The sequence below is a fragment of the Megascapheus bottae genome, chromosome 13 (assembly GCF_031878675.1).
Source record: "Megascapheus bottae isolate mThoBot1 chromosome 13, mThoBot2.hap1, whole genome shotgun sequence".
NCBI classification, from domain to species: Eukaryota; Metazoa; Chordata; class Mammalia; order Rodentia; family Geomyidae; genus Megascapheus; species Megascapheus bottae.
In genome coordinates, this window is record NC_143521.1 from 34,192,384 (window position 1) to 34,335,980 (window position 143,597).

The window sequence follows — 143,597 nt, forward strand, 5'->3', positions numbered from 1 at the left end:
AGGTTGGAAAGGAATCATGCACCACTCAACTCGTATTCTGAAAATATAAACAAATTTTGTGTTGGAATGATAGCGATCCTATCCGAGACTGCCTCAGAAATGAAATAGGAAAATGCAATAGGGAAATGGAGTGTTCATGCCAGGTCTAAGATATTTAGATTCCCTGGTTGCAAAGTTTTAAGTGGCATGTTTTTATCTTCGGGAATTTCAATTAGACTGCAATGAGCAAGTCAGGGAAGGAATATTAACGATGGAAGAGAAAGCTGGGTGGTGTTCCCCTTTCCCCCAGAACCAGCTAAAGAAGAGAACAAACGTTTGTTTAGGCTCTAGCCTCTTATACACATTCAGAAAGAGGTGAATAATAGGCTTAAATGGACAGCTTGAAATGCTCACTCTGGAAAGGCTGTAGTTTCCTCTGCTAATCTTTAAAGCAAAGCTAACACTTACTGTAGATTATTAATGTCTGTTACCAAAAAAAGTACCCTGTAGGAAAATATTCTGATATTTTGTTGTGGTGGGTGTATAACTATTAAAATTGTAGTGTTTGACCCATATTAACTTTGGATGCAAAAGTGACAGCAAAATATCAGTATTCTGCATACTTACCTTTTATTTTTCTTGCTTTCTTTTTTGAAGCGTGGAACGTTCATAACAAGTGCTGGAAAACATAAACACCAGCTCTACTTTGCCTTAGCAGCTCGTGCACAACGTTCTGTCTTCTGTACAATACCCCCCAAACCCCAAAAGTTTCCTCTTGTGTTGCTCGTTTGGATATTTATCTCTTCAGATAAAATAAAAACCAGGCAGTACACAGTGCTGAAAGTGTAAGACTGGAATTACAAGTCTTTTGACTAAGGAGGGGGGGGGTGCCTAAAGCCAGAACAGCTCCAGCACTGCCCCCTCCACTCCCCACTCTGCGAATTGTATTGGCAGGTAGGTAATAGAAACAGCAGGGTCCCCCCCCCGTCCCGTCCCCCCCCCCATCCCTCACCTCCATTTATTTATTTATTTTTGCTGGGGTTAATGCGAACTTTTTAGAGCTGTTGATTGAGTCTGATCACCTGGTGGGGAGAAGCTTGGGAAAAGCGGTCTGGGAAAGAAAGGATTGCTGGCAGCAGGCAGGAGGTTTTCTCCAGGTGCGCCACCTGCGAATGGACTTCCCGGGGGCTCCACTGGCCAGCGCCCAGGGACGTCTCCAGACCTCCGACACGGACGGGAAATCGGTCCCCACGGCGGGCGGAAGCCGGGGATACGCGGTGAACCCAGGGGGGCTGAGGAAATCAAGGAAACTTCCAGCGGTCCTGCGTGAATGCGCTGATGCCTGCGTTCGGGCGTGATGAGTCCCTTCGCCCTCCATCGGGGGCCTGGCGCCTTCACCTCTCACACAGTCCCGGGGCACGAGCAGCAGGGCGCAGCCCGCTCCCAGTCACTCTGAACCCCCCCCCCCCACATCAGAAGCCCCTCTTCCCCTCCCACCACGAGGGGCCGGGACCGGGGTGGGGTGGGGAGGAGCTGCCCCCGGCGGGGCGTGGGCTGTCCCTCCTGCGCGGCGTGGGCGCGGGGAGCCGCGCTCTGGGCGCACGGGGGAGCTCCGACTGCAGGTGCCGGGGGAGACGGGGGAGGCGGGAGGTGGGGTAGTGTGGATTGGGGGTGCGGGTGGGGTCCCCGGCCTCCCAGGGAACCGCGTTCGCCCTCCTCCCCAGCCTGGCTCCTCCTTCTCCAGGCGCGGGGCTCGTGCCCGCCACCGCCTGCGCGCACCGCGCCTCCGCCCGCGCCCCCCGCCCCCCTCCAACCCCGGAGCTCCAGCCATCGCTCCCCCTCCTCCCCGTCCTCCTCCTCCTCCCCCTCCTCCCCCTTCCTCCTCCTCCGCCCATCACTGCCACTACGCTGCTTCTACTCCTACCACCAGCCCAGCGCTCTCAGCTGCTGCAGTCCTCTCTCTCTCTCTCTCTCTCTCTCTCTCTCTCTCTCTCTCTCTCTCTCTCTCTCTCTCTCTCTCTCTCTCTCTCTCTCTCTCTCTCTCTCTCTCTCTCTCTCTCTCTCCCCCCCCCCCCTCAAGTTTCCCATCTCATCATCAAGATTAAGGCAGAAGGAGGCGAGCAGAGCAGGAGGAACGCGTGGAGTGGGGCTGGCCGAGCAGGTAGGGCGGCACGCATCGGTTCCCCTCGCCTTCCCCGGCCGGCCGGCGTGCCTGCCTCCTCCCCCGGCCCCCGCCCCAGCGCGCGGACCCGGCCGGCTCGGGTCCCCGCTCCTCTCCAGCCTCTCCCCATCCCCGTCGTCTCCAGACTCACCACCAAGTCCCGCTCGTGCCCACGGCCGGCCGGGCGGCCGCGGGGTGGTGGCCGGGCTCTTGGAGAGTCCTCAACTTTGTGCCCGGCGTGGCCCTCGCCCGCCCGACCCTCGCCCGCCCGGGGTCCGCGAGCCTCTCGCTCCTCCTGCCATTCTGGTCCCCGGTTCCCCGGCGGCTGCCAGATGCCTGGCTTCGCAGCAGCTTGGTGTTCGGAGCTCCCCCTCCCACGGGGGCCAGGACCGGGTCCTGGGCGGTGGATGGATGGGCAAGGAAGGGAGCTGCTATTATTATTAATAATAATAATAATTATTATTATTATTATAATTATTTATTTTTGCGTTGCTTTGATTCCCCCCCCCCATTTCATTTCGTGTAAGCGCCAGGGAGGGCGTGAGGATCAGGGCGCGCGGTGACGCGAAGGAGAATCACCCGGAAAGTGGGCTGGTCACCCGTGGCTTTGCCTGTCTGTGGTTTTCCCCGGGTGGTCGTGGCGTGGAGTCTCCTTCTCGCCCCCCCCCCAGACCTATCCGAGTTTATGTCAGCTTTGAAGTCCCAGGCGTTGTGCCTTGCCTGGGTGCACGAGATAGTAATTTCGCTGGTGATGGGGTTTGGGGAGCGGGGGGAGGGGAGGGAGTTCCTTGGGAGAGTAGAGTCCGAATATGGTCATCCTGCTATTAAAAATAAAATAAAATAAAAGAGAAATGTTCCTCCTCAATCATCTCGCCCTCTACATACACTCCGTCCACTGGAGTCGTGTTTAAGAGCTTTCACTCCAATGCGCAAATGTCCTTGCAATTCTTTTGGGTTACTTGGTGGGGCTAAAGGCGATGTTAAGTGTTTGTTTATTTTCCCCCCTCCTCAATGGCTTTGCAAAGAGGGGTGATGGAGAGGAGAGGAAGCATCTACAATATGCAGTCTCTGCTTCTTGTTTTCTTGGTGTGGGACCCGGCCAGGTGAGACATTTCTTGTGTTTGACTTTTTTTATTTTTCTAAATCAGGGTAAAAGGGGTGTGCTTTGAATGCCAATCGGTGGCATAGGAAAATCAGGATGTTTTGAAAAATTATTTCTGTTCGACAAGATTGGAATAAGAGAGCAAACTATGAAGTGGCATTGATTGCAGAAGTTCAGTACTTCTTGTTTTTGAGCAATTAAATGCAAAAGTGAATAGAAAAAAATTCTATACAAGAAAAGTTAGTGAAGAAAAGGACGCTCATTTTCATGGTATATTCTGATAGGAACTAAAAGTGGTTAGGTATGTGCATTTATAATAATTTCAGAATTTATTTTCTTTTAAAGGCCAGGTTTCCTTCAAGCCAGACAAAACAACTAGCTAGGTGATTTGAACTGTAACTCCATTTTTTGTTAGGCTTCCTCTCTCTCTCTCTCTCTCTCTCTCTCTCTCTCTCTCTCTCTCTCTCTCTCTCTCTCTCTCTCTCTCTCTCTCTCTTTTATAAATGGTCTTGGTGATTTCAGTCAACATGGAAAATACAAATGACGTGTGAGTCTTAAACCTCTAGGTGGAGGTAGTATACAATCTCTCAATTCAAAACAATGCAACAAAAAGCTTGATCACTTACTCAAGTTTCCATATTATTTACTTAGAGGTCTTTCACTACTTAATTGACTACTGTTCAAAAGAGGTTGTATGTCAAATGTGTAATTTTCTTTTGCCTACCTTTTCCAAACATGAGCTTATTATTTTTGTTGTTTTCAAAAACTTCATCTTAGCTGTAATCTTTTCTGATTTCTTTAAAACAATTTTTTTTACCACCAGTGAACATCTCTAATTTCATAAGAATGAGAACTTTTACAAAACAACAGATTAAGCTTTGTAAGAAGGCTGTCATGACTTGCTTTAGAAAAAGAAGTTCTTTTTAATTATTGTATACCTGTATAAATAATGGTGAAAGTGTGAAGATATTTTCTGGAACAGAAAAGAAATCTACATATAAAGACACTATTTAATTGGAAAATGTCCAGCATCTGAATATTGACTTAGAAAGAAGATATAAAATGTGATTAAAGACTACTTTGAATGAAACTCTGTGCTTGGAATTTTGTGGCTATCTTAAGGAAGCTTAAGTAAGGAATATAGAAACTTTTGAGACTAATGGGTATTACTGATTTACTTATAAACAATGGAAATCTTTATCTTGTTATTAGCATTTTAATATTTATTCTGCTCTTAAAGCAGTACTCATTTGAATTTGGTTGCCAGTTTTTTGAGATACTGTATTTTTAGCCAGTTCATTTAAATGCAAATGGTTGGTGACAGTGGTGTATTACACAATATAACTTGATCAGAATGCAATTATACTGAAACTTTGGTTTAAAAAGACATGAATAATCTATGACACAGTAGTAATCATTGAACAATCCTTAGTGCTTTAAACCCTTCTACTAGTTTTCTGTTTTATATTTGACTAGTAATGCTCCTGCCAGTATTTTATTCTATTATATAAATGATTCTTTTTTAGGGCCAGTAATTTAAGACTCTGAATCATTCTGAGGGGGAAAGAAATGATGACAGTGAAAAGGGGCAGTCAGTCTTATACATTCAGTTGTTTCTGCACCTGATTTCTGTACTTCATAAAATCAGGTTTTTGGCTTTATGATGGAGAAATAATGGAGAAAAAAAATCATTACCTTTAACCAGATTTTCTGGTGAAATTTTAAGCCTATCTTTTCTATCACAAAAAAGAGAGAACTTTTAGTCTGGATGGGGCCTTCTCTCTTCTGAGAGCAAGCAGGAGGACCAGCCATCTACACCTCTGCAATCCTGTGCTGTTGCTCAATGCCCACCTCTGCCTCTTGGCTATAGTAGCCTGGCACTCAGCCAGTAGAGTTGTCCTGATGTCTATATTGCACTTGGCCATTGGGTGGAGGTATACCCAAAGTAAGATAATAATCCAGGCTTCTAAAAGCAAAAGATATAAAAGAAAAAGAAGCATATGTATGGGGAAGATAAATTTCATGCCTCCAAACAGGCAATTGATTTTCTAATTACTAGTCAAAAGACTGAAGACTTGTTTTAGGAATCCTTTTAATTACTGAACTTCTCTAACTGCAGAATAACTGTACTAATAATTTTGGCATGAAACGATAGATAATCATTTCTAATCTAAATCATGGATTTAGAGAAAAAGAAAAAAAACTGGTTTATATAGAATTAAATGTTAGAAACCTCCGTTTAGGCACAAAACTTCTGAAAGTCTACTTCTCAGTAGCCATTTTAAACAACGCATTTGTCTTCCTTTTAAACATACTGGTATTTAAAGAAATGGGGGAAAAGAGGAGAAAATGTAAAACATAAATTGCCTAGAGAGCAATTGGAAGAAGAGCATATCTCACTTGCAAAACATACATGTGCATATATATATATAAATATCAGCTTGTAAAATTATCTGTTTAGGTTGACGCTGGCTAACATCCAAGAAGATGAGGCTAAAAATAACATTACCATCTTTACAAGAATTCTAGACAGACTTCTGGATGGTTACGATAATCGGCTTAGACCAGGACTGGGAGGTAAAAATAGTTTTCCTTTTTTTTAAGCGTTCATAAAGTAATGCCTTTTAAAGTTAAAGGGTACTATGAATGCATTGTTATATATTCAAATCATAGATAAAAGATGTACAGAATAAACCTTATCTACTATTCCATTTCTCTGCATCTAATGCTTTTAACTTATCTTTTATAAAAGCCCAAAAGTCATAAAAAGCTCAGCCTTTTTGAATGCATAGTTTGTAGACTGATTTATTTCTACAAGGCTGTGCTATTCAAGTTTAGTGTTTATGAAAGTTTTCCAGTACTGAGTAGATATGTCTATGTCAAACATAATGTATATAAGGAAACAAAATATGTCAGGATTGCATTTCATCAAACAGAGTTTTAGGACTTTATAATGATATTTCTTTGCACACAGAAATGGTATTCCTAAATGGAGGTGCAGATTCACCTTCTTGGAACTTTCAAAGATATCATAGACACACATCAGCTGTAAGTCTAATTTTCTGGGGTGTGCCACTGTTTGATTCCAGACTTGAAACACTAACTTTCCAGTCAGAACAGGAAATATATTTTTCTCCATGAAGGCAAAGGAATTTGGTTTTGGCTAATATGTTAAGATTTCATTATCCTTCAGCCCTGTGAAGTGACACTACAGAGTTAGGTGCAAGTAGTGTAGGTGTGTAATTCCTAAAAGGAGGCTGAGTCAAAACATTGTTACTCATCAAGTATTGTTATCGCTCCGGCTCTCCTCCTCTGTGTGTGTCTTTCATTATAGGTATCCCTTTCTTCTTTCTCTGTCTTTGTTTCTTTCCCTATGTGTATATATATGTTCACAAAAAGAACGTCTTAGTTATGTATGCAGTAATGGTGCTTTGCACGTACAACTTAGATGTTTACTTTAACAATGCTTACAAATTAAAATAAATTACATGAACACTCAATTTATGGATTTATATGGTATCCTGGGTATTTCCAGGTTTGGAAAATTTACAGTGTTTCTTAAAATAGTTGTATATTCAATGCTTGATATTTATGTAAATAATGGCTTTCAGCAAAAATAGCTAGTTGTCAATTTTAAGTATATATTTGGAAAGTGCATCATTCAGATAGATTATCCAGGGGTTAGAAAGCTTCAGAGGAGACCCACTTCCAGTTAAATAATGTGCCACATAGGTATGAGTTTTGATTAGAATTTCTAAGTAGTACTTCGCTTTTTGAGAGAAGTCTCAGGAAAGAATAATATTCACAGACATAACACATCACATTAACTGGCTAATGAAAAAAGAAAAACAAAGGAAAAGAGTATATCCTTAGTAAAGTAATTAGTACATATAGCAAGAATAAATTCATGTTCACATTAGCAAATGTGAATGGGAGCTAATTTCTGAACAGAGTTTAAGATATATACCATACTAAAGTAGATCTTTTTACCCTTAATCCTCAGATTTCATTGTTTTTAAATAAATCATGTATTCCAAAGCACATTTTCAAATATTGAAGGTAGGCTGAAATTTTGCCTCTGCATTTTTAGGAAGAATATTTGCCCTTTGGTTTTAGGATTGTGTAGTAGGGCTTGTGTATTTCTGTTGACTTACTGATATTTCATTTATAGTATCTGTTATATTTAAACAGTCTTACTACTTTTATTATATTCATTAAATTCAAATGTTTTGTTTGTCATTTATCAACATGTATGCTAAAATATATGCCAGAAATTTCTTACAGTTCAGTCAATTATGGATTCTTGTTGCCTAGTTATTTGGCTAATAGCTCTTTTCTTACTTTTATCTTCCTCCTTCAGTCTTTTGATATCAAACATATGCTAATATCTCATGGCCTGATAAATTTTGGTCTTCACTGCTTTGGATACACCATTCTCTTCTCTTGGTGAAATACTTTTGGTGACCACAAATTACGGCAGAAGGCACCTAAGCCTTGAGGGAAACAGGTCTGGATTGTAGTTCTGCCTTTCAATCTCTTCCTTTGGTTGACAGTGGCCATAGAGTATCTCCATTTCTACCCCACAAACATGCTGTGAGGATTTCATAAACCACAGCTTGCAGGAAGCAGGGGCTGCATAGGGGGACCTCACCAAAAGTCAATTTCTTACCACCTCCTTTCTTAGTTTCCTAATTTAACAAGGTTTCCACAGTCTACTTTTTGTTTCCCACTTTATTCAGTTTTCTTCCACTTTGCACTTCAAACACATCTATTCATCTCCTGAGAACCAATCTCTACCTGCTCTTTTTTGCCTCTGTCCATAATATTCCCTCTGACTGCTGTGACTTTTCTTTCTGTGTTGAACAAATCATCTCAACACCAATCTTTAGAAAAGATATTTCCTGAGTGGAAGCACCTAGATTGTTTTCTTCTGCTGACTTTCTTCAGAAGTTGTTAGTTCTAGACTTCATTTGGGACTTAGTATGTATTTTCTGGTAATATGTATTATATCTCTATGTGTCCCGTCTTTCCTTAAAAAGGTGAGGTCACAGAAGCAAGATAATGTTTCATAAAGCATCTGTGATTTAAAGAATAAAGTATTGATTTAGATACTATTGTGACTATATAACAAATGATGATTGTTTGACTAACTTTTCTGTAAACCAGTTAATCATCTGAAGAATGGAACTAACTCATAGTTGGCTGGAGATTTAGTTAAGAATCTTGAGGTGATATCTTGAGGTGATACTCCATGAAAGAGTACTATGGTACAGTGAGATAACCTAGCTATATATTCCGAAGACAGGTTAGAATTTTAGTTATGGGCTGGATGCTGTGGCTCACATCTATAATTCCAGCTATTTAGGGCTGAGTTCAGGATTACAGTTTGAGGCCAGCCACAGAAGAAAAGCCTGTGAGACTCTTACATTCAATTAGTTAACAAAAACCCTGGAGTGGGACTGTGGCTCTTAGAGTAGTGGGTCTGCCTTCATCAAAAGTGTTAAGAGGCAGGCCTAGGCCCTCAGTTCAAGCTCAGAACTAGCACACACACACACACAGATGAAGTCCTTAGCAGTTATGTCAGTTATATAATACATTTAATACTTGTCTGAACGCAGTTATTTACAAAATAAGAATGATTTTAATTGTCGAGGTGATGTACAGAGGGGTTATAGGTACTTTCATCAGGTAGTGGGTACATTACTTCTTGAACATTTTTACCCTTTCCCATGTTTTTCTTCCACTTTTCTTCCTCTCCCTACCCTCTCACTCATCTTGTTTTTCCTGGTTGCTGTCCTTGGGCTTTCTCAAGGCTAGAGCTCTACCAGTTGAGTAACAGTACCACTTCTGGCTTTTTTTCTATGTAGTTGGTACCAAAGAATTAAACCTGGGTCTTTGTGCATGCTAGGCAAGCACTGTACCACTAAGCCAAACTCCTGGCCCCAGAAAAATCTATTCTTTTCACCTGACTCAACTTCTTACTCCTTACTATATCTTCCCTTATATAAGTTACGTCAGAAACTTTTGAGATTAATATTTTCTGTTATTCTAAGAGGAGGGTGGTATGTAAGGATTCAGACATATTATGATGATGATACAAGATATTGGTTATATAATTTTAAACTATTGTGATTAATTATAGATTCAATTTAAAATTTAAATCAGTTTGCATTGCTCACCTGCCTAAAATCCTGCCTTAGTGCCCAGTTTTTTACAAAGAGGATTTCTTGTGCTAGGCTCTATAATGTCTTCCTGCTTATTCTTTGACCTTACAGAACTTCCTGCTTCAGTCACCCTGGCTTCCTCTCTTTGGAAACTCTTAAGTTTTGTTTTCCTGACTGTTCTCTTCTGCTTTCTCCATGATGTCTACCCTGACTAACTTATTAAATACTACAAACCTGTCCACTGCCAGCCGTCACTCTTACCAAGCTCATTTTCTTCGTTTCATAAGCATTTATATTTCACTGGGATTATTTATTTACTGCTGTTGTGATGTTGCATACTTTTGTTGCTTAAAGCAGATGAAGGCTCTGTGAGTTCAGATTTCTTGCCTGTTTTCTTACTTGATTCAGTGACACATCAACTCATCTAGAACAGTGCTGGTATTTAGTAACTGCTCTTGTAAATTTTTGTTGTTGTTGTGGTTGTTATTATTGTGGTTGTTGTTGTTGGTGGTGATGGTGTGTATGTGTGCGTGTGTGTTTGCACATGCGTGCGCGTGTGTCCGCATATTCCAGTATTTGGTCTTGGGTTGCCTCCCTTAGCTTTTTTGCTCACAGCTAGCCATATGCCACTTGAGCTAGAGGTCTACTTCTGGCTTTGGGGTACTTAACTGTAGATAAGAGTCTCAGGAACTTTCTTTCCCAGACGGTCTTCAAATTGCAGTTCTCAGATCTCAGCCTCGTGAGTAGCTGGGGTTACTGGAATTATATGTGTGAGACAATGTTCTTGGCTTGCATGAAATTTAATTTCCATTAACTTAAGCTTTTGTATGGTAATGTGAAAAGAATCATAGGATTTTCTTTTGTCTTAAAATAAATGTAACAATTACCACACTGGCCTTTTTTTTTTTTTTACTATTAATACAGACATAATTTAGATTGACTCCTTGAGGAATCAAAGCAATTATTCCACAAATTAAAAACTTATGACTTGTATGGACTATGTGGTTTTGCCATAAGCTAACTGTATGCTTTGAGTGATTTATCTGGTCCACCTTTGACTTGATTTACTCATCTATGAAATGTGAGGATGGGTTCTAATTATCTTATATTTTGCCAGTATGTTACATATATCTCACCTAAATTAAAATTCTCAAACATTATGTTTGTTTCCGAAAACAGATGATATTGCATTATGAAAATTACCATTTCAATAGGTAGTATTGTTTGGAAACCCAGACAAAAAGCTATTGATACATTTATGCATTTGGTAGATATGTAGCAAGGTAGAAAACCATATTTGGAAATCAAGGATGTGCATTCAGATTAAGGGGGAGCCAATAAAAAATTTTCCTTTTATCTTCACTTAAGTCATTGGAAGATATCCATGGAATTGCATTTTCATGAGAGTTTTAAATTGTTAACGGAAGCAACTGAGCAATATTTGTTTGGGGACAAATTTTATAAGGCTACCAGTAAAATGAATGTGTAGACAGGCCTCATACATTGATGACAACTAACATCTACAGACTTCAACAGTGACAACTATTAGAAATGACAAGGCTTAGTATTTCAATTATAGATGCAGTCTAGAAAATCTAGATTGAGTACCATGGTTAACTACATTTCAAACAGCTACTTTGAGAAGCTTGCCTAGGAAGAACTTTTCTCTGCAATGTTGTTTTTTCAGTACTCTGAAACAGTGAAGAAACTTTTCGCCGACAGCTATGTAAAACATCAGGTTGTATCACCAACTTAGGGTCTAAGGGTCAGTTTTCAACTTCACAGTTGATATTTATCCTTGGGCTATGCAGAGATGTCTGATAACATGTTTCTGTGAATTTTATTACTCTCGAATCTATAAAAATAAAACTCAGGCTTTTCCATTGGCAAAAATTAATACAGAGAGATCAGATCTTTCTGAGAACTGAAGAGGGAGTTTTACCTTATAGGGGCATCGTATTAGTATATGAAGCAATGGATAAGATCAGTTCCTCTGCCAGATTTTGTATTCTGTTGCTGCTAGATTTCTGTTGCCTACATAACTTTTAGTATGGAACCCATATTCTCTTGGCTTTAGTTTCTTTATTTGTAGAACAGAGGTAAGAGTATGTGATATACTAGTTCACTGAAGGTATAATTTACATTGTAATGCTTTATACAGTGCTGGAAAGCAGTGTATGGACTCAATATTATGTGCATATTTTTTATAGTTATTAAAGATTCTACTGTTGCTTCTGCTATGAGTACAATACAGATGGTATCCAATATTTCATTTGATTTATGAAGATCTGTGATTTATAAAAGATGATAAAGCTGAGCCCCATAATAGAATTTTAAAGGAAATTGATGTTTCTGTTTCTTATCCATTCAGTGTCATGCCATGGACAGAATTTTGCATACATAAAGAATCTCTGGGGCTGGACGTTTGGCCTAGTATTAGAGTGCTTGCCTACTATGCATGAAAACTTGGGTTTGATTCCTTGGTACCACATATATAGAGAAAGCCAGAAATGGTGCTTTGGCTCAAGTGGTAGAGCTTTACCAAGGACAGTGCTCAGGCCCTGAGTTCAATCCCTGGGATTGGCAAAAAAAAAATCTGAAAAGAAAATCAATGACCAAAGGAAGATCCATCTTTATTTTTCTTCATAGTTATATTTCTGCCACATAGTCATTTGGAATCATGCATTTACAAAAATGTTTCTTTCTATAAAAAGAAGTTATATTCACACAACTAAAGTTCAGTTAAGTGATACTGGTGTGGCTTTAGGGATACCACATTGGAAGCATCCCCTCATTCTTAACCTGAGTTGTATCAGGTACATAAATAGTAAAACCTCTTTATTCTGTCATAATGGAAGGTAGCATTGGTGCTGAGAATGATCTGAGTTCTCAGGGTATGGAATTGAGGAGGTGGAGAAGGTAAAGATGGAATGTAAGATGAATGGAAAGAAAAAGACTGAGTAGACAAGTGTCAGATGGAAGCAGGTAAACTCCAGAGGCCAGCATCTTTGTGAAACTTGCCATTCTCTCCCTTATTCCTGCAGTTGAGGTTGCAGCTGGTACTCTTGCAAATGCACGAGCCTCCTTTGCTTTCTGACTCATACTCCTGGGCCCCTAAAGAGCACACAGTAGAATAACTTTCAAGATAAGCCCAAGGCATAAGAAGATTTCAGATACTGTTTGGTGCTTTCTGCCAGATGCATCCCCTTAAGTCTGCCTAAAAATCACAGGATACCCCATGCATGTGAGTCTCAGGAAATAGGGAAACAGTGTGGATATTTCACATAGGTGTTCCCATAGAAGATCATCAGTCATTTCTTATTTATTTAAAAGACATCTTTGTGACAGATTGAAGGAGTGACACCAAGATGTACTGCATTTATTACGTGACTGGTGGAAAGGTACTTCAGTGCTAGAATAGTGTTGTCTTTACCAACGGTTTTGAAAAGTTCTTTTGCCTCTTTTAAAGACCAGAATTTTATGCTTGACTTTCCCCCCTCTGGCACTCAGGCTCAGGTACAGTGAACACTTCTGTTTGTTTGTTTTTTTCCCTCCCGTATTATCTAGTGGGATAAGTGAACACAGGCATGACTAATCCATTGGTTTTAGTGTTGTTGTTTTGTTGATAACTATGGCCCTAGCATATTGTAGAAAACTATATTGGCAGTGAAGATGGCCAAATGAACAGCTTGGCCAGCAAACAATTCATTACTGTGTAGTGTGTTAACATGGAACAAAATTGAATGAAGCGACTCCCTCATTTTGTTCCTTGACATGCGTGCATTGAAAGCATGTGACTGACGTGCCAGATTTTCTGCAGAATTCAAAGATGTACAGGTGCAGAATTGTTCTTCTGAGCAGAGAGACCCTTTGATGGCAATTACAGACATTTTCAAACTAGTGTTCTCATAATCATTCAAAATATTATCACACATGCTTCCTGAAAACCATTTACAACTGAGATCCAGAGAAGTAAATCAGCTTTACTTGGAGCATTTATCTGGCACTGGCCATGTTCTATAGCATTCTACAGTTCTATGTTGTTTGGCCATTGAAGTGTTTCTTAGAAAGGGTTCAGGGTTTTCTGGTACCATTTTAAATACTGGAAATACTATGATGAATAAAGCCCACTAATTCATATGATACTGTGTTGACTGTCACTGCTTTTCATGTGTCCTAGGTATTGATTTCTTCTTATATTTCTTAATTAACACTGTTTGAAAAGAAATGTACTCACTACCTGACTTATGTAACCGTAACCCCTCTGTCTCTGTACATCATCACTTTTATAATACAGTTGAAAAATACCTATACACATTGTGTGATGAAGTACAAGTTTTATCTCTGAAGAATATTTTCTGATATATTGAAGGTCAGATTGGGACTAAATTGTCTTTGAAACAGTGTCACACAGGTTTCCTTTTTGCGCTAGCAAAGATGTTAAGGATGCCTAGGTTCAGAGCCACATTCCAAGAGCTGAAAACTCTTCAGTTCTTTTCCTTTTTCTTTTCTTGTAAATGTGAAACACAGAGGAGTTACACTTACTTAAGTAAGGAAATGAGTACAATTCTTTTGAACTTTGTTACCCCCTTACATTTTTATTCTACTGCTGAATTATACCTACTGTTCAATGCCCTTATGAACATTCTGTACGGCAGCAGCTTTTGAGAGAAATAAATGCAATGTTTTCAAGGATGATATATGATGACATTCTATAAATAAACATTTCTTTATGAGGGGACATATTTAGTTGGGGTAGTACTAAATTGATTTAAAACAAAACAGAAAGAAAGGTTGTTTTTCTTTTTTTACGAGCCACATATGCATATACTGTTCTTAAAAATATATGTCAAAAATAAGGTAATGCCATTTTCAGCTGTTTGTGAAGGTGGTTAGCAAGTCTAATAGCTTTTGTGGATATTTTCAGGAATATGTACAATTAATTTGATCTGGGATCAGAGGAATAGAGTTTCATCACAAGATCAGGGAGAACTGAAGAATGAGCAACCATTACACATGTTCCCTATTAACTTTCCCAAACTCAATATTTAGACTGCATTTTGTGGTGGTACTTAAGGTATTTCAGTAGGTTCCTGTTAAGAGGGTAATGGAGTTAGGTGCTTCTAAAATTATGGATATTAAATCTTTTTTTTTTGCCAGTCCTGGGCTTGAACTCAGGGCCTGAGCACTGTCCTTGGACTTTCTCAAGGCTAGAGCTCTACCACTTGAGCCCCAGCACCACTTCTGGCTTTTTTCTATGTATGTGGTACCGAGGAATCGAACCCGGGTCTTCATGCATGCTAGGCAAGCACTTTAACCACTAGGCCAAACTCCTAGCCCCAGGATGTTAAATCTTAAGGAAAAATACAAATTACAACTTCAAATTTGAACTGAGGAAGTGGTTTGGAAAAACAAGACATTTCACTGGAGACTTTTAGAAAGTGAGCAAAGGTTTCCGGTTTACTCTCTATTACTTATGAGAAGGCATTTTCTTTTGAAACAAAACATGCTGAGTTATTTCTCAAACCTGAGGTTGATGAGTCCAGACTGAAAAAAAATATTACTTGAGCTTTTCTTTTTTTAATTTTCTTTCTTTTATTTTTTTTAAAGAAGTTGTCACAAGAGAATTAATCAAGTCAACCATGGTCAGAATGGTAGTGAGTGGAACAAATTCATTATTGTTACCATGATTATATAAACTCTTCAAATTCTTAAGAAATAGAAAAGCACACTAAAATACCAGACAGGTTTACAAGAAAGATTATGAATTTGCATGCTGAGAAAGGAATTCTTAATTAAAAGGAAATGGAATTGCAAAGCTTGTGTTTAGGTCCAGTACAAGGAAATATGTGTGAATAGACTTAATTAGTTATCTAGGGCAGGCTAGGGTAATCATTGAAGCAAAGAATGTGACACTCATGATTATGTTTGCAGAAGAGTTGCCCATAGGTATTCTAGTAAGGGAAACTTTAGAATCATAAAAGACTACGTGGGGGGGAGGGGATTAATTGGAGACCACAATATGAAAGGAGGGGCATGATAAATAGTTACTCTCAAATATGTAGTCAAAAAGTATTGTTAAGAGAAACTTACAATAACTAAAATTAAAATACAGTATATATATATAATCAATTTAAGTGGTTGTTAATGCAATAAATTACAGAATTAGCTAAGCAACATTGATTCACATTTGTAATCCTAGCTACTCACAGAGCTGAGATTGGAGAATCAGATCCAAAGCCAAATCCAGCAGAAATGTTTAAAAGACTAGCAACGATTAACCAGCAAAATACTGGACTGGAAATATGGCTCACTTATAGCCATGAGTGTAAAAGCCAAGTGTGAACACAGGGCTTTGAGTTCAAGCCCCTGAAATAGGCCTACACACACACACACGCACACACAAACTCACTCACAGTTACAGATTTACAGAATCAGTGAAAACAAACAAGAAATTTGTATAATGGTAATAAAATATGTTACTATTTCAAAAAGTTTACATATCAAAAGTTGCCTTAACATTTATATATTAGAATGCTTGGAGCTGGGTGCCTACCAACTCTGGTTGGTCATCCTACCAGCTCTGGAGGTTGAGATCTGAGCACCAAGATTCAAAGTCCCTGATACTCTTTTTTTTTGACTCTTATCTCCAATTAACCATCAGAAAACTGGAAGTAGCACTATAGCTCAAGTGGTAGAGTGTTAGCCTTGAGCACAAAGAGGCTCATGGACAGTTCCCAGGCCATAAGTTCAAGTCCCTCAACCAACAATCAATCAATCAACCAGTCAACTTTGGAAAGGAGAAGACAAGAAAGATGTAGTAGTGAGGAGAATAGTGCTCTAAAAAAACGCTTTTAACTCTCAGTACTTCCAGTTGTCCAGATAATGTAAGAAATGCATGGAGGTAATTTGAGCTGCAACCGAACTTAGGAGACATACATTATTATCTGTAAAATATAGGTTTGATAGATTCATGTGGTATTCAGCCATTGACACGGATGTACACATTGACCTCAAAGGGGCTTAATTCATCTGCTGTTGCTCACTTTGACCAAAGTTCCCATACTCAGTGTCCTCTCACCATTCAGAGTGATGATGTATCACACAAGCATCATGTCCCCAAACTTCACACCAGTTTTACAAAGGCAGCTGCAGTGTCCATCTTTATGGCTACAGTCTGTAGAGCTATAATATTAAGCAAAATCTACTCACATATAAGGAACATGCCCAAGTGCAGATGCATATGTATGAGTGGCTAGGAAAGCTAGTGGGGCAGAGAGCAGGGTCTCTGTATGAAAACATTTCCTTTTAGGCCACTGTCTTGTGGTCTTCTTTTCTAACTTTTTCACTCTCTTAAAGAGAGTGGAGTGATGCATAACCTTTTTGAAACCATTAGGGAAAAAAAGGATACTCTTGAGTAACTTTTTTTTATGCTAAAAATTTAATGCTAATGTTAAACAAAGAAAAATTTCCTCCCTGGTACTGGAATAAAATAGTCAAGTATAGGTGACAAAAATATTCTTGTAGCCTTGAACAAATTTTGCCTAAAAATGGATCACAAAGGATGATTTTATCCTGAATACAGTATTATGGGAAATAGCATTTCAATAAACTTATAATCTTGAGTACAGAAAAACTATTTCTTCTTTTTTGTTTTTGCCAGTCCTGGGCTTGAGCTCAAGGCCTGAGCACTGTCCTTGGACTTTCTCAAGGCTAGAGCTCTATCACTTGAGCCTCAGCACCACTTCCGGCTTTTTTCTAGGTATGTGGTACCGAGGAATCGAACCCTGGTCTTCATGCATGCTAGGCAAGCACTTTAACCACTAGGCCAAACTCCGGCTCCAAACTATTTCTTCTTAATGCTGCTGCTGCTGCTGATGGTAATTTGCATCATTATTATTTGACACAGTCTTTAATTATATTGTCCTGGCTGGCCATGGACCGAAGCAGTACTTACTACCTCAGTTTCCCTAATAACTGAGCATACAGATATATGCCATTGTTATTCTCTTTAAATTTTGTGTATTTTTAAAGATGTTTTCAATATTTTTGGTGATGTTTTGAGAATATTTTATAGAGCATTTTAAATTACTAAGGAAGTGATGATACTTTTACATTAAAGACTTGTCTTTCATTTGATTAAAAGAGGCTGTGATGGAGAAGTGTGCACAGGTTTAAAATCTCACTACTTGGTTTGTACAAGGGGTAAAGCACTTTTAACTTAAAAGAAAATTAAAGCTGCTCTTGAAACCATTTCTATCTTAAATAAAATTGGAGTTTAATTGGAAGGATGGTTTGCTGATAATCAGTAGATTTTTGACAAGCTACAATTATTTTTTTTCTACTTGAAATTTTTTATTATAATGTAAAGAGGGGTTACAGTTAATTCACCAGATCATAGGTGCATTAATTCTCACACATTGATAACCCCTTCTCATGTTTTTGTTCCCATTTCCCTCCACCCACTCCCTCCCAATCATCTTGTTTTCCCCCTTCCCTTTCCTATTTCAAATAAACATACATACAATATGCCAGGTGACAAAGTCAGATACTGTAATAATATGGGATTAACCAAAGGGCAACAAAAGAGAAGAGAAATAACAGTACATTAAGAACAACAATCACACAAGATAAAGCTCTTGTTTCCATATCCTGGAGATCTTTTCATTTAGCCTCATCCTCTATTGTAATCCTCTGCTACAGTTATTTTTATGCCTCAGTTTCCAAAACACAGAGACTGTAGCCAAAGACTTAATGTGTTCCTTCTAACTAAAATTCTGTCCATTATTTGTGGCTTGTTTCAGGACCAAAAGAGTAGAAATCTAAAACCATTTTTTTCCCCTTATCGTTGAGCAGTGGAGAAACAGTATATGTGGCAGAATGCAAGCAAACAGAATAAAGCTTCTCAGCCAGTGTGTCCAGTCTGGGAACATAGAAAGACTAATTTGATTTGCTGACTCCTAGTGATTAGGAGTTTGGGCAAGACCAAATACATCTGTTACATAAAAATTCCAATTAAAAATTTCTCTGAAAATTGAGTAAGGTTTGATGAAGAAATGATAGTTGCAACTATGCTATTGATAAAAGCATCATCCTTTCTTTATTCCCTTCCCTTTCCTTCCTTTTCCCTTCCCTTCCCTTTCCTTCCCTTCCCTTCCCTTCCCTTCCTTTCTTCCTCCCTCCCACTCTCCCTTCTTTCCTTCTGTTTGTTTTTTTTTTCCCCTTTGGTTCTGGCCCTGAGGCTTAAACTCAGGGTCTGGTCACTGTCTCTGAGCTATTTTGCTCAAGGCTAGAACTCTACTACATGAGCCGTAGCTCCATTTCTAGAGTTTTTGGTACTTAATTGGAGGGAAGACTCTCAAGGACTTTACTGCCTGGTCTAGTTTTGAACCTCCATCCTTAGATGTCAGCCTCCTGAGATTATAGGCATGAGTGCCTGGATAATATAATCTAATTCTTAGTACTCCTATGTTTTAAAACCTTGTTCTCTTTAACTGTGATGTGAACAAGATACCATGCCTAACTTCTTTGACTTTTACTTCCAGATATATGAGTTTTAATGGTTAGTCTATTTCATGAAAAAATCATTTGAATAATTCACTTTTACTGTACAGGTATTCTTCTTTAAAATACTTTTGAACAATGTTTTATTTGCATGTATCAGTTGTAGAAGGCAGGGCTTTATTGTGACATGCCTATACAAGTGTACAATATATCTTGATTAAGCTTACCTCTATCTCTATTATTTTCTTTTTTGCCAGTCCCGGGCCTGAACTCAGGGCCTGGACATTGTCCTTGGGCTTTCTCAAGGCTAGAGCTCTACCAATTGAGCCACAGCACCATTTCTGGCTTTTTGCTATATATGTGCTATCAAGAAATTGAACCTGGGTCTTGGTGTATGCTAGGCAAGCACTCTACCACTAGGCTAAACACCCGACTCCTTTTCACTCCTTTTTTCTTTCTTCTTCTTTTTTTTTTTTTATCAGTCCTGGGCTTGAGCTCAGGGCCTGAGCACTGTCCTTGGACTTTCTCAAGGCTAGGGCTCTACCACTTGAGCCTCAGCACCATTTCCAGCTTTTTTCTATGTATGCGGTACCGAGGAATCAAACCAGGGTCTTCGTGCATGCTAGGCAAGCACGCTACCACTAGGCCAAACTCCCAGTCCTTTTCTTTCTTTCTTTCTTTCTTGTAATATATAGAGGAGTCACAGTTACATTTGCCAGATAGAGGGTACATCAATTCTCACACATTGACACCCCCTCTCATGTTTTTGTCCCCATTTCTCTCCCCCACCCCTCCCAATCATCTTGTTTTCCCCACTTCCCTTTCCTATTTCAAATAAACAAATAAAGGTATATACAATATACCAGGTAACAAAGTCAGATACCGTAACAATATGAGATTAATTAAAGGGCAACAAAGGAGAAGAAAAATAACATAGTACATTAAGAAAAACAATCGCATAATACAAAGCTCTTGTTTCCACATCCTGAAGATCCTTTCATTTAGCTTCATCCTACATGGACTCATATATCTAGGTTTTGAGCTATTGTAGTTCTCTGTTAGGAAAGTCCTAGATGTGTACTAATTATTACAAATGAGGGAAACCATTGAGCCTATGTTCCTTTGGGTCCTATGTGCCTCTCTCTGTCTCTCTCTCTCTCTCTCCCTCCCTCCCTCCCTTCCTCCCTCCCTCTCTCTGTCTCTCTCTCTCTCTTTCTCTCTTGCTACTCCTAGGCTTGAGCTCAGGGTCTGAGCACTGTCCTTGGACTTTCTCAAGGCTAGAGCTCTACCACTTGAGCCTCAACACCACTTCTAGCTTTTTTCTATGCATGTGGTACCAAGGAATTGAACCCAGGTCTTCATGCATGTTATGCAAGCACTCTACCACTAGGCCAAACTCCGGGCCCTCCTCTATCTCTTTTTTATGCTCTCTTCTCTCCTTCTAAATGAATCTACTTCCTCTGATAATGTAGTCTTTTTTCCCAGTTATCTCTCTCTGTCTTCTTTAATTTTCATTCTTTAGTTTTTCCTTCATTGCCTCTCTTCCAAAGTGTGATTATGCCTTGAGGTTCTGTACCTTTAATTTCCATTAAATTTTACTGGAATGGTTTCCCCAGAATATTCTTATTTAGTCTCATAACCTACATATGTAGCAATTCCAAAAATGTTGTCTTTAATCCTTATGCTGTTTTTGTTCTTGTTATTATTAAATTTTTGGTTCTGTTCTTTTGCCCAGGTCCTGAGGCTTAATCTCAGGGCCTAGGCTCTGTTCTTGAATTTTTTTTTTCCTGGTCCTGGGGCTTGGACTCTGGACCTGAACTCTTCAGCTCAAGGCTACTGCCCTACCCCTTGAGTCACAGCTCCACTTCAGGTTTTCTAGTGGTCAATTGGAGATAAGAGTCTCATGGTCTTCAGTGCCAGAGCTGGCTTTGAACCTCAATCCTCAGATCTCAGCCTACTGAGCAGCAAGTATTACAGGCATGAGCCACCGCTCCTGGCATGTTCTTGAACTTTTGCTCAAGATTGGTGCTGTACTATCTCTACTAGCCACAGCTGTACTTCCAGCTCTTTAGAGGCCAATTGTAGATAAGTGTATCATGGACTTCTCTGCCTGGCTGGCATGTAATTGCAACCCTCAGATCTTTGCTTCCTGAATAGCTTGGATTAGAGGCATGAACCTTTGGTACTTGGCTCCTGGTGCTGTTTTGAGGTGTGTATTTGCTCATTACTTCCCAGATGAACCCTTTTCTCTCACTTTCCAGTTCTTCCAGGATCATGTTCAAAACGTTTGCAGTAGTCCAGACAACTGCTGGCCTCTTTTCACTTTTGAGACCTCATCTCTCACTACTCATGATTATTTCATATGTAGTGGTTCAGATTCACTGGTCTCTTTTGGGTTTTTATTTTTCTAATGCATCTGGCTTCCCTAGCCTGTGGGCCTTTGTACAAGCTGTTGCTTTTGCTGGAAACACATTTTCCTTTCCTCAGCTTCTAGCTTAGATGTCACTACTTTCTAGAAGCTTTTCATGGCTACCGCCCCCTCACCCACACCCCTTTCTGTGGAACGACTCATCCATCACTATATTTGGTATGATGTTGATGTTCTATTTTGTGAGTCCATGTTCTCTAATGGCAGAAATTTCTGACTTCTTGTCTCTTGTTCTATCCCCAGAACTACCTATGTTTCTTGGACTCAGGAGTAATGTTAATATATGTTTATTAGATGAGTACACAAAACATGAATTATTTCATCTTTTTGATATATGAATTTCTCAAATAAAACTCCTGGATACCAAGCTCATGAATTTTAACATGTCAAATTGCTCTTAGTCTGTGATTCTCTTGCATGGTTAATAGTATCAACAGTTTTTAAGCTGTAAGAGCTAAAATAAATCAGAGAAGAATTTTTCAGATCCTCTTTACTTACTGTCCCATTTCCCAAAACGAATGCTCTTATCATTTAATCCACAGGTATATATCTGTTTTATTGGCTTGTTTTAGTTTTTTTAATGAAAACATTTAGAATTTAAGATATAAACAAGATTGCAGATTTCTGGTTTTATTTTTGAAATCAGTCATCTGGTGATTGTATATAAAAGTTTCTGTGGTAGAAATTCATTGAAACTGGTTCACAGCTTCTCCACAGCTTCTCCTATCATAGAAAGTTGAAGTTAAGCAGAAATATCATCCAGAAAGTTGGAATTAAGCAGAAATAGCATCCGCTTTTCCCAGTCAGCCTGACCAGTAGATGATATGCTGCTGAAAAGAAATATTTGGCAAGCAAAACTACCCCTTATCCTTCCTTCATACTGTCAAACTTCTAACTTTTTATTGGATTCATTGAAATTCTTTCTCTCTGCATATATTTTACCTGCTTCCATTTCCCCAAGTTTTATATTCAAATCTGCACTCTGTGCAACATAGCCACGAACAACCAGAAAAAGCGAGCCCAGATTTAACCGCTTCAAGACCAAACAAGAAATGGACTGAGCATCATAAGTCTTCTTTCCTTATATGAAAATTTTAGCTAATTGATTCTTGCCAAAATTTTCAGATCATCTGGTTATTTTCAAAAACTGTTGGCTTCCTGATTAATTTAGAAAGTTTCCAGGCCAATGAATTAAAAAATCAAATCAAAACAAAAATCTTATTTTCAAAGAAAACATATCTGAGCATTAGTTTGCTACTGGGTCACACAGTCTGGCATTTAAATCAAGATCTTTCATGAAGGAAATGAAGGAATCAATTAGAAAATATATTGAATATAAAATTGATTCCCTCAGATTTGAGTTGGTCTTAGGATCTACAGTTCATCAACTTTTTTGAATTCTGATGCATAGGGCTTATACACTGGATTTAATCATATGTCCTCAGGTTTCTGGTATAAAGTGAGGCTTCCTCTTGCATTTTCTCACAGTACTTTATTTGTATCACCTTAAGTTGAAAGTGATAAAGTTTTGACTAGTAACACAGATCCTTCACCAAATGAGGATGACTGCCATTTTTTCATTAACATCCAAAGGGAGCTTTGTTCTGAGCTGGCACTCAGTTTTATAAGGTCAAGCATCAACTTCTCTTCACTGAGTGAATTCATCAGCATGAATAAGCTAGAGTTGCAGTCCTAACTCCCCAGTATATTTTTTCTCTCCTGTCTCTTGCTCATGACACAGCATCATCAACTGAGGTTAAATGGATGCCTGGGGATGGACTTTTATGCCTGTCATCATCATTTAAGGTCTCAGGCAGATGGAGTCTTGCCATCTAAATAATTGCAGGGAGAGACATGTGGTTGGCTGTACACTTTCACTTATAGATTCTGTCAGATATGATGGAACCTTAAGCTTACTTTCCTTTACTGAAAGGAAGTCATAGGCCATGCTTTATTTCACTTGAAATAGAGGAGTGCAGACACACTTAGAAGAAGTAGAACTGGAACTATTTGGCAAGAAGCTGACTCACCATTCACCTGCAGCAAAGGCATATTCCTCAGGCATAATTCATCCTCAGTAGTGTACATTGCCTGGAGATGCAGTTTATATCTCCTTTTAGAATCTATAATGTCTAAACTATGTTCTCTGTATAATATATATATAGTTATACATAGTTTATTGTTATGTTATTTTGGTACATTGCTAAGACTCCAAAATCCTCTTTATCAATCCTTAGCAATCAAAACTTGGTTTCAATGGCAGGGATTAAAAAGGAGGGAGGGTGTTTGTACTATTAGCCTACAATCTTAAAAGCTCTGTGACAGTAATTGCTAGTGAGAGTGGAATGGAAATGGAGAGGAGCCCATAGCATAGTTTTCTGGTATCTCACCTTCTCTGTGTTTGGTGCACCATATCGAATTGACTATTTGGTTATTCATTGGAAGGCAGCACTAAGGTCTATACTGCGCTCATGAGCACATTTATACACTGGATAGCTATTGACTTTGATTCTCATATACATTTCTCATAGTTAATATTTTATTTCAAAATTTTAGTAGCTTAGGCTTCTTCAGAAAAATCATATTTCATCGATTGGTTTCATTGGTACACTTCATATTTAAAAACATATACAATTCAACTCATTAGAATGAGCTTGCCTATCAAACAGTGAAATGGGCTAATCCATTGTCCTTATGTTTGTGAATTTCAGAGTGCCTGAACAATGGCCATAAATAAAAGTTCTGTGCTGCCTCTGTTGCCTGTAGTGCATATGGCACGGTGGATCTAAAATCCACAGTGGTAGAGCCAGAAGAGACAGTTGCATGAGGTGGAAACATAAATAAAACTTCAAAACTGTATTTCAGAATTGTCATTAGCATAAGCCTGAAATCACTCTTCATTTTAATATTATACAAAACAATTATTAATTTCGTGTGGGCCTAAATCTCAGGCTTGGAGACTAGTATACAGAATAAATAGTACATTTCAAGCTGGGTGTGGTGGCTCATGCCTGTAATCCTAGCTACTCAGGAGGCTGAGATCTGAGGATCAAGGTTGAAAGCCAGCCCTAGCACAAAAGACCTCAGACTCTTATCTCCAAATAAGCTCTAGAAAATGGGAAGTGTGACTTGCCTCAAGGGTAGGGCAGTAGCCTTGATCTGAAGAGCTCAGGGACAGCGCCCAGGCTGAGTTCAAGCCCTATGACCCACAAAAAAATATAATAATAAATTGCAGAAAACCTCATAAAGCTCTGTGAATTAAAAGTAGGATTTTGATTATTACCTTGCTAATTCTGCTCAGTAGTGGACATTACCAAAGCTTTGGCTACCATTTTGTTCAAGAAAAGTTAGGAAAATGATAGGAGTCCATGCCATCTAGAAAGTTATTGCCATATTACTGGATCTATAATAAATGGATACTTAGTTTGCTAATGGAATTGATAGCTCAGTAATGCGATTTTATAAATTTTAACTGTAATATAATTATTGTACTTAACACTGAAAAATGGCATATGAAGTAAAGTTAAGTATATGTAAGTCAAAGAAATGAAGTCAAATTGAGTGCAAGTGTCCTTTCTTAAGTACATTTGCTTCAGATGGACACATTCCATTTACTCTTATTTTATCCTTGTTAATCTTATGAGGTAGCAAAGATTACAAGTCTAATAAGCCAAGGTTTAAATTCTGGGTCAAGCATGCCATTGCTATATAGATTGTATTCACATTGGTTTCGATAGAAAGTTGATGAAGAATAAGTGAAATATCCGTGTAATAATTTCAAAAACTTACCCAGCATGTGGGAAATATTCATTAGGGTCACTTATCATTTTCTGTCTAACTCTTGTTAATAGGTCATAATGTAATGGTTTGTTCATAACGAAATACAATGAACTAGAGAAAAGGGGTGTTTTAAAAATAGAATAGATGATAGGACTGTTTTACTAAGAAAATTAATGGAGTTGAGTGGTCTTTAAGTTCTTATCTGGGGATTACTTGTGATTCCAAGCATCCTTCATATGATCCTTTCTCAATGCGCGTCACAGAATCTGTGAATTGCATGCTCTTTTTTTTTTTAATAAAAAATTAGAACTAAAAGGAAGAGAATTTCTTAGTTTTGAGATTGTCTTTGTGTAAGTGTAAAATCAAATGGGATTAAGTCTTTCTGAGAAAAATCTGAGCAGGCAAGTAAATGATATTATAGATACTTCAGGTCTTTCTTTTGGAATTCAAACCTGCTATATCCTATCTTAAATATGACTAGCTGTTAAAGGTGTAACAGCTTGAAATTTTATTATTTGCTTAATTATAATCATGCATAAACTTCGGAAAAGATAATTCAAAAGTAATGAAGTGGGGCCGGGAGTTTGGCCTAGTGGTGGAGTGCTTGCCTAGCATGCACGAAGACCTGGGTTCCTTGGTATCACATACATAGAAAAAAAAAGCCAGAAATGATGCTGAGACTCAAGTGGTAGATCTCTAGCCTTGAGAAAGTCCAAGGACAGTGCTCAGGCCCTGAGCTCAAGCCCAGGACTGGCAAAAAAAAAAAAAAAAAAAAGGTAACCAGGCTCCTCAGACTTAGATCTGCGATTCTAACTACTTGAGAAGTTGAGACCAGGAGGATTATGATTCAAATTCAGCTTGAGCGTATTTGTGAGACGCCTTCTCAATATCATGATACAGAGGCTGGTGTCTGTTATCTTAGCTAAATGGTAGGCTAAGGTTGGGAAGATTGAAGTTCTAGGCCATCTCAGGTAGAAAAATCCTTGATACTGTTTAGCAACCAAAGAAGCAAATATTTGTCATGCTACCTTGACAGGAAGCCTGTGAAAAGTAGTATGCGTTGTTGGTATATTCCCAGATAAGAAGTATGACACTGTATAAACAAGTATGAGATAACAGTGAGTATGTGACTCAGCACTGGACTCCTTGCCTAGCGTTCTCATAGCCCTGAGGTCAGACTTATGTGACATGAAAAACAATGGTCAGCTATTATACCTGTTACTAAAACACTGTAGTAGATGGAATTTCCACTCAAAATTCCTGCCACATGCTTATGTCCTGGATCTCTTGACTGGGATTTCAATCCTAAACATATTTGACATATATCATAACTGTCATTATGGAAGGGGATCCAAGATGGCTGAATTTGATCATCCAAGCCATTATATCTGAATGTCGAGATAAGCAGAAACAAAACTTGGAGATATGTGGGAGATTATCCACTGCTGGATGGTTCCTTGGGACAAAGAATGAAGATAACCTATAGGAGCTGAACACAGTGGGCAGAAAGAGCCCAGAATCAGATTCTTCCCTGGAAGCTTCAGAAAGAACACAAACCAATCAATACCTTTGTCTGTGTCTTGTAAGCTCCTAAGCAGAGAATTTTGTCAAACCATAGTAAACATTAATACTAATAATAAAGAGACTTTTTTTTCAGTCTTGTGATGGAACCTAGACCCTCACACATGCTAGGCTGGAATTCTGCCATTTCATTATACTCAGAGCCCCGCAGTATTGCTTTATTCCATGAAAGTTGCAATTTGTTACAAAGCCTCACACGACAAAAGCAACTTCTATGAGGGATACAAAAATGTACCATTTTTTTAGTGTTCAACATATATGTCATATGTTACACACATCATCTCATGAACTAGAGATGTAATAAGTAAGCAACATGTTGATTCATAAATAAGTTAAGCAGTGTTTACAGAGTCAAAAAATATCAAAGTATAACTTGGAATTGAGTTTTACATTCAAAAATTGAAGTTTCTTATGCTCCATAATCATATAGGAGCAAATATTTTGTGGAATAAGAACATAACATCTATATATTAAGATAAGCCATAAATAAGGTCACTGTGACACATGATGTATAGTCTAATTCTGAACTCTCAAGAAGAGATAAACACATTCCATTTTAATTATTATGTAAAATCCTTGTTATAAGGTAGTATTAAGGTTTTAAGCTATTGTATGTTAATGTAGTTTCCCTTCAAAATACTTTGGAAAAAGAGAATTTTATGAATGAGGATTGTTTTTGTAAATTAAAGCTCAAAATTATTGTTAATCTGAATAAAATTATATAAATCCAACAAAACTAACATGTAAAATGTATGATTGATACTTTCATGTTTAATTTTATTTTTATTATTATTTCTTACATTGAATTATTCTCTTTTAAAGTGAATTTGAAGATGTTAATGTTCTTCTAGGTTTTTTTAAATATCTTATTTAACTTTTCTCTAAATATTAACAACTGAGCTAAATTATTACATATCTGAAATGCTATCTAGTTAAGTGAGTTTTTTTTTTCTTCAAGCATTTAACAAGTTATTTTTTAACTAGCTGTAAGTCAGGTCCTCTAAAAAATCATGTGTTATATTTTTAGGTTGTATTAGTTTATTTCTGCCTTTTTTTCCCTCTCTGATGATCTCCTCAGTTTGTTCTTCAATTGTATAGGTACCTCTTACTCTGCTTTTCTTTCTTGGTAGTCATTTCCCAGGATTTCCATTGCTTTCTTGGATTTCCAAAGCTCTCTTGTAATTTAGAGGTATATGTACATTGTAGTGTTTAATGTCTCTCAGCTCTATCATATAATGTGTAACATGCAGAGCTTTTAGATGCCTCTAACTGATTTATCATTTCCTCCCTGGCCTAAGGAATAGAAGTCATTTATTCCTTTCTTATCTTCATTATTCTTCACTTTCTCTCTCTCTCGTCTCTCTCCTTTCTCTCTCTCTCTCTCTCTTTGAGATTTTAAGCATCACACTCAGGGCCCCTTCTAACATTCCTGTTAGTCACTCATTAGCTGATCTATATCACTAACTCTGCTGCTCTTTTTAGGGCACATGATTTTTATGTGTGTATGGTAGGTAATAGAAATATTGCTTGCTAAATTGGCTGAGGTGGGAAAAGAAAAACCAAGTATAGCCTAAGTTATTTTTTGAAAATGGAAGAATTTTCTGAGATAAATTAACTGAAACAGGAGAAAGGTATACTGAGGGTTTGAGAGATATCACTGTATGGGTGTAGATTTGATCAATTTTGTTCTTATAGCTATGTAAGCCTTTATGGTACAGGCATGTGTCAGAGGAGGTAAAGAGATAAGAAAGCAAAAAGTGTGGATCCTATTGTCACTGCACAGATCTGTATAGACATCTTATAAGATCTTATTACTTGCTAAAAGTTCCTCTGCCTTGCAATAGCTCCAAACTGGGGAATACAGCTAAATGCCTTTGCAGTGCATTTTAGATCCAAACTGCAGCAGTTGCTAATTTGGTGAGGGAGTAGATACTTTTTATTTTTATTTTTATTTTTTGTCAGTCCTGGGCTTGAATTCAGGGCCTGAGCCCTGTGTCCTTAGACTTTTTCAAGGCTAGAGTTCTACCACTTGAGCCTTAGCACCACTTCCAGCTTTTTTCTATATATGTGGTACTGTGGAATCGAACCTGCATATTCCTGCATGCTAGGCAAACACTCTACCACTAGGCAAAACTCCCAGCCCAACTATTGATTTTTTATGAAAATAGAAATTTTCTGAATTATGACTACTGTTATTTATGCCTTAGGTTTTTCTGCAGATTTTGAAATCTTTGACTAGAAAAGCAAAGTCTTCTTGATCATTTCTTTTTCGTAGTATTTAGCACAGCATCTCACGGAAATATGTCACCTCCAAAAGTACTTAATAATTGATTAAGCCAGTTCAACTTTGTCATCTTTTACCCTTTTGCCAGGCATTGCTTATTGCCTCTAAGTCTGCTGAGACTTCTCTCTCTCTCTTAATAATGATCAGCAACCATATGGCAGCTGCTTACAGCTCGTCATGAAACCTTTAGAGACTTAATCTGAAATTTTTTACATACTAGCTTTCTTTGTGATTCTGCTATTATGATGTGACTAAATTTTTTTAAGCTAGTTCTGTATATTAATTGTGCTTTCATTACTGAATAGAATGCAAGTCAATCTTTGTGTGTGTGTGTGTGTGTGTGTGTGTGTGTGTGTGTGTGTGTGTGTGTGAGTGCACCATTCATGGGGTTTGAAATCATGGCTTGGGCTCTGTCCCTTAGATTTTGTGCTAAAGGGTAGTTCTACCACTTGAGCCACAGTTCTACTTCTGTCTTTTTAGTGGTAAGTTAGAGATAAGGGCTTCAGGATCTTTCCTGTCTAGTCTGGCTTTGAATGGCAATCACTAGATCTCAGACTCCTCAGTAGCTGGGATTATAGATGTGATCCATCAGTGCCCAGAAAATCTCTGGGTCTGTCATTTAACATTTTTCTTTGTGACTGTGTTATTATGATTTGATTGATTAGCTTTACCATATGCACTATATTTTAGAAATTATGTATTTCTTTATTTACTACCTTGATTGAAATGGCCATTGATATATTAAACAGGTCCATGTTTAATACATTTTGATGAATTTGGTCACACATATATATTTGACCTCATCATCATGAAACAATCAAGGTGGTAAATAGGCTTTAAGAAATGCTAGCTTTACCATATAATGAATGTCTGTTGTTCTTAATGTACTATGTTATCTCTCATCTCTTTTGCCATCCCTTGGTTACCTCATATTGCTACAATATTTCACCTTGTTATCTGATATATTTTATATGTGATTAATTTGTTATTTGAAATTGGATAGGAAGGGGGGAAATCAAGATAGGCGGGGAGAGGGTGGGAGGAAAATGGAGACCATGTCATGAGAAAGAGTATCAGTGCTTGTGAAGTTATGCACCTTTTATCTGGTGAATATAATGTAACCCTTCTATTAATCACAATAAAAAATCTTTAATAAAAAATCTTACAATTAGTTTTTTCTATAGGCAAAAATACTTTCAAATTTATTTTTGAAAGATAATTCAATAATTTTTAAATGATCAAATTATAAACATATAAAATATTTTCCTGTAATTAAGTATAAAATTTGGTGAGGTTGAAATGTGAAATAAAAAGAAATGCTAGCTTTAATCTTACTAGATTTTTTTCAACTAAATCATATTCAAGAACTCCAAGGCTAGCTTGTTTGGAATTCCTGGCCCTCTCTTTTCTGGGATGTTATGGAATTCTTAAAATCATGTTTTGATTTAGGTAACACTACAATATAACAATAGAAAGCATATATGAGATATCCTCTAAAATTATATAATTTGGGCCGGGAGTTTAGCCTAGTGGTAGAGTGCTTGCCTAGCATGCACAAAGACCTGGGTTTGATTCCTTGGTATCACATACATAGAAAAAATCTGCAAGTGGTGTTGTTGCTCAAGTGATAGAGCTCTAGCCTTGAGAAAAGTCCAAAGACAGTGCTTAGGCCCTGAATTCAAGCCCCACAACTGGCCAAAATAAATAAATAAATAAATAAAAGTATATAATTCAAGCAGGTTGACATGTTGAAATAAAACTCATTTGTACAACTAGTGAAGAATAATTAAAATAGACATAAAAATGGAGGACGTACTAGAGGCATTTCAAACATTACTTGGCTTATTATATTAAAAGTATGCAACTGTAGATAAATTGTATTTAGTTAGTAAGCAAAAATTTTTACGTGCCAATCATCTTGTATTTGACAATTTTATATGGGGTCGACACACATTTTTCTTGAGTCTTTTAGAATTATGTATAATGAATATGAGTACCCAGATTTGAAAGTGGACTTTAATATGCCAGATTAAGTTTTATAAGGATTAGTTTTATACTAAGGTGGAGCTCAGTGATAAAGTCCTTGCCTAAATAAAGCCCTATCAGCATGTGAATGCACATATGTACACACACACACACACACACACACACACACACACACTTAAGGATATTTTCTTATATTTGGCATGAGTAACTCATGGAGTTCTTCACCATAAATGACAGAAATGGGTTGGGGAATTTTAATCCCATAAGAATTAAATTTCAAAATATGTCCTTAACTCAGGAATATCATTTTTTATTACAGTTCATGACATGAATAGTTTTGGGAAAAATTCCACGGTCCAGAGTCTGTTGTTGCCCTTGTATCAAGGAGAAAGTACTTAGATTGATGCTTCTGCTACTTGGCACCTTTATGATCTTCTACACACTGTTGAATTTAAGATTCCTAAATTCTGATTTTCTGCTTCAGAAATGAAAATAAAATTGCAAATTACAAGGTTAGGTAAATGAGAGGCATGTATTTATTTGGTTGAATAAATAGATGAAGAAATAAGCTGAGTTTGATAGTTATTGGTTGCTTGTGAAACTAATTCATCATTCCTTTTATATATAGACTATTAAGGATGGTAAGGTGGTCACAGATGGTTGGTAAGGAATTCAAATGGGAAAATTATAGCAAATAACAAAGGTAATTTTTGCTATCTTTGTAACTAGTTTGACATACTGATGAAAGGGCTCTCTGACAGAAGGTTATTCAGAGAGGTTTAATATGAGAATAAACCTAGATTACTTGCACTGAGATAGTGGTTTTTTACAGGTCTACAGTCAAGGATACAGCCCTTTCTACATCAGAAATATGACAACTAGAAAATATGTGAACCTGGAATATGTAACAATATCCAATGTATGCAATTGTGGTAATGATTAGAATATTCTTAACCAGGTATCAGTTGTGTTTAGCAACATCTTCCAAAGCTGAAATTATTAATTCTTTTTTAGTCTCAAAGAGGATAAAATAAATGTTAACTGAAATGAGATACATTACTTTATTGAAGAGCAAATTAAGAGAAAAATAAAATACCTCTGCATTTACAGTTAGGAAATACTTGTTCCTGACATGCATGCAATGTCCCTAAACAGCTGAGTTTAGGAGGGTTTGTAAGTGAAGTATAGTAACAGAAGGTATAAATTATTATGACTATGAATCATCCATACATCATAGGATGTTCTGAAACCTAGACATAATTTCAGCAAAAGGGCTTTGGTAATAACAAGTGTTACACAAATAGAGTTGACATTGCATTCTTCAGCGAAATGATGATCATTTTCATCCTTATCATTGTCACCATCATTACCACTTACTGAATGATTACTATGTTCCACGCACAACCATATGTGATCACAACCCACGAGATCCTCAAATTGACCTGTGTCATGGGACTATGTTAATGGGATTGTATAAAAACTCTGTGGAGGCAGACATTTTCATGTGTCTGTTCACTGTGTTTTCCCAGACTCCAGAACAATCTGTGCCACACTGCATGTGCTCTTAAAATATTCTTTAATATCAATTACTCATGACTGACGAAGCTAAAAGAAAGGAAACTGCATGCTCAACACCTACAGAGGAAAAAGATAGAACTGAGATTCCGGATCAAGTCCTTTCACTGCATACAGTCCTAAGCCGGTGGAACAGGCTCAGTGAGGAGTACATGTAACTGTTCTCACACTGTTAAAAGATCTATGGCATCCATACTAAGATACCTTTATTCCTCCTCACAACTCCAATCAAAATAAAAACTATACATAGAAAAAAAGACATTAGGGACAGGGAGGTTGGCCTAGTAGAAGAGTGCTTGCCTCGCATGCACAAAGACCCAGGTTCCATTCTTCTGTACATAGATAAAAAGCTGGAAGTGGTGCTATGGCTCAAGTGGTAGAGCTCTAGCCTTGAGAAAGCCCAAGGACAGTGCTCAGGCCCTGAGTTCAAGGCCAAGGCCTGGCAAAAAAAGACATATGGATACCCGAAGTACAGCTTCTTTTTATTAATACATCTAAATTGGACAAGGTGGTTTATCTGTGTGGTCATAGTGTAGCTCTCATACCTTATTTCAAGAAAAATCAGCTCTTGAAGGGGACACTACTACTTCAAATCAATGTTTTATGTTTGCAGTTTAGTAAATGCAGTAAGAAAGGGATATATTCATAAGCTTGCTTCTAGAAGGCAGACTTGTCCTGACCATGTTTCCTTATCATAGAAAGGAAGGTGAGAGAAGACTAATTCCTTAGGCAGGTAGATCCTAAACATACCAGAAATGGCAGTTCCTTCTCCCAGTCTCATCTATCACAAAGTTTACTGCTTTCTCAGGAGAAGTAAGAGCCAATAGTGAAAGGAATAGAAGCATTATTTCATTAATATTCCCTGTAGGTAGTGAAGCATCCATGCAAACATGAGGCCTGGGGAATAAGTGCTTCTGGCACTAAGCCACATGTACAGACATAAAGCTTTTTTTTTTTGTCTGTCCTAGGCTTGAGTTCAGGGCCTAGCACTGTCCTTGGGCTTTCTCAAGGCTAAAGCTCTACTACTTGAGCCTCAGTTCCATTTTTGGCTTTTTTCTACATATGTGGTACCGAGAAATCAAACCCAGGTCTTCGTGCATGCTAGGTAAGCACTCTACCACTAGGCCAAACTCCTGGCCCCAGACCTATAGGTTTTTAGTTTGCCAATCTCAGAGAACAAAACATATGAACCCTAAAATCCTAGCTCCTTATTCTCCTGTTGACCTTTGTAGACCCAGGATTTATGTCAGTCTTCAAATTTATTTTCATATGTAGACTCCAAATTCTCTAATGCACAATTATTCTGATATGGCTCTTGTGTACCCCTTCAATAGATGAGAGAGAGAGAGAGAGAGAGAGAGAGAGAGAGAGAGAGAGAGAGAGAGAGAGAGAGAGAGAGAGAGGCAGGCAGGCAGAGGTAGAGGCATACACAGAGAAAGAAAGAGACAGAGAGAAGGAGGAGAGAGAAGAGCGAAGAGAGAGGAGAGAGGGGGGGGAGGGATTGTGACATGCTATGAAATGAGTGAGCTGAAGAGTACTAGTTGATGCTTTGTGCTCAGTGACTTTACTCTAAGCCCAGATAATTGCATAGCATCATGTCTATGGAGCCTCTACCAAACAGGCTCTTCAAGGAGACATGGAGTGAAAACCACAATCCTACCAAGTAGATTTGCTTTGCTACATCCATAGATCAGGAATGGATAGCAGGATACAATTTAAAGCCCTGGCAAAAGAGACTTTAAACAGAGTAGAAGAAAGCTGATTTTGATTTTTTTCATAGAACCTCAGAATTATAAAATCTTCTGAGCAGAGCAGTGGGGAATGAATTGATTTTAGGAATTTAAGAGCCAGGTGAAGGGAAGTGGCCCTCTTCCACAAGCATTAACGTGGGCGATGGCACTGGGTGGCAAGATCCAGCTAATGCTTAATGGGGTGTATTTATTGGCATCTAATATGAAGAATGACATTTCACTGACATTTCAGTGAAGATAATGATGAATTCACATGTCTCTTGGCCTGATACTAAATTGGTACTATATGAGAATAATGAATGAAAAAATGTTAATAAGACTAATCATTTTGTTGCAGGTGATCAATAATCTAATGGGAAATATATTTAGGAAAGTCTTCCAATTGAACTGCCATTTAAATTTATCTAATGATATTTGGAAGTAATTTTGGTAATCATGACATAGGAAATCAAAGTGGGAAACCTGCAGCAGATTAAACTGTGATATGTTTTTTTCAGAGTAACAGTAGTGGGTTGTTGTTTCTTGTTTTTGTTTTTGTGGTAGTGCTAAGTGTAGCATAGTGCATTTGAGGTATATCAAGAGGATCCTTAGTCAGAAAAAGAACTGAAATCTGCCCTGCAAATTAACTGAGTAAATTCACTTAGTAAATGATCTGTATAGAGCAGAAGTCTTCTCTTTTTTTCTTGAACTTAAGAATAACCTTGATTCTTTAAAAAAAAAATGAGGCCAATTTCTGGACCGTTACTTGCACAATTAAAGGGTGTTGTTGTCTCACGCCTAAGGAGTTATTATCTCTTCACGGAGCTTGCAAAGGAAAGGACAACCACTGTTTAAGACACCATTCAGACAAATCTCTTGGAGTATTTTTAAAAGCCTGATGATGCTTCATCCTAAAACCAAATATTGTTTTGTGCACTGAAATACTCGGATTCTGTTGATTGCTTATATGGAAGGATTATAATGTGGCTACTCTATACTTATTCTGCAGAACAATTGTAGCGACAAGAACTATTCAAGTTAAGAAAATATTGGCAAAAGAGGGAAGCAAAAATTTCAAATCAAAGCATTTAGTATAAATTGCCAGCATCTATATGACTCACCAGCCAAATCAGTGCTGAAGTGCTGTTGTGGGTGGAAAGTGCCTCAGTGGAGAGTACTGGGATATTTTTATCTGAATGCACATATTAAGAGTCTACTCAGTTCATAGCTGCCTGTGAGGTCTGTATAAAGTGAGTTTGCTTGTATAATTATATCGCTGCCTCTCTCCCATGAAAGCTTAGTATCTAAGACACACATGGAGCAGGCATGACACAGATAGGGACAAATTTCTATCACACAAGATGACAACCTTATACTTGAAATAAGGTAGTGAGCAAAAGAACGTTAAGGATATAGACTGGAACCATGGGCAGGGAAAGTGTTATTTCCTTGTTTTTGAGACCATCTCTGGACTCAAGTGGAACCAAAGAGAGTTACTGAGGATCAAGGAGAGTGGTTGGTTTAGATAATTCCAAACAAACAGCTTCACTTACTAAAAATGATTATCTCACTGGCTTTTCTCATGGTGATTTTCTCCATACCTGGAGAGCAAGAGCAGAGGTCAATTCTTAGAGATTCCTAGAAATAATCCTAAGGGGAAAAGTGAGAACCAGGATATTATAAAAGAAAAAAATAACAAATAAAAATTTTCTTCTGTTTTTTGTTTCACTTGCCTTTCCCTATGGAAATTATAAGCCCGTGTATTGTGGATTTTTTTTCCTAAATTAAGATTTCACTCTGCAATAGCGTAACTCTTGATGATTTACTTTTTGCTTCCCAGTCTAGAAAGTTTCTTATACATAACAGAGAGGTTTGATTATGCAGAACAAGTTGCTTCTGTTCACCTGTGGCAGCAGTTAATATCTAAGCTTTGCAAGTTGGATAGGAGTTTCAGTTCTGGCTCTGTCACTTAGTTGTTGTGTAACACTGGACAATTAATATCATTTTCTGAAATTTCCAAAATTGCATATATAGGAGGAGAAAAGAAATTATAGACAAAATACTTAGCAATATGTTGACATGTAATAATTGCTCAGTAAATGACAGTATTTGTTTTCATTCATTTCATTATTTAATAAGCATTTTTGAGGCCACATGGGACAATTGTTCTAAACCATTGTAATGCGTAAGGGAACAAAACAAGGTCATACCATTGTGAATTTTCACCTCAGCGAATGGAACAGAACAGTGAACAGAGTGATGAGGTAACACATAAAACAGCTGGATGGATGCTTTTAAAAAACACATATAAACACATGATACATAATTTTCGACAGCAGTGAAATGAATAGGGGCAAATTCTAAGCAAGATTCTTTTTTTCAGTTTATAAGGGATTCTCCTATTAGTCTCGTGCAGATATTAATAGACTGAAAAATTGAAGAAGTCACAATGAAATAGTTAGAAATTGTGCACAGGGAAATGTTGGACAGGGTAGTCACACTCAGGGTATGTTTGCTAAGGACATGCCTAGAGAAAGGAGGCCATCATGGTAGAAGGCAGGGATACAGAGAGATGAATTTGGGGTTGCAATGAAGGGGATGATTCCAGTCACTTTGGGGTATTTCTAGCCATGCCTAGAGGGTTGACTTTCAATTCTGAGCTGAGAAGTATGACATGAAGGCATGCATTGATTTGATTCTTTTACATTTTCTAAAGCCCACTCTAAATATGACAATGGGAGTAGACTGTTACATGGTAAAGGTGGAAGGTAATGGCCTGTAAAGGGGCTGGGCTGGTTCTGGAGAGGCAGAGAGTTCTTTATGCTTTTTGATAAAACAGCATTTCCTGGTGAATTGGAAGATGAAAGTAATATCTATAAATATATACTATATAACAGATATTGTACTATATAATATATAATATACACACATGCATACATTAAATACACACACATAGATACATATAAATATATACACCCATATATGTTTTGCCCGTTTTCTAGCCTGTGCATCTGGAATGATTTTAATTTGGTTACTTTTATTTGAAAACTGTATCTCCTTCTATTCTGTACACCAGTGAGCACCTGTGTACTTGTTCTATCTTCATAGGACATCTTGAAAACAATATTACGAAGTTGGTGCTAAGTAATAGTGGAGGCACAAAGGCTCGATGGGCACGGTTCTCATGGAAACCACTGACATATGGACAGATGATAAGGGAGGGAATGGTGGGGATGTGTTCCTTTTCTTTGCAGCTCCATCTAAGCTGGCTTATTCATCCTCCATTAAATTGCCTGGTTGAGGCACTTCGCTACACCACTCTCCAAAATCAATATGAATGCCGACAGCCTTCTTGATTGCAGAAAATGGCCTCATTGTTCTCTGGCCACATAGAGACACAGCCTGGATAGTCAATGGCAATGGACAAAGGCTGATTACCTGACTCAATAAATTCCCCAAAGCATATCTGAAATTTTTCTGCCGAGGGCAAAAATGGATCTCCATTGTTCTCTTTATGGGGTGATATAGCCTTAGAAACTCAGGAGAACTGCAGTGGTGTTTTTGGGAAATGATGCATTTCAGTTCTGAATTGGATTTATATTCTTGTGAACATTTACAGATGGGATACATAAAAATGTTCACACTGAGAGGAGCAGAAAACATTATTATTTCTGGGAGGACTAAAGGAAAAATAAATTATGTAGCTTACTTACTATATCTGTGTTTTTCCTTTCATGATCTGTGAGTCACAAATGTATGTAAAATGTTGAGGCTCAACATTTGCAAATAGAGTCCAGAGTCATACTTGTAAGCAGGAAAGCTGTGGATGAAGGGTGTCTGGGCATAAATGGAGCATGCTGATTTAGCTGTAACTGTCACAGAGTCTACTGCCTGCACAGAATGCATGCAAAGGTTTATTCATAGTGATATTCTAACTACACAGCAAAAATCTCACGGTTCCATATTGCAAGTTCAGTGAAGGCAGTCTGGGGTGAATACCTTTAATCTGTGAACTGCATTTGTCCCATACTTGTCTGATAACACTAGCTTAAAAGACAACCGCGGGAAGTGGCTAATACCTGAAATTTTAGCTATGCAGGAGTTTAAGCTATGGTTTGAAGCCACCTGGAGCTGGAGCAGCAAAGTCTGTGACACTGAATGTGGGCCTGTGTCTTCAGGGTAAACACACTATCCTTGAGGATGAAAGTTCAGGCTTGAATTAAGGCCCCGAGTTCATGGTAGAGTAGTGGCATCAAACACACACACACACACACACACACACACACACACACACATGCACACACAGACAGAGTCATACAGTATTACCAGTATGGTTGGAAAAAGAAAAATTAGGGGTGGGCAGGTGCAATAATTTTCTGACAGAATGTAGCCATATCAATTTATTAGTTTATATGGCAAATACTTCTGTAGCACACATAGCAGAAATTAAATTTTGCATTAAGAAAAAAAATCCCAACTCTTTATAACAGTGTATCAGAATTAAGAAGGAAAACAGATGTAGTTCAATGCAAATGAAACCTGAATGGCTACATTAAAATTTTATATGGATGATACTCCCCGAGAAAGTAAAGATATGGTTTAAATATAGTTTCAACTGTAATTATTCTAGACCACATGGTCTAGAATAATAATAAATGCAATATTTTATTTCAAAAATAGTCTGGGATGTTTTCCTTGAAAGATGAGCTTTTAATATATTAGTGTTAAATGACATAACCCATTTATACACATTGTAAAATATTCTGATACAAAATTTCGTTTGTATAACAGACATTTTAGTCTCTCTACATTCTTTTAGAAAAGACATTTAAAACTAAAATGTCTAATTTTTCTAAAGAACATATAGAAAAATTTGCACAGATGTAGAAGGGAAAATAGAGGGCAAGTTGCAAAGAATTATAAATTTGAGAATTTACCTTAAATCAAAATTACTATACGATAACCAAGTCTAGATGTAGCCTCCAAAAAAATTGAAAAGACCATTAACGAATTATATTAATTTCATTTCATCATTTTTTCATCCTCTCATTTCTTCCTTTTGTCCACTAAGACTACTTTAATAAATATCTCTTTTTTTTTTGCCAGTCCTGGGCTTGAGCTCAGGGCCTGAGCACTGTCCTTGGACTTTCTCAAGGCTAGAGCTCTACCACTTGAGCCTCAGCACCACTTCCGACTTTTTTCTATGTATGTGGTACCGAGGAATTGAACCCGGGTCTTCATGCATGCTAGGCAAGCACTTTAACCACTAGGCCAAACTCCCGGCCCTTTAATAAATATCTCTTATTGCTAATTTCCATACTTATTATTTGACTTAGACATCTATTTTGTCAACTTTTGTGCCAAAGTAAAACTTGAAATCCAATCGATTTCATCAAGAGAGCTGTTCTAAATATTAGTATTAACTGCAGTTAATTGTGTTATGCTTTTGAATTTTATTTAGTGGCTATCAAGATGCATCGTACACATAAACAGATGTGTTAAATAGAAGCTCTTGTACAATGATTCACAGGCAATAAGAAATTAAAAATCTTTATGAAGCAAAATGTTTTGTAAAGAACTAGATTTGAGAAGAAAAAAAAAGATGTCAGTGCAACTGTTTCTTATTAGCTTTTGAATTTAAATTAAGGAAAATAGAAATATGATAACAGCTCCTACAGGTGATGTAAAGATTAATTTGGATCAACTCTAAAATTTAACCTAATCTGTGAATATAGTAAATGCTTAGTGTATGGTAACTTTCGTTTATTATCTCCCATTGGGACTTCAGCAGATATGACAAAGCAGTAAGGGTTGCAACTCTTACATTTCTAAACGTTCCTAATTGTATGTTAGCAGTAGAGAATTCATAATATTTTCTAATATCATAGCTTCAGGAAATGAATCCTGTGAGATGTGATAAAGTTAATTACTTCACTAGTTTTCTCCTTTCCTTTATAACACTTTAAGCTAATTTTATTGTGAAGAAGTGATACTATCATCAGATTAGAATACCAATAAGCCCTGTGCTATAAGCAAAGAGTCTCTGAAGCTGATCCAGGAGATGCAGCGAAAAGATAGCAATAGCTTATAATATTGCCAACAAAGCTCTGAATGAAATCAAGTTTGTAATACTGTATATGAAAAATGTGTGACTGTTCAATGTAAAGATGAAACTAAGTTGAAACAAGTGATCAAAAACCTACTTTTTTCTTAGCATCTAAGTCTAGAATTCTGCTCTCAATTATTTTCTAAGGATGATGGATGTAATTCAGCTTGTTGACACCCTCATGATTTTTCTTTTTTTTCATATATTTATTATTGTAATTAATAGAAGGGTTACATGATATTTGCCAGATAGATGGTGCATTAATTCCCATACATTGATACCCTTTCACATGTCTTGGTCCCCATTTCCCTCCTCCCCACCCCTACTCCTTATCCTGTTTTCCCCCTTCCCTATCCAATTTCAAACAACCAAATACAAATATATCCGATATATCAGGTAACGAAGTGAGATACTGTAACAATATGAGATAACCAAGGGACAGCAAAAGAGATGAGAGATAACATAGTACCTTAAGAACAACAATCATTCATTATATGGCTATGTTTCTATATCTTAGAGATCCTTTCATTTAGCGTCCTACTATATGGCCTTTTGTATCAAGGTTTTGCTCTATTGCAAATCTCTGCTAGGAAAGCCCAAGGTTTCTACTGATTATGACAAATGAGGGAAACCATTGAGCCTAGGTTCCTTTATTTTTCTATCTGTTTGATGTCAGATTATTCATAGGTATAAAAGTAATGCTTTGATTTATGACATATTTAAGTTTAATATGAACTTATTCATGATTATTATTTGCTATCCAACAAGGACATCAAAACAATTTTTACATCTGAAATTCATGTGTCTAAGAAACATGTACAAATATAAAATATATAAAATATAAAATAGTGATTTTTCTTTGAAAGTTTTAAACTTTTTCTGTAACTTAGTGATAACTTATACTTTATTACTAATACAGAATGGAGTTCTCATAGCCTTTCATTAACATGATATCCCTTAAAAGTTGCCATGATGGGGTGGGGAGTTTGGCCTACTGGTAGAGTGCTTGCCCAGCATGCATGAAGACCCCGGTTCAATTTTTTGATATCACAGTCATAGAAAAAAAGCCGGAAGTGGTGCTGAGGCTCAAGTGGTAGAGCTTTATTAGCCCTGAGAAAGTGCAAGGACAGTGCTCAGGCCCTGACCTCAAGCCCAGGACTGGCAAAAAAAAAAAAAAAAAAACAGTTGCAATGATGGTTTCATTGCTTTATTTGAAGTAGTTTTGTTTGAAGTTGCTTTTATTGAAGTAGTTAAGAAAATGAAAACAAACATTTCTTGTACCTTACAGAAAGATTAAGTATATATCCCAGAAATTTCAAGAGTAGCTTCATAGGTGAAGTGTTATTTGGGCAGGAATTTTTGTAAATGAAGTTGAAGTATAGAGCAAATTGTGGAGAAGAAACAGAAGTAGGAAGACATAACTGGATGAAGTGGTCTTGTGAAGCATTTGGTAGGGTAAGGCACACGATACAGAATGCCTTTGGATCAGGCTTGAGCGAGGATAGACACATCAAGAAGGGTCTCATGCCAAGAACTCTAATAATTGTTTTGAACAAAAATAAGCTTTTGAGAAAGTTTTCTTTTTATTCAGGGGAGAAATTTCATAAGGTTTACACCAAGGATGGAACACCTTGATAGCACCTTAGAGGGTAAAGTAGGAGATGTTTAACAACAGAACAGGAAAACATTCAAGATGCCACTATATAGGCCATTTTGCCACTAAGGAAGAAGGATAAAGGAAAATTTGAGAAATATGTAAGAGCTGGGTGCCAGAGGCTCACACCTGTTATTCTAGCTACTCAGGAGGCTGAGATCTGAGGATCTCAGTTCAAAGTCAGCACAAAATCCACGAAACTTAACTCCAATTTACCAGCAGAAAACTAGAAATGGTGCCGTAGCTCCAGTGGTAGAGCTCTAGCCTTGAGCTGAAGAGCTCAGTGACAGCGCTCAGGCTGAGTTCAATTCCCATGACTTACAAAAAAAAGAAAAGAAATACACCTAAAATAACCTGATGGAAAACAAGTGAAAGAGATTCTGAGTCAGAATGCAAGGCTGTGGGGCTGGGGGTATAGCTCAGTATACATGCTTACCATACCTCAGTTCTTGCATTCACTTCTCAGAACCAACTAACAAACCAACCAAAGATTAAAATTCACATGATGACTTTCAACCCTGCTTTGATGAAAAAGTTTTTTAGCTACACTAGAAATATAGTAGGCAGACTTTTAAATGTGAAAAACCTTCCTGTATATATGCCTTTAAAACACTTTGATTTGTATTTTAAAGATTAATTGCATCTAAATGTTTCCTGTGTACCAAAGAATATAGTCAGGAATGTTATCTAGCATGATGAAGAGAAATATTACAATCAATAGCAGCATTTGGAGGATTTATGAAAATAAATTCTATATTTAAGCTTATATATCCTTCAATCCCTTGTGTTAGTAATTTTGTGTTTATCAGGGCATCTAAGAATCTGCAATATATGTTGTTTAGCAAACCATTTTATTATCAGAAAATGCATTTGATTTTTATATTGGCTACCAGAATTATTTCTTATTAATTTGAACCTCAGGACCAAGATATATATCTTTCTAGTCACAGTTTCCAGTTTTAAATCCTCAGTCCTCAGCCAATAAGCTGTTTTCTCTCAGCACCTGATGAGAGCAGCATGAGTGTTTAGGATTGGGACTATCAAACCACAAATTACCAAAAATCCAGTTGTGCTTGATGTATAGTAGTGGATCCTCTGGTGGAGCTTTGGACTCAATGTTCTAGCATACCCCAGGGACTTTGCATGCCATCCTGAAAATCTTGAGATAGGACACCATCCCTACTCTCCCTCCAGGAGACAAGCTGATTATCAATGTAGTACTTTGGCAAAGACCTTTAATTCTTTCCCTTTTCAGAGGCCTAGACTGAGACAGCAATTAGTTGTTTTTACCTTTAAGGTTGTAATTAGTGCGTAGTGTCACATACAGCTTCCCTTTGGAAACTCTCTCCCTCATGGCATGTCTCTGAGTTGTACTTAGTAAGCTCTGAATAGGCTTTTGTTAATTGAACTTAACTATTGATTAAACTCGATCAATGCAAACCAATGTGTCCCAGACTTCCTTGTCCTGTGAGATTTCAGTCCTGGAGGGCTGTAGGTGGGAACCATGTCTACAGCTCCCTCTTCAGATGAAACTGAATCATTGCATATTGGAGGACATTACAAATCAGACAAAGAATAGACAACTACTGATAGAGTATAAGAAGCAGAGCAAAAGCCTATAATCCTAGCTACTCAGGAGGCTAAGATCTGAGGATCATGGTTAAAAGCCAGCCTGGGCACCAATGTCCATGAGATTCTTATTTCCGATTAATCACTTGAAAACCACTGGTGGTGCTGTGGCTCAAGGAGTAGGGGTTGACCTTGAGCTGAAGAACTCAGGGACAGCACCCAGGCCCAGAGTTCAAGTCCCACAACTGACCAAAAAAACCCCAAAAAACAAAAAGATGAAGCAGAGCAAGTCTGCATACTTTCTTTTTTTTAAGATTTATTTGATTGTCAGGGTGATTTATAGAGGGCTTATAATTACCTTCCTAAGATAGTGAGTTCATTACTTCTTGAATATTGTATCCCTTCCTATGTTTTTCTCACACTTTCCCTCCTCCCACCGCCTCCCAAGTTGTAAAGTTCATTTCCAACATACTTTCTGCAATGGTTTTGAAGTCAGATTCATTTGTCCACTGCCATCAGAGACTGCCATGAAGAGATGCCTTCAGGTTTGTCTTTCAAGATTTTGTATATACAATATGGGGAAAAAAGTTTTCTTTTTCTATGTGTACATTTTTAAACATTTTATTCTGAACTGTAAGTAGTTGTACAAAGGAGTTGCTCTTCGACCAAGTATTGATATATAATGATCAGTGATGTTTTAAGGGCACATTGTGTATGTACATGTATACATTGAGGAATGATCAAAGAGGCAATTAGCGAATCAGAACCTAACACATCAGCAATTTCTATGTAGTGAGAACATTTAGAATACACTGAATAATTGTGAAGCATACTGTATTTGGAATATTGTCTGTCTGTAATTCTCTTTTCACTTTCTTCAGCAATTTACATACTACTTTTCCAAACCGCTGTATTGCTTTACATTCTATCCAATAATATGCAATGATTCTTGTTGCAGTTCTTGGTTTTACTTATTTTTCTGTCAAGTTCTTGGCAATAACCATTCTAACATGTTTGTGGGGATACCACGCTCTGCTTTTGCTTTGAATTTCCTTAATGATTTGTGATGTTGAATGTTCTTTCGTGAATCTGCTGACTAGTTGGCCATTTATATATATATTCCTCTGCCACCCCTCCTGCTCCTCCCTCTCCCTCCTCCCCTTATCCTCCTTGTCCTCCACTCCCTTCTCCCTCTTCCTCCTCCCCCACTAGGAACTTTACTGCCTGGACAAGTTTAGAACCATGATCCTCAGCTCTCAGCCTTTAGTATAGCCAGGATTACAGGAGTGACACTGGGGCCTCCCTTATATATTCTTTTGAAAAATATATTTTATGAACTTTACCATCTTTTAAAAACAATAAATAGCTACTTATTTTGTTTTTGAGTAGTTTGGGTTTTTTTTAATATATTTTGGGTAGAAATAGGAATTGTGCTGTGTATGATTTGTAAAACTCTTCTCTCATTCTGTGGCTGTCACTTTACTGTGAATTGTTCTCATCTGCTATGCAGAAACTGGCTGTGCCTGTAGGCTCCTACGTAGGCAATCATTTCCCATATCAGCACCATGTATTTTTCTTATGTTTTACTTAAGTCATTTTATACCATCAAATCTTACATATAAGGTTTTTCTGCATGAAGGCAGTTAGATTTCTCCTGAGTAATTATTGAAGATGCCATTCTCTCTTCATTGTGTGTTCTCGGAAGCCTTTTATGAAAGTCACTTGGCGGTCACTGAGAGGTATTACTTTATGCTACTGTAACATATATTTGTGTTGTCTATTTTTTCTATTTCTGTTTATTTTAAATTTTATTTATTTATGTATCTATTTATTTATTTGGTTGGCTGCCCTTCTCCACCTTGATCCATGCTCCCATCTCAGCTGATCTTTGAGCTGGTTTTATTTTCGAGATGGCGTCTCACAAATTTGACAGTCCAGGCAGCTGGCTTTGAAACATGATGCTCTGCATCTTGCCCTCTTGAGTAGCTAGGATTATGTGAGGAAGTTACCAGCACCCAGCTTTGCATTATGGTTTTAAAACTAGGACATATAACTTGGTGCTTATGATTTTATTCTTTTTGTCAAGATGAATTTATTTATTTAGACTTGTGTTAAAAGTATCATGGTCATTTTTATTTTTTCCCATGAAGAATGATTTTGGAAGTTTAGTGTGAATTGCAATGAACATATAGATCACTTTGGGTGGTATAAATATTTTTATGATATTAACACTTCCAATTCTTGAACAGAGTATTTTTCTACTTATTTTTTCTATCTTTATTCTTTTCCTCCATCTTTATCTCCTTGGTTACCATTAATGCTTTTTTATAAAAACAAGAATGCTTTATTTTTCTGGTAACTATTGTTGATGAGTAAAATACATTACTGATTTTTTTTTGCCAGTCCTGGGGCTTGAACTCAGGGTCTTGGCACATTCCTTGAGCTTTCTTAAGGCTAGAACTCTACCACTTGAGCTACATCACCATTTCAAGCTTTTTCTGTGTATGTAGTAACCAAGGAATTTGAACCCAGGGCTTCATGCATGGTAGGCAAGCACTTTTACCACTATGCCAAATTCCTGGCCACAATTTCACTGATTTTTCTGTGCTGATTTCTAACCTGCCACAAAACTTAATTTATCATTTTTTTGTTTGATGAATTTAAAAATGGTTTCTATATAGAAGATTGTGCTATCTATCACATGAAACAGGAAAAAAAAATCCCCTTTTTCCTATTTCAGTTCCCTTCATTGCCAATTTTTTTGTTTATTTGTTCATCCAGCACTCTTTTGAATAGAACTGTTGAAAGTAGATACACAGATCTTGTGCAGGATGACAAAATGTGCTATTTTTAATAAGTCAAGAGATTTTACTTAAAAAGACGTCAAAGTGAAAAAGATTCAAAACTGAAAGAGAAAACATGAAAATAAAAAATAATAAGAATCTTATGTAGAACTCATAAAATTCCACAGGTATGGATATTTTATTTTCTAAATCATCATTATATATCTAAACTTATGCCTTCAGAATATTATGACAAACAATGTTATTAAAACAAAATATCTGTTGCATTTTATTATATTTCCAAGTTCTTCTTGCTCTTTTGGGCACTTTATGAACCATTGAAATGAACACTGTATTGTTTGAATCATCCTTTCTATCAAGTATGTGTAATCCTTTTGTGGTTGAAAGATAGTTATATTATGAAAGTTAACAGTTGCAACATGTAGCAAGGAACATCAAGTACCAAAGTCGCAGAAGTTCTTTCTTCAATAAGTACTTGTCATTTTCATGAAAAAGAATAATAAAAATGGCACTTGTAGATGTAATAAGACTTACCATAAGAAGCAAAATGTCTTTGTTGCAGTTGTAGATTCATGCAACACACAATAATGTCTAACTTGTTGACATATATGCATGCTGCTCTAAATGAGGAAAAGAATTATTGGCACTGTCATCTGCTTGAAGGAGTGCCATCTGCAATTTGATTTAGCCTTTTTAGTATACACCCTTACCTTTATTGACATAACTGTTAAGATGTAAGTTACAGGACTGAAAAAGAATACAGCCTATTGCTTGGTTGGTTAACTCCAGGAGCTTTAAGTAGTTTCTTTTCTGTATCACTAAATATTGTTATTTTGATCAGAATATGTGAATGCATTTAGTTTTATTTTCCCCTATGCTGCAAAGTCAGAGATGAAGAGTAATGTGAGACGTTTACAATGGGTGAAGTGAACCCTGGAAGAGGAGATAACCAAGACACAGCAATGACCACGTCATTGCTGAAGACGTAGATTAGATCAAGAGTGTGCAGCATGCTTTCGCGTTGTCTCCACTTAGGAAAAGAGAAAGCTGAGTTAGCTTTCTTTTCTTTTTCTCCCATCAGTTCCTTCTTGATCATTGCTGCAAAGAATGTAAACTTTTTTTCCCCATTGTAGTCTGCGTTGTGTAGGCAGAGAAATCCCTCAGATAGGAAATAAACAAACACTTCTCCATGGAGAAGAATGTCTAGGAAATATGGACCTGGGACTGAAAGCTGAGTCAATAGATGTCTTCTAGCTACATATAATACTTAGAAATTTAGTTAATGTGAATTTTAAACTATTATGCTTTGACTTATTATGCTTTGGTCTTAGTAGATAAGCATTCTGACATTTAAGGCATATACCATATTCTGTGTTCATATTTGCAGCCCTGTGAAACTGTATCTCAGTGAGTATTTTGGTATTTACATTCCATGTGCTTAATAGTATGGAGGATTTTGTTGTTGTTGTTGTAGTAGTTGTTGTTGTTGTGTGTATGTGCATGTGTTTGTGTGTTGGCCATTTTTAGCTCTTCTTTGGAGAAATATATACCCAAGACCTTGGCTCAGTTTTACATAGAATTGTGTATTTTCCTGTTTTTTTTTTTATTCTTTTTTATTTGTTTCAGGCCCATGCATCAGTCTTGCTCGGCCCCACAGGCACCCACCTCTCTCAGTCTTGAGGGTTTTTTTTTGGTATTTTTACCATTATCTTTAAGTAATTTGCATAAAGAAGATGCCAGTTAACAAAGAAGTTGAAGAATACAATATGTCCTCATCAGTGTCAACTTTTTATTTTTTATTTTTTTTTTACCATTTTTCTCCATCCTTCCCAAAACACTTCCATCCCACTCAGTTTTCTTAATTTTGTAGGATATACATTAACTTTTGTGGCTACATTCTCCCCACTTCCTCTCTTCATTTGTTTAAATTTTTTCTTTACTCCCTCCCCACATCATTTCTGGTATCTCTAGTATTTATTTGCTTGGGTTGTGTGTTAACCCTTCTAAGGAATTATATCATTTGGGTTTTGATACCATCCCTTTACCTAATTAAAAATTCACAAATGTTTTATTTTCTCTTTTTTGGTGACTTATGTCTTTAATATAAGTTGTTTCATTTAATTGTTGCATTGAATCACTTTATTTCAATGCATTTTTATTTTTGCTTTTATTGTTTATACTTTTGAACTCATGTCTAAGAAATCCTTCCTTAGTGTAGTGCCCTTTGACTTTTACTTGTGCTCTTTTTTAAAATTATTTAACAGTTTCAGCATTGTATTTAAATCTTATACCTAGTTTGAGTCATTTGTTGTCAGAGATCAGTTTCATGCATCTACCTGTGAATTGCCAGTGTTTCATATTGTGCTTGTTTAAAGCAACTTCTTTCTCCATTGTGTACTCTTGGCACATTAGCTCAGCAAGTTAACTGCAGAAGTGTGGGTTTCTTTCTCCCTACTCCTTCTTATTTTAATCAGTGGTAGTTTCTTCTTCTTCTTCCTTCCCTCCAGATATCTATTACTAATCCTTTTAGTGGATATCCCAAGTGCTTACGCAGAAAGCAAGGTTTGTTATTGATACATTTTTTTTCTATTTCTGCATGTTCATCCCTTCTGGTTCTGCCTCAGCACTTCTTATCTGAATTGCCAGATACACAACTATCTTCTCCCTTACGTAAGAAAACCCAAGAGAATTCTCTCTCCCTTTTTTTCTTTTGTTGTTTTGCTGGACACTTCTTTCCTTTCAAAATCAATCTTCCCAAGTCTTCTTCAATCATTCTTGCATTTTCAGTTTTAGTCCCAGGTTAGCATCTGCACAGATTTTTTCCTGTGCCAGAGTATCCCACTTGATTTCAGATCTCTGCATCCAGAACATTTTCCAGATTGTGTTTCTTGATCCGAGTTTTGAACTGTACCACCTTCTTCATAGAAGCACGAATTGTCTTCATGACACATTTACTCAATCTTTTGGACACTGTATTCATTCTCTTTTACTTTCAGGTCCTCTACCTTAAAAAAAAATTATTGTCAGGTTGATATACGGAGGGATTACAGTTACACATAGAGAGTAGTGAGCACATTTCGTCTTAAACATTGTGACCCCCCTCCCACATTTTCCTCCCACTTTACCCTACCCACCCCATCTTGATCTGATTATTTACCATTATATCCATTATATATTTTCTTTAGGGCCTTAATTTTCATACAGATCCAGGGAGGTAGTTCCTGCTACTTTTGTTGTTTCAGAGAAGGGGAAACTTGGGTTTGTAGAAGTTATGCATTTTTTTCAGTTATTGTTTAATGGAACAGATTCATCCGTAGTATGCTTTTGCAGCTTAGAATTCTACAGTTGAAAATATGTTCAATAAAGTGCAAATACTTTTCTATTGCTTTCCATATGCTTGCTATAAGCAAGTTCATATTAATTAACTCATTTAATTTGCATAAGGGAAGTAAAATTATATTCCCATAACTAGTTGTCCAAGATTGCACAGCTATGAAAAATATATGGTCTCAAGGCAATCATTTTTCCAGATCTGCATTATACTAATAATCTCCTATTCCTCACTGTTTTCATGACTGGATTGTAGTTCACACTTTCATGGAATCCAATTATTTGAGATGTTGGCCGCACAGCTTCCTTTATTTGGGTGAAAACAAATATTATCTGTTGGCATATTGGTACATACCTGTTATCTTGGTATTTGGAAAATGGAGGCAGGAGGATAATGGTATCAGGTGAGCTCAAGCTAATTTAGCATGAGAATCTATCTGAAAAACAAAACTAGCAAAAGCAAAAGGACTGGAACATGGTTTCAGTGTTGAATTGTGTAACAAATGCAAGACCACGTTAAATCGTTTTGGTTTTGTTTTTTTTTTTTTTTTTTTTTTTTTTTTTGCCCATCCTGGGCACTATCCTTGGGCTTTCTCAAGGCTAGAGCTCTACCACTTGAGCCATAGCACCATTTCTGGCTTTTTGCTATGTATGTGGTACTGAGGAATCAAACCGGGGTCTTCGTGGATGCTAGGCAAGCACTCTACCACTAGGCTAAACTCCCAGCTGGACCACGTTAAATCTTTAGCACTATAAGAAGAAAAGAACCAAAAGCTTAATGTTTTCTAATGTGTTACTCTAACCTGGTAAAAACATATTAAGATCCCTGAGAACACATTCTAAATTCCCTATAAGACCTCATTTATATCTTATACATTGAATTTGTTAAAGTAAACCATTTCAAATTTTATATTCACTGCTCCAAAATAAATCAGAGTCAGTAGCTGGGTCCTCTAAAATGCTTATTCTTATCCTCCTATGGCTCTGGCTGGAATATACCAGTTCACCCCTCAAACCCCATAATTTCTAATTTCTTGAATTTTTGTCTTATATAATGTTCATGGAATATAAGAGATGTTAGAGGTTATGCTTCCAAAGTAAAATGGGCCCAGGGAAGAACAAGATAACCCAGAGCAAAAGTATGGAGATGGCGGGAAAATGTAGTTTGAATTACAGTGTTCAGTTATGGCTAATTATATTAGTAGAGATAGAGAATAAAGTACAAACAACCTGTGTAAATGAACATAGAATGAAAGGAGAGATGAGAGAAAGAGAGCCAGAGAGCCAGAGCCAGAGACACATAGTTGGAATAACAGTTAAAATTTCAAAAACCAATCCAGTGGGTAAACCTCCTATGGAGATTAATGATACAACAGTGAGAAACTCCTGCTTTATTAGATTATGTTGAAAACGCACACCCATGATGAATCATTAGAAGCAACAAGCCTGTTTAGCCATATGCATCTTTCATTTTATTTTAACTACTTAAGGTATATATTGTAACATATCTTTAAGTCAGAAGATGGATCCGGCCTAATGGCTTTTCAATAGATGTTCATTTGGACTCAGATTCTTAAAAAATTAGACCAAAAGATCAGCAGACTCCTGTGTGAGATGAGGAACAGAATACTACAGCTACAGAACACACTCTTAAGAAAATCCTATGGAGAGGTATTTAGAAGAGAAAATGATCAAATAAGACCTTTAGGCCTATGTGCACATATATGGAAAAATCAGCTCTCTTCCAATATATTGTGCTTAGTTCCCTTTGACACTGCTGTACTGAAGGTATTTCCATGTGCGCAAATGGTTAAAAAGTAGTGCAAAATGTAATTTATTTTTGATACTCATAACATTATTAAAAATTAGATAATGAAATAAAAAGATGTATCAGAAAATGTGCTTTTTTAGTTAAAGTAAACATATGCAGATAATTTTATTCTTAGAAACTTAGTTCAATTGTGGTTGCTTGGGGCAAAGGTACTCTCTCTGGATTAAACATCACAGAAGTGGGGAGGTGGGGTTTATCTAGGGAAGGTATTTTCCATTTCTAGACTAACATAGTGAGCAGATCAGTCAGTAAATGTTCACTACAAAGCTTTTTGATAATGCAAAAAATTCTGAAATATGTCTGTGCTTTTTTATTTTATCTCTTAAAATACTTTATATTTTCTAATCATGAATATCCTGTAATGGATATTTGGGAAAAGAAATTTAAAAGTGGATTGTGGCTATAGGGCTTGGCACATGAATATCTAATATCCATCCATCATTTATGGAAATAGACTGCCCTGGCAAAATATTAGAGATTTTTGTTTGGGAAATTTATTGCTACTGTATATCATTTACCTGGTGCTGGCCAACTATTTATGAGGTCATCAGAAATCTTGAAAAAGATTTATTATATCCAAAAGCTGCTTAGTTATTGGCAACTCCTTTGTACAACCACTTAAAGAAAACAAAAATAATTTACAATGTAATTTTTAAAAGTACATTGTCTACTTTCTCTCTTCATGTTTCCTCTATCCATTCACATACCAGCCTTCTTCCATTGGGCTTATGCCTAGAGAGGTCTACTGAAATTATTCATATAAGCCTCTAAAATCATCTAGTAATCACATGAATAGGCTCATTTCAGTAATATCAGCTTAAAAACAATCCAATCTGGTTTTTGTCTTCATTTGACCCTTACCTTTTCTTAATTTTTTCACTTATCTTCACCATTACATTATACATCTTCCATAGTGAACAAACTGTCACTAGTTTCATTTGAGTTTGTATATAAATTGTAACTTAACATTTGTATCCTAATTTTGGCCAGATATTTTTTCAACTTAGTGTCCTTCAGGGAATCTTCTGTTGCTTTGAATCTAGAGGTTATATTCTCATAATTATGGAATAGTAGTACTTTTTATATAACCTCTACCATTCTGTTCACTTGGAAAGTTTGCCCTTTTGTGTATCCCAACCATTAATCAAGTGTAACTCTTTGTGGGTCTTGATTTTGCACATAAAGACTTCATTGTCAAAAACATTCTCTTACACTTCATTAGGCTCTCACTTCTCAAAATCAGAAGAGAATAAAGGCTATCCAGTTCTCATTCTTCAAGTTGCTTCTCTTAGGTAGGTTATACTGTCTTCTCAGTAGTGTACCAAATTTTAAAAAGTATTTTTTTCTTTTCTATTTACAGAAATTTTGATGAACTTATGTTTTGGCATTTGAATTTTAAAAATTCATCTGAAAGACTTAAATAGTCTTAGCTATTTTGTTTGATCCTCTACAGATTTGCAAAATTTTCTGTAAAGACATTTTTTTTTTACCGGATTGATTCCCAGTCTTGGCTAGGATATCTTGGCATGGTATCTTTACTATGGCCTTTTTTGTGCTCTATTGGATAAATGCCAAGAACTGTGACTACTGAACCATAAGGAAGCTCAATGCTTAGTCTTTTGAGCAACCTTCATACTGCTTTAAATGGTTTAACAAGTTGGAATTCCATCTAACAGTGTCATAGTGTTCCCTTTTGAAAGCAGATCAGATGCCCCTCACTGGACAAATGGATCAAGAAAATGTGGTGTATACACATGATGATATTCTATACTTCCACCAGAAAGAATGATACTATATTATTCATAAGGAAATGGAAAAAAATATAGTGAAGTAAGCCAGACTGAAAGAAACATAGGTTCCATGGTTTCCCTCATTTATTGTAAATAAAATGTGCCTACAAGCCTATAAATAAACACATTGGATGGAACGGGACAAAAATACATTTGATCATGACAATTTATAAAGGACTCTAAACAATCACACAGTGAGGCCTAAAAGGATGTTTTTAGAAGGATCACAAAGACTTAGTAGTTCTCTGTATATGATCATATAATATGATGTTTATTGAAACAAATTCCAAGAAAGGGGAACAAGAGGGTTTTTTTTTTTATTTCGCTTCCATCCCCTCCTTTGTCACTGTTTTTTATTTCTGTAACTTTGTACTGTATGTAAGTTAATCTGTTTTGAAGAGAGTAAAGAGGATCAAACATCCTTATTTCTATTAGTGTATGTAGTATCAGCTCACGGTGTTTCGCCTACAGAGAAATCTGTAAGTAGGTCTTCTTTCACATATCACCCTGGTGGTATTTGTAGAGCCAAAAATAAAATATCCAGCAATCCTTTATCCTCAAGAAACCAGTGATGGCTGTTAGACCTAATATTTGCTTCCTCTTTGGAAGTTCTGGAGTGACCAGAATTACTGCTTTCTTCAGGTTCATTCCCTACCTGTGCTTGTCTTTGTTGAGTCACCGAGAAATTGAATATTCCTTAAAATTTCAACCTGATTCCCTGCCTTCATGGAGAACAGGTATCCCTTTCCTTTGAGCAGTGACAATGATGGATGGCCACCCCCAATGCTGATGAAATAAATAAGTGGGCAAAAGTTTGCTTCTAAGTAAGAACTGTGGTGGAAGAAAAATCGCTTATTCAGATATACAACACCGGGAACGTTACCTATCTCTGTCTGTCTGTCTGTCTGTCTGTCTGTCTGTCTGTCTGTCTGTCTACACACACACACACACACACACACACACACACACACACACACACACACACACATCCACACACAATAAGCATTCATTATACAGTAATGAACAGAAACAACACGGTATCGATTCTTTAAAGAGATTGAATCTGGTTGGGAAAACAAATTAAACACAAACCAAAAAGTAAGAAACATATTAAATCATGGAAATAAGAGCAAATTTTGACATATCCTGTAAGTGAAACAAATATTATAAAGATAAAATAACACTAAGCTCAAATAGAATGATAGACCTTTGATCTGTGTACTGTAACTATGATTTTGTCACTGAGTGTTCTGGTGAAAAGAAATATGTAGACTTTTAAATCTGCTGTATCAACTATACTCTTCAATGGACCTTGGAAAAATTCAATTCCATATCTGTCCATCTTTGAATATATGCATAGGGATCATAAAAAGGGATGAATGCAATAGATTTTTCATGTGGATTATATTTCACGTATGTTGAATAGTACCCGAAATATAACAACATTCAAAGACTTTTTTAGAATTAGTTTATCAAAGTTCATTTTATTTAAATTTTTGTCTTCATGCTTTCAAAATCCTAGACATTTTCACTTTCTTTGTGCCTGGAAATTATGTTCATCATACTAAAAAAATATTTCCTTATGTTATTTGTACAAAATTGGTCATTTTACAATAGATGAGACACTTAGCTCATGAAGAAAGACTAAATGCTGATTTTTTCCCTTTTCAATAAAGTTGAGAGGTTTATTGTTTTTAAATTTTTTCTTTGAGTTTTCTGCTTCCCATAACCAATTTACACTGTTTAAAATAAAAGTTTCACATAGTTTGGTTAATAAAGTAATTCAGTTAATTGTGTTATACTTAGTGAGTTATCAAACTTTAGAGTCTAATTTAATCTCTGCAATTCAAATATTCTTAAGTACATTTAAAGGCATTTATAGGTAAGTTAGTATAAATAATGAGATAAGCACACTTACTTCTGTATTGCTGAATAAGAATTTTATATTAATGTGAAATATAATTATGATTAACAATTTTTATGCATTATAGGTAAGACATATTGATTTATACATCTATATAAAATAATATGTTTTTACTGACATGTTTTGATCATTGTGGCCCAAGCCTGTAATTTTAATTCTTTGGGAGGTTCGATTGGAGAATTGTGAGTTTCAGGACAATCCATACAAGAAGTTTCCAGAGAACCCATCTCACTCAATGGCTGGGCAGAATGGTAGGCAGCTGTTATCCCAGCTGTGGTAGAATATACCTATAATCCCCAGGGACAAGGGAAGCAGGAATAGGTAGATAGGTGGATCATAGCTCAAGTTGGCCTGAGCATAAAGTGAGAGCCAACTTGGAAAATAAGCAATAAAAAGGGGGCTGGAGTCACGGGCAAGCATAAGACCCTGATCTACACCTTTATGGAAAGACAGAATAAAGTCCTTATTTTAAAGATCAAATTTAGAACCATAGTGTATAAGAACCATGTTTTCTTGCCACTATTGCTGATGAATCTGTTATAACTAGTTTACTTAAGATGGTTTCTTAAAAAAATGTTGTTCATACTTAACAAAGATACTGTTGATTACAAATCTGTTCTCTAAGTAAGTAAGGAGGTCAGAATATTTTTAGGTACAACTTTATGTTGGTTGTAAACATTGTAAAGAAAATTTAGAGCAGCCCTTGAATTTATCACCCAGTTTTCTAACAATTCCAGGTACTCAAATCTTTCTATTTCATATGGCTCCCACTCCATAACATCTATAGTCACTCTTTTGTTTTCCTTTCACTAGACAGTATTACTGAAGTTTTCACAAACATCTATGTGACCAGTTTTGGCCCAGTGTCTGACACTGATATGGTGAGTGTTCCCTATTTAATAGATTTTTTATTCATATACTGGAAAGTGGTGTGTTATTTAGAATAAATACTTTTTACTGTTGTCGAAGTATGTCTGTATCGTATGTCTATCCAGATACATAGAGAACATAGTATGTTAATCTGTTTATATGAAGGTACAGCACAGTAATAACTTTCTGTGGTTGGCCCTTTAAATCTTACATGTTTTACAGATCTTACCATTACATTGGTAAACAATTGAAATTGTCAGAGGATTCATGTACTACAATTCAAATAAAATAAAATAGTGATATTACTGATAGTAATTTTCTGGGACTTATGTAGCTTCTCTGACTTCTTAAGTTCTGTACAGTTTCCATAGTTGTGATGGTTATTTCTGTGGGTGAAAATTTTTTCATCATCCGTGAGCAAGGTAAGTCTCTGTCGTGCAATCTGTGCACACAGAAAGCATATATAAACCAGGTTTTGTAAAAATGAGGTGTGATAATTTTTGGGTTTTGTGGGACTGGTGTTCATTTATTTATTTATTTTTAGTTAGACAAAAGAAGAAAATTAGTCTGGTATGTTAGAAACCAATGGTCCGGAATCACCAAGATAATTCATTGACTATTCATGAAAACTTTAGAAATTAGTTGTCCATGTCTTCTCTGAACTATTCTGTAATTAAAATATTTCTTGAAGTAGTATTTTGTTCACTGAAGCTGAATGCTGGGGGCTCACATCTGTAATCCTTGCCACTGAGGAGCCTGAGGTCTAAGTATCATGGTTCTGTGCCAGCCCACATAGTAAAGTCCATGAGACTTTTTTCACTGATTAACTACCAGAAAACTGGAAGTGGCTCTGTGGCTCAAAGTAGTACAGCACTGGCCTTGAGCAAAAGATCTCAGAGGGAGCTCCCAGGCCATGAGTTCAAGCCACATGACAGACAAAAGTATATATATATATATATGCATACATATATACATATATTACAATATATTGCATATATTGTATATATACTATTCTGTATAATATTCTTCATGGATATTGTGTCACATACCTCCTCCACCTCATATCTGACTTTGTGTTTCTAAATGTACATGTCCTATACCACCTCCATCACCTCTGCAAGTGTGTGGCTCATAATCATATGCATGCCACAGACATTATGCACTCCAGAACCCAATATTCTAAAGATACATCTGCTTTATAGCCGAGGGAGTGAGAATTTGAGGAGTTTTTCCTTGTCTCTTTTGCTCAGTCATTCTCCCACCACGTCATCTCTCCCGTTTCTTCCCCCTCACTGATAACCCAAGGGGAAAGTTGACAGTTTGGAAATTTTCCACCTGGATAAACAAACAAAGCCAAAATAAACCCTTTTATTTCAGGAGCTCATAAACATTGTTAGTTAATTTATCAGGACATCCCTGCCTTCCCATTAGGGAGTAGAAGTGCCACTTTTATAATAAACAAAAATTTGCTATTCTTTCTGTCAGAAACACAATCTGAGTTGATCCTCATCTTCCTTCCTTCCTTCCTTCCTTCCTTCCTTCCTTCCTTCCTTCCTTCCTTCCTTCCTTCCTCTCTCCCTCAGTCTCTCTTCCTTCCTTCCTTCCTTTCTTTCTTTCTTTCTCTCTTTTTCGTTCCTTCCTTCCTCTTTTCCTTCCTTCCTTCCTTTTTTCCTTCCTTCCTTCCCTCCCTCCCTCCCTCTCTCCTTCCTTCCTTCCTAGCTTTCCTTCCTTCCTTCCTTCCTTCCTTCCTTCCTTCCTTCCTTCCTTCCTTCTCTCCCTCCCTCCCTCCCTCCCTCCCTCCCTCCCTCCCTCCCTTCCTCCCTCCCTCCCTTCCTTCCTTCCTTCCTTCCTTCCCTCCTTATTTTGTCATGGGTCTTGAAGTCTGGGTCTGGGCACTGTCCATGAGATTTTCAGCTCAAGGCTACTGCCCTACCCCTTGAGCCACAGCCCCACTTCACATTTTCTAGTGATTAATTGGAGGTAAAGAGTCTCATGGACTTCAGTGCCTGGGCTGGCTTTGAATTGCCAGGAAATTAAGGTTGTACCACATTAACTCTATACACCTAGGTCAGATACACACAAACAAGATATAATTGAATTCACTTCTTGTAGACAAGATGGAGCCAAATTAAGAATGTGGGCACTTAATGACAGACTTATCAGAAGAAAGATTGGCAAAATAGACACATAAAAAATGTTCAACATAGCTGGCCATTGAAGAATTGCAAATCAAAACTATATTGAGATTCTACCTCACCCCAGTTAGAATAGCTATTATCAAGAAAACTAACAATAACAGATGCCGGTAGAAAAATGGCCAAAATAGAATGCTACTACATGGTTCTAGAGATCATAAACTTATTAAACCACTCTGGAAAACAGTATGGCTGTTTTTCAAAAGACTAAACAAAGGGCACTCAAGAGAGCATACAGAGAAAGTTACCCTGTAGCTACCAGTACAACCATTTTCACTGCAGTTGTTTACCAGAACTAAGATACAGAATTAAACTAGATGCCCATCAGTGGATGAATGGATCAAGAAAATATGGTATATATACATAATGGTATTCCATTCTGCCAACCATAAAGAATGATATTATTCCATTCATAATGAAATGGAAAGACTTGGAAAACATTACATTCAATGAAATATGTCTGATGCAAAGCAATACAGTTTGCATGGTTTCTCTCATTTGTTGTAACTAAAATGTGCCTATAAATCTATAAGTAAACAGACTAGATGATGAGAGATAGAAAATGCAATTGGACATGATAAATTATACAGGAGTCTAAACAATCACACAGTGAGACCAGAGGAGGATATGCCTAGGAGAGGATCCCAAAGGCTCCATCTTTATGTGCATATGACCATATAAATTGCTATTTATTTAAATGAGCGCCAAGAAATGGAGGCAACAGGTTTTCTTATTTTGTTTGTTTTCTTTCTTTTTTCTCTTTTGGCACTAGTTTTGTTTTCTGTATCTTTGGTATTACAAGTAAGTTTATCTGTTTTAAGAAGGGTCAGAGGAGCACAAAAATAGTGCTACAAAGTGTGGAAAAAATGCAGCAATGATACTAGAAAATGAACCATACAACTTTGCAGAGGGTTGGAAGGAAAAAATGGAGAAAATGAGGGAAGAGGTTTAAAACTTTTACTCATTACCTGACTTATGTAACTGTAACTCCTCAATAAATCATCTTTACAATAATAATTATATATATTATATATATACGTACAGGTATGTATGATATATATACATACAAAAGAATGAATATATGATTCAGCAAGTCTACTCCTGGGAAATTAACTAAAAAATTACAAACCAGTCTAGGATATGGAAACAAAAGTTTTATCTTGAGTGATTGTTGTTCTTAATGTACTATGTTATTTCTCTTCTTTGTTGCCCTTTGGCTGATCTCGTATTGATACGGTATCTGATACTTTGTTATCTGGTATATTGTTATACATTTATTTGTTTGTTTGAAATAGGAAAGGGAAGGGGGAAAACAAGATGATGGGGATAGGGGTAGGGAAATAGGGACAAAAACTTAAGAAGGTGTATCAATGTGTGAGAAAAAATGCACCTACTACCTGATGAATGTAACTGAAACCTTCTATACATTACCTTGATAATAAAAAATAAATGAAAAAATATTACAAACCAATATACAGTAAAGCCACCAATACAACCATGTTTACTGCAGCATTGTTCACTATAGCCAAAGATTGGAATTAGCCCATATGCCCCTCGGTGGGTGAATGGATCAAGAAAATGTGGTATATATACACCATAGAATTTTACTTATCCATTAGAAAGAAAAAAATATTGTACTGTTTGTAAAGAAATGGGAAGACAAAAAATATGTTAAGTCAGGCCCTGAGAAACAAAAGATTTATGTTATTTATGTTTTCTCTTATATGTGGTAGCTAGATTTAACTTACAAATTCATAAGTAAATATGTTGGGTGATATGAAAGTGTATATAAATGTATTAACTGGATTTAAGTTCTCTGTATATTCTGGATATTAAAACATTGATATAGAGCTGGCAAAAATCTTCTTCCATTCTGTAGGCTGTCTTTTTAACTTGTTGGCTAATTTTTTTCTGTTTATTTTTTTATTTTTTGTGCCAGTCATGGGGCCTGAATTCAGAGCCTGGGCACTGTCCCCTTATTGAGCCACACCTCTACATATCATCATTTCCTGGTTAACTAGAGATGAGAATCTCACAGGCTTTCTTGCTCTGGCTTGCGCTGAACTGTAATCCTCCTATCTCAGACTCCAGATTAGCTAGATTACATAAGTGAGCCACTGGTGCATGGCTATTTAAGCTTTTTTTTTTTTTAACATTATTGTAATGTATAAAGGGGTTACAGTTATATTCACCAGATAGTAAGTGCCTTACTTCTTACACATTGATAGCCCTTCTCATGTTTTTGTCCCCATTTCCCTCTCCCACCCCCTCCCAATCATCTTGTTTTTCCCCTTTCCTTTCCTATTTTAAATGAATAAACACATATACAGTATGCCCCATTGAATTTACATGCTTCCGTATCTTAAGAGGTTAGTGACGACTTGGTGGAGGTGAGTCCAACAATGATTAAAAAAATAAGAGAAAGCTTATTTTGTTATAATAAAGGCAAGTAGGGAACACAGTCCTGGGACAGTGGTATGTCCTGTGTTCTGTTTCCAATATCACCTGGTAGAATTCATTGCTTTGACGTCAGGCCTGTTTATCACAGAGCTGTGTTCCTGACCCCTTCATAAAAGGCTTTTTTTTTTTTTGCCAGACCTGGGCTTGAGCTCAGGGCCTGGGCACTGTCCTTGGACTTTCTCAAGGCTAGAGTTCTACCACTTGAGCCTAAGCACCATTTCCGACTTTTTTCTATGTATATGGTGCTGAACAATTGAATCCGGGTTTTCATGAATGCTATGCAAGCGCTCTACCACTAGGCCAAACTCCTGGCCCCCAAAGGACTTTTGATTATAACAAAGTAGATCTATATTATCAAAAAAATTCCATTGTGTATAGGTATCACAGTTTGTGGATCTGCTCATATGTTCTAGGGCATCTCAGAAGCAATTTCTTAATGGGAAAAAGTACAGAATACATTTAATTTATGTTTATAACTTAGCTGGTATACTTTTATTTCTTTGTAGTGTGTAATACTCACAGAAAAACTAAAGCCTTAAGTTCTCCTGTTCAATTCAATGATAAAAATGTGTTATGACATTAGCCTGAGAGGAAAAAGCAACATAGCAAAAAGAATTAAGAACCAAAGAAAACACACACACACACACACACACACTTCTATACACACTTGCATGCACAAGCATGAGAGTGTGGCTATAATCTCATCATTAGTGTAATTATTCAAAGAAAGTTGCATATCTAAAATGTAATTACAGAATTGAATTACAATGTGTACAATTAAAAATACATGAATAGGAAGGCAATTAAACTTCAGAAAAGTACAAAGTAGCTGACAATTGACCAACGTTTTAGTCATGATTCCTAATTCATTTCTTTTCTCTTCTTCTGGCTTTGCATATAGAATGTGTTTTCCTAAATTAACGGACATTTGCATAGTTTGTTCATATTCTTACATACACAACTGGTGTAAATATTAAATGTATTACTTTTACTAAGTTCTTCAGTCAGAGAATATCTGTTGCTAAATGTTATTATTAGAACTTGAACAATGGGAATTTTAAAGTAACATAGAGATCTTTGATCCAGGATTTACCCTTTTGCTATAAGAATCTATCTAGGGATTGGGATTTCACTCAGTGGAATACCACTTGCCTGGCAAATGCAAGGCTCTGAGTTTGGCCCTTGGAATCAGTCAGAGAAATGTGAACTGGGTTTGTTAATTATATTGGCTCTCTTCATTAGTACTTCTCTTCTTCTATGAGAAAACACAGAGCATGATCTTTTCAGTCCTAAAATTTCTCATTGGAGCGTTGTGTAGTTCATTAGTTGACATCATTGAAACATTTAGAGACTTATTAGATCTTAATAGCTGCTTGAAATTTCTCACTGGATTTTTTTTTGCCAGTCCTGGCTTGAGTTCAGGGCCTGAGCACTGTCCTTGGACTTTCTCAAGGCTAGAGCTCTACCACTTGAGCCTCAGCACCACTTCCAGCTTTTTTCTATGTATGTGGTACTGAGGAATCGAACCCGGGTCTTCATGCATGCTAGGCAAGCACTTTAACCACTAGGCCAAACTCCCGGCCCTCTTACTGGATTTTATCTGGTATCTTTTATTAGAAGTTGTCACATGTGATGCACCCTCTATCTGGCAAATATCATGTAACCCTTTTACTAATTACAATAAAAAAAAAGAAAAAGAAACAACAAAAAAAAAACCAAACAAACAAAAAAAAAAAAGAAGAAGTTGTCACATGTCAGTCTAGTTAACTAAGGAAACTTGCTATGCACTCAGCAAGTACTACATTAAAAGCAACTTTGGTTATTGGATAGTTATAGGTATTTTTGAAAAGCTGAAGGTTAGAATTGGGGATTATTCCTTTATATAATAGGTATTTCCTAGTACTGTCCTAAAATTTGTTGCCTGAGGGTCACTATGGATAAACATTAAATGGTTGTTTCTTGGCCTTATGTTAAGATCTAGGCATTCATAAGAGCCAATGCAGGGTACATAAATCTGCATCTAATAATTATGTACTTTTATGTGTACCCTAAAAAACCTTCTACAAGATTTATAGAAACTCAGGGTACAAATTCAGGGCATAGGCAGGGAGTAGATTTTCTGTAGTCTAGCAGTTTGTATTAATGAAGAGAATAAGGAAATTCAAGCTAAAAAGCAAGAGATGTTTATGGGGGAGACCACAGCTTTGTTATGAAGATGGAAATATGTGAAAAGATTTAAAAGATCTCAATTTTGTAGATTTGACAGAATTACTGATGTGTATAGAAGTTGAAGAAACTCAGTATAAACATTTGAAAGGTTTCATTGAATGACAATACATCCACACGGCTATGTTATAGAGGAAGGATTAAAGGTTTTCTTTGGTTTTGTCTTGATTGTTTGTGGAGAGACACTTGCGTTTTGGACCCATAGGCCCAAAATCTCAGTAGCAGAAGATGGCTTATAGATGGTCGTTGTGATGCAGCGTTGTTCAAGGAAAGAGAGTAAAGTGAAAAGATATTCCTAACTTTGCAGAAAGTCTAGAGCATGAGTATTTAAATAACAGAAAGAGGATTTAAGTAATTGCAAGTGCTATTTTCTTCAATTCACTTTGATCATGATTTTCTGCTCTTAAATTTGACCCTTCACTGTTGAAGTCAGACAGAAAAGTATGTCATTCCATATCAGGTGTAGTGACATACAACAGCCTTTTACCAAGGTGAGATTTTGTGACGTAGAAGTTCATATAGTTCATTTGATTATACATAAACCCATAGTCACATCTCACTGAAGGAATGGGACAACAGTTTCAGAAAAAAGGACAGGTAGCAGCATTTTCTTCCACCCATTACTTTCCTATGCCAGGGAGAATAGTGGGAAATTACTACTTCTCTTCTTTATTCTTCCAATTTGAGGTGAGAGAGGCATTCCCTCATAACAAAGAGCAACTATTTCTGAACACAGAGTGATTTTCAAAGTAAAATTGTGGAGATTGCTCATTTTGCAGATTGCATGTCTGGAGCTTGTCTTTTGTGGGGAGAGAGCAAGACACATCCTGGCATGCCTAGATGAAGGCTCATCAATTTATCAGCTGGTCCCACTCTCACACATTTCCCATGATCGATTATTACATGGAGACTGACAGGCAAGGGCAGGTCTCGGGTCCTATGAGAATTATCCCATGCTTACATAACAGCAGGTCAATGTGGGTTTAGGAATATCAGTATAGGCGAAACTTAATCATGTCCTATTATGTTCAATCTAAGAAAAATGTTTAAATATGCCATTAGATTAATCATGGTAAAAGAAACCAGATTGCTGTGGGCGAGCATGTGGGAGGTGAGGAAGTGGGAAAGAGTGCAGGCCGCCCTGCTCAGCAGCCCGTCTGAGCAAGAGGAGACAGAGGGCAGCGGTGGTAAGGCATTATCACTCTCAGTGAGGCTTTCATTTTCCTTGCATTGAACTGAATATGTCAGCATCTTTCACAGCTCTCTGCCCTTGCTTGTTTTCCCTGTTCCTCTTCTCTCTTCCTTTCCCAACTGGGGACCTTATACTTAGGTATTCAAAGACATGCTCAGATTGCACTTGTCTTTTTCGGTTACTTCACATAATCATTCTTTGTTTTTATATGATGTTTTGGTGAAATTGCATTCAGGATTGTAAGGGTCTCCTCCTGTCTTCTGCTTCACTACATTCTAGGTAACTAGAAGAATGACTCTGGGCATCAAACAGGGTTCACTGAGTGGCTACTGTGAATGGCGCAGGGCTGGGTGATCAGGTAGAGCAGAACCAGTTTTTGCCTTTGTCACATGAAAAACTCATTAGCTTACAAGAGTGTGATAATACCTTTATTAAAGTATTTGGGATTAATATGGTGTGTGAGGAGATGTGAGTTTGAGGATCTAGAATTTGCAAAGTTTTCTGGGAAAAGAAGATAGATAGTTATGAGAACAAGGACTGGCCAGGTGCTTATGGAAGAAGAATATTTTAATACAAAGTAGAAGAGCTTGCTACGTTTGTGGAGCTGTCAAAATGTAGAGTAACTGGAGCCTGGGAGGCAATTAGGGATTTTAGTGGGGAATGGGATGGAAAATTATTCATTGTCAAGTGGTAAAAGATGTTACTGATAGACCATTCCTCAAAGAGAAGTAAGTTTGACAAACTAAAACACAGTAGATTTATGATAGCAGAATTTATCTCCTGGATTATTATAAATATTCACATAGTTTTTGAGATACTGTGGGTTCAACTCAGTTCTTTGTATTTGTCTTGCTCTACTCTGAGCCATGCCTCTATCCCTTTGGGTTTCAGGCTATTTTTCAGATAAGGTCTTGTACTTTTAGCCAATACCAGCCTTGGGCTGTGATCCTCCTATCTTTGCTTCACTCATAGCTGGGATTACAAAGAAGTACTACCGTGCTGGTTGAGAAGGAATCGTACTAACGATCTGTTCTGGTTTCCTTTGAGCCATATCCTTACACCTCTTTACATCCCAGTGTTTATCTTCTTAAAAATAAAAAAAATTCAGAAAATGGTTTATTATGATTGTCTTAATATAATTGCATAGACAATGAAATTTTGTGCATGCATACACATAGACCCAGAGGATCCACACATATACACACAGAAGACACTGCACACATTTGGATGGAAGGATTAAGGTATCATGTATTAGAGAAAGAATGCCACAACATTTCTGAGAACTCTGATCATTTACCTTTGCTAATGCCCTTCTCTTCAATTCCTGCTAAAAGCCTTGTGGTTCAGAAACTTCATTGCTGCATTTAGTTTCTGATAACACCTCAATTCATTCATTGAGAAGTTATTCATCACATATCCCCTATGTCTTAGGAAGTTTGTTAGTAGCTAGTGACACAGCATTGAGAAAGAAGATTGTGAATCTTGTTCTTGGGAAAGAATAGAAATTGGCCAGAGGTATAGAGCTGAAGAAGAAGAGAATCTGTGATTGCAACAATTGTGCAAAGGAAAGTGGATTGTGACCCATCGCTTAGTATGCATGTCAGAGCATGGGAACATGAGTACGCATGAGGTGAGGGAATTCTTCCAGACAGAAGGCTTGAGATGTATGGAAACCAGTTGAGACATGGAAGTTATAAAAGTTTCCTGACTTTGTTCCAAGGAATTTACAAGTGTCAGAATTTTATTCTTTGGAACTCTCTTCTCCAGGTTACCAGCAATGTCTTAGCAATGTCTTAGCCTGGAATCCAGTCCAATGGAATTAGTCTATGGGACAATCTCTTCTGACATTTAGAACCTCTCCTCCCCCTTTCCAGATTAGTTTCCAACTTAGGGATGCTCCATAGGTGGTCAGTCACACAGTCTGCTTCTTCCTCTCTTTCTGAGTTTTCCAGAAGGGAGAAAAGAAAACAAAGCAATATTCTTTTTCCCAACTTATTTTATTAGACATTCTCTGTCGACAATCAATGCCACTTGTATTTAGATAAATGCTATGTAAACACTGGCTCTTTGTTGAGACATATCTGTGATTTTTAGTCAGAGGAATAACAAGTAGCTTATTCTCTGACAACCTTCTCTTGTGGCACCCCGCTCAGCTCCCTGGCATTTTCCATTGTGACTGTTTACTGCTGTACATTCTCTCTTATTGGATTTGTCTTTCATTTTCTTGGAAAGAAGATAGAAGGATGCATTGAAGGTGAATCATGCTAGGCTCTCCTTCATGATGTCTAATCAATTTTCTAAATTTTTTCCTGTAGCATTTCTTTCCATCCTTACACATAGGCTAGCAGGTAAATTCTATTACTGTTATTTTTTTTCAAATAAATCATCTCTTATACTGAGCGATTAATCTACTCAAGAACTAGCTACTTCCTTTCTCGCATGTGTCCATTGAGTATTATGACTCTTTTGTTTCTTTTTATGCCAATCCTTGGGCTTGAACTGAGTCAGGACCTGGATGTTGCCCCTGAGCTTTTTGGCTTAAGGCTAGTACTCTAACATTTAATCCGACAGCATTATTTTGATGACCTGCCTTCAAGGATTGTGTTATGTGTGGTGTAATTGAATGAACATGGTGTTTAGAAGCGCAGGGGCTGAGATGGAAACCTATCTTTACAAAAATTTTGAATATTGCTTCTAGAGTCCCCTGCCACGCCCATCTTATGATGTCACAAGTTAGATTAAAATGAGTTCTTATATGCGTAACTAGTATTCATTAGATATTCTGTACACTAGCTATTAGAATCAGAGTTCGTTGTGTATGTTTTTCTTTAAGCCTTGCCAGTGAACTAGTTATAGAAAAAAAGCCCACATGTCTCACAATGAATGCATGCCATCACTGTGGTGTTCTGCAGTTTCCGTTTGTGCATCTTTGTTTAATAGAGTTTTATGATGCTGTACTAGTGGGTTTTATTGGCATTCTGCTGCTCTGTTCTGAACTGTCTTATTCTTTTGCAATGGTCATACTGTGTTAAATTTGTTTTTTAGCTCCTCCTTTGTATCATCCAAAGTCTGTTAGCTTAACTATTTTTATGTGTTCCAAGGGTGTTGTTTATTTAATTGCTCCATACCTGGATCATAAACTGCATTTTTCTTCCATTTTAGGAGAAACACACTTATCGGAACTCACTCAAGAGAAACTAGCTTTTATTAGCAAAATGGGTGTAATGAAATAAATTTAGTAAATTTAAATACACTTAGGAACTCAGAGTAAACAAGAATCACTCCAAGATTAGTCAAACTTTAGTTGTGATTCAGTGAGTAGGTATAATTCTTCGGAAACTGGCTACAAGCATTGGCTTATGATTAATGTACTGAGGTATGAATGAACATGCTGTCCTTACTAAGCTTATGTACCCTCTTGAAAGTGTGCTTATGTAATAGACTTTGCAAAGGACAGTGACTTTCTTCTTTGAAGGAGAAATTATAGAAATAACAATAAAGGAGTTTGCTATATACCTGGAGAATTTTAGTAACTGTAAAAATATTGCATCCTTGGTTGGTTTCTACTCCTAATAAGTTTTTAAAAGAAGAATTTTGCTAAATACATCTAGGACAGCATCTATAAGAGGAGGAAGTTGAAGTAAACTTTTCCTATATGGAATTCTTAAAATCTTGTACTGTTTTGATCTTTAACTTTCCATTGATATTTTTGTGTCTCCAATATGTATATATATTGTACATTGATCAAACTCACCTCCTCTGTTACCATTTTTTTAAAAATCTCTTTTTGCCTTCTTATTTTATAATAGTTACTAAGGCCTGGAGTTTAGCCTAATGGTAGAGTGGTTGCTCAGCATGAACGAAGACCTGGGTTCAATTTGTCGGCACCACATACATAGAAAAAAGCCTGAAATGGGTACTGTGGCTCACGTGGTAGAGCTTTAGCCTTGAGAAAGTGCACGGACAGCTCCCAAGCCCTGAGTTCAAGGCCCAGGACTGATAAAAAAAAAATAAAAACATTAAAAATAAATAAAATAGATACTACTGGTTTTATTACCATACTTCCATACTTACCCTATTATTTCCTCATTTATTAACCTTCACTTACTCCTTTATTTCTCCTTCTTTCTCAGTTTGTTCCTCCTTACACAGTACAACTTTTAATTTCATGTTTTTATTATTAATAATTAGATTTCTCATGTAAGCAAAAATGAATAATGGACTTTCTGCACCTTAATTATTTTATACAACATAATCATCTCCATTTTTATCTACTTCCACAGTACAACATATTTTTTGTTTTTGTTTGTTGGTCGTGGGACTTCCAACTCTGGGCCTGAGAGTTGTCTGTGAACTCTTCAGCTCAAGACAACTGCCCTAGCCATTGAGCTGCAGTGCCACTTCTGGTTTTCTGGTGATTAATTGGAGATAAGAATCTCACTGACGTTTTAGTACTTGGGCTGGCTTTGAACCGTGATCTCAGCCTCCTGAGTAGCTAAAATTACAGATGTGAGCCACCGCATCCAGCTCTACCCTTACTCCTATTCACCCACTTACATTTCGGTTTTCCTCATTCACTTGATCTCATTTCTTCCTGAATAAGAAATGGTTTATTCTTTGTACTAGCCATAAAGAAATATGGGATTTGTCCCATTACAACATAATTTCATTTTTTCCTTATGTCTAAATAATATTTCATTATAAATATATATCATATACAATGAGATAGTTGAGTGAGAGACAATCTAAAAGCAAAATCTGTAAATTAAATGAATAGGCAGCTCATAATTGAGAAATTTAGAGCAGAATATATAGGACAGAATTAAATTATGTTAAATAGATTGGAAGTATGTTAACTAGAAGGCAATAAATTTATAATAACATTGTAATAAGATAATATTAATAATAAACATCTGAAAATGATCTAGATTCCATAAGTTAACTGGTAAGTCCGTACAGTAAGAGCTTTGAACTATTTTATGCTAATTGGGATCACTGAGTCTATCTAGTCTAAGTTGCAGAGCAACAAGGTAGTTCTTACACTGCTTGTGAGAACATATGTGAGCATACATCCAGGATTTCCACTTGGCAATATCTTGTCACTTTAAAGGTCGTATCATAAATTCCAGAAATATCACTAGTAGACTCAGTCTAGGGCAGGGCTTAGCTTAGAATGGCCCTTGGCCAAATATTGGCAGTCGTTTATTCTTGCTAACAGCATTTTATTGGAACACGGCCATGCTCATTCACTTAGGTATTGTTTATGGTTGTTTTCACACTCTAATCACAGAATTGAGTAGTTGTGACATTGACCATAAAGCCTATAAATCTTAAAGTGTTCACAACTGAAACCTTCACCGTAAAAACTTGATGACCTCTGATCTCCAGTAATTCTCATTCCTTTGTGCTAGAAGTGTTGGACAAAAGTGTCTATAGCAAAATCATTTGTGATTGTGGCAAGCTAGAAATAGAGAAAATATGTAAGACTAAGAGAAAAAAATACATATTGTAAAATAGTCTTCTAACATAATACAATATTCGGTGAAAATAAATCAAAATTTAAGATATACTGTGATAATAAAGTCCAGCAAATTAATTGCAAAACATATTTATTAGAAATATACACAGTATGATCTAATTTATATAAATATTAAAAATATGTTACTTAATATATTAAGCTATATATACCTATATATAGGTATATATATATATATATACCTAAACTATATATATGCAAACATATATATGTGCATACACACACACACACACACACACACACACACATATATATATATATATATATATATATATATATATATATAGTCCTAGGGCTTAAACTCAGGGACTGAGCACTGTCCTTGGGCTTTCTCAAAGCTAGAGCTTTACCACTTGAGCCACAGAACCTCTTCTGGCTTTTTTTTAATGTATGTGGTACCGAGAAATGAACCCCGGTTTTCGTGCATGCTAGGCAAGCACTCTACCACTAGGCCAAACTCCTGGCCCACTTAATATATTTTTGCAGTAATTTTGCAACATCATAACCATGAAACTCACACAGTTCTTTCCTTAGAGTTTAGGAAATGTAATTGAATTAGGAAATGTAACAAAAATAAGAGCTTCAGAAAGTATTTGTGAGAGTACATCTGTCAAGAGATATAAGTTGTTTGCGGTCTTATTTTTACTTTTTTACTTGTCTGAGAAGAAAATCAAATCAAGTTCAAACAAAAGCCATGGTCAGTTTATTGAACATTATTGAGTTAGAAACATTATTGAGGCAGAAAATGATGATACAATTGTGATAGAATTCATTATGCCAGCCGGGCACAGTGGCTCACACCTATAATCCTAGCTACTCAGAAGGGTGAGATCTCAGCATCATGGTTCAAAGCCAGTACTGGCATTAAAGACTGTGAGACTCTTATCTCCAGTTAACCACCAAAAAACTAGACGGGGCTCTGTGGATCAAGGGGTAGGGTGCTAGCCTTGAGCTAAAGAACTCAGGGACAACTCCCAGGCCCAGTGTTCAAGCCCCATGACTGACACACACACACACAAACACACACACACACACAAAAGTCATCATGCCATCATGCAGAGGTTTGCGGAATTTTCAGGATTATAAGGAATCAGAACATAGTTGTGAGCAGAGTGTCCACTCAGGCTGCTGGAAACATCCCTTTATTTAGGGAATAACTAGGAGTATAAAGTTACCAGGAGTATGGGTGCAAATGAAAGATATACACATCTTGTAATTATACTGGCAAAACTCATCCAGGACACAATGAGGGTTCAAAGACCAATAGTATTCTTTAAATCTAGTTTTAAGATGAAATCTCCAAATTTCATTGGTAAATGTTGAGTATCTCCTTTGCTGTGTGTTAGGTCTCCAAGATCTGATTGCCACATCAATCTCTTTCTAAGCAGAGAAAAGCTTTTCTAGTCTTACAGATATGGGCAATTGAATTTGAAGTTTTATTTTAAAAATATTTCTGAAGGGCTTTATTGTTCCTAGCATAATAAATGTTATAGAGGGTTCATATTAGGCTGGAAGTTGAGAAATCATTATTGGAAATACCTGCATAAATAATTAACTAGAGTACAAAAATCATCTTTTAAGCTAGCTTTTCTGTTTTAAGTTCCCTTTTGATAGAATAAAATATTGATAAATAAATAATTAGGTCATAAGGTATAAAGATGAACTGGATTATGGAATGTTCCTCCCTCCCTAATCTTCATCTCCTAATTACATACCGTTATTTGTTGTTGATTCAGCTTCTTATCATTACTCATTCAAATTTCCATAGATTCTTAGTAATAATTCAGTGATTGTTTGGAATTCTGTTAAGATTTGTACAAATGATATCATATTTTCCAAATACGGTCCTGTTGATTTTACCTTTTATTAATAATTTTAGTTTAGTGCTTTGTGTCCACAGTATCCTCTTGGAATTTCCATTTTGACTTTTGTAATGGGACAGCTTCGTTTTTTTCTAATGTTAAAAGGATATGTTGACAAAATATTTAACATCTTGTAGAATATCAGATTAAGCACAAAAATTTTCTATCTTACTTAAGATATAAACAGCCAGGTGAGGCAGCTCATGCCTGTAATCCTAGCTACTCAGGCGGCTGAAATCCGAAGATCACGGTTCAAAGCCAGCCTTAGCACTAAAGTCCATGAGACTCGTCTCCAGTTAGCCACCAGAAAAGTAGAAATGGTGCTGTGGCTCAAGGGGTAGGGTAGCCTTGAGCTGAGAAGCTCAGGGACAATGCCTAGGCCTAGATTTCAAATTCCATGACTGCCAAAAAGAAAGGGGGGGGGGTAGTGGGGTTTGGCTAGTGCTAGAGTACTTGGCTGGCATGCATGGAAACCCAGGATCGATTCCTCAGTACCATATACATAGAAAAAGCCAGAAATGGTGCTGTGGTTCAAGTGGTATTGTACTGTCCTTTAGAAGACCAAGGACAGTGCTCAGGCCCTGAATTCATGCCCTATGATTGGCAAAACAAAACAAAAGAACATCACTTAATGGAGAAAAAGTGTGTGTGAGAGAGAGAAAGTGATAGCAGAAGAAAAGATGAAAAGGGAGAATTTCACGTAAGTTAAAAGATTGGGAAATAGTAGTAGAGGTAAACCACTGAGTTATGTAGTTTTAGGAGAAGTGTATTCGCAAAATCTTTGTGCTTCAAATGTCTCAATAATTTGTTGAATTTCTTATGTTAAAACTAGATTAATAAAATGTACTGAAATAATCATCCCCTCACATATTTTTGGTTAACAATAGAGCTCAGTATTTCTTTTTTAGGATCAAAAAAGAAAACATGATATTCTACAGTTTCCTTGGCAACAGGAAATGATGACTCCTATCTGTCTGGGTTCTTAGAAATTGATTCTTTTCATTTTATTGCTATTGTTTATTTTTTGCTACCAAGAAGTTTACATGGGTATTTTTAAAGATTTCTTTCTTCTACCGTCGTACTCTTTTTTTTTTTTTGGCCAGTCCTGGGCTTGGGCTCGGGGCCTGAGCACTGTGCTTGGACTTTCTCAAGGCTAGAGCTCTACCACTTGAGCCTCAGCACCACTTCCGGCTTTTTTCTACGTATGTGGTACCGAGGAATCGAACCCGGGTCTTCATGCATGCTAGGCAAGCACTTTAATCACAGGCCAAACTCCCGGCCCCCATCGTAGTCTTATAGCATATATCCTGTAGAAAAAGATCCTTTTTACATTATACAGTAAAGAATTTTTTTACTTGAGCTCTGGCTCAACTGAAAGAAGCTACACAAAATAAATATATTTTTTACTTTTTTGAGAATATATGTTGTGCATAAATAGACTTCATGCCATTGTAAAAAGCAACAGTGATGGGTAAGTGAAACAAATAATCTTTATCACCAGAAAGGACTTCTTTCCAGATAGATGTCTGTGTAAACTCTTTAAAAGATTATTTTTGGTTGGAATTTCGGTGCACCCTATTATATCTAACCGTGTATTATTTCAAAGGAAATACTATATTATTTTTCAGGAATATACAATTGATGTATTCTTTCGACAAAAATGGAAAGATGAAAGACTAAAATTTAAAGGCCCTATGAATATTCTTCGACTTAACAATTTAATGGCTAGCAAAATCTGGACTCCAGATACCTTCTTTCACAATGGGAAAAAGTCAGTGGCTCATAATATGACAATGCCAAACAAGCTGCTTCGAATCCAAGATGATGGAACGCTGCTGTACACGATGAGGTACGTGGTAGCTTTGGTAAGCCACGCATATTACTAAGAATTCCACATACTAAACAGCCAGCACAAGGAAATTCGCAAATATTAGCAAAGTTGTGCATTTTTCTAGCAGATTATTAAGGTACTCATAATATGAAATTCTCAAAGTTGGATATGGAAGTAATGCTAGTGAACTTAGTATTTGTTTTAGTGTTTTCAACCTTAATTGCTCCAGTTAATAATAGAAATTCTTTTTTGGATATTTATTATACTACATTCTGATTGGAAGCATTTTAATGCCATAATTTGAAATTTGTTTATATCTAAAGAAATAATTTCATTTTCCATAATCAAAGAGATGACCCATTAAAATTATATGATTTTGATGCATAATTTCATCTAGTTTAAGAATCTAATCCCCATAGAAAGTTACTAGAGACAGAATGGTAATTGAAAGTTTTTATTTCTGAAGTAAATTATTTTATTAAATAAATTAGGTGCCTCAATCATACATATTAGAATGAAACATATGATTCATTTTTTATAACCAAACTATCATATAGCATCAATTTTATATGTTCAACTAAAAATTGCTTATATTGAGTTATTCATAGTAATAACTACTTTATTCTATTTTCACTAATGAATTCGTGTTACTTGTTTTATTTTGAGATTCAGAAAATGTATTTAATATTACTTCTTTTCATAATTTACCCAATTCAATCTCAACAAGATATTCCTAAGAAATATATCTTTATGTCTATTTATATTTTTTCCTGTACTCATTTGTGTTTGTGTATATAAAGACTATTATTCTCATCTACAATTATGAGAGATTTTTTAGCAAGTTTTTATAAGCCAATATTGGACTGGTATGTTAACTTTGCTTTATGATTACTGTAGAGATCATATGGAAAATAGTATTCTTTCCATTTTATGGTATTTTAACTTTTTCCATTTAGACTTGCATGTTAATAGTAAGATTAGTGGAAAAGCAGCCTTTCAAAATATACAGAGAAAGTTTTTACTTTTAAAACTACAGAGTATACAATGACTGAGTAAAGTGTAATTTTAATTATTATTTATTATGTTCTTATTAAACAAGAGAATATTTTATGAGATGTCTCCTAAGTGTAATTAAATGTGAATTGTGAACTGACATAATAAGATACTCTAACACACGTTGTAATTGATCATTGATTTTACTGACAACAATTGATGTATGATGTTTTCAGTTTTGCCGATTTACTTACACAAGGAGTGGCATTTTCACTTTTAGGCTTACAGTGCAAGCTGAATGTCCAATGCATTTGGAGGATTTTCCAATGGATGCTCATTCATGTCCTCTGAAATTTGGCAGCTGTAAGTACGAGAAGGAAAGTTCATGTTTGGTATGGGTATCATCAGGTATGCCATGGCCACTCTCAAACTTGCAATGTCTTCTTATGTTGTGAAATAATTAATTCCTGCCCAGTAGAAGACGGGAGTAAATGACATGGTGATTGTCTTGTAGGAGCTAGTTGGGTTGTCTTTAGTTGTCATTAGACTGTTCAAATGATCACTTTTTAATGCTAGTAAAAAATACTATTGTGAAAAGAACACAGTTTTGCATGAATAAAGCTAATGTAGTAGCTCTTGGAAGGTTAGAACTATACATTATTCCCTCCCCCCCCTCTTTATTATTTTGTTGGTTGTGGGACTTGAGCTCTGGGCCCGAGCTTTGTTCCTGAGCTCTTCAGCTCAAGGCTACCTCTTTACCCCTTGAGCCATTGTGCCACTTCCAGTTTTCTAGTGATTAAGTGGAGATGAGTCTCAGGTTCTTTAGTTCCTGGGCTGGCTTTGAACATCAGTCCTCTGATCTCAACCTCCTGGGTAGCTAGGATTACAGGCATGAGCAACCATGCCCAGCCTACATTATTTAATATTTAAAAACTAATAAATTTATTGTTAAGTAGCCAAGAATGTATTATACATAGCAGATTATATTGCTTTCCATCAGTCTGTTGCAAAAATTTCCTCCTTAAAATAAATGTAAAGGAGATGATGTCATTGGATTGTTGCATGCAGCTAATTTCTGTGTACACAGAACATTTCAAAAGGGCGCTATGCCTTTGGCAGTTCTTGAGGTCACTGGGTTATGTCTTATATGTCAAGCAGAAGCAAGTGCACTTCCAGAATAATGGAAAGGGGGAAGGTCACGTCAACCCCTGAGGCCCACAGGACTCTTCCAGGCAGATGAAGAATTAAATCCATGAACCCGGCTAAGTAGCTTCTCTCTTGTGTGAGCCTGTCCCCTTTTCCGACCTTTTTTTAGAAACTGTGCTTTTTCTGACACCCCATCTTTATCCATTTTATGCAGCTTTAGCCTTTTTATTTTTCTCTAGTGAATAGAAGTGCAGAGCTCCCTCTTGATTAAGACTCTGTGTGGCTGAAGTATGTGTCAAGTGAAGGGAAAAAAGCTGGCTCGGAGGAATGCAAGCTGCTCTAATAATTTTGATGGCCATTGTTTGTAGAATGAGAAGTTCAAACCTGGTTGTTCTGTATATCTGCCTAAAAGATGTCAGTTCTCACTTTCCTTTGAGAACCTCCTCTTCGTTTAAGCACAAAACTTCTCTTTATTGACATGGAGAACATCCCTTCAGTATGGCATTCTTCCCCATATTATTTGAGACAATCCATCATGTTCTGTAGCGTAAACACCACACTGGGAAAACCACAGCAGATGCAGCTGAGGAAAACTCATCAGCATTGCACCACAAGTGGCATTAGACAGAAGCCTGCTAGGCCTTGGTACCACAGAAAGAATTCATGTCAGATGAAATAAGTATGTGAAGGGAAATACAATTTTCAGTAGATTATTTTTATTATTGAGATGGTGCTATCAGTGTAAATGGCATGAGGTCTCAGTATTGAAATTGAGTTGGGTGAGCATTGTTGGCTGACGCCTGTAATTCTAATCATTCAGGTGACTGAGATCTGAGGATCGTGGTTTAAAGCCAGCATGGGCAGAAAAGACTCTTATCTCCAGTTAACCACCAGAAAACTGGAAGGAGGTCTGTCACTCGAAGTGGTAGAGTTACTATCCTTGAGCAAAAGAGCTCAGGGAAAGCATTCAGACCCTCATTTCAAGACCCATGACTGACTAAAGTGGGGGTGGGGGAAGGAAAATTAATTTACTTGAAAATACCTGCAATTGACAAACTATTTAAAGTGCATGTTTGAAGCAATAAAATATTACATGCTTGAGAGTCTAGTCTTCTAAACTCATAAATTAGCAGATCAATCCAAAGGTTTTGTTACATATTCTCTGTTTAAGACTTCTTTATGTTGCTTTTTTCACATTTGCATTTGCACAAGCTGTATAAATATTGTGCACAGTTTTCTGCCTATCCTTGTGTATAGCAAGTGTTTGATACATGAATGCTAAAGGGCTGGAGAGCAGATGAGGTGACAGACCAGGAAACAAGCCAGGATATATCACAACCACAGAGCACAGTTTGCCAACAGCAGGCATGAGTCCTCTTCAAGTCATTTACTCCTTTCTTACAAACACATTCTCAAAAGTTTCTGAAAATTTGCATAGCTCTATGTAAAAGAAGCATCTTTTCTACTTTTACTCTTTTTTGATTTTGTCGGTCGTGGGGCTTGAACCGTGGGCCTGGTCACTGTCCCTGAGGTCTTCAGCTCAAGGCTACTGCCCTACCCCTTGAGCCACAGTTCCAGTTTTCTGGTGGTAAATTGGAGACTAGAGTCTCATGGACTTCTGTGCCCAGGCTGGCTTTGAACCTTGATCCTTTGATCACAACCTCCTGAGTAGCTAGGATTGCAGGCGTGAGTTACCGTGCCCAAATCTAAGCTTACTCATATCCACACACTTCCTTTATTTTTCCCCATTCACTTGATGTCATTTCTTCCTGAAAAAGAAATGGCTTATTCTTTGACTAGACATAAATGGGGGATTTGTTCATCTCCTTACACACTTTTAGGATAAAAATGAACATGTTAGCTCTGGTAAAAGGCCCTAACAACTTTTAGTGATTAGTTTGGTAAAAACTTTCCTTGTCTCTCACCACCCCCAAACTAACTAACTCAAGACATTGTAATGGAAAGGAAAATAAAAACTGCAGTCTGTGTTGTCAAAAGAAAGTGAACAGCTAAAAATAATTTAGATCTTTTTTGCCAATCCTAGAACTTGAACTCAGGTCCTGGGCACAATCCTTGGACACTTTTTGCTTAAGGCTAGCACTTTGCCACTTGAGCCACAGCACCACTTTTGGCTTTTTTCTTTCTTTTTTAAAATATGTATATGGTACTGAGGAATCGATCCCATGCTTCATGCAGGCTCGGGGAGCACTCTACCAGTAGGCTACGCTCCTGGCCTAATGTAAATTTTTTTTTTGGCTACTAAATATTAGGAGTCAGTAACATGTATACACTTTAGCATTAATTATTGAATGAAATTAACTAAACTAGTTGAAATCAGCCTAATTTATGGTGGAATGTGCAGTGTACTTTTTGGACAAGCTGTTTTTCTCTTTCCACTTAATTGAACTATACTGGAATTGCCTTGGGCATCTTTGTGTTCATATATCAGGTAGTTCACATGCCCTGACTTCCTGCTTTGCATTCTCTCACTAGACCCAATCAAAAAACTGAAATGTTCCTTATTAATGAAATGCAGTAAGTGCTGTTGTAATATTTTTTTAATGTATTGGCGGTACTGGTATTTGAATTCAGGGCCTTGTGTTCTACCACTTGTGCCATATCTCTCATCTGGGTTTTCCTTTAGTTATTTATTTTTGCTAGTCATGGGACTTGAACTCAGGGCCTGAGTACTGTCCCTGAGATTTCTCAAGGCTAGCACTCTTATCACTTGAGCCACAGCACCATTTCCAGCTTTTTGTGGAATCAAGCCCAGTTCTTTGTGCATGCTAGGCAAGCACTCTACCACTAGGCCAAACTCCCAGTCCCTTTAGTTATTTTTGAGTTGGCGTTTTGCTCCTGCTGATGCCTGGATGGTGGTCCTCTTGACGACATAGTTCCATACACCATGGGCTTCCTTCCTCTGGGATGTGTCCTTGCCTTTTGTTTGTTCTCTGTTGCAATGAAGTTTGGGAATCTTTAATGGTAGCGCTGGCCTTGAACCAGTCCTCCCAATCTCAGGCTCTCATGTAGCTAGGAATACAGGTAAGAGCCACTGGCATCAGGCTGTGCTCATTTAACAGACACACAGGGGGCATCACTCACTTCCTATAATGTATTCTGCAGTTCCTCCAATTTCCATTTTTTCTGTCCATGAATAGCAATTACAATATGGAGTTCACCACTGACTTAATCAGAACAAGCTGAGAGTTTGTAATAGACATGAACTAGACCGGCCTTACTTATATCTTACTCATTTCTGAAGAATGCCATCAGTTTTCTAAGCTTTTATTTCCCTTATGTTTAAAAGTAACATGAAAAATCAAAGTGGCATAATTGCAATTACTTTGAAACTCATAATTTATTGAGATTCACTAGTGAGGGATATCATGCAGGTCTTCTGATGTGAAGTGACACTTGCAGTGTAGCTTTTTGATGTGCTCAATTGTACGTTGTTGAAAATTTTGCGAAAGAGGAACAAGATATGTATTCATGAGAGAAACAAAGCAAGCCACGTGATCTGCAAATTATTTGCTTGATAACTGCATTACTATGTTATGAATTCAATCAGCTCAGTAGAATCATTAGTCATTAACTCAAATTAATTATTAAGCAATTTAGACCTTAAGCAGCTAGAATTATTCATATGCAAATATATAAATGCTTTTTAATAAACAATATACATATCAAATGTATACATACACACATTTTTTAATGAATCCTACTTGAACATTGTTTTGTAAATTCATTACATTGTGGTTGTAGACGAATGCTTGTGTAGCATGAACAATGTTTCACTGATATTAACATTAGTAGCAAGAGTCAGAAACCCAGAAGACATTGAAATATATCATGTAACAAATAAAGCTAACTCATAAGCCTTTGCCCTGTTATTGATGCTTGAATAGAAGCTGGTTTATGATCTTAGACCTTCAATTATAGTCAGTACCAAGACTACCCTAGCAAAGTGGTAATAGGTGAGAAAATATATGTGGTCAAAAAATGAGATTTTCAGCATCCTGCTGAGTTGCAGACAAAGATAGGTCAAGAGAAAACTGGTCTTTGTTTGCCTCAAATTGACAATGTGAACGTGATACTAACTTCAGCCTAAAGACCTGGTATTCTGGGTATTTCTAAGGATTCACATGAGCAGAAACACATGAAAGTTCTTCAAAAGGTCCTCAATGCAGCAGGAATGACTTTTTTCAATTGTAGAGAGACTGCTTGCATGGAGAGCTTAGCTATTCCCTAGCAGGGCATACCAGAGGTAAGAAAGGTCACTGCAAAGGAAGGCTGGAGCAAATGTGTCACCTCTATTCAGCTCAGGAGACATCTTCCTTCTGCTAACTATGCATCTTTGGTCAAATAAACAATTTCATTATCTATAGATCATGTCTGTATGTGTTTTGTCCCTTTGGGAATGCATACCTTAACAGTCAACCCTGGGACCCTTTGTTAATTCATACCTTATATGCATTGGCTAACTTGAAATTAATATATCTCCAGATATATTTGCAACTTCGTGGCAGTATTTAACTAGTACTCATTCTTCTAGGGAAATGCATTGAATCAAAACAACTGAGCTTACCAGTTAACTAAGTTACTTTTATATCCAGAAAACAATTATTACTTTGGATTATGATTTTCACTTTGTGAGTGGCCATGATGCTTAAATCAACTGTTGCCCTTGATATTACTACTAGTTTCTCGTCTGGACCTTCTACCTTGATAAAGGGGGATGTTGTGACCATCTTAGAACTCAGAGATTTGTTTTTCAAGATCTAGATAGAAATTTGTGGAATACTTATCACAGAGGTTATAATGAAAACTATCTGGTGTTCATAATTATCTCTTGCTACATGTACTTTATATTAAAGGCATAAGTTCCAAGGATAGGTCTTACCATGCAATGCAATCTTTCAGCATTAATTCTTATAACATAGTGATTATTTGAAACATGCAGACTTTGGTGTTGCATTCTGTTGGTGATATTAAAGTATTTAAGGCATTTTTTTTCTGATTTTTAACAGATGCATATACAACCTCAGAAGTCACTTATATTTGGACATACAACGCATCTGACTCAGTACAGGTCGCTCCTGATGGTTCTAGGCTAAATCAGTATGACTTGCTTGGCCAATCCATTGGAAAAGAAACAATCAAATCCAGTACAGGTTAGTAAAATGGTTGTAAAGAAATCAAGTCCCCAGAGAACCAATAGGTTAAAATCATTGAAAATAGTTCTAATTGCTTTAACACTTTTGCTCTTGAGGCCCACACGTCACCAATATGCACTGCTTGGGAGGTTTTAAGACACTAAAAGTCTTAGTAGCCATCCCTTACTAAATCAGGATTTGAATTTTAATAAGATTCCCAAAGAGATTCATATGGATATTAAAGTTTCTGCATGGGCCTAAAATATAGCACATGTTCAGAAAATGTTTGTCTTCTCAGCCTAGACAATTTTAGCATTTATATTCAAACTCTGTATCACCATTTCCATACTTTTCTGGTTCTTCTTGTCCTGTTCTAGACAATTTGAAATTTTAACTCTGAATGTATTGATAATTACTAATAGCTTGTGTAGAAAGTTGTTTCTAAAGACATTTTTGATCAACAAAACAAAGAAGCTGTGTGGACTTATCTGACATCTGGCAACAATTAAAACTGGGGTGGGGGGTGGAGGAGAAAAGATTGGGGGACTATCAGATGAACTAGGCTGAAGCCAATTAAAGGAGACATAGAGCAAAGAAAATTGATGATGGTGTTAAAAGTGGAAAATCTGAAGACTAGATTTGAAGATGAAGCCAGAGATCAGCACTTCAAAGAGCCTGGGAGGCCTGAGTTACATCAGTCATGCCACTCATGGGATTAGTGAGCCTGACAACTTGAGCAAGCAGGATAACCCACCATCAGATAATCTTCATGCATGCCCAAGTCCTGAGAAGTAGACATGTCAGAGAGCAGAGCAGATTCCATGTCGTGGGACATATACTACAGGTCTTCTGTTACTATGGTATTTTGCTTTTTTGTACTCGTCCAGAGTTGGTACAGTTTCAGGTTGTGTGTGTGTGTGTGTGTGTGTGTGTGTGTGTGTGTGTGTGTGTGAGAGAGAGAGAGAGAGAGAGAGAGAGAGAGAGAGAGAGAGAGAGAGAGAGAGAGAGAGAGACAGACAGACAGACAGAGAGAGAGAGATAGAGAGAGAGAGAGAGAGAGAGAGAACATTTTATTTATAGGGGACCATTTTTTTCTCTAATCCCATCCAAAATGTTCCAACTTTGACTATCACAGTTCCTTAACCTTCTTAAATTTTTCTTCCAGGTGAATATACTGTAATGACAGCTCATTTCCACTTGAAAAGAAAAATTGGGTATTTTGTGATTCAGACCTATCTGCCTTGCATCATGACTGTCATTCTCTCCCAAGTGTCATTCTGGCTTAACAGAGAATCTGTGCCTGCACGAACTGTGTTTGGTAAGTAAACTCTGTACCTGTCTCAGTGTAGCACATTATGTTTCGATGCAAACTTTCTGAATTTTCCCTGTCTTCAGTCTCCTATCAGATTGTTATGATCTATGGGCACTCCAGTGGTTTCACTGCCAGGATGAGACAACTGAGGCTCAGGAAGGTCAAATACAGAAGAGTGCATTCATAGGGAATGTAAACTGTAGGCAAATGTCCTGGAAATCCACACTCTCTTTTCTGTTTAACCCTATTGCTTGTGAGCATTTCTATCCTTGCTAGTTTATGAAGACTTTTCATAGAAGTATTAATTCAGAATATAACATATTTCTAGTTTTCCTATAAACATAAGAAGACTTGTCCTTTTGCTGTTAAATTCCAAATGTGATGCCAACACTTTAAATTAGAGAGAAAAAAAAGAGAGTGGTGAAGAATGCATTCATGTCCATGACTATGTCTGAGTTTCTTGACCAAAACCAGATAGGAGGATTTTCAAAGTTAGAGTACAGAAGACCAACCTTCTAGGCTTTGCGGTTTAAAATTGATTTTGTTTTGTTTTGAAATAAAGAATCTTTGAATTCTAAATAATACAGCCTGAGCAAGAGAAGTTATTTTATTAGTGTATTTTAATATTAAAGTCCACTTTCTTGATTAAAACCATGCAGGAACTGGGCTCTGGCGGCTCATGCCATAACCCTAGCTACTTAAGAGGCTAAAATATGGGGATAGCAGGTCAAAGCCCGTCTGGGCCGCCATGGTCTCTTATGTTCAGAAAAAGCAAAAGATGAAATTGTGACTCAAGAAACCCAGCCTTGAGCAGAAAAGCCCAGCAAGAGCACCATGCTTTCACTTTAAGCCTCAGTGCAGGCACAGAAAGCAAACAAACAAGCCCTTCCAAAACAAATAAAAAAGATACAGGCAGGGTAATTAAATAACTTTTTAAATGCATGAAATTAGGCTGAATATTTTTAATATTTTACAATTACATAGGTTGTCTTTGTGCTTTTAGTCCATTCTATACAATCAAGGATGTTTTACTAAGAATTTACTTTGTAAGGTATTTCACCACTCCCTGGAGATTAAATATAGATGAAATATTCTTCTGTTCATTCAAATTACTGAGTGTGATGAATGACAGCAGAATAAGTAGAGAGGATAATGACAATACAAGAGAAAGTTATTGTAGAAAAGCATCTAGAATTGTTAACGTGCACTCTTCTTGGAAAAAGAGATTGCAGATACAGAAGGGGTAGCAATATCTTAGAGACAATTTGAACAAATGCTTAGAATGAGTTGGATGTACAGAAAGAAAGAATTCTGCCTCTCTAGCACAATAAAGAAGTTCCAAAAGAGTACTGTTCATTTTTCCAGTTTCAAATATTTTCATGACTTTAATAAACATACTAATTTTCTTTTTCTTGGTCTATTATTATGTTATTAGAGGAACAATTTCTTAGGGACCATGCTATTAATTATAAACATATTTTAAAAAATTCAGTAAAATAGGGGCTGGGAGTTTGGTCTAGTGGTAGAGTGCTTGCCTAGCATGCACAAAGACCCAGGTTCGATTCCTCAGTACCACATACACAGAAAAAAGCTGGACATGGTGATGTGGCTCAAGTGGTAGAGAGCTAGCCTTGAGAAAGCACAAGGACAGTGCTCTGGCCGGGAGCACAAGGCCAGGACAGGCAAAAAATTCAGTAAAATAATGTCATATGTGAAAATTCCAACCAAGTTGTGCATGATTCATAGCAAAACCATTTTGCTATTTTACTTTGTTTTACTTTGTCATATTGGAGAATGAGCATAGGGGATTGAATCTGTGGTTCTATTCACATTAAGGATTCATTTTACACTGAGCCACGCCCTCAGCCCTAACAACAGAATTTTTGCAGGTTCATTTTCATGAGAGTGTATTAGAGGTTCATGGTATAAAATATGCACAACATTACATCTAGGGCTATCAATGAGAAGATGATGGATCTGTTCTGTCATATACTAAATAATTACTCTGGCTTTATATAGCTGAGGGCAAGTTATTTCCCACCCTTAGAGAGAAGAGCAAACGGAGGATTATAGAGGAGCAAAATTTCTTTTTAAAATGTGTATGCTTAGGGTTGAAGCTCCAAAGTAAATTATGTGCCTAGCATGTGCAAGCTGATAGGTTTGCTCCTGAGCATTGCAAATTTTTTAGTGTCCACGTCTGTGTAAAAATATCCAAGTGTCAGTGATTAAATTTACATAGGGATTTACATGCAAAATCAAATAACACCAAATATCACTTGTATATTATTACAGTGTACACCAACTTTTCTTTGTATTAAAATTACAAGCTTATTACCAATTCATTCTGTTTCATTACAAAAATCACTGGTGTTATTTGCATGGTGCTGTATAAGCTGGTTATTTTCCAAATTTATGCCTTATTCAAGTTTACATGCTCAGCAACAAAAAAATGATACTTTTCTTACTCATATTGAATTACCTAGAGTAATATGAAGCTCAAAATGAATGCTTTTTTCTAAAAAGACTGTATATTTAAGAAATAATAAGTAAACTATATTTAGCAAATAAACTTGTGACATACAAAAACTTAACAGGAAAATTCAAGAGACTAATGATCTTCAAATTAAATTGATGGGTAATTTTAAATGTGAATTAGATGTAACTCGTTAAAACACTAACATGTTTTACCTATTAATAGAGTAAGGAGTTAGTTCCCTTCCATCAATCTCTCTGATGTGTTGTGACTATTGGTATTATGGCACTGGTCCCATATCATTGTAGCCATTCCGTATAATGTATATCTCAAACTACAGAGCTTATGGCATCGTGTTATAAAACACATGAGCCATGTGTTTAAAGTAACTTGATGGAGAACTCACAGTGGGAACCATGACAATGGACAATTACTCAGTCTTAAACTCACCAAAGAAACTTAAATGGAAAGCTAATCGATATATTTGATTCTAATCATAATCCCATGGGATTCTACTATTGAAAGTACAAGAAAAAAACACCACAAGAACTTAAAATGTATAGAATTGTAAAGATGGTATCTTCTGGAGGATAGTAAACTGATGGTACTAAGAGGAAGAACATAGAAAATGAGAGCAAGAAATGTAAGTAAAGAAGTGGGCATACATTTAGGAAATGAAATAGTGAAAGTGCTGCAAACATTACAGCAAATTTGCCAATCAATTTTAAGGCATCCTGGTAAATTTAATATTTGCAAGTCAAGCAACATAATATTTTAATTATTCAGAAACAAAATGGCAAAAGAAATCAGAAAATATTTGGATCCATGAAAATGAATAGGCATCATTTTAAAGTTAGTGGAATACAGATAAAACAGCAATTAAAGGAAAATTTATGAAATATCAGCAGCCTGTAATCCCAGTTGAATAAGAGGCTAAGAAGCTAAAGCCTCTTCTATGTCAGAGGAGGCATAAAAATTTAGAAGACATTATTTTTTGTTTTCTTTTAATTACCTAGCATATGAAGAATCACCTTGAAAATAACTAGCAAAAATCAGGAATGGAGGTATGGCTCAAATGGTGGCGCACCAAAGTAGGAAGTGTGAGGTCTTGAATTCAAACCATAGTTCTTGTAAAAAAATATTGGAAATAGATTATTATAAAAATATGGTATGCATTAGTAATGAAATATTATTCATACATAAAATGATCAAACAGATATATAACACATGATTGATGAACATTGAAAATGCTGTTAAAATTAAAAAAATAAGATTTAGAGGTCATAGATTATATGATTGTTTATATTTGAATTATCCAAAAGAGATGAATATATAAAGATAAGAACACCAATGATTAGTTATCAGTATATAGGAAGGTGAGGAGGAAACAGGATGATTTCTAATATTGTACAAACTTTTTTTGTGAGCTGATAAAAGTATAATCTTGAAAATAGAGAAATGATTGTTTCAGAATACTGTGAATGTATAAATCCCATTAAATTTAATACTTTAAAATGATTAGATATGCCAAGTGTTGATAGACATATTATCCTACTTACTCAGGAAGCTGAGACCATAGGATGTCAGTTCAATAGCAGTAGTACTTTTGTCAACTACAGCAGACAAATCCAAGAAACTCCTCTTCAAACTAACCGACAAAAATGCTGGACTGGAGTCAGAATAAGTGGTAGAGCATCAGCCAGGAGCAAAAACAACTAGAATGGTAGGATATTTCTGATCAAACCCTGAGACTCTCAACAAAAGAAAAAAAGTTTATTTGTATAATACGTGAATTTATTTGTTGTACAATAATTGCAAGAAATCATAAGTGGATAAAGTGTTTACTTTGAATATTAATTATTTCCCAAGATTTTCATCTAAATTGATGTATGTGTTTCAATTTTTGCAAATTATTGAATCAAAAACAGAAAATTTAAAATGACAAAAAAACAGAAAAATTTTCATTTAAGTAAAAAATGTGGTTATATACTATTCCAAATATACATGATATAACATGTAGGGAATAATTATGTAGAAATGAAAGTTAGAAATGAAATATTGAGTAAACTGATATTCCAGAAAGACCTAAATTTATTGGTCAATATTTGACAAGCATGATAAAATAAAACAATTCATTAACTGTTCATACAAGGGTGTAAAAAAATGAAATATTTCATTGAAGTAAATGAAAGGAAGGATTTCATAGCATAATCATGTAGATGCATATTTTCTAAGAAGTTGGTAAAAAATCTATATTGCAAAGTACAGAAATGTGGTAAATATTTGAATAAATATAGAATAAATATATTCTATTTTTAATCTTCAAATTCTTTTTTTTAACATCTTTTTTTTTTTTTGCCAGTCCTGGGCTTGGGCTCAGGGTCTGAGCACTGTCCTTGGACTTTCTCAAGGCTAGCACTTTACCACTTGAGCCTCAGCACCACTTCTGGCGTTTTGCTATGTATGTGGTACCGAGGAATCGAACCCGGGTCTTCGTGCATGCTAGGCAAGCACTGTACCACTAGGCCAAACTCCCAGCCCCTTCAAATTCTTATATACGGGAACTACAACTTAACATGTCTATTTTCTATGTCCAGTGTTTCTTTTTATTTCTTTTTTGCTGTTGTATTCTTTTATTTTTTTTTCTGGTCAATCTCAGTTCCTCTCAGAAGCTATGATGAGTTGAGATTTTTTTAATTAAAGAATTTTTTGACATTGATTTTTACATCATATTACAAATGTCATGTTAACAAGTATTTTAGAAGAGAATCTCTGTATACAAATCACTGGCAGTTAGGTTTTAGAACATAATTAAAATTAAGCTGAGGGTTTGTATTGTCATATATACATATTGATCTATGTTATGAAATGTTATGTGTGTAGAGTATATAACCCATCATAGATTTCTATATGTAATTATGTTTACATCTCAAAGACCATGTCCATAACCTTGTGTACGCAAATATTGAGTCTTCTCTCTTGTACTGTTTGGATCTAATATCCACATATTAAGGATACCATGTGCCTTTTGTTCCTTTGGTCTTGATTTATCTCACTAAACATGATTCACCATGTAGGAAAATGCAATTTAACATGTCTACTTACGTGTCCAATATTTCTTGATCAGAATTATGCTTTCATTATTCTTCCTCATCTTATTTATCACTTCCCCTGGGGCTCATATTATATTTCTCACTTGCTTTAGAATATACATGCATTGAATAGTATGATGGTATTTGTCTCCATTCTATTTTCTATTCATCAGTCTTACTGCAAATGTCTGACTTTGAATCAGTAACAGTTGTTAGTGTCATAGCTTCCCAATGTACAAATGTAATGAATGTGTACACATTTTTCAATGATGAGGGATCAGTACAATATAGAAAATGAAAATCCAGATATTATTTGAGCATATCCATTATAAATGAATTCATTAGTGTCTGAAATTCCATGTTTTCTTGTAAATGCAAGCTGTTCCTAAGGGAGACAAACCTTCTTGGAATAATTTCTGTTAGATACTCAGTGTAAACCTTCTAATATGAATATGATTTTGCATGAATACAGGTTTGCATGAATGTAGGTTACATGTGTTGGGATGGGAGTGGCAATGAAAGATGAAAATGCAAATCCTGCTTGGATAGACTTGTAGGCGAAGCTGCATTCTTTCCTCGGCTGTTTTCTGCTTCCTTGCCTGGGTGCACATTATCTGATTGATGCACAGTTGTTACCTAGGCAAAATTTCTGCCCACTCTCAAATTTTGACTTTAAATTCACAGTCATGCTTACAATGTCTCCCTCTGGTGAGAGATCATTACATCATCTCCAGTTTCTCTGCTCCACAACCTTAACTAATCCACCTAAAACTAACTCCTCCTGCCAAAATACCAACTACAGTTAAGAAATAGATATACCCTGAGAGAAAGATACAGAATTTTTCTGCCTCTCAGCTCCTTCTAGATTTCGTGTTGTGAGAGGAGTTAAGAAAATAGTGCAAACAAGAGAGTCATCAGAGATGGAGAAATTATTTTAGGATGTATATTGATAATGCTACTTTTCCTCCAGATGCTGGATTTTATGTATTCATTTTTTATGTATTCCATTTCTTTTGTGGTTAGGTAGAAGCAGCCCAATGTCTTTCAAAAATCATAATTCAAAGGGACTACCTTGTATCTTGTGATGATAAAAGTCTTTCTGATTTGCTTGTGATCTTCATGTGCAATCCATTCAATACTGAGTGGACCTGATTACATGTAGTGCTCTAATAGCTTAGGAAATATCCTTGGACCCAAGCAAGCACAATTGCCTTTGTGAGGAGGAATTGCTCTCTGTGTCCAGTTGAAGAAAGCACATAGGTGAAGATCAGATGCTGTGCTTTCAAGGCTCTTGAGGGTAAAAGTGTGTCCTCGTCATTCTACTAACTTCTCCATGATACAGTTGATTGAAATTCTGGCCCTTGTTCTTTTAGTTGCATAACATTCTTCAAGACTTTATATAAATAAGAAGTCATTGTGAAAACATATAACATTACTGATTCTATATTTGAAGTCAAATCATTTTTGGATGTTGGGTATCTGAGTATGCGTTTTCTCTATGGTATTTTGGTCTCAATATGCTATTTAGTGTATTAGAGACTTTAAAATTAAGAATGAAATCATATAAGATTATAGTACGGTGAAGGTAGTTGGAAAAAAGAGACAGGAGGTTTCAAATTTTTACTGCACACAAAGTGCAAGGCATGGAAAGGGACGCTACTGTGCATGTGTTATACATGCAATTTAGAGTAATTAAAACTCAGTCGGTTTTGTTTGCATTGGTTATTTATATTCTTTGTTCCAGGGATTTTTCTGACTCAGATTTTCTTTTATACCAAAGAACCTGAATAGAATGGTTTGAGCACAAGAGGATTTTTTTTCCTATGTAAAATAAGTTTATGTGTAGGTGATCCAAGCTAGTGTGGCAGAAACAAGAGCATAAGGCTTACAGCTCCTTCCTTCCTTCCTTCCTTCCTTCCTTCCTTCCTTCCTTCCTTCCTTCCTTCCTTCCTCCTCCCTCCCTCCCTCCCTTTCCCCTCCCTCTCTCCCTTCCTCCCTTCTTCCCCCCTCCCTCCCCCATCTCTTCCCCTCTCTCTTTATTTATTTCTTCCTGTTTTGATAGCTTTGGTCTATGGTTTGGCTTCAGAAAAGCTATGCTATTGCTATATTCCTACTATAAGGAATGGGAACATGGAAATGTATGTGAAAAGGAGCAGACAACCTCTAGCTTTCTCTTTGCCATAAAATGAACTTACTCAGAAATCTCTGTATGTTTTTGGTTTATTTAAGGTTTGTGCTAGCTACATTTGAGGCTGCTTGTCTTTAAGACAGGAACCCACCAGCGGCCCACTGGCATTCCAATAAGGATTCCCAATATTCTCTGTGTCTCAGACGGATTTGGTCTTTTCATCACAGGGCCTGAGAAATTGTCCTCTTGAGTCAGTTCAGTGTTACTGTATTTTAGGTTGACTTCCTGTTATATTGGCTCTTGCTTCTACTTTGATGCAAATATGTTGTCACCCTAGTAGCCAAGGTGATCTTTTCAAAATGTAAATCAGATCGTTGCATTCCTGTGCTCCACACTATTCATTAGCTTGCTGGTATATGCAAAATAAAAGCCAAAGGCTCAAGGGAAATGAGTATGTCCTTATTTATTGTGAACTTCCTTCTCTTCCACACTCATTCTTTTATCCCTTTCCATTTTTACCCTTCATCTAATATCTACACTGACAAACTTTTAGTTAAGAACTTGACAGGTATTTACCTACAGCCTTTGTCTTAGATCCCTCATTCGTCAAACATCTGTGCCATGAATTATTATGCCTCTTAAAGTCTTTTTTTTGCCATTCCTGGGCTTGAGCTCATGACCTGAGCACTATCCTTGGGTTTTCTCAAGGCTAGAGCTCTACCACTTGAGCCTCAGCACTACTTCCGGATTTTTTTCCTATGTATGTGCCACGGAGGAATCAAACCCGGGATCTCAAGCATGCTGGGCAAGCATTCTACAAGTAGGCCAAACTCCCAGCCTGCCTCTTGAAGTCTTTTCTCAATAATCATGTTCTCAGGCATGCAAACTAGACAGATGGATTTACAACTGGAGCAGTTTGATATCCTCACTTCAGGAAGGCCTACTCTTTTATTTTTGTCCATATTCCTACATTCTACCAAAAATATATTTTGCTTAATTTCTCTATCCTTAATGAAAATTTTAACTTCAAGAAAGATTTTTGTTTGGTTGGTTTTATTTTCCTCTCAGTTTTAACAAAGAATACTATCCTACACATAATAGGTTCTCAATAGGTAAGTTTCAATACATTTGTTCCTGCTGGATAAGAAAAAAATATTTCCATTTCACAAGTATAATAAAAGTACTTTTGCTGGATGGCTTATGCCTGTAATCCTAGCTACTCAAGAGGGTAAGATCTGAGGATTGCAGTTCAAAGCCAGCCTGGGTAGTAAAGTCAGTAAGACTCTTATTACCTGCAACAGACTTCTCAGAAAAGGCTGGGATGCTATGGCTCAAGTGGTAGAATGTCTTGAGCACAAAGAAGCTCAAGAACGGTGCCCAGGCCATGAGTTCAAGCCTTAGAACTGAGAAAAAAAGAAAGAAAAAGATTTTTCTATAGATGAGAATAATCTGACATTCTGAGCATTAAGAAGTAGTTTTATTGAAGTATGTAGGACCATTTAGCATCACTAAGCAATAGGTTTCTCACATAATAGCCATAATGAGTTATATCATTTAAAGGGCAGGAATAAATGATTTGACTTTCGAAAACAATTCAAAACAGAATACTTTTACATATTTATGTGTGCATTTGTACAATGATACGTGCTAATATTTCTTACTGATGAAGAAGAAATCAGAAGCTTTGGTAAAGCAGGGAGTGACTTGCATGTTAACTCAAGTGAAACTGAATAGCAGATTCTTAATTTACCCTAGCTTGTACCACTCCATTGCTCACTTTTCCCCAGTTGCTTTCTGCCCAGTTCCTTTATTGTATTTGTGCTCAGCCGAACAGGGATGTGGAGATAGGAAAGAGTATTGCACAAACCCAGGGCAAAATAACCAACGCCAAAGAGAAAATACCAGCATGTCACAGAAAACAACTTTTGCCTGTCCACATGGCAGTCAGGTCAACTGTAAAAGAAACTAGAGACAAAATGAATTGGAAATTAGTCAGGAGATGACAGAGGAAGGAGAATGTCTGTATGGTAGCCAGATAGGAAACCGAATGCACAGGAAGTCTGGACAGGGCAGAAATCATTCCAGCAAAAGTCTTTCTCAGTCCCTGTCTTCCAGAAGTCATGGGCTTTATGGCACTGACAGGAGGCACACCTGGCGGTACAGGATTGATTTTGGCAGAAGGCCTCACATGTTAATCAGATGCAAGCTGCCAGCCCACCAGCTGCCCTCTTTCCTGCCACTGTCACAGTCTCATCTTATTTTGCCCCACTGCCAATTAAGAATGAAGCACAATCCACTGATAGCCTATGGCAAGGGAAATTAGAGAGGCTTGCTAGCTCCTTCTCAGACTGAGAAATGGTTTTAGGAATATAGGTGTTCAGTAAAGCTTGACTGATATGAATGAATTACTGTGATCTGATAAGAAAAGCATAGGGTCATTAAAGCGTTTGGTATTGTTTTGTTTGGTTGATTTGTAAAATTAATTTTGAAGAATTGATAGGGATAACTAATGATTAACTTAGCCTAATTGCAATAACACATGACATAAGACCCATCAACTACCCCACTTGCATTTCCTACACTGAAATCTATGTAATAATAATGAGGAAATACTGAAAGAAATAGCATATTCAGAACACTAGGCTGCTAAACATGGTTAGCAACAGATCAATACCAAAGAACTTGACCTGAGAATGATCTGATTCCAATAGTTTTGCTGTTTCCACTCCATTGTGCCTGAAAAATTACTTTTTCCTTTTTTCTTTTTTCTTTTTTGCGGAGCCTGGGTCTTGAACTCTGGTTCTGGCTGCACTGTCTACTGAGTTTCAGCACCAGGTCCAGCTTTTTGTATGATTAATTGGAGATAAGAGTCTCATGACTTTCCTGCCCCTGTAGAATTTGAACATGAGTCCTCAGCCTCCTGAGCAAGTAGGTTTACAGACGAGAGCCAAAGCGGCTATTCGACTCCCCCTCTTTTTAATTTTGAGCCAATCAGAAATATCTTGGATGACTGTGTCACGAATAGATAATTCCCTTCCATGTACCAAGTTTATTAAATATTGTTCTGAATCTGGACAAACATTTGGAATCATATTTTATTAACAGCTGTGAGCAAATCTGTTTTAGATATTTTGGGTATCTTTACCTATAGCAGGACTTATTAGTATAAGATTATAGGGATAATAACTAATAATAAAAATGACTTTCAAATTCTGCTCTATCCATTGAACTCGTTCTACATTTTGAAACACAATTAACTTAGTTAACCTGTGTAGTTACCTACATTAGCATTGACTTGGTCGTTAGAGATCCTGCCGAAATCTGAAGTAAGGAATTTGGTTACTACTTTTAGTGATATTTACTTAACTCATTCCTCCATAATCTACTTGAGCTTAAAATTGATCTTGGAAATGTTATAAATGAGGAATTTGCAGTGTGTGTGTGTATGTGTGTGTGTGTGTGTGTGTGTGTGTGTGTGTGTGTGTGTGTGTGTACTGGTATTGTTGCTTGAGTTTAAGGCCCCATGCTCACTTGGCTTTTTCTCTCAAAACTGACACTACCAATTGAACCAAATTTCTACTTCCTGCCCTTTGGTGGTTAATTAGAGTCAAGAGTCTTTTGGATTTATCTGCATGGCATATCTTCAATTTGGGATCTCAGATTCCATCTCTCTTAGTAGCCAGTATTACAATCACAAGCCCCAGAGCCCAGCTAAGAGAATTTGTTCTTGTTTTGTTTTACTTTGAAATTTTTGTAGATGTAGTCTTCACAAGTTTGAAATCATAATGTAGAAAATAATGGCTTCTCTACTGTGATTGTTGTCTTTTTACAGGATTAGATCACCACTAAATCATAAAATATTTACTTTGACTATAGCAAAATTATATGTACATATTTATTCTTAGCCTTATAATTCTCAACAAAGAATAAAACTATTATTTATTTTTAATATGTCCCATTCGTTTAAGGAAATGATTTCTAGCTGGGTGACTTTTGTGATAAAATTCTCTAATAATGCATTATTCATCATGAATCACATAATCTCTTCTTAGTTAAATCACCTCAGGGAGTTATAAGAAATCTCCCAAACTATTAACATTTACACAGTCATACTGCATCTTATGACAATACAATTTACAAGAGTGAAATAGAAAAAGGAATTGATAACAATGGGGAGTTTGTACAGAAGAAAGCTTTCTTTGGTCTGCTATTGCTTTACTTTCTTACTATAGCTGTGACAACCATATTATTTTAATTAAAATATATACAATTGCAATATCATTATGTCCCATAGTAGTTGGGTGAAGGAGCAGGCATATAGAGGTTTCAGCATGCGTATTTGATCATTCTTTGACCAAAGTTTCCTATTTCAGAAACTCTAGTACATTCTACTTTCCTAGTGTGAGACACACTAGGTTGCTTAGAAATCACTTTTCAATGCAATATATTATAAATTGTTAGGATATTACTGCAAGGTGTTGATCTTAAGTCATAATGGTATTGTTGAATAAATTTTAGCAGTAGGCTATCAGATTTTGACTAACTATACCACATTTTTGTAGCAATCTAGGAACAGAAGAGTTCATTTGATGATGGTTTTAATGGGAACAGAATTAGTGAATTCAGGTGAAAAATAATCCTAAATTTTGTTGTCATAATGGTAAAGATTCTTGTTCAAGTTTCCTTTTGTCTTTTTGTATGAGCCACATTTAATTATTTCTCAAGATAAGAAAGGAATATCTAAAAACAATATCAATGATAATCACAACAGCAACAACAACAATAATAGCCAGTAGCCAGTGGCCCATACATGTAATCCTAGCTACTAGGAGTCTGAGATCTGAGGATTAAGTTTTGAAGCCAGCTTGGTCAGGAAATTCCAGGAGACTCTCATCTTCAATTAACCACCAGGGGTTTAATGAGTTTACAAAAACAAGCAAACTATAGACCTCTGTAGTAAAAAGATTTTATAAATGTCTATAAATGCATATTATAATTCTTATTGTGGAAATAAAATAATTGAGGCTCAGAATTAAAGAAGGGAGAAAAGACAAGGAAAAAAAGACAATGATATTTGTAAAGCAACATTTTTATACTAGGTTTATATATTTATATTTTATCTTCCCAGCCGTCTAGAAAAACATTTCCATTCTGAAGGTGAGGAAAGGAAATTCCATCTATCTGTCTACAAATCAATCCATCTATCTATCTGCCAATCAATCAGTCTACCTATTTATCATCTATCTGTCTTCTGAGTATGTGTAGACATGCTTGCTTGTATTGGAGTTTGCAGTTAGAATCTTTTTGCAGTTAGAATCTTGAAGCCGACCCCCTAGTTTTTTTTTTTTTAACCAAAGGTGGTGCTCAATAACTTGAATCAAAACTCCTTTTGTAGAAAGGGGGAAATAAAAAAAATAGGGAAATCCTGAAGCTTAGCAAGTTCACATAGTTGCTGTGGCAGAGGCAGAGGTCAAACCTGTCCCTCATTTAAGTGCCCACGTTTCTATAGACATATCTTTTCCCAGAGTATTGTTTATCTATTTATTTTTAATTCATTTATTATCAATTCATTTACTTATTTGTTTTATGCTTTATCAAGGATTTATTTTAATATATCAATATAAAGTAGTAGGGGGAAATAGAAAAAAAGAGGGAGAGAATCTTGTCTTGCTATCTCTATGTGGGAAATAGGAGTTAAAGAGCCCTTTAAGAAAGTTAACACTTTAGTATATAGAAAGTTTGAAAATGTAAGAAGATCTCAGAGGTTGTACCAGTAAAATGTAAGATTTAAACTAATGGTATTAAAAGGTAAATGATATGGCTATAATAAGCCCCTGAAAACTTACAATATAGTGATAAACCATGTGGAGTGTAGAGCTTGTTGGTTTGCATTTCTATTTACCACTAATGCATGGCAATAGTAATATCTTCAGTAAGTTTGTAAACCTTGCTTAGCTTCAATTTCCTTATGTCAGTGAGGGTAAAATATGTAACAGGTTTGCTATGGTCTCTGTAGTAATGCATGGGAACCTGAGGCACTGATACAAACAGTAAGTGAACCATTCGATCTGGAATAATGTAAGATGATGAGATTTGTGAACAAAGCCATCAATTTATATAATTTTAAAATTGTATTTTCCTGTAGAAATCATGTATGTTTTATTCTAAGGCTTATACTATCCTTAATTTGTGTCTCTATTTCTGGGATAACATTTATTTATGCTTTTATTTACAATTCAATTAAATTCCAATTTACACTTTTGTTAAATTAATTCTTTTATCCAAGGAAACAATGGCTAAAGAATAGTTGTCATGGTGGGGATGTGAAGTACATGGCAGAATTTCAAGAAGAGTACTTGCCCACAAGATATGCAGAGTGCATAAGCATAAGAAAAACATGCAAATAAATAAGCAAAATAAAGGGTCACTGCAGGTGGAGCGAAATGTTACAAAATGTGCTAATTGTAAGAAAAGAGAAACAGTTGTCTCTGAGGAAGCCAGAAAAGCCCACAGGGAAGAACCACATCAAGCTTTGCAGATTAGCATAATGGAAAAGGCCAATTTTAAGCACAAGGTACTCAATTATCAATAGTAACATGGAACATGTTGTGAACAAGCACCATATATATGTCTATATTTCAGACACAGACTTATTTTATTTAAGCATGGCCTTGTATCACATGAACTGAGAAGTTCTTGAAGGGTATTTTAAGCAAGGAAGTAACATAGGCATGTTTTAGTTTAGGAAAGACTATTAGAGGAAATATTGCATTAAATAAATCAAAATGGAGAGAAAGTATAAACAGGATCACTAAATTGATAATTAGCATCAACCAGATGAGAGCCGATGTGTATGTGTATAACACATGTGTGTACATAGGAATACATGTACATTATGCACACGGATGTATGTACACATGCACAAGTAAAGAATTACAATGTATTAAGAAGTGTTGTGCTATTGGAATGTCAAGAATTCTGAGAACACATAGGAATCAACTCAAATTGGAAAGTTCCTTGGTCCTCACAACTTGAGGCTCCACATTGATCCCTTCATTTTGGATCACATAGTTAACATATGTGAACATGTTTTCCTGTTCATGCTGACTGCAAAGATAATCCATTCTATACATGAAGATATTTGACGTTTTACTCATTTAATAACTAGGATGTTCAGATGCCAAAGTGGTTTGAGTAACATTATTGTAGGAATTTTTTCTTGCTTTCAATTTTATTATGTTTTTTTTTCTTCTTTTGTTGAAAACATTTAAAATACTTTAGCCTATCTGTTTCCAGAAGTATAATGAAGACAGTTCTTCCTGCTAAGTATTGTAGGAGAAAACAAGGGAGGGAATGCACTGTTGGAAAAGAAATGTACTAATTACCTTATAAATGAAACTGTAACCCCTTTGTGTATCACCTTTACAACAAAATTAAAGTAAAAAAGAAAAAGATTTCTGACTGATACCAAGAGACGTTCTGTTAAGTTCTCGTATTCACATGAGAACACTAAGTTTCAGATTTCAGAGCTGACATGTGAAGAGTTTGCACCTGTCACTTCTATCCTTACATCATGTGGCTGAACACACTGGAGACTAGAGACTTTTAATGCATTCACAAGACAGTGGAGGTGACAGGCAAACTGCCATCCCAAATTGTGAAGAGACAGGCCTACTCAGAGTGATGCAGCCAAGTCTTACCTGGAAGAGAAGCTACAGAAGCCATATGCTGGAAGGAACACTTTGCAGTCATTTTGATGAATTGCTGGGGATTGTGTTTGTACTAATGTGAGCACAAGAAATTCATCAAGTCAGCCTTATGATAGGAAAACCACATGTTCACTGGCTTTACATCTAAGAATCTTACCAACTACTCCAGGTAAAGAAAGATCTCACAAATAGTCTACTCTGTTAAGACAGGGAAAATGAGTCAGTGAGGAATAATAATTCTGAAATATTCTAAGACCCTGTGAATGATTGAGATTTAATCAGAAGATTGTAGAATGCACTTATGTACATTGCCACAGGTTAGTAGACTTCCATGAGAGAGCAGAGGCTAACATCAGGAAGAATTTCTCAAGGCAGATTCTGAGGACTGCTATAGCCAGCTGTAAATTTAGAAGGGAAGGGTGATAAGAATAAGAAAGTAATTTAACTCTTGAACTACCAGCATTCAACACTAGAGATGTTATGCTGAACACCTTGTGAGCTTTACATGAATCTTACATTAGAACTGTATTTATCTCAGTGCTTCTTACCTGAATCAACTTTGTCAGTTTTCAAGGATAGAGTTTAACACACAGCAGAAAGAAAAGTTAAGACAAGCACAACAATAAGACATAAAACAAAAATCAAAACCATGACATAGATGTTGAAATTATTGGATGAAGAATTTAAATTGTGTTTGGTCACAATTAGCATTTTAATGGAGGTATGTAATATAGGAATTGTAGCTTTAAGAAATAAATGAACGGAATGGTGGATAGAAAACTCAAACATAGAAATGAAGATTGCACTGGTAGGCTCAACATAGAGCTCAGCATTCCTGAGGACCGAATACATTCATAGATAAGTCATTGGGAACTTCTCAAAGTGAAGATTGAATGTTAAACCACATAAAGCAAAACATAAGGAACTGAGCTTCAGTTACCACAGATATAACATTCACAGCTGGCATATCAGAAAGAGAAGTGAGAATAATACAAAAGAAATATTTGAGTCAATAAAGAGTGAAAACATAGCTATGAGTTATGGACACCAAACCACAGACCCAAAGAGGCTGTAGAACATTAGGAAGGATTAAAGCCATATCACGAGTGACTGTTGTCTTTCCTGTACTATGTTATCTCTCATCTCTTTTGCTGTCCCTTGGTTATCTCATATTGTTACAGTATTTCACCTGGTTATCTGATATATTGTATATATGCTTATTTGGTTATTTGAAATAGGATAGGGAAGGAAGGAAAACAAGATGAGGGGTGGGGTTGGGGGGAGGGAAATGGAGACCAAGGCATGAGAAAGGTATCCATGTATGTGAAGTAATGCAGCTTTTACCTGGTGACTATAATGTCACCCTTCTATTAATTACAATAAAATAATATGAAAGAAACAAAAATAAAAATACCTATTCACATTCTCAAATTTCAGGTTGCCAAAGACAAAAATACTAACAAAAATAATGAAGCAGGGAGAAAAACATAAACCAATGAATATTTGTACTTTAACTACTGAGAGTATTGAACTGATCATTCTTTTGGGTTTTCTTTTGCCATTTTATCCTGTGGTTAGACCCTTCTGTAAAGTACTTTTGTTCTAACTTCTCATCTTGAAGTCTTCTTCCCATTCCTCCTAAATGCTCTGTTTTTCACATCCTGGATTCTACACAGACACATTCTACAATGTTTTCTAGTTTACTATTACTTTCCCTTCTCCAGTGACCCATTTATTTATTTACCCATTTAGTTACTCTCTCTTCTACTAGAAAACATTTTATATTTTGGAAAGAAGACACATGGATTCTAATCCGTTTAGTTAATTTTGGTATGAGGTACACAAATAGGTCATTTTAAAGGACAGAATATGAAGTGGGGATTTTTAGTGCAAGAGTCTCACAAATGTTAAAAGCATGTACTAGCAATGTCAGTAGAATATATTCTCCGGGCTGCTAGAATTTCTGCTGTTTTCTTGCTGACGTATACTTAATGCCTATAAAAATAGCTGACCTCAGTAGACATTGAGTTATACTTTATTAAGTCAAGGAAAAATGTAAAAGATGGGAACAATTGATGAAAGGAGATCCTTGTTAGAGAAAATACCACACACATCTGTCATAACTTGAATAAATATTAACAGCTCTCAAGTTCGACCTGAAATATGGAAATATTTTACAGCCTTTCATTGAGAAGGATTTTAGGGATAAAAGGCTTGGGATTCAGTTTGGGATATAATAAATCTAGGGCATATTCAAGAATAAGTAAATCATATTCAAAAGTAAAAGAGGAAATTATCATTCCCACAACAGTACTATAAGACACACTATAAATAGCAATTTAAACATTTTATTTCAGACTGTACTTGTTTCCATATTTTCACACCATTAAATCAGTGAAGTACTAATTAGCTAGGTATTATACAAAGCTATGTTTTCAAAATTATGTTTAGCGTTTGGAATTTAAATGATTTTTTTAAAAATCATTTATGTGTAGGAGGGTTCTGAGTTGAAACTGCAGTCACATAGGGAGCACTTAGTATTTGCAAATTGAAAATTTTTATTTTGGAAAGAGTTTAGCATGGCTTTTTTCCCCTTAGGTTGAAAAGTAAAAAATTACATATTTTTTTAAATCACAATCTTGGCTTCGCCATTCCTAGATGTTACCAGCAGGTGGTGTCAAACAGTGCTGCATTTGTTCTATTGCAGAGTTGGACTGTGAGATTTCTGCTTCTTCTCTGCATTCCATCACACTCCCAAGGAAGTATTTAATGTGGGAGAGGATTCATTTTATTTTGTTTCTTATTTCAGTGTGGTTTTACTTTCAGTATGGTAGTCTTTCCTCACATGCATTGAAGAAGAGTTTTGCATGCTGAAACTCATTTGGCTTCCATAAACAACACTACCGGAAAACATGATTTGTTATTCTCACTGTAAAAACAAGGCAACAATAGTAAAAAAGAAGCTAGGAAATTTCCCCATGGTCATGAGATTAGAACTCAGACATTTGGCATGGAACCAATTTGGGCTGACACCAGATTGTGATATGATTTTCTTCATTCAGCACTTCATTTTAAAATATCAACTAGTGGGGGCTGCGAGTTTGGCCTAGTGGAAGAGTGCTTGCCTAGCATGCACGAAGACCCGGGTTCGATTCCTCAGTACCACATACATAGAAAAAAGCCAGAAGTGGTGCTGAGGCTCAAGTGGTAGAGCTCTAGCCTTGAGAAAGTCCAAGGACAGTGCTCAGGCCCTGAGCTCAAGCCCAGGACTGGCAAAAAAAATAAAATAAAATAAAATAAAATATCAACTAGTTGTGACCAGTCTTTGAAACCTGGTGTAAATTGTCAAGCATCTCAAAACGCATATTACTGTGTGCACACTAAGACAGGAAAAAGAAAAAAATGCAAAAAATGCAACGATGATGGTCAACTTAAAACTTAATCAAAAATTGAAAATGAGTCAACACATCCCAAATATCAATAATTAGAGAAGAGAATAAACCCAAAATAGCATATAAACACATGATAATAACAAAAAGAGTTGTAAATAAAAAATTGTACCCACATACGAATTACACCCAGACTTCTAGACACAAGCAAAATCTTCTGTAAAAAGAGACCTTTAAGGTGACTAACCTGTAAAGACCATTAAAAATAGTGCTACCAGTTCTGTTCAGGGAAATGAGGGAAGAAAAATGATGGATTTGAAGCTGAAGCAGAGGCAATGAAACTCTTTACAGAAAATACAATGCATAGACAATCTCCATCTCATGCCTTAGAAAATATTTGAGATACTACAGAAACTAAGCAAAATTGTAGGTGATAAAATAAACACAAGAAATCATTTCTCATTCTTATTTGGACCATGAGTGAATAATAACATAAATTTAAGAAAGCATTTTTCACTTTTTATTACTGTCTTTAAGTAGTTGTAAAAGAATTTCCATCCAACAAGCCAGTTTATGAATCCAATGTATCTTGGTCAATATTTGGAGTGTTTGTCTATTTCTGTATCATCTATCTCCAACTCTTAGTCACTTATATCTCTCTACCTATAATCTATTTTTCTTTGATAGATAATTGTCTCAAATTTGAAGATGAGATTGTTCACTGTGTTTAAGATTGTAGCCTCGGTATATTACCTGGTCAAATTAATAACCCTTTTTTTGCAGCAGTAGACAAAAGGATCATCAAGTCTTATGGAACTGTTAAAGATTTTCATTAATCAAAATTTTTTGAAAAGGAATAGTATTGATGAACAGACATAGGAAAGAACACAAGCTTCTGAGTCCCAAAAAGCTGCATCCATTGAACTGTGTAACTTACTTAAGGATAGATGATATATCAGTGGTACAGAATGCAGTCTCCAGAAAGAAACTCATATAGCTAAAGTCGATTAAATCTCAATGAAGATTTTCTGATCCCTAAGTTAGGAGATAAGATCTTTTTCATTTCCACAGGGACCATTGGTGCCTAGCCAACTCTCCACCCTCTTAGCAACCTTGGAAAGTTATTTTAAAATTAAAAATCTAAATTTAATATTCTAAAATTAGTGAATTCAAAGTGAACCAAAAACTTAAATATTAAGAACTAAAATTAGGGCCTGGAGCATGGCCTAGTGGTAGAGCGCTTGCCTAGTATGCACGAACCCCTTGGTTCACTTCCCTGGAACCACATATATAGAAAAAAATAAATGGTACAGTGGCTCAAGTGGCAGAGTGCTAGCCTAGAGCAAAAAGTGTCCAAGGACAGTGCCCAGGCCCTCAGTCCAAGCCCCAAGACTGGCAAAAAAAGAGCTAAAACCATAAAACAAGAAAAAAATAGCCCCACTTTCTTACATCTTGAAAGATTTTTCTCCCCAGAGCTAAAATGCCAATGTGGAATCACTGTAAAAGAAGATTTCTTTGAATCACACACATCCTGCCTCCAGGATAGTATCAACTTCTGAAAGTTTTGCTAATATTTTGGCATTACTGTGTATTTTTAAATAAAGATCATCATTACTGTGTATTGGCCGGGAGTTTGGTCTCATGATAGAATGCTTGCTTAGCATGCATGAAGACCCAGGTTCAATTCCTTGGTACCACATACATAGAAAAAAAAAAGCTGGAAGTGGTGCTGAGGCTTTAGCCTTGAGATAGTCCAAGGAAAGTGCTCAAGCCCTGAGCTCAAGCCCAGGACTGGCAAAAAGAAATAGCTGTATTTGAGAAATTTGGTTTTTCCAGTATCTCACAGCACCTGTATAGGTGAGAAAGAGCTTTAAAACTGTATCATCTTATCCTGTTTGTACTGGGGCTTGAACTCATGGCCTGATTGCTGTCCCTGAGCTTTTATCATCCAGGTTAGCACTGTGCCACACCTCCACTATCAGTATTTTGCTGGATAATTAGAGATAAGTGTCTCAACACTGATCATAGATCTGTTTCCAGAGTAACTGGAGTAGCTAGGATTGCATGCATGAGCCACCTGTGTCCTGCTTAAGAAAAAGTCTTTTTCTTGCTTTTAATTTTCTGGCTACTGATGAGGTTTATGTATATTTTCCAGTAATTTGTTTTTTACTTTATATTCATATAAACACATGTATGCAAGCATGTATGTGTATATCTATCTATATCTCTTCCATTCATTTATCGTTCTGCAGAAATGTCCAAAGGTAAATAGCACATCAGGCTAAAATTCAGTGGAAAGCGTGAAGGCATAATGTGTTTCTATAGATGTGTTTTAAAATAATGGCTCAATAGCAAGTGGACTAAATGAATTTTCTTACCACATCACTATCCAAGATGAATTCACTCAAGATTGAATAGATTTATTACTGTGTTGCATTTTAACTGTGTTGTTGATATGAAATAAAGTTGCCTTATCATCAAAGATTGCAAAACAATCTTCAAAGTATACACGAACATTTCTTTAACATTTTCGTTTAATGTATCTGATATGCTTGTAATTAGTTTTAAATAAATAATTGTAGCCATTTTGGGTGCCTATTGTACAATTTATCTCCTGAGTTATTGCTTTACATTTTTTGTATAATTATCAATTCCCTGAATACTGGTAGAAAAGTATATAATGATAGAAATTAGATTTTTTCAGACCACAATAGGTATGAAATATTCTTCATCAGTGGAGATTTATGTTTTACAAGGTTTGATTTTAGTGGGCTGTTTTGTTTCCTGCATGTTTGAAATGGAATTCTAAAAGAGATTCTTTCCTCTCAATGCTGAGTAAGCCAGCAATGATTTTGACTGTATACAGCATTATTTGATTGGGGAACATCTTAATCACAGTTCCATTGTTATCACTGGTGTGGGTGGTTCTTCTCCTGCCTAGCGTGATTCAGATGATTTATAAAAATTGATGTTAATGAACAATAGGTCAGTTCTACTTCAGCACCACTCCTCTCTTTCACCTCAACACTATTGAAAAAGAGAACAAAATGAGTCATACAGAACAAAAATTAAAAGTACAGGCACCTGTAGATTTAGTTCCATTATTACTTTATGAAATATGATAACCACTTAAGATCATTGATTTCCACTATTTTCCCCCTTTTTCCCCTTCCCTCAATGGAGAGAAATGGTCCTGAAAGTAGACTTTAAAAAAAAGAACAAAATGGGTAAAGGAAAGACTAGGCAGGGCCGGGCAAGGAAATGGCAGGGAGAGGAATAGTAAAGTGTCTCTGCTACTGGTCTGCCTAATACCTAACAGCAATTTTGGCCCGGTTTCCTTTTTCAGGAGTAACTACTGTTCTAACAATGACAACGCTAAGCATAAGTGCTCGCAATTCTCTTCCCAAAGTAGCTTATGCCACTGCCATGGACTGGTTCATCGCTGTCTGTTATGCATTTGTATTCTCTGCACTGATTGAATTTGCTACTGTTAATTACTTCACCAAAAGAGGATGGGCCTGGGATGGAAAGAGCGTAGTAAATGACAAGGTGAGTGGGAATTCCAATCTCTCGACACAATGACACACTCTTAAAGACTGACAGTAAGAACATTCACAAATGTATGTGTGTATATCATATTGTAGGCATGGTGTTCTTGCCTGAAATCCTTTAGGAGTACTTAAGAGTAGTGATTCCTGCTAAACTCACTTCTGAGCATCTGGTAAGCTCTTTGTGTCAGGCGCTGTGCTAACTTTCACATATGTTCTCTTCCATGGGCTTTATAGCTATCTTATAATTAGAGTGTCTTCTTAATCATCATTTTATACCAATGAAAAATATCTCAAGTTTAAGTAATGTGATTTACTTGCCCAAACTCATGACTGGTTAAAAGTGCACTTAACCCTGTGTTTCTATCTAACCACTAAGTTTATGCAGCAGAAATTATCATGAAGCATCATAATACTCTACACATGGAGAAAGAATCCTCTAAGAGAATTCCAGGCTCTTATCAATAGGTTGAATATTTAGCACCTATCACTATCTCTATTACTTGGTTGTTAAACCATGAAAGTCATACAGGGTTGATGAAAGTCCTAGGAACTGTCAGTTATTCTGATAGTATAAGTGGGAAATGTTATTTGCTTTGAAAGCTGACTGGTTTTAAGACTAATTCTGCACAGATTTGTGTCCAAATTACTAGAGCTAAAGAGAGCTTTCTGCATTGATATAACAGTGATTTGCAATCTCATTTTATAAATTATCTTCCTTCAAAGAAGGTTTTGGATACATCGTAATGATTAAAAACTATATAGTGGTAGAAACTTATACTAGAAATATATATTTACTACAGTGCAGTAAATAACATTTGTAGATTCTATTTTTGAAACAGTTTCAACTTTTATTTATTTCTATCACATATTACATGTATATAGATATATGGATAGATTTTATACTTTTAAAATCTTCCTTTTTCTTTATTTTAGGCTATGGATGTTTTAATAAAACTGCTGGTATATTTGGTTTTATTAAGCTGTATTTTGTTTTTACTAATAGAGACAATGGTTAAAAATTAAAAGGAGTTTGATTAATTTCCATGTCTGATTTCAAGGCTATGTCAATGTTTTCTTTATTTCTCATTTTTTTTTGCATTTCCACATCGTGTATTGCTTTTCATTTTATATTTGCAATTATTTCTTTCTGGCTCTACTGGCTACACATGGGTCTTCCTGGATAGTATTACTTAAAAATAAAATATTGGTTACTCTTTTATGATTATTTCACAAAAATAAATTATTTTGTTTTGTACAGTTGATGATCTAAAACATTATTGATTTCAATTCTATTTTTTCAATCAAATTGAAAACATCATTTGGCCTATTACATGATATGCTTATACCATACTTTAAAATGGGCGTACCTGTACTTTAAAATAAACAAATAGTTAATAATCCATTCTGCCATCAAATATTGAATTTTCTGCCCACATGTGAAATCACTCACAGTTAAAATAAGTATGTTGTAACCATACATGCACCTTATAAATTTCAGAAAAATAATATTGTATGTGTTAATTTACTTCTGTAGAAGAAAAAATATGCTATCTGTATGACTTATAATTTTAAACTTTCCTTAGCTAACAATACTAGCACTAGAGAGTACATATGTCAAAATCATTGAAAAAGTGAGATTTTATCTTAAATCTGAGACAGAGTTATAACAAGAAGAGGATTCCTCTGTCTTCATCAAAAGGATTTTTACAAAGTTCATAATAGTAACTGTATCCATGGATACTCCATCTAATTTCATGACACAAATAAAATTTGAAAACTTTTCCTGAATCTACTTCAGAAATAAACTCCTTAGGACTAAACTGAAAGCAAGTAGAGTACCAAACTATAGCCTAATTGATAAAAGCAGCATTTCATTATACCACTCCTCTACCATAATTCTTAAGGATTTGATTTTTGTGTGGAAAATAGTAAGTTTCTTCAGAGAGTTCTTATTGACATGATATGTTGATGTCATTTAAGACTAACCTGTCCAGAGAAGTCATATATTTTGACATTAGTGAACATTAGAATAGGTACTTAGTCTTTCAACATAAATGACATAAAGATATTCTCAATACATTTTGTAAAAGAGCAAATATTAATTTATCTCCTAAAACAAGTACAGGTGTATATAAACAATGAAAATATTGAAAACATAAATTTTTATTTAACAAATTTATAAGTGGTTGGATAATATAACATTTATGAACATGATATACTCAGATGATATTTAAAGTTATTTTTAAGTAAATGAACAACACTGTTCATTTGCATGTATGTTACTTTTGAATCTTGGGATATTTCTGAGGAAGTTTTAGCCTAATCTGTGAAGCTGGGAAACAAAACCTTGCTCTTCTTAAATACCCAGATCCAATTTCCATACACAAAATTATCGAATCTCAGTGTTTGAACCTTCTTTTTCTCCAGTGTTCCTTCTCTAGTCCTACACTTATTCTTCCACTTCAGAAGGAAATAATAATGTCCTGTCCGTTATTATTTGTTTCCTATGTCTTCAAATCTATCATTTTCTTTGTAACTGCCTTTTTGTGTTAGCCTAAAATGATGCTTAAGACTTTAAGGGATTTCCCAAACTTACTTCAGAAATAAACAGTTCCTTAGAATTGAAAACATGTGAGTAGAGTGCCTTTAATTTATCTAAATTCAAAAGAAACTTCTATCTATCTATCTATCTATCTATCTAAACACGTGTACACACATACACATAGATATAAACATTCAAATATAAATATATATGTAATTAAATCTATGTATCCAACTATGTATGTATGTATGTATGTATCTATCTATCTATCTATCTATCTATCGAACACTGACCTCTGTTTACCATCTCTGCAATATTAAATGCAATTACATTCCCAATCAGATCATTGCTGCTGATTAGTTCTTGTTCCTGTGAAGTTACTTTACTCTTATTAGGTAGTTAGTAAATATGGTATGAATAAATGTGGTATTACCAAATCCAGATATATATCCCATTCTCTTATTTTATTGACTAGAGACAAATGTCAATGTTTATAAGCTGCACTTTTATTTTTCCTTCTAGGATCATAAATCCTACATTTTTAGATAGTGGGAACATGTCAATCTCTGTCTTTTAGAAGAATTTGATTTTGTGAAAATAACAACAGTGAAACAAGTAAATGATCAAATTTATTTTTATATCTTTTCCTTGAACATTCTAGTTAGACATCAATAAAGTTTCTTAGTCAGAATCCCACATTCAATAAATGGTATACCCAAGACTGAAAACTCTTAAAGTCTGAGCTTATTCTTCCTCCATCCACTATATAATTTGATGCCTCTTTATGTCTTCTTGAAGTCCATTGTGTTGACTCCTCTTTTTCCTTCCTTAACTAAAAAGTTATTGCATATTCTCTAAGATGTCTTATTGCTATCAAGCTTCAGAACTTTCCAGACCAACAGAGTGGCTCTTTCTATTGTGTTTCTACAGCATTTGGCACAAATTAAATTTGTAACATTTCATCTAATTATAGCTTATTGCAAATATATGATTTTTGCCATTGAATTACAAGATATGAGAAAATAATAGTTTTATCTTATTCATAATTACCTGGGCCATGACTTAGCACAGCAGTTGGCCTATAACTTACTTCTGTTGCATTTTAAATTTCATTAACTTTGATTCCATGAGGCTTTTTTCACTTTTAAATCTCAATGTTCATTCCACACTGACTGAAGAAAGCACGGAATATAACAGGTACTCTGTTACTTAATATAGTCGCAGACACATAATATCCAATTTGTTAGAGAGTGGGCCATTGTTTTATGAGTCACTTAATTTAATTCACAGAAATCTTCACATTCTGGAGATAGCATTATGGCTCAAAGTGGTAGAGCACTAACCTTGAGCAGAAGAATTCAGAGTCAGAGCGAGTTCAAGGCCCACAGCTGACAGAAAAACAAAATGAAACAAAAAACTTCTCAAGCGCATTTATTAATCTATATGCATTTTAACACTCCATCTTGTAAAAGAATTTCAGGAAGTTTTCCAAAGAAAGTTTGAACTTTCCTAATTATATAAAATAGAAATAGGCCAACACATAGCTATAATCTCTAGTCGTAATCTTCTAGCTTCAAATTCTAAACTTCTTTATGGTCAAAGTGTCCAGTGGGGCTGGGGTAATGATTTTTCTTCCATTGAAAATTGTAGCATAAATTCTAGCTGAGAAAATCTTTTTCATATGCTGAAATTGCTTTTTATGGTGGCTCACACCTATAATTCTGGCTTCTTAGGAAGCTGAGATCTTTGGATCGAGGTTCAAAGCCAGCCTGGGCACTTAAGATCATGAGACTCTTATCTCCAATTAATCACTAGAAAATGAGAAGTGGGGCTGTGGCTCAAGAATTAGGGTGGCAGCCTTGAGCTGAAGAGCTCAAGGACAGTATCCAGGCCCACAGTTCGAGCCCCATCACCCACACACAAAAGAAAAAATCCTGTAAGCATGATAGAAAAAGTTGGGTACAGTTACATTTGATGTCAAATTCCTCCCAATAAATGCTGTAATGAATTTCATCTTGATGTTTCTTGTAGTACCCTTCAGTAAAAGCTGAAGGCTTACTATTAACACACAACTCAGTGAAGGCAATTCTTCAAGGAGCTAAGCTAATGGGGTCCAAATATGTAGCTTTCTCATGGCCCAGTTTAATCCAAGGAAAGCCTTTAGAGTATGTAGAGAAGTGGATGGACTGTTTAACCTCCAAAGAATGTTCTGTAAGTATCAATTTTCTTAGGATGGTTAGCAGACAATTAACATTAGCATTGGCAGAACAGGGAACATGTTATTTTACATGTAACAGACCTTTTAAGAAGCCATAACAACCATAGAAAGCCAACATGGTATGATAGAAAGAGTGCGCATTTGCTTTTGGAAATCAGAGTCCTTTTCCAGAGCCTGAAATACTCAGTGTTTCATATGAAAACTAAATTTCCTTATCATAAGGAATAATGCCTGCTATTCTCTTCCACTCTAAAACCATATGATTGCTATTTTAATCATCTAACATATTAAAGCATTGGCTGAAATTGCTAGCACATTACTTTGTCTTCTACCCACAGGAAATCACACAATTAATAAGCTGCCATTGTAGAATACACCTTGTTTAAATTTCTATGAGTGGTTGTACAAACAAAATTTTCAAGTATATATATATATTTTATATGACTGCATATATATGAATCCCTAAATATTCTGTATATTATAAAATTGCATTTGAAAGAGTAGTTTATATTCCTTTTTCATTCTACTTGGATGTCAACTAAATAGTCAACAAATGATATAACATCTTTGTTAACTCTTCCCCCAATAATGTATAAAAAAATCCCCACCAACTTATTGATGTTGTGTATCCCATCCTTTTTGTATATGTCCCAATCACCAGTCAAAAAGGAAACAACTTCCACAAGCATTGTCATGTGAGTTGTGATTATTTGTTCTAAGTTTTCCACATTGCCTGCTAAGAGAATTCAGACTTTGACCTAATGTATTATAGAATCAGATGTTATGGTACTGGCTTCTGTTTTTAATCCTTGCAGCAAAATATTAATTCTAGTTTATAAAACATATTATTTTATGTTTGCCATTAAAATACATTTTATTTATTTATTTATTGACCATAGTAATCATTCTATCATTTTGCATGTGTTTGTTGAATCTGCTTTGTGCCAGCAAATGCACAGGACACAATTGGTGTCTTTTACAGTTTACGTTCAAGAAAAGGGAAAAATGAAAATCAAGTAAAAATACATGCATGTGATATTAAAGAGGCAGGTGCCAAAGTACTGTGGGAAGGCAGAGTTCAGCTACCTAACACAAGTAGAAGTGATATTCCAGGAGGTATGAGTCACAGCAGAATGTTAGCTTGGCAATGTTAAGAAGGAAAAATACATATCTGATTAAAGAGCAGTGTGAGCTTAAATTCCTACCTGAATTGTTAGGGAGGTTAGAACATTCATGTAAGTGAACCAATGTAAAGCAGGAAGTAAGAAAGATTTTGAGTTTACCTCTAAATAGTTTATATTATTATATGATTATTATGTTATCATTACCTGAGAAACATTTAGATGGTGAAGTACACTGAAACAACGTAGCTCTCGGAAAAGGTATTTTGTCAGCATTGCATATATATTTACTGATACTAAAAATTATTATATATGAATTAAAATTAGTTCATACAGTTTTCTTTTCTACTATCCTCTTTCTAATTAAATCTAGTCTGAATTTTTGATGATATTTTTTTCTTTAACTTTAGAAACACAATCTGCCATTGCATTTTTCTGCTGCAATTTGCCACATAATGAAATCAATGTGGTTTATGAGAATGCTATAAAACAGGCAACCCTTACACACACTAAGTTAGATTAAATTTGACTGGAAGACATGATTTAACAAGATGTGGTCTTCTTTTATTTCTCAAAAGAAAAAAAATTGTAGAATAGCCTATTAAACATGACTTAATGACAATGACTATTATTTTCAGTATTGAGTACAATGGTCGATTTGAGGGCTGATATATGTTTCCAAGCATGTAATACATGGTTAGGGACTAAAGTAAATTAAAATACACATGAAAATCTCAATGTGATAAGGCTCAACTCTTTGGCCAGCCTTGATAGCTCACATGAAATTCAAAGAGATCTTTACAACAAAATCTTTCTCAGTGGAGCTTTTAAAATAGAAGTTGATCATAAAGAGGACAAAAGAATCGCTCCTGGTAATGGTTGAGAATACTAATACTTTTGTCAATACAAATACATCCTTGTAAAAAGAATAAAATAAAATATATTGTGAGGACATTCATATATATGCAGCTATAGAAACTACTAGAATTGTAAGTCAATAATATTTTCTGTGTACATTTAATTTTAAACAAAGAGGATGAAATTGGCTTCACTACATATATATGGTTATTTTATTTTCAAATAGATTGAAGGAATTACATTGTCTTCCATAATAAAACTTTGTTAGGATTCTGACAAGAGAGCAAGGAGGCGATATAGTGCCACATGACTTGGTATCATAGTACCAAGGAAGAGCATTAGTACCATATAGTATCAGTTCAGTGAATTGGTAAAAAAAAAAATTGACTAAGGATGGAGCATATGGCTGTTACAGGTTTCTGAATATATCATAAAGTGTTCAAGTTTCAAATGAATATTTTTGAAGCTAAAACCCTCACTTGGCTTCACGCTCAGCCTTTCTCTGAAGGTTAAATATTAAGAATGTATTTTGAATAAAAGAAAAAAGGTTAAATTCACTTTTTAGTAGATAAGTTACAGTTATAAATACATATGGAAATGATTTTAACATGAATTCTTATAGAGGTGTCAGTGTTAGGTTGAAACAACTATAAAACCCCAACAAATGCATTAACCTATAAATTGGCATTGCAGTCATTTGGCTGGTTCCTGCTGGCTAGAGACCTGGTTATTTACCATATACTTCCATTCTCATTGATCAAAACATCATCTCTGATAGTTTAACTACATTGTTGGGCCACATATTTGATATTTTTACTATTATTTTGTAGTACTAAATTACTTTGCATTACTACTTTGCATTTCTACTTTTCCAGTACCAATCTTCTAATCAGTGGTGGGGTTTAGGAGGGATGAGGTAAAAAATTAATATGACATTTCTACCTATCAGTTCCTATTGCAAGAAAATATAGTGACAATTTATATTTCTTTTTTTGAGTTGCCTACATCCTACCCCATCATTCCTAATTTATGTTACATGTCTTACTGCCCATAAAATCATCCTTGAGTTTTTCTATCTAATTTTCATGTAGTCTTCTTGCAAATATATTACCTGTACATGATGTGAACCAGTAATCTTTTTCTATCTTGTGGTAGTTTCAATGGATACTCCACTCTACCCAGAGAAGGTTTGCTTCTCAATGTTGTCAGACTATACATTAATTAATTTATCACACATCTCAGAGTAACTTCATTATGAGCATCAGCAGAAGGCTGACACAGGGAAAGATATGAATCAAGATCTCTCTCTTGCCTTGAACTGTTTCCAGCTGGAATTTCCTATCATTTTAAACTGTTTACATACAGTTGAAACAAGAAGCATCTGTTATATATTTCACAGGTTATTAAGTCAAATTTGTTGATAGACTTAATGATACAAACCTCATCCAGTGTGTTTAGAAATATCATCTTTCCAAATTTCAAACACTTGCACAACCAGAAAGACAATATAACAATGCAGAGATTTGGAAGGTAGATAACATCCGACTTGGGTCATTTTTTTTTTGGCTGCTCAGTAGACAAGTGACATAGTCAAGTTACAAAAATCTCCTTAAGTGGCATTTCTGAACTTAATCCATGGAGTCAAATGGAAATTATTGTGCACTTGTATTAAGTGTTAGTGTTGACACTCTTGCTCAATACCTAACCTGATCCACTGTAGTGCTGTAAGATGTTGGCTATAGCTGCATTAACAAATATATGCATGAAAAATATTCTCCATTTGTAACACACAAATTATACATGCCCATTCAAAGGAGAGCTGTTTTATAACTTTAATAAATGGTAATTAATCATTCTTCCTTAGCAGTCAAGCCAGATCGGAAAGACGCTTGTCAGCTGGAAAAACATAAAAGGGAAAAATCCAGACCATTGAAAAGGCATCATCCACTCTTGCTTTCCAATCCTTCTGAGCTTTAAAAATTCCTTAGTCTTGTTTTATTCAAACACCTTTGGTACTGGAAATTTTATTGTGGATTTTCCTCTGGGACTGTAGTTTTATACTATTTAATATTTAGTATCCTGTATTGCTGCTTAAGTTTCATTTTTGTTTATACACATCTGAATAGACAGGCATTGGAAGAGAAATGGCTATATATAGTTTGTCTAACTTTCACTAATTTATTAATTCTGCATCTGCTTCTGGGAAAACACATAAGAATATTATGGTTACAAAGATACCCAAATAGAAATAGCCCTCGACTTCATTGGACTTAGATCAAAAGGAGAAAGTTAGAAGTCAAATAATCACAAAACTGAGGAAGGATTGAAACATTAAAATAACAATGCATCACAGAGAATGCATATATAAAACACCTAAAACTGACATTAGATGAGTGAATAATTAAAGCTTTTTGGACGAATGACAGATGAGACGAAATTGGTTATGTGATAAAGAGGGTAAATGGCGTCAACAAAGCAAGAAAGTATTTGGAAAAAGTATGTTTGTTTCCATGGGAATTATACATAATGATGGAATTACACCTAATTTTTTAAAAAATAATTTTAAGAACACTAATCTTAGAAGCTGTTCTTATTCTAAGTACCCTGCTACTCACTTTAAGGTTTAAGTCTTGAACAGCTCCTGGTAGCTGTGGTATGTAAGGATTGTTCGAAGACAAAATAACCTGGAATGACACACATGAGAACTGTTTGAGAAGATAATAGTGACCAAGGAAACCAGTTAATAGAAACTGAAATGGAGGGTATTATGGAAAACATTTTGAGGATTTGGTAAAAGAAGCTTCTAGGGCCTATAGTTAATTTTTCTCCATAATGTCAGTATTTTTTTTGCCAGTCCTGGGGCTTAAACTCAGGACCAGTGCATTAGGACTTTCTCAAGGCTAGCGCTCTACCCCTAGAGCCACAGCACCATTTCCAGCTTTTTCTTTGTATGTAGTACCAAGGAATCGAACCCAGAGGTTCATGCTCCAGGCCACATGTCAGTATTTTTCATATTCTAGATATGAATAACATTATTTTGAACTGAGATGATGAAGAGTCCAATTATCTGTTTAGCAATTTGTAGATGGTCATTCCTTTAATAAAATTATTTTTTACATTCTACTTATTCTATAACTATTTGAGTGACTCAAGAATAGTAATAGCTTGAATCTTTCATGAAAGCTGTATTATATATTCTTGTTTTCCACATAGATAAGAAAATTGATTCTCTAGGAAAGTGACTGAACTGATTTTATTCTGGAGTATAACTTTACCATGTAATAAACTCATTTTCTTTGTTTTCCTATATTTCTGTTTCATATTGGACTGTGTCTTCAGAAATTAACTTACACTTTAAAAATGGTTGTGGAGTAGCAGCTCAAACCACACTCTGTTAATTCTTCTGTTTCTCAATAGAAAAAAGAGAAAGCTTCAGTCATGATCCAGAACAATGCCTATGCAGTGGCAGTTGCCAATTATGCCCCAAACCTTTCAAAAGATCCTGTCCTTTCCACCATCTCTAAAAGTGCAACAACACCTGAACCCAACAAGAAGCCGGAAAACAAACCAGCAGAAGCCAAGAAAACCTTCAACAGTGTCAGCAAAATTGATCGAATGTCTAGAATAGTTTTCCCAGTTTTGTTTGGTACATTTAATTTAGTTTACTGGGCTACATATTTAAACAGGGAGCCTGTACTAGGTGTTAGTCCTTGATTCTGGACATGGGGTATCTGTGGGATGTATAGAAACATTAAACTTGATTTGTTTTGCTATGTACAGTCTAACTAATAACTGCTAATTTGTGAATCAAGTTGTACAGTGTGTATATAGTGATCTAGCTTACCAATCGACTTTTAATGGAGACATGCATCTGCTAACTCATGGAACTATGGCAGAATACACCCCATGCCAAAAGAGCCATTGCCTTTGAAATTTTTACCTTAGGACCCAGAACAAAGTGGATTTCAGACAACTCAATTTATTTCCTACTCTTGGGATAGAGATCAAATGAGTATCCTGTATCACCTCTTACAGAACCTCTTGATTCTGTTCGTCAATAGTAGTACTTCCACTGTGGCTTAATTATGATAGAAGATGAATGTTGACACTCAAAGATGAATTCTTCTAAGTAGCAGAACCTCTTATCAACAACACCAGTTCCTTTCAAGAGGGCTCAGAAGCCCTGCCAGTATAATTGGAAGCTTGACATACATAAGAAGAAAATGAAACCTAGAGATTTGAAATCAGCTTTTAATTACTATGTATAGTATCAATAACCATGTACATATTACAGCATGACAAGCTCAAATCGTTACGAGTCACCTTCACAGGATGTTAATTATGCTTACAGTTTAATAACCATTGGAATGTCATGGTCATCACATTTTTAGCTTTTGCATTTATTTGAAAACGATAATTGAAATCCTACAACCTATTTCAATCATTGGAAACTACCTTGACATTTTGAAAAGACAATAAATGTGTCTTTACTCTTTCCCAGTATGTGTTGTATTGAAATTTATCAGCTGTTTCGTTCTTTTCTTTTTTCTTTTCTTTCTCTTTCTTTCTTTCTCTTTCTTTCTTTTCGTTCTTTCTCTTTCTTTCTTTCTTTCTTTCTCTTTCTTTCTTTCTTTCTCTCTCTCTCTCTCTCTCTCTCTCTCTCTCTCTTTCTTTCTTTCTTTCTTTCTTTCTTTCTGGCTTTCTTTCTGGCTTTCTTCTTTATTATTCTCTCTCTCTCTCTCTCTCTCTCTCTCTCTCTCTCTCTCTCTCTCTCTCTCTCTCTTTTGTTTTTGGTGCTTGAAACTGGAAAAAGCTTCCAGTTTGACTGCTGTGGAGCAGCAATCACGTTGGATTAGAAAACTGTGCCAAAAACTCCAACAGATGAGAATTCGTAGGTGTCCCAGACTACAGATGAGCACTCATCCGATTCTCTTCTTTCCTGTTTACTGCAATTTTGCCTTAAGGCTTCATCTCATCAGGACTCTGAAGCCACTAATTACAAAGAAGGAAAGGGCAGTTAGTTGGCACATTTTTCTGTCTTGAAAGCAGCTCTTTCAGATAAAAATTTATGTAAATCTGCTTTTGTAAATTGCGGCTTTAAAATTCACGAGTTCAAATTTACAACAGCTTTGTATACCAGAAGAGATTTTGGTAAGAGTTGACCATTTTTAAACTGTAACTTTAAAACTTCACCAACAGATTCTGGATCAGCACACAAGAACACACATACGCACACACACATGCACACCCTACAGCTAGGTCAAGTAGAAACCCCAATATTCAATTTTATATAATTACTTGGATAATTTATTTTTCTTTCTAATATTCTAAATATATTCTTTCTGCCCCTGAAATAATTATGCCAGTAGAAGTTAACAGTTGTATATCGTGCCTAGATTAAAAGTTTCTGACAAACCCAAATACTGTTGATTGACATATGTATTAGCAGTTATTAGTGGACTTTTAATAATACATGCACCTTCACAATGATGTTTTGTAGAAACATAAGTAGTTAAATAGTGGCATTTCTTGCAATTTTGTACAGTATTTGAGTACAGTGCAAAAAATAGGTATGTTCACAAACTCAATAAAAAGATTATCTTACAGAAATAAGCAAAATCTCAACAGAAGTTGCTTTGCCTCATTTAATTTTATTGTTTTTGAGTGTAATTTCATGTGTTTCCATGATTGTGCTAATGCTGAGGTCGCAGAAGCATCTGATTAACAAAGTGTTCCATGAAGACTGTCCTTGAGATACAAAATTACATTACCAAAAAATCCATAAATAAATCAATAACAAAATAAACTTGTTATATAAGCCAGTGTATGTATAGCTTTAACTCCTTTCCAATAACGCCTACTGAATACCAACAAGATACTTTAAAATGTGCTTTATTCATACATTAAAGTAGGAAGTACCCTTCCTTACACTAAAGGTGATAAATTGAGAAACAAGTAATAGAATATTTTATATAGTACATATTAGTAAACACTTTGAGAGCATCTCCAAAGTCTGCACTATGCCCTTAATTTCTCAGTATAAATTTTTAAAAATATATAATATATATAAAATGTATAAATGAAAATTAGCTGTAAATAATTTCTATAGATACACAGGAAAGATTCGCTGATTATCCTAAAAACTAAATCTTCATTGAATAGCAATAGTATTATGAGTTCATGTGGTACATAGATCAGAAAATCTATTATCATTATTGACAATTATTTGCAATAATAGATAACAACTTTTAGTTTCAATTACTAAAGAATAATTGAGCTGAATGACATCAGATTGTTTAGATTCCCCAAAAGTTTATTCAGAATTTTTTTTATTAGTTTTGTAAGTTTGGTGTATTTTTATATGTCTTTGTCAATTGGAGGATTAGATAAACAAAAAGAAGCTTTGATGAATGCTAAAGAGGAGTCTGTTCCATGGTGAAACATTTTAAATTAAAGTCTGGCACTTTCTACAGTTATTTACATTTCTGTAAGCCAGTAGAAAACATCAAGTAAAAATGGGGTATAAATTCTTCAACCTTCAATTTTTTTCAGAAAATATATTTTTTTAGAAATGAACTATCAGTTTCTTTGGACTGTAAATTTACACATTTTCTGTAGTTTGGTAGTTGTACAATGTCCAAAAGAGTACAGATATGCAAAAATTTAGATACATTTATGTTAAATATAGTGATTCAATTTCATTTGTTGTTATTATTATTACTATTATTATTATTATTGTTATTACTATTGTTGCCAGTCCTGGGACTTGAACTCAGGGCCTGGGCACTGTCTTGGGTTTTCTGAAAGCTAGCACTCTACCACTTGAGGCACAGCACCACTTCTTTTTCTGTATATGTTGTACCAAGGAGGAATCGAACCCAGGGCTTTGTGCATGCTAGGCAAGCACTCTATTAGGCCATGCCTTTTGGCCTCCATTTGTTTTTTGTTTTTGTTTTTAAATCAATGTTTATATACCAATCTAAACAGTTACTCATTTTCAAGTAACAATTTGTGTGTGTGTGTGTGTGTGTGTGTGTGTTTACAGCATATAAGCTACATGTTCATTGAATATCTATCGAAAGAGGGCCTAGGATAGAAAAAGCTTTCGCGAATGACTATTACCAATGATGGAACATCTTTAATTGAAAAACTACAAATACCAGGCTAGTAGCAATTCCACAGTAAACTATCACAATTAGATTATTCTACTGCATGATAATGGTTCACACCTGTAATCCCAGCTACTCAGGGAACTGAGATCTGAGAATCCCAGTTTGAAGCCAGCCCATGCCCAAAAGTTCTTATGGGTCTCCGCTCCAATAAACCACACAAAAACCAGAAGTGGCACGCACTGTGGCTCAAGTAGTAGAGCACAAAGTGGCTCAGGGACAGCACCCAGGCTGGAATTCAAATCCCACAACCAACAAAATAATTAGATTATTGTGTATATACATATATGCATACTGGCATGTTTTGGAAATAGTTCAAATTATAAAAATGTATGCTTTAACCCTGTCTTTCAAATGTATGAACATGAAGGAGAAGGAGTTGCTGACAAACAAACTGAGACATAGAAACAAACCAACTCTTCTACAGTAAACAACAGAAGCAGAAGATGACTTTCCTTCATTGCTTTCCTTCTTTCAAGTCTTACGTAACTGGCTAAGACCAAATCAGTTCCACAATTTTACATGTGGATTTAGGGGGTTTGAAAAATGAAAGTCTTAACTTTCTGATTTCCAAAGGATTGAGAAACATACTGAAAAGATAGTGAGACTGATGCTGAGAATTTTTCCACACATTTTTCTTATAATGCATTGATTTGCAATATGGAAAATGCAGAAAGTAATAGGAGCAAATCACAAAACCAAAAAAGAACAATTACATGCAAAAAGTCTGGCTATTAAACACTGAGGCAGCAGCAAACAAAAGTATTTCACTAAATTTGTGCTCATTTTATACCATCCTGTTCCCCCTAACATGAGGAAACACATTTTGAGCTGCATTCCATGAGCATAAATTTCCAAAAACCAGGGAGTGGGCTGGGAGCATGGCCTACGGGTAGAGAGTTTACCTAGTTTGCATGAAGCCCTGAGTTCCCTTCCCCATATCACATATAGAGAAAGAGCTGGAAGTGGTGTTGTAGGCTAGCCTTGGGAAAGCCCAAGGAAAGTGCACAGGTCCTGAGTTCAATCCCAGGCAAAAAAAAAAAAAACAAACCAAAACAAAACAAAACAAACCACCACCAACAAAAAGAAACAACCAAACAAAACAATCAGAGAGTGTTTGGGGATCATTTAAGTCATTTCTTTAACTTAGGAACAATAATTTTTGTCTGCCACATTGTGGAGGAACTACTAAAGGAAGTAGAATTTATTCAGTGATCAAATATAGTATATGATAATATCAGGGTATTTTAGTTCTATGCTATTACAACAAAGTACCAGAAGCGATTAATTTATGAAGAGCAAAACCTGTTTCAGACATAATTCAAAGTTTTTCATCCAAGATTCGGAATCTCTTTTTGAGAGGCCTCTGATGAAGTATGATCCTGATGTCAGAAATACACTAGAGCAATTGCTTACATCATGAACCAAGAAGGAGTAAAAGAACCGTCCTGGGGTCTCCAGATCCCAAGAGGGACATATTCCATAATGTGCCACCTCATCCAGGCTGACTATACAGGTGGACTTTGGGGGACATGCAACACTCAAATTATAGCTGTATCCTATAGATAGAAAATAAAATGTAGATAATTTATGCCCTAATTTAAAAATAGAAATTATCTCTGTACTCACTATAATCAAATCTCTAAAAGACTCTTGGAGTTATAAAAGTATTTACTGAATGGATGATAAAATATTTCTTTTTTTTTTTGCCAGTTCTGGGCTTGGGCTCAGGGCCTGAGCACTGTGCCTGGACTTTCTTGAGGCTAGGGCTCTGTCACTTGAGCCACAGCACCACTTCTGGCTTTTTGCTGCTTATGTGGTACCGAGGAATCGAACCTGGGTCTTCGTGCATGCTAGGCAAGCACTCTACCACTAGGCCAAACTCCCAGCCCCATGATAAAATATTTCTAAAAATGTACCTTGAGAACTTATGGAAAGAAAATGAGCTACCAGAAATGAAATTCTGTAGTTGATACATTTCTGGGAGTGTGATGCGGTAATTTTCGGTGTAGCAATGAGAGAAATGAAGGGCATGGTACAATCTGTCTCTCAGAACATTCCCTGTGAAGAGCTCCCACGAGAATGGCAAGTGAATAACTGGATGCACAAGGAGAGAGCATTTGTGAACACAAATGAGACAGTGAACACAATGTGAACCAAAGAGACACTTCTTGAGAAACAGGTGGCTTTCAAACTACAAGTGCCATTTCTTACTGAAACCTAGGACAGAATGAAGTTGAGACAACTCTGAAATTCTAATGAAAAGAGAAAGTCCCTAACCACCACTTCTTTCCTCCAAATATTTCATAAACTGACGATGTGAAAAGATTTTTAAACAATTGATTTTCAGTCCTATTGAGAAAAGTGGAGTGTGTAGTTCTCTCTTAGCAGGGGCACTATTCATTCTGTCCAGAAAATTGAAGGGCAAATAAAACACAGAACATTTTCAAGCTTGAATAAGAACTAAGCACTCTATGGACAGTGGGGAGTGAACAAATATTGGAGCAGAAAACCCAGGAAGTCACCCCCATCTGTACTGTTTGTATTTCACTATGTATTGTAAGCGCTTTAAATTGTCCTCTCATCTTACCCTCTGTAGAAAATACTAAGTTCTGCTTTTGTAAGAAATCCAGCTGTTCCTGCAGGTCACAAAAAATGGGATGAATGGTTTGCATATATAAAGCTAACTCACAAAGGAGAAGTTATTTATGGTATTGCAGTTTCACAATGTAAGTTGGATTTCTCTTGCTGAACTTCTTTGCTTCCTGTTTGATTCAAACAATAGTCCTTGGGCTGTTGTAAGAATTAAAAAGAAAACTCACACATGAACAATGAACTTCTCACTTAAAAGACATTTCTTTCAATAATCATATGATTGGCTTCATTTTTTATGTTTAATGTCCAAGGATATTTCTTTCTTCTATCAACTCAAAATTTTGGGAGGCTGAGCTGGGAATATGAATTAGTGATAGAGTGCTTTCTTAGCATGATGAAGCCTTGGGGGTCTGATTCCTGAGTACCACATAAACAGAAAAAACCAGAAGTAGCACTGTGGATCAAACGGTAGAGTGTTTGTCTTGATCACCAAGAGGCTCAGGGACAGTGCCCAGACCTTGATTTCGAGCACTAGGCAGAACTAGCCAAAAAAAAAAAAAAAAATCTTCAATGGGTAGAGTGATTGGCTAACATTCACAAGCCCTGGGTTTGATTCCTTGGTACTACATACATGGAAAAGGCTGGAAGTAGTGCTGTGGTTCAAGTGGTAGAGCCCTAGCCTTGAGAAAGCTCAAGGACAGTGCTCAGCCCCTGAGTTCCAGCCCCAGGACTGGTAAAAAAAACAAAATTACCATAAAAAATTTAGGAGGCTCCTCCTGGCCCAGGTTCTACAATTCATTTCCAACATAATGTCTAGTGAATAGCACTGCTGAATGCTTCACTCTTTGTTCCAGCATTTCTGTGCTTCCCCTTTCCTACCCGAATCAGATGAACTTATATAAAAGACAAAGGATACAGAAATCAGAAATAATGGTAAAAGAGAACAAGCCTAAGAATAAAAGGAAAGAAAAAGAGAAAGAAAAAGGCTCAAAAAATATGTACATAGCCGGGCATCAATGGCTCATGCCTGTAATCCTTCTTACTAAGGAGGCTGAGATATTAGGATCATGGCTCAAACCAGCCCAGGCATGAAAAGTCCAAGTCCTTGAGATTCATCTCCAATTAACCACCGAAAAACCAGAAGTGACACTGTGGCTCAAGTGATAGAGCGGTAGCTTTGAGCTTACAATACCCAGGCCTAGAGCTCAAGTCGCACCACCAACAGAAAAAGAAAAAAAAATACTTAAACCCTCAGACATCAAAGAAATAAATGTTACAATGAGAGTTAAATCAGAAAAAACGATCAAAGTTCAGACAAAATACCTCTCAATTCTGATAGACCAGGATGTTACTTAGAATGTAACATGACTGACTAAAAGTATTTTTAAATAACTCTTCACATCATTTTTTAATGCCACTTTGTGAACTTGAACTCTGGGATCACAATCATTCTTGCTGCTTGATCATAACTGGTGCTCTACCACTTGATGCATGCTTCCATGATGACATTTTTCTCAACAATTAGAGATAACATCTTTCAGATTAGTCTGCTGGTTTTGAAACTCCAGGTCTGAAACCCATGATTTGCAAGGATTATAGTTGTGAGTACCTGGCAAACTTTTGCATCTTTTCAAATGTTTAAAACTATGTTTCTCCTACTTAGTTGTGTATTTATAAAAAATCTATTTTCATGCTAACTCATTACTAGTATACTAACTTATTGTTAGTGTGCTGAATTACACCTTTCTCTAAAGAAGACATATAAATAGCCAACTAATAGAAAGTAGTTAAATGAATTAATAGCACAGCCACTAATCCCTAAATTTGATTCCTATCATTAGAAAATAATAAAAGTACTCCACATCATAGTCTCAAGAAAGATACTGAAATAAAACTTAACCACTCCTTATTATAATTCCCAAAATTTCTACTAGTCTTTATAAACAACTTTCATATACAAAATAGGCAGATGATTCCTTATTTGAGTAACTGGCTCATACACTTCAAAACAAACTCACAAATTGCTCATCTTCAGTGAGACAAACTCCTTCAGCTGAATTCTCGGAAGCTGTTTAAAATGTAATGACACTAAAATGTTTCTTAGAAATAGCTTCTTACTGGACAACCCTCCTCATTTACTTTGTAAGGTCAAGGAATCCTAAGAACAGAGACTCATGTGATGACCTAATGTTCTACTTTGTAACCATTAATATCATTTTATAGTATAATGACAGATACAATGCTTCCTTACACTATGGATTATTTTGAAATGACTAATGAGATAAAAGCATCTCATGAAGTGTATGATTCACCCACAAAACATTTTCTCATAGGGTATTTGTGTAGCTGTAGCAATCTTATTTCTGTCATTTCCATGGGTTTTTTTTATTTGTTTGCTTGCTTGTTGGGGGTTTTGTTTGTTTTTGTCAGTCCTGGGCTTGAGCTCAGGGCCTGAGCACTGTCCTTGGATTTCTCAAGGCTAGAACTCTACCACTTGAGCCTCAGCACCACTTCTAGCTAATTTTCTATGTATGTGGTACTGAGGAATCCATGCTAGGCAAGCACTGTACCACGAGGCCAAACTCCTGGGCCGGTTTGTTTTATAAAGACAGTGGCGATAATTTATAATCTCCCTGTCTTCTTTTCAGAGTCAGCATTGTTATGGATCATGTGGGAATCTTCATTAAAATTACGCCCCCGCAGTGGCCATCTTCAAGGTAGATAGTAGTAAATTCCAGTTAGCAAAGCAGGATTCACTAAAGACATCTCATAAAATTGCTGTATTCCCCCTATTTCTCTCTCCCCCCAAACACAGATTTTATATACAATTTTAGTTTCTGGAGTCTATGAGATATATACATTTTATGATTGTTCTTCAACATTTTGTAGCCATTTGGGTTAATGATTTTAAAATATTCTGTTAATGGGGCTGAGAGCTTGGCCTAGTGGTACAGTGCTTGCCTAGCATGTGCAAAGACCCAAGTTCGATTCCTTGGTACCACAGATATAGAAAAAAAAAGCCAGAAGTAGTTCTGTGGCTTAACAGGCAAAGCTCTGTCTTTGAGAATGCCCAAGAACAATGTTCAGGCCCTGAGTTGAAGCCCCGAGACTGGCAAAAAAATGTATTCTGTTAATAACTCAGAGTGGTAAAGTTGAGACAAAAATCCCTATATCAGAGAACTCTGTATTTAAATAAATGTCTCAGTTTAGCAAACTAGATTTGCCTGAGCAACATGCAATTGCATGCCAGGGTCACTGGACATCGTGTTTCATTTTGATTTTTTTTTTACATTTTTCATATTCATTCTTATAGCCTGGTTTTGTTTCATTCTAGTAAAAGTTACAAAACCATTTCAAGATAAATACCATCTGAAAGTCTTTGTGGAGACAGATGTATTAACTTCTTTATGTACATGAAAAATTTTATAGGCTGTTTCATAAAAATACACCAGCAGTACAGCCACCTACTCAAAAATGGTGTGTTAGGTACAGATTGTCTGAAAACCCACACCTACGCTGCTGGTCTAAGCAAGCTTTCACTCACTGATGGCTCTACTCAGTCTCTCGTCAGTTCTTGTCAAGGAGAAGTGCTCTGAGTCTAGTTAAAAGCAAACAATGGCGCTTTCTTTTCTGAAGTATCCTTTAAAACGTCTTTTTTAACTCCAGGATAGCACTTCCTTAACACTGAGTTCTCTGTCTCCTTTCCTTTGTCTTTTCAACAAATCTATCCCTTCTCTGTGCATTCCTTTGGCCTTATATTCGCTTTCAGATTTAAAAAAAAAATAATGCAAACCTGGCCATAACGCTGTACAACTTAATTGCTAATCATACTACAAGAATTAGATTCAAAGTAAGCATCTTCCATTCATAATATAAGCATATCCTCAAATATGATTTTATTGTCACAAACACACTGTCCTCTACCATTGACACTCTGTACTGACACCTAAGATGGGTTGGATGTGTTTGTACTTTGTAAATTCACCTGAGCTCTGCAATAATGGTATTGGTACTGGGGTTTGAAGATAGGGTCTTGCTGTCACTTGGATGATTGTTCCACTGGTGCTTCTATCCCTTGAGCCACACCTTGAAACTAGACTTTCGTTGATTATTTCTGAGATGAAATTTCTGCTTTCTAATTAATGCTTCAATCTCAATTTCTTCTCCAGTTAATTTTCAATTGATGATTTTCAACTTAGTTGTAATAAAAAGCCTGGAAATCAGATCTTGGAAGATCTTCCCAACCCCAAAGTATTACTAAGAAGTAGGTTAGAAATAAATGAACAATGAGTAAAATAATCATGAATTGAATAAAATTGAGATACTTTAATTTGTCTATGTTCAGATCTGAAGATAGCAGCGTGGGGCATAGTTCCACAAGTCCACATTGTTAATCTCATTTAGCATTTAACTTTTTTTTTTAACTTCCAAAGCATTAATGTCTCTTTCAATCAAAGAGATCAGACTTACTTAAAACCAGAAAGAAGGCCAGGAGTGTGGTCTAAGTGGTAGAATGCTTGCCTAGCATGCATGAAGCCCCAAGTGTGATTCCATGATACTACATACACAGAGAAAACTGGAAGTGGTCCTGTGGCTCTAGTGGTAGAGTGCTAGCCTTAAGAAAGCTCAAGGACAATGCTCAGGCCCTGAATTCAAGCCCCAGGACTGCCAAAACAAAACAAAACAAAAATAAAAAACAGAAAGATTTAAGAGTTAAATAAAATGGGCAATGTAACATGTGTCAGGTTTAAGGAAGACACTCCTTTCATTGCCAGCAAGTCAATCACATGTGCAAAATTAATTGAAACAATGGAAACTGGAACAATGCAGGTAAATGCTAGTTGAACACATCAAATAAACCAGTAATCAGGCATGTCATTATATATGAGAAGTCTGCCAACTTTATCAGCCTTTTCCAAGAAAAGCTGCTTTCCAGAACACCCTCCAACACGTGTACATAGTTTTTTGTTGTTGTTGTTTTTTGTTTTTTGGGGTTTTTTTGCCAATCCTGGGCTTGAACTCAGGGTCTGAGCACTGTCCTTGGACTTTCTCAAGGCTAGAGCTCTACCACTTGAGCCTCAGCACCAGTTCCGGCTTTTTTCTATGTATGTGGTACCAAGGAATCGAACCTGGGTCTTCATGCATGCTAGTCAAGCACTTTAACCACTAGGCCAAACTCCCGGCCCATGTGTACATAGTTTTATCTTCACTAGGACCCCCATTACTCTTAGATTTCACTCTTTTTTCAAATTAAATGCTAATGATAACATCTTTTATTATCAAGATCTCTATTCACCTAACATAAGTATTGATAGATATATATTTCCTTCAAAATATTGACATTGAATCTAACTTTTTTCTAAGTTGTTTATTCAATTACGTTCTTGTATTTATGTTGCTTTTAATTGATTCATAAACTCTTTTCATTGTTACATCTTCACACATTAATGCTGTAGTCCAACCAATTTCACATTCTATCATTCTTCTCTCCATTCATATAATGCTTTAATATATGATTACAAAAGAATATATTAAAATAAAATAATTAAAATAGTTATCAAAAGCAAATTAAAATAATTAACGTTGTATTCTTTAGTAATTGCTTAAAGAGATGAACATATTCTTTTTCAACAAGATGAATTACTATACTCAAATACAATAATAAAAATATCATTGTCTGACTTATAATTAATTGTGAAAAATAACTAATAGCATGACTTAGTTTATCTTATAAATTTATCAGTTAGAAGAAATTTTAGAGGAACAACATTGTTCTTAAGTAGACATTTAAAAGGAAGAAAAAGAAAATGTTACTTTAAAAAGGAACAAACCCTAGAGACTAGAAGAGGCTTTGATGACAAGCAATGAAGTTATGGTTCTAGAAATCTATCCTACTCATGAGTACAATTCCCAATAAACACTCTATTACTGAATGAACATTGAGAATGGATGATGCATAGATTCATATCATACAATAGAATATGGTTATATGAATGGCTGTTGAAGCTTGGCTGGGATGTTGGAAATCATTTTTATGTTACATGAAAATGGTCTTTTGATTTTATAACTAGTCATTGGAAGATAGTTCCCCAGTTATTTTTTATCAGAATAATGATGACAGTAAGAATCTTTCAAAACTAATGTCATATATTTTATAGAAGGAAATATGTATTTTGTGGAGATTATGAATGATTCTGATTCAGATAGAAGCTAAAAAGAAACAAAAACATGTGAACCTATCAGAAAGGCAAACTAAAGGCAAAAGCTCTGGGATATGAGTTAAATGAGTTAAGGTACTTGTTTAGAAATTGCAAAGCCCTGAGGAGAAGCCCCAGTACTTCAGAATTTGTACCTAAAACAAAAGTCCCACAGAAATCTGTCAACCTGGGATTGGAGGATGGACTTTAAGGTAACTTTAAATAAAGTGGCAAATACATTATGGCAGACTATAAGATGTATTAGTAGCTTTACAATATACATTAATATATGGAATACATGTCATAAGGAAGGAATAAGAAATATGATTATATAAAAATCAGACTGTATTACTAGTGCAATCCTAAACTAATGGGCATTTGTTTAAGGAAATTATTTTGACAGATGCCATTTTCCTAAAAGAAACAATGGGCCTAGAAATGAATAATATAAACAGTGCTTCCCTTCAGTCTGCACCAGTCAGCCATGTATCTGAAAATAAGAGGTGTCTTTGGTAGATGGGATAAATATACTTTTATCTGCATTACAAATAAAAGTAATCACAGCATACTGGAAGATGTGGGCCATCTCAACTGACATCTGTGTTTGTGTCAGGAGCTCTAAATTGGAGCCTCAAATTCAAAAGCAACATGTCTTACCAGATGTCTTCACATGACCCAACATCATTGGCAATCAGCTAAAGAGGAGTGAGGAAAATGTTCAAGAATCCTTCTATTTCCTGTCACATGTATTTAAGGATTTGACTCCAATATCTCTTTATTTTGATACATGATCTTGGATTATGGAGAGTTGGGGGGGGAGAATTGCAGTGTCACCTTTTTTTAATCAAACCCATGTCATTTTTTTTCTAATGCAAAAATATGTAGTGCTTATTTCTGCTGGCACAAGTGACCAGATCAGAAAAGATAAACAGAATGAAATCTTATACTCTTGATACTCAAGATGGTTTCTCTGGGGGGTCATTTCTACTGCACTTAATTCCTTCGATGCCTGAATTTAAGACTTATGATTTGTTAATATCTATCACAACAGGGGGCAAGAGGATATGTTACTTTTAATATGCTATTTTACCACGTTGAGATTTTTAAAGAGAAAAACACATTGAATAATATGTTTTCATTGGGATCTCTTAAACTATTTATCCACAGGACATACTATTTTAAAAGGACTATGATATCATATGTGTTTATTTAATAAATTTGCTTGACATCTTCATTGTCTCACATCTTCAGTGATGAAAAATTAAAATATTATATGAAAAAGAAAGAAATGGAATCCTGTACCTATGAGGCTGGTATCTGAGGATCATGATTCAAAGTAGGACAAAATCACAATGATTGGGAGGGGATGAGAGGAGAGAAATGGGACAAAAAACCATGAGAAGGGGTATCAATGTGTGAGAAGGAAAGCACGCACTACCTGGCAAATGTAACTGTAACCCCTCTCTACATTACCCAGACAATAAAAAATAAAAATATAAAAAATAAACAAATAAACAAAAAGCCTGAGCCTCATAATATGGCATTCTGTCATCAATAATCTTTGTTTCTGGAACTTTTATGCTTTATTCTGATGAGAATAAATGATCTCATCTACAAAAATCATTGTATTAGAAAGACCATTTCTGACTATTGAATGTTTTTCTTTTATATTTTTTTCCTCTTTAACTCATTCTACAAAGGAGATACAATTTAACAAAGCAGGTTAAGAATACAATGCATCTTGATCATTTTGCTTTTAAACTCATTCTTAATCAGTCAAACCATTCTGTTTTGATTTCTTCATGATTCTTAAATTATCTGCATTTATTACATCAATACTTATTTCTTATTTCTTCTTTGAGGCCTACACTTGACAAGGAAAACTAGCTTCTTAATTTTTCTCATTGTCAATGTGTGTGTTCTTTTTTTTAGATCCAAGAGTAATGCTTAACATTTGACAGATATCCAAGTATTGTGTCTAATGGTGGAGACAAGGCTAATGTTATATCAGCTAGAGAGAATAATATTCTTCTTTGCCTGTTAGGGTAGTTCTGAAATTGGTAGATAAATTGAATATTTCTCCAGAAATATCCTTTAGTTATAGTACTGAGGATCTCATGAAAGCTATCTCAAACATGACTATGACCTTTCTGTGGTGGCTCACCAGAAAAAAATGCCTTCTCTATAACAAGGGTAAGATCATGTATGTATCTCTTGATTTGTTAATGATGATTCAGAAAAAAATCCCTTATCGGGGTAATACACAAAACAACTAATTTTTCAGGAATGACAGTATACCAAAAGGAATATTTAGATTTTGTAATTATGAAGAAGAGCAAAGACAATAACTTATCCATAATTTAAAAAAGCAAAACAATGAATTTGTAAACAAACTTTGCATTGTGCTTTTAGACCAGAAATTCTGAAGTTTGGACCGTTTGTTTCTTGATAGAAAGTTATATAACCAATAGCATTAGGCCAGTTTTCTAAGAGTTTTTGCTATGCTAAGGTTTGTGTATTTTAACAACTTAATACTTAAATGTCACCATAATTCTAGACAATGGTTGCTGTCTTATTATGTGTATGAGTAGTGATATATATATATATATATACATATCTATCCATTCGTTGTGGGGCTTGACCTCCGGGCCTAGGTGTCATCCCTGAGCTCTTCAGTCAGGGCTAGCACTCTGCACTTGAGTCACAACACCACTTCCAATTGTCTGGTAGTTAATTGGAGATGAGTGTCAGGGACTTTTGTGCCCAGTTTGGCTTTGAACTATAATCCTCAGATCTCAGCCTCCTAAGTAGCTAGAATTATAGTAGAGAGCCACCAGCGCCCAGGTTTTCATTATATATTAGTATGATATTATATTATATTAACGATATGTAACATCAACCCATAAGTCTAATTTCATTCTGCATTTATATTCAATACTGTCAGCTCTTCTGTATCTCATTGTAAATGTTCATTTTGTTCTTATATATAAACATACTGTTTTTTTTTTAAAAATAGTTACTCTGAATTCAGTACATATTTTAAGAGTAGCAAAAACATGATCTGTGGTGGTAAAAACAGGAGTTATTTTTAGTGGTATATTTAATACAATTTGAACATTAATAGCAATTACAAATTGGGATAACCTAGAATTAAGATAAAGAAGGGCAGGGGTGGATTAGGAGGTGAATAACAATTCCTTTGTATAACTATTTAAAAATAATGAAATTATTTTAAAAAAAAAACAGAGAAAAATGGGGAAAAGATGAAAAGTAAAAGGCATCTTTTCTTCCAGAGACAACCTTGGTTCAGAAAACAAAATTACTCCTGATGACAAGAGAATGAAAGTGTAGAGGATAAAACACTTGAAAGTGCTCTGAAAACAATCAAGAGGTGTTTTGTCATCAGAAAAATCATTGAAGGTCCTTAGTTTTCACATAATATTAGACAGTAGTCACAGAAGTATGCACTGGATGGTGAGACAGCTATGTTACTTAACTTTGTGTACCTCTGTGTTCTTTGATATCTAGGATAATAAGCCCCAGCTTACCTGCCTCAAGGGACAGGGAAGTGTAAAATTAGATTACAGATGTGACAGCTCTTTGAAATGTCTTTTGTCTTGCTGGGTACTTCCATACCGCTATCCTTTGCTCTCAGATTTATCTTCTCACTTGAAGATCATCAGGTCTGTGTTGGGACTTTCTTTGCATCTTTCCACCTACCACAGAAACATCATTGGGCTGTACATACTCTATGTTTCTTTCTGATGTGCTAGAGGAAAACACATTCAAAGAAATGCGGGGAAATGGTAAGAAGATGCTGTTTTATGATGGTTTGATAGGATTAGGACTCTGCTCCATGCTGGAGATTTATGAATAATGCTGTATGCATTATTTTTTTGTGTGGGTTATTGGACTTGAACCCCGCCTGAGTGCTTCCCTGAGATCTTCAGTTCAAGGCCCTACCCCTGAGTCTGAGCATTCTCCCTGAGCTCTTTAGCTAAAGGCTACTGACAGACCCCATTAGCCAAGCCCTACTCTTGTTTTCCAGAAATTAATTAGAGATAAGAGTCTCAGGTCTTTTTGTGCCTGGGCTCGCTTTGACCCTTGATCCTCAGATCTCAGCCTCCTGAGAAGCTAGGATTAAAGGTGTGAGCCAAAGTGCCCAGCCTGCATGCATTATTTGTATAGTCACTGTTTTCTTCATTCTTGATCCTCTCTTTTTCCTATTCTCCACTTTCTTTTTAATTTCAAACACACTGGATTTATATATATATTTATATATATATATGTATTTGAATGATCATCAAGAAAATTTTCACCATATCAATTCTGAGTAGTGTAGCTTATTAAACATATCTTCCTTTCAGTGATCAATTCACTCTGCTATCATATGCAGTACCTCTCTCCCAAAGGGTACTTTCTCCACTATGAGAATAATTTATGATAAACCTTAAAAGAATCTGTAGACAGTTTATGTTCATGGCAGCATTGTTTACCATAGCTAAGATGTGGAATCAACCCAGATGTCCAAAGAAACGTAGGTTGCATGCTTCCCCTCGTTTGTAATAATTAGAATGTTCCTTTAAATCTATGTTATTCTTAATGTATTATGTTATTTCTCATCTGTTTTGTTGTCCCTTGGTTTTTCTCATATTGTTATAGTATCTTACCTTGTTATCTGATATATTATATAAATATTTATTTGTTTATTTGAAATAGGATAGAAATGGGGGAACAAGAAGAGGGGAGAGAGTGGGGGAGGGAAATGGGGATAAAAACATGAGAAGGGGTAGCAATGATTGTTAAGTAATGCACCTTCTATCTGGCGAATATAGTGTAACCCTTCTATTAATTACAATAAAAAAGAAAAAATCTATAAGTAAACCTAATGAATAGTAAAAGACATAGATTTACACTTGGACCTGATTAATTACTCAGGACTGCACACATTCACACAATGAAACCAATGGAAGATATTCTGAGGAGAAGTTCACAAGGGCTCAAGAGCTATGGGAATATGATTATATAAAATGATTCATATCAAAATGAACTCCAAGAAGTGGAAACTAGTTTTTCTATTTTACTTTTTGATTCTTTGTTTCCCTGTTTTATTTTTCCCCTTATGTTGTTGTTTTTGATTTCTGTACTTTTTGTCTTGTATGTATGTTTGTCTGACATGGGGAGATGAAGGGGAAGCACAGAAATGGTGAGACAAAGTGTGAACTAATTCAGTAATGCTGCTCATTCTCACTGGATGCTATGCTAAAAATGAAGTGTACAACTTCAGGGAAGGAGGTGTCAGATGATCAGGAGGGAAATTACTAGGAGAGAACGAGAGAGGGATGACACTGTTAAAAAAGAAATGGACTTAACTTACGCAACTGCAACCCCTCTGTACATAACTCAAAATGAAAAGAAATAAGTATAAAAAAAAGAATCCGTAGTCAGAACCTGGAATCAATGAAAGTCTCACATTCCAAAGTAAATTCTCAGTCAATCAAATTCCTTGTCAAGTGGATTCCCTTAGGTCATCTCACAACCTGAGGGATATTTTTCCAGGCAGGCTAAAGGATTTTGATGCTTTTTCTACTTTCATGGGAGAATGTGGAAGAAATGAAAGAGAGAGAGAGAGAGAGAGAGAGAGAGAGAGAGAGAGAGAGAGAGAGAGAGAGAGAGAGAGGGAGAGAGAGGGAGAGAGAGAAAGGCAAGTTTAGCATGTTGGAGCAAACATCTTTCCTCTGATAAACTCAAAATCAACTCACTAGGGACCTTATTATAGCTGCAAAATCTGCTCAGTTGTTGGTTAGAAGTTGTTGGTTAGAAGCAAGTTGAAAATTCAACTCACATGTAAGATAATAACAATGTAGGAATGTGTATTTATCAGGCAGAGTCTTCTTGATGGCTTTCTTATATTTTTTTCTTATATTTCTTTCATAGATTTCTCAGTGCAATGCTTGCATTGGAATGAGATAATGATGGACTTTCAAAGTATTTTAATGTTTAGGCAAATAAAATTGAATCATTCAGTTTATTTGATCTTCAGATATGTGGCTTGTTCAGCTAAGCTTTTCCCATTCTAACAGTGGAACAACGCTTAAGGACAGCGGTTTTACATGAGGCTGAAAGCTTAACATAGTTCTCACCTGTCTTTTGCTGTTCTATTTATGTTTTAAAAAAATTCACATTAACCCTTTGTTGCTCAAGACCTTTTTTTGCCAGTTGTGTGTCTTGAACTCAGGGCCTAAGCCATAGCACCACTTCCAGCTTTTATTTTTCTATGTATGTGGTTCCGAGGAATCAAACCTGGGTCTTTGTGCCTGCTAGGCAAGCACTCTACTACTAGACCAAACTCCTGGCCCTAGGATGTGTTTTGTTATTGTTAAATGATCTTACTTCAAGACTGCATTCCAAAGCCTAATTTGGATTTTTTTCTTTTCACTATTTAGTTTAAACTACCATTTTTAGTATGCAATAAATTAAGTAAGCAGTTCATTGACAATGAAAATCTCAATTCCATTTCATGAGTATGTGTAATATTTTCTGTATCAAAGCAATTTCTTCATTCTATAATAATATACATGCATCTTGTCTCTTGAAGGATAAGTATAAACTTGCTAGCTTTTTAATTTTACACAAACTCTTCTCATACATTTTCAATTGTTTACTTCCATATTTAATCAGAAATGTAAATGGGTCAAAATACTAGCTCTCTAAATATATATGCTACTGATACTTTCAATAAAATCACAAAATTGTATATCAATGAAGTGGCAGCAAAGTATAAAAATATCATAAACTCTACCAAATAATAAAAATCTTTGTATATTTAATTAAGTAAAATTTTTAGAACTTTACTTTTTCATTTGTTTGTTGACTACTGTCATATGTGAAATGGAAGAAACTAGTAAATACTCCTTTATTATTCTATGTCCAAGATAATCTATCACCTAGTTAAAAAAATCTAAAAATGCTCTAGAGGCAAAAAGCTTCTTGGAATCAGAAAAACAGACCTAACTTGACTTTCACTCATTTGAGGCCAGATGTGGCCTAAAGTGCAATGATTCTATTATTTACCACTTACAATGGATATTTATATTTCTCTACTGAAATAAAAATGTTTAAAAATACTGGAATATTGCCCTCAATCCCATTAGGGTTGCCACAAAATATACTCTGATGTATCATATTAACCTTTTTATAAAATGAAAGAAATTGTAGTGTGAAGGAAATAAATCTGGCTCCATGATTTCAGAAAGATTATTTGCTATATGACCTTTTGGTATTGGTTATCAGGCATCACTTTCTTGTTGCAGACATCTCTAAATTATCATTTGTGTGTGTTGCAGTTATGCCCCTCAATTTTCCTGTCCTTACACTTTTGAAATGCTTTTGTCTGTGAATGATGACACTAAAATTGTCATTACTACAAGCATAGATTTGATGCCAGACCTGTAACAATGATGGAGAAAAAAATTTGTCCTTGAGTACCATAACAACAAGAGAATTGTTGTTTGTATTTGTAACAAGAGAATTGATAAGTGATCGAATTTAAAGAATTGTTTCTCATTCACTGAATTCAGGATTCAGAGATGATTTCAATAAGAAATGATACTCAAGTTGAGGTTTAATCAGTAATATAGGTTTTAATGGAGAAATCTGCCATAGGGTCCCATGGGTGTTTTGAGAAGAAACCTCTGAAATTATACTCAGATTTGCTAGAAGATACAAAGGTGCACTTTTTATCTCATTTATGGAAGTTATAACTAAAATTAAAACAAGTATGAAAACATGTACAAGTTGTATACGTGCATACTCATTCAACTAAAGTATAACAGACTCAAGTAAATTTCCATGGCTTAACCCCTTTGAACAGATAACCATTTAACATAAATGTCTGCCAGAAACATGAAATAGTTGTATTTGAGTAGCTGGAGTTAAATGTAGGAGAGCAAAAGAATGGATAGAAGAATGTTTTGTGAATCATCATCATCATCATCATCATCATCATCTAAATTATATTGCCAAAACTGACCTTAGACATAGCAGTGAATTAGCTAACAAGATTATTAAAGTAGCATGAAATACAAAAATTTGCTGTAAGGCAGTCTAAGATTAGAATTTTCTAGGTAATAGGAATGACAGTCTAATAGCCTTTATTTCAGTAAGAGTAAATATGATAAAGTGTGGTGTGGCTCAGCTGTTACCCTAGTATTGGAGAGTCTGAGGCAGCAGTGTTTTCAGTTAGAAGTCATTCTGGACTACATAGAAAGGCCCTGTCTCCAAATAAAAAGTAAATAGAGGGTCTGGGAGTTTGGCCTAGGGGTAGAGTGGTTGCCTAGCACGCACAATGCTCTAGGTTTGATTCCTAGGTACTGCACACACTGAAAAATGCTGGAAGTAGTGCTGTGGCTCAAGTGGTAGAGTGCTGGCCCTGAAGAAGCCCGAGGATGATGCTCTGACTTCAAGCCCCAGGATTGGCAAATTAAAAAAAAAAATAGAAAGGCCTAGAAGGACAAAGAGAAGGAAGAGTGGAGGAAAAAGAGGGAGAAGAAACAAGAAAGATATAGAGAAAGAGGCTGGGTGCCAATGGCTCACACCTGCAAAACTAACTACTCAGGAGGCTGAGATCTGATGCTCAAGGTTCAAAGCCAGCACAAGCAGAAAAGTCCATAAGACTCTTCAGTAGCCAGGAGACCAGCCAGGAGCAAAAGAGGCTCATGAAAAGTGCCCAGGCCCTGAGTTTAAGCCCAGGAACAATAAAAAAATAATAAGAAATAAAATAAATTAATGAATAGAAAAAGAGAAAGGAGAAGGTGGAGAAAATTAGGCTTAGCTCTGAATTGATGGGGAAAGCTTCTACATTGGTTCTTTTATAGTTCCTCTGTTTAGATTCAGCATTCTTATACAGAACAGTCTTGTTTTCATTACACCATTAGCCTCTTGAATTAAAAGAAAAGAAAGGAATAACAAATGCATATTAAGTATTCGTCTCCTTTTTATCTTTGAATTCATTCTGGAATTATATTGCCTAATTATTTTGGTTTATTATCTAAATTACTTACATTGAAAATAGGAATTTTTTTTCCTAAATTGTTTGCAAACATTAATTTTGTAAAGACAACAATGAGTTAAGTTTTGCCTTTTGATACTCAGGCATACTGTTGCCATGTATGATTTTAAAAGAACTATAGTAAAACTCTAAAGTTGTGTGCACATGATACTGCTAACAGCCAAAAACACTAGTTATATTAAATTAATAAAGGGTAAATTAGCATGGAAAAATAAATAATTTTCCTTTTGAAAGTTAAAAATGACTCCATCGGATGCTTAAACATCATTTACTATCACAGTGAGGCTGTAACTATAAAATTCTGAAAAGACAAAGGTAAATAAGGTTCTTATTTCATTGAAAGATCAGACAAATGTCTTTTTTGGGGCGGGAAATTGCCTTTAAAGAATTATTTTTGAAAGCATAGGGTAAAAATTATAAATTATGGCTTGCAATATTCTCATCTTCAATGTTACTGAGTCATCAGAATGTGAAATTTCCTGTGTCCTGAGTAACTACTGTGTGTTTTATGGAACAAGCACTCCAGAGCTTGTATCAGCCTGATTTGAGCTAGAAACAGACATTCAAAAAAGGATCATGAAATGATGGAACATCCAGAACATTGAGATTTTAATAAAGAGGAAGAAATGGAGAACTAATATAGTACCTTAGAGTTGTTAAATTTATTTAATCCTTTACACTAAGTCAGTGAAATGGGCATTATTTTTATTTAATATATGAGAATATTAAGACCTATACCACACCCGCTGTATTTTTAGGCCTTGGAAAAATCACTCAGATATCCAAACATGCACTATTGGAAATTGGTAAAAATGTTAGTGAGCTCTAGTGTGAGGTCTTCGGTGGAACTCAAAAACCTTTATCTTTCTCTTTTGCTCCATTTTTGGGTTATGAAGGGAACTGATTTGCACTGCTACAATTTTCCCCTCTACAAAGCACTTGGGTCAAAAAATAGAAACCTCTAAACTGAACAGTTCAATTAAATCTATTTTTGTAAGTAGATTAGGTCAGATATTTGTTAGAAAATCAACAAGCTAAATTGCAAAATATATTACCAAAGTATATCATAGGGTTTTATAGATTTGAATGTATTTCACTGGTTTATCAATCAGCTCTAATTGTCATTATCTATTCTCCCCTCCCCCGTTCTTTCTCATCTAACTCCTTATCTAATGACATTGTCTAGAAGGCAAAAGTGTTGAATATATGTAAGTCATCTCTCCCTTGCTCTTATTAACTGTCCTATACTTACTATGTAGGTTTTGGTTGTGAATTAACATCTTTTAGGATGATTTAAAATCCTAAAATGATTTAAGCAGCAAATTTCTTTCTCTCATATAATGATAGTTAATTTAGTGAGTTCTCCTGATGACTTAGGAAAAGATCTCTGTGCTACAAAAATTATAGCCACTTCAACTGCTAAGAACTTTTATTCATTTCTACCAAAAGTCTAGTATTATCTATATTTCTCACAAATTTACAATGTAATATATTTTTACAGCATTAGAATTTGTGTCTAGGGAAGTTGAAAATCCATGAGCTTTTAGGATATTACACAGCAAATCTGAAAGCTAAAGAGGTATAAAATTTAAAGTAATGTATTCATTTTGATTGTGCTAAGCTTTCCCTGTAGAGTTGGAATAAAATTACTTCTGGAAAGGAATGGGTGTTCACAGGCTTTAGGTTGTTGAGAAAATGAGGTCAGTACATAAAACATAGGTAAATGCATCCAGAAAAATTATGACTTAAAATTCAGGTATACTTAAAGGAAGCATTCATCAAGACATACAGAAGCTTTTACTTAAAATTTAGCCATCTTAATATCATCTACTTGAGGATGGGATTATTTGAGATACATATTGAAACAGTTAGAACTTATTTTTTATAAATAATTCAAACAGTTCATTGCAATTTGTAATTGTTTTAAAGTTAATTTTATGTCTTTTAAAAAATTGCTGAATTCTGGAATAGAATTGCAATTGAGTTCATCTGATTTTTTTTTTAACAGGCAATATATAGACTTAAAAAGTGAAGCATGTTCAAGTAAGTGTTTGTGTATACGTGTACACACATGTGTGCGCATGCAAGAATGCACTTCTGTGCTTGCTCTTGAACTCAGAGTCTTGGTGTGTTTTTCCTCAAGGCTAGTGCCCTACCATGGATCCATGGATCCACTTCAGGCTTTTTGGTAGCTTATTGGAGGAAAAACATTTCAAGGACTTTCCTGCCTGTATTGTCATTGAACTGCCATCCTTAAATCTTAGCCTCTTGAGCAACTAGGATTATAAACCTGAACCACTTGACCCAGTAGTACAATGCCTATCCATTTTACAAGATATTATTCACATTAATTACAAATTGTTTATTATTATACAACTATAAACAAAATACTGAATTTATAATGTTTTGAAGTAAAATAAATCATATCAAATCAGAAATCACAACAAAATGATTTTATCCACTCTCATATATATTTTCCAAATAACCTATCATTGTTTTGATTAAAGTTATTCACATAAATTTAGCTTTTCTCTCCAATTTTGACTTGGTTTTAAGACTTGTTTTGACTAACAAACTACCTTTTCTTTTAATTTTCTGGGTAAGAAACTTTGAAATTCAGTGCATGGTCATTTGTTTATTCCTCTTGTCACAATAACCTTAAAAACAAGTTTGGATGACATGTTCTTCAACCCAGTTTTCTGAGTGACTGCACTGAATGGTTTCTTTGCTCACATTTGGGACAAAGATGAGAAAAACTCTGTGTTCCAATCCTCATGCTGTCAATCTCTCTAGAAGAAAATAGTGTTCTTTTGTTGATACACAATTATTTGGAAACTAGCTTGTTTATATAAATGATTTTCATATATTTAAATGTTTACAGTGAATCACAAGTTGTAATGATTATTATTACATGTATCTTTAAAAGAAGATCATGGGTGTTTCTTTGTGTATGACAATAAAAATTAAACAACTATGCTGTTTTAGATTTAGTCTTCACGGTTGGTGAGAAAATTCAACCTGACAAAAAATGTTAACCATCTAGTACAATAAAGGAAAAGCACTTTTCATCTTTGACTTTTTTGTTTTTGTTTTGTGTGTGTGTGGGGGGGGGGGGTCATGGGCTTAAACTAGGCCTGGGCTGTTATTTTTAAGCAAGAGTTTAGAACTTCAGGTATATAAGTATTAGTGAAGTAAAATTTGAGTATTTGAGCATAGAATTCTATTGTATATGTGTGTATGTATGAATAATGTATACACACATACATATTTTCACCACATTTTATTGATCCATTCATTTACTGAGGGGCATCTGGGTTGGTTCCATATTTTAGCTATGGATAATGATGCTATAATTTGCAATGAGCATGGCTGTTCTGGTAGCTTAATCATTGCCTTGTTTGTAGTCATTTGGGTAAATACCCCAAAGTCTGATTCCTGGGTCATAGGAGAGCTCCTTGTTGAATCTCTGTACTGCTTACCAGAATGGTTGAAGAAGTTTGCACTCCCATTAAGTGAAGTAAGCTAGACCCAAAGAAACATAGAAACATAAGTACCATGGTTTCTCTAATATGTAATGATTAGTATGTGTCTAAGATAGGCCTAGCAGAGGATCACAATAGGTTAGGAGCTGTATATACATAACTGTATAAGATGATGGTAATAGAAATGAGCTAAAGATATGGAAACAAGAGGGAGGGCTTTCTTTGTGATTGTTTTTAATATGCTGTATGAAGTTAATTTTTTTCTTTCATTTCCCCCTATTATTTATTCCCTATTATCACTGTATTTGATTTTGGTCTCCTGTGTGTAGTGTATATGTTTAATGGGAACAACAAAATAGTTAAGACAAAGAACGAAGGGTGAACCAATGCAACAGTGATACCCTCAAGACAATAGGTTGGAAATGAACTCTACAACTAGTACAATTTGGGGTGGGGATAATGAGGGGAAGGGAAAGTGATAGAAAATTGAGGGAGGGCTAACAATGTTTGACATACCTTACGGTTACTTACCTGATGTATGTATGTATGTGTAACCCCTTTGTATATCACATTGACAATTGAATAATTGATATTTTGATTATTATATTTAAAATATTAGTTTTTCTCAATGGATGATAATCTGGAAAATATATATACCAAAAGTTATCTGTAATCTTCTGTAAAGTAATTGTGCTAAATGGGCATTGATATTTGTGTGAATTCATTACACTCCAGAACAACCTCACTCATAAACACTATCTGTATAAGTTCATAAATGAACTACTATCTCAGAGTTAATATGTGGTGGGTTTTGACATACCAACATACTTTTACATTGGCTGTTAAACATATATATATATTTATATATATATATATATTATATACTGCCTTCATCTTAGGTACCAGACATTATGGTCAAGAATAATTGTTCCTCTTCCAGACATACATTTCTTCTCAACTTATTATTTTCTGGATTTATGAAATAGATTCCTCTTTGTCTAAATAGTTTGTAGCCCATTAACACAGAGGAAAAGCACAAGTAAGCATAATTTGGCTTTCAATAGTTTTATTAATATTTTATAATTAATATATCCAGGATGAAAATAGACATTTTTATTCAGAAAATATCCAACTTCTAAAAAATGTCTGCTACATTTCCTCTGGCCACCACTTTACTATTGGCCTTTACCACGTGGAAATAAACATAGTATCTTGTTTCGAGTTAGGTTCATTGCAGTCCTTCTCCCTGCCTCTGATCTATTCTGTATTGAATCATTGGTGTAAGCTTCCTGTTCTTGCTAAAGATAAGATAGAGTAAAGCACACCGTGCTTGGATTAACCATGTGACTAGTTTCAAATCTCTTCTTCATTTCTGAACTGAAGTACTTATGAAAGAGAAACAGTTTACATGCCCATAAATGAATGAATGGATATTGAAATGGTGGCCTACAGTCACAATGGAGAATTATTTACACAGAAAATGTGTGATAGCTTATTATATGCAGCTAAGTGCATAGAAGTCGAGGACAGATATCATATTACACAAATTAAACCAAGACAGAATGATACCATGTGTTGGGTTTCATTTGTAGATGTACAAATATATTGATATGAATGATAGAATGATGACAACAGGCCAAGAACAGTGGGAGAATAGAGGAAGTTTGGATCATCTGCCAAAACATGGGTCAATAAAAAATGTAATTCAACTATATGGCAGAATAGTACTAATTTTTATTATTCTACTTAGGAAGACTAGTTCATAAGTACCTATTATATATTTTATCAAAACTTCCAAATATAAAGAAATAATTAGAAACATGACCCTGATTTTATCAGTACATTTTGAATTTGTATATCAAGCTATCATCTGAATGCCTAAAGTATAAATATACAATTAAGGAGATAAAAAATGAACTAAAATGATTTTCACTATGTACTATATATGCAACAACTTATCATACTGTATTCCATAAATATGTATAACTATAATAATGAGTACACAACACAAAAAAATCTTATTTCACAAAACAGACTTGACTTCCATCAAGCATTTTTTCAATATATAGATTAAGATCCATATTAAACTACTGATTCCCTTAATAATTTTTATTTCTTAATTTGCATTTGGCACCTACAATTTATTGTTATTGGAAATTTTTTTTTCATTATGGCTACATGTTATTCCTTAACTCAAATGTGAAGTTAAGTATATTTTGTATTCTCTCAAAATACTGCCAGTATTGCAATGGGTTCTTAAAATTTGATTCTAATAATCACTGTACTTTGTTTATATTGGTATAAAAACATTGACAATTACCCAAAGTTATATGAGCCTGACCCTTAAATGAAATTATTGAATAGAAGTGTTTAAAGTTTCAAAGGCACAAAGATTTTATGCTCCAAATATGCAGAGTTGTCTAGCAGCCTTCAAGTCCCATTTAGAGAAAAAGCAGTAAATAGGAGAATTGCTTTTTCTCCTCCGAGGCCTTGCTTTCAGATTTTGACATTTCTAAATCATCAGCACAACAAGGTGACTTCCATTTCAGTGTGATAATGTTATTTCAAGATGGAAGAAAATAATTCGTTAAAATATCTCTCAGAAGAAAAATGGGGTTTAAAAAATGGGGGGAAAATGTATGCTCATTTCAAAGCAAGCAATGGAGATAAAGAGGCAGAAGATTTCTATTTGTTAGATAACAAGCTGAACTTCTTTGTTCAAACTAGCCATGGATTTGGCTGTAAACCTAGACTTAGGAATAATACCAATAAAACTGGGGAGGAGATCATAGATTCCAGAAAGCAATCACATGTTAAGCCAAATTTTTGTCAGTGTTTGGCTGATTAAAATGAAGGAGGAAGATAATACTTTCATGTGGTTTTGGATAAATGTACCTATAGGAAAATCAAGAATGATTCAATATACAGTGGGAGGAGAGTCAATTTCTACATTTTTCTTTCAATTTAGGAGACCAATGGAAAAAAGAAAACCTTCTTAGTATATGAAAACTACTAGACTAATGAAACACTTGAAATTAATGAGGACCGATGACCAGAAATTATCAAATACGTCTTTTCCTTTTCTTAGTCTCACTTATTTTCACCATGGTGAACCAAAATGCTTATCCGCTACAGACAGGAGAAAAGTCTGCAGCACATTTGGAGACATGTTCTTTTGTTTTCTGACATAGCTGTAAAGTGCATGGATTCAGCTCCTCATCCTAGAAGCACAGTGTTTGCATTGCCTTACCTTATCTGTCAAAAGTAAACAAAGCCAGCATCTCAAGTAATAAAGCAAAAGCTAAGAGTTAACAATGAAACAATGCATCCATAATGCATTGGTCCAGCTATGTCTGGGAAGCTATGGAGTTTGAAATTGTACGCTTCCACTGAGATTTGGAGACATGGAATTAAGATAGTTTTGGCAGCTTTGAGTTTTCCCAAGTGCTTGTAGGGAATATAGCATCTTTGGGATGTGACATTGACCTGCAGAAAAAATTATTAGCATTTTCTCAAGTCTTTGTAATCCAAATGGATAGTCTAGTCGAAGAAAGAAGACTAGGAGAGGATTTGCCTCATTGAAAAAAGATGGCAGTTCAGTTCCACACCACTCTTCCACACTATCTCTCTGCTTACTTTTCCTCCACATTTTTTTCCAACAGAATATGTGCTGGAGAGGGAGATCAAGAGTAGGAGGAGCAGGTGAATGGGGCCAGGAAGGGTGAGCAAAAGCCAGTCATAATATTCCATGCACATAGGTAAAAATAAACCACGCAACTTGAGGGATTTGTAGGGATGAAGCAGATGATTTAGGACAATACAAGGGGTGACACTGATGGAGAGGTATTGTACTCATAAATTAAAACGCGTTTGTACAACTAGTTTTAAGTGATGGTAAGTAATTAAGCTGGGAAAAATCCTAAGCATTATTGTTCAACTACATAC

At 35.7% G+C, this 143,597-nt stretch overlaps 1 protein-coding gene across 2 annotated transcripts; it reads left to right on the forward strand.

Annotated features, from left to right (window-relative positions):
- Positions 1 to 2,053: 2,053 nt before the first annotated feature.
- On the forward strand, positions 2,054 to 115,634 carry Gabra2 (gamma-aminobutyric acid type A receptor subunit alpha2). 2 transcript variants are annotated; one of them, XM_090343642.1, is made up of 10 exons: positions 2,054 to 2,140; positions 3,166 to 3,243; positions 5,704 to 5,819; positions 56,096 to 56,163; positions 73,252 to 73,472; positions 74,728 to 74,810; positions 80,621 to 80,764; positions 81,912 to 82,064; positions 104,196 to 104,398; positions 114,557 to 115,634. In XM_090343642.1, the coding sequence occupies exons 2-10, from the start codon at positions 3,173 to 3,175 to the stop codon at positions 114,851 to 114,853; spliced, it is 1,356 nt and encodes a 451-aa protein (XP_090199768.1). In that variant the 5' UTR covers positions 2,054 to 2,140; positions 3,166 to 3,172; the 3' UTR covers positions 114,854 to 115,634. The 2 variants fall into 2 exon arrangements, with proteins under 2 accessions (XP_090199768.1, XP_090199767.1); XM_090343641.1 differs by lacking the exons at positions 2,054 to 2,140; positions 3,166 to 3,243; positions 56,096 to 56,163 and having other exon boundaries at positions 5,708 to 5,819.
- The last annotated feature ends 27,963 nt before the right edge of the window (positions 115,635 to 143,597 follow it).

Bases quoted from the DNA above. Each gene is read 5' to 3' on its own strand.
- Gabra2 (XM_090343642.1), top strand. From the start codon at position 3,173: ATGGAGAGGAGAGGAAGCATCTACAATATGCAGTCTCTGCTTCTTGTT. The intron at 3,244-5,703 runs GTGAGACATTTC...TTATCTGTTTAG, and splicing joins TTGGTGTGGGACCCGGCCAG to GTTGACGCTGGCTAACATCC. The intron at 73,473-74,727 runs GTACGTGGTAGC...TTTCACTTTTAG, and splicing joins ACGCTGCTGTACACGATGAG to GCTTACAGTGCAAGCTGAAT.